General features: G+C 38.5%; 4 protein-coding genes across 10 annotated transcripts; 3 read left to right on the plus strand and 1 right to left on the minus strand.

Moving 5' to 3' along the window:
• Window positions 1-1,842: 1,842 nt before the first annotated feature.
• xkr9 (XK, Kell blood group complex subunit-related family, member 9) lies at window positions 1,843-5,702 on the minus strand. 5 transcript variants are annotated; one of them, XM_079487846.1, is made up of 5 exons: window positions 5,455-5,657; window positions 5,017-5,097; window positions 4,253-4,682; window positions 3,827-4,023; window positions 1,843-3,695 (listed from the first exon to the last, which is right to left on the minus strand). In XM_079487846.1, exons 3-5 carry the CDS (start codon window positions 4,657-4,659, stop codon window positions 3,058-3,060), a joined length of 1,242 nt encoding a protein of 413 aa, XP_079343972.1. In that variant the 5' UTR covers window positions 4,660-4,682; window positions 5,017-5,097; window positions 5,455-5,657; the 3' UTR covers window positions 1,843-3,057. The 5 variants fall into 5 exon arrangements, with proteins under 5 accessions (XP_079343972.1, XP_079343971.1, XP_079343970.1 ...); XM_079487845.1 differs by having other exon boundaries at window positions 5,027-5,097; window positions 5,455-5,509; XM_079487844.1 differs by lacking the exon at window positions 5,017-5,097 and having other exon boundaries at window positions 5,455-5,702.
• A 1,145-nt stretch (window positions 5,703-6,847) lies between these two features.
• tram1 (translocation associated membrane protein 1) lies at window positions 6,848-15,763 on the plus strand. Its single transcript, XM_079447426.1, has 11 exons — window positions 6,848-7,150; window positions 8,326-8,389; window positions 8,513-8,634; window positions 8,804-8,920; window positions 9,026-9,084; window positions 9,838-9,922; window positions 10,150-10,220; window positions 12,518-12,622; window positions 12,812-12,955; window positions 13,403-13,548; window positions 14,142-15,763. Exons 1-11 carry the CDS (start codon window positions 7,028-7,030, stop codon window positions 14,213-14,215), a joined length of 1,110 nt encoding a protein of 369 aa, XP_079303552.1. The 5' UTR covers window positions 6,848-7,027; the 3' UTR covers window positions 14,216-15,763.
• ncoa2 (nuclear receptor coactivator 2) lies at window positions 15,759-89,046 on the plus strand. 3 transcript variants are annotated; one of them, XM_079447422.1, is made up of 22 exons: window positions 15,759-16,019; window positions 35,596-35,682; window positions 50,847-50,951; window positions 51,712-51,884; window positions 56,734-56,837; window positions 60,410-60,587; window positions 61,010-61,192; window positions 63,494-63,595; window positions 64,241-64,381; window positions 65,570-65,717; window positions 67,178-68,417; window positions 75,117-75,309; window positions 77,252-77,452; window positions 78,421-78,654; window positions 78,853-78,982; window positions 79,179-79,341; window positions 79,441-79,737; window positions 80,690-80,767; window positions 80,855-81,341; window positions 83,227-83,404; window positions 83,870-84,062; window positions 85,869-89,046. In XM_079447422.1, exons 3-22 carry the CDS (start codon window positions 50,863-50,865, stop codon window positions 85,878-85,880), a joined length of 4,524 nt encoding a protein of 1,507 aa, XP_079303548.1. In that variant the 5' UTR covers window positions 15,759-16,019; window positions 35,596-35,682; window positions 50,847-50,862; the 3' UTR covers window positions 85,881-89,046. The 3 variants fall into 3 exon arrangements, with proteins under 3 accessions (XP_079303548.1, XP_079303547.1, XP_079303549.1); XM_079447421.1 differs by lacking the exon at window positions 15,759-16,019 and adding an exon at window positions 16,762-17,023; XM_079447423.1 differs by lacking the exon at window positions 15,759-16,019 and adding an exon at window positions 16,762-17,023 and having other exon boundaries at window positions 80,855-81,131.
• A 1,924-nt stretch (window positions 89,047-90,970) lies between these two features.
• On the plus strand, window positions 90,971-94,353 carry prdm14 (PR domain containing 14; the record flags this gene model as incomplete). Its single annotated transcript, XM_079487996.1, has 7 exons — window positions 90,971-91,523; window positions 91,845-92,005; window positions 92,134-92,401; window positions 92,612-92,814; window positions 93,147-93,248; window positions 93,704-93,923; window positions 94,205-94,353. The coding sequence occupies 7 exons, from the start codon at window positions 90,971-90,973 to the stop codon at window positions 94,351-94,353; spliced, it is 1,656 nt and encodes a 551-aa protein (XP_079344122.1).
• Between the last annotated feature and the right edge of the window lie 15,676 nt (window positions 94,354-110,029).

Consider the following 110,029-nt stretch of genomic DNA (forward strand, 5'->3'; position numbering starts at 1 on the left):
ACTGAACGTATGCCAACTGCAGCCCTGCCTCACCAAAATGCCACTTAAAGAATCCCAGCTGCCAATGTTACAAACCATTGTTTGGATCTACATATTAGTGCTTTAAAAAACAGCACAGTTATATCTCGCCCTCTGCATGTGGACTTTATTAAAATAAGACCTCCAGGAGAACCGTAGTGCCACTCTGTGATCAGAAAGGATCTGATTAAACTTTTCTCTTTTGTCCATCTGTCACTGCCGAGCCTCATTTGTTAGTGTGTGTGCCGTGATTAAAGAACCCGCCGTGCCCTAGTGTACCACACCGATTTCTCCCGTCTTCCCAATTCCAGCTATGAGACAAAACCCCCAATGTCAGAATCTAGACTGTCTCTGTAGACATTTACAGATTGCCATTGCTGCAAATGTATCTACGTTCGCTGCCACAAGTCAAGTCATAATAATTAAAGACACGCTGCATCTCAAGAGCACATTAATCATGCTTCATGGACTTTGAAGCTGTAATGAAAAACAGCCACCCACACGGCTTTATTGCGCTTGTACAAATTGTGGCGAGTGTATGCTGGAATGCCCCATTTCTGAGTGGAGTTTACAGGAAATGGCAATAAGAAAAGCAAAAATAAACGGGAGTGAATCGAGGATTCAATCAGCGGTTATGCTGTCTTGACTAGCTCACATCAGACAAAAACAAAGCCTGATCTGTGAGTGTATGAAACACTATATCTTCTTAAAAACTGCTTGAGTTATTATGAAGATATTAAGGTTTAATTAAGTTAATCTTTAATTAGATCTACTCATTTTACCCCAGGTGTAGTAACTGGCTTTGATTAGTACACAGAAGGAATTGCATTTTATAGCAAGTTAACCAGTAATAGGAAATAAAAGGAAATTATTTCATTTATTAAAATCGGCTCAATTGAAATTATAAATGTATTCGTTTTATTGCATAATCTTAATCAAGTAGTCAATGTCGACACACTCAGAAACTCCTTTTTAGTTTTTTAATGTTTCTAAATAATAAATAATTAAAGGTCAAGTTCTTTGGAGGGTCTCTTGACAGAAATGCAATGTAATATACATAGCAATGTCTTCAGAGGTGTACAAAGAACTTACATAAGCAAGCATTATGTTTTTTGTTACATTAGAATGAGATACTTCTATGTACACACACAGCCGGCCCACTTGCATGGAATTCATCCTTGTTGTTTCTGCAGTAGCCCTAAATGGACAAAATGCTCTACAGAGCGCGTTTCGTAAATACGTTATCTTCTTCAGCAAAGATGACGTGATGACATCATGGTTCTGTGTCAGCCTCCGTAGTGCTGTGAAAGGGAGGGGTGGAGTGATCCGTTGGTTGCAATGTATAACCTCACCACTAGGTGCCACTAAACTTTAAACACTGGACCTTTAATTATACATGTAAATATCAGCTCAGTCTATAATAATATCCATAACACATCATTCATAACATGAAACAACGACACTGGAACAACATCATGCGACTATGCATTTCAAATCAGTATTCTCTTCTACATTTTGTATGCAAATGCAGAGAAGTTACATTATCTTGCCTATAAATTGTGATTATTACTTTTGAACACAATGTTAGTTGTGAAATCATAGCAATATCCATGCAGTACATTTTTTTGAGAGCTGCAAAGTATGTTGTTTGTTAACAAAAAGTTAGGGCATTGTTAGAAATTACTAATCTGAGGCAAAAGCCAAAAGGTAAGTCCAGATAGTGTTAGATGGACAAGAGAAAACATAACACATTTTATGTGGTTTTATGCGTATGTCTATGTATAGGCCTACATAAGAAAAATCAAAGTAGCAATGCAGTCTGTTGAATAATATTGAAAAGTGTTTATTTGGAAAAGTACTACTGTGGAAGAAATCAAAGTCATTACCAGTGCAGATGTTCAAAGAAGGGTGTTCTCTCTCTCTCTCTCTCTCTCTCTCTCTCTCTCTCACTCTCTGTTCTGATGGCAGTCAAAACAGAATTTGATTGGTTTATTATTTTTAAATTAGCTCTTAAATAGGCAATCTGTATTTGATCACAGGTTCACATTTGATCAGTTTGACATGCAGTACTGTACATGTTGAATGGGGGATGCCTTCTTTTTACAAAGTTATGTTGTAATTGTAGTCTTAACCTGGAATTATATTTTATTAAATGTTTGTTATAATCAATGATGCTTTTGTTTTTTTTTTGTTTTTTATCAGCCTTCAGTTTTCTTTTACCTTGTCATTTAACAGAATAGCATTTAAAATTTGAATTACTTTATAGCATACTTAAGCAAAAATACTTTATGGTAAAGATCAAAATCATATCTCTAAGTCACCCCTGAAGAGTTTTTAACTAACGGCCTCGCATAGCCAGACTTTCAAACTAAAGTCAATGGTCCGGTCGTGACTAGACGTAAAATTGTTTTATAAGGATTTTTGGAGCAACGATGCCATCTTGTGGCATGTTTGCGGTAATAGGCGTACGTATTTGGGTGTCAACGTAAGAACTGAAGGCACAAGTCACAGCAGCATCTTAAGGGGTAATTCCACCCCAAAAATGAAAATCCTGTCATGAATAACTCACTCACTAGTTGTTCCAGACATGTATACATTTCTTTGATCGGTTGAACACAAAGAGAAACATTTTGGAATAATGTTAGCAACCAAAAGTTCTGATGCATCTTTGACTGAAATTTTTTAACAAATGTTTTGGTTCTGTTGAACACAAAAGAAGATATTTGGAGGAATGTAGTCAAACAACAGTTCTGGGGCACTTTTTAAATTGTACCTACTATGGCAGTAAATGGTGCTTCAGAACTGTTTGAATAGTCAGAATGTTTTTATGACGGACGAAAATATGGGAGGCCATGTGACTGACACAAGGTGAGGTCGTATTTGTTTTTTAACGTGTGGCAGAACGTCCTTTTTAGTATATCTAAAAACACTTTAATACCTTAAAGACTTATACTCCAAGTCCAGCACACATTGCATTCATAAATATCAGTTTATTGCAAAATTTTAATATTCTAGTTTCCATCAGTCCACAATCTAACGTCATATTTGTAAAAACCGATCTGAACGTGTTGTTTTCTGAGGACTCAGAGGCTCTTGAGGCATTCCATCAATCTCATCTGCCACTCTGCTGACCCCCCGGGGATGCAGGAGAATGTAGTAAAGTGCCAAAAAGCCCAGTCCCATCGAATTAGAAAATAATATAAAAAACAACATGGGCAAGAAGTAATCCTTGCCCTCAGATTCTGGTTTGAAGAGAAACAGCATGATGGGAGCAGCAATGTTTTGACACAAAGTTAGGATGTAATACACTGTCATGTGGACTTTGGTGTTTTCCCCTTTTATGTTAAAGAAGGTGAAAAGTAGAATGATTCCGACAGTGGCTCGATAGAGATGTTCAAGACGCGGTGAAATGCAAAAGTCAGTCTTCTCTAGATGAGCCCAGATGGTTCCCAACAGCCAGATAAACACCATTGCTAGAGTGCTGAAGGTGGAAAGCATGATAAAGATGGTGAGGCTGAGGATCCGAGGGGTTATGGTGAATATCTTGTAGAGCAGATAGACAGCTGTAGGCATTCCAGAGGGCATCTCATTAACGTGAGATAAAGAACGCCGGAAACAGCGACGATAATCCACTGTGGCCCAGGCTATGTTGAGGAAAGACATAGCCATGCTGATATCTAAAAGAGGTCAGATACATGTTTAAGATAGTATACCATCATTTTAAGTGTTTCACATTCCTCGTGTCAAAATTCATGACTGTTTAGATTTACGTGTAAGATGTTCGTGATTTTATCTCTGTAAGACTCACATTGTAAAATGGAGCGATGGTTGTACTCCAGTATGATATAGAGTTGCAGAACAAGTTGAGGAACACTTTCAAGGAAGGTCTCAAACAAACGAAGCATGCTTAGATCTGTAGCAAGGGCGAAAAGACGTAACTGCACATCCTCTCGAGTCTGATCTAACCACAGGGCTTTAAAACTCCTTTTCAACAGATGATGATACCTGACAGCAACAGAAAGCATATTTTGCAGCAACAAAAAGTTATTTGCATAACCAGACAGTCTTAATTGTTAAACTCTGTAGATTAGTGCAACTGTCAAGAATCTCAACAATAGATTCTCATTTGCTGCCTTCTTATTTTAAATTCACACCTGCGATTCAAAATATGAGATTCAAAAGTAATGCTCTACATTAAGACGGAAATAAATGATTACATTTTCTCAGAAGTCACCTTGTGAAAATACCAATCTGCAGTACATGAATCCCAATCAGATGTCCAGTCGACAGAGGTTTGTCTTCGTCTTCATAATTCTCATTTTTCTTGTCATCTTCAAACCATGCATAACTAAATATTTGTATGCACAACGATCCGCTCAAAATAAAAACAAGCGTAAGTGCAGCCCAGGTAGAATGTCCACCTCTAAAATATTGCACTGTTAGCAAGAGATCTGAAATAATGTCTCCGAAATAAAAAATCAATCCGATAATGGTGCACAGCCATCGGAATTTGGTAAAACCTCCTCCAGAGGTCATCATTGTGTTTTGCGGTATTCGTAAAGCTGATTTTACATGTAAACATTGGAAATGTAGAAGGACATTGCTGGCAGCGAGAACAGCTAGTGGACTCAACCTGTCCATATTCTTAAAAAAACACAGAAAACCTGCAAGAAATAAGTGAAAGAGACAACCATCAAAATGTAGCTTTACACAGTTCAAGGTGTTCAGGTGAATAGGCCACCCAAAAAATTATAAATCAAAACCTGTACTGTATGTGACTGGAAGGCTTTTTTGAGAAATGCAAAGGTGGCCAATGTTGTTTGGTATTATCAAACGTTCAAAATGTCTTGTTTTGTGTTCCACGGAAGAAAGAAAAGGTTTGGAATTACATGAGGGTGAATAAGTGGTAAACATATTTTTCATTTTTGGGTGAACTACCCCTTAAAATAACTGAATTTTGTATTAAATTTTTTGTTTTTGATTGAGTACTTCGCATACTTAGGTAAACCTATGTGTAGTTGTTATTCTGTTGCTTTAATATCTACTGTATGGACTTTGTCCAGGTCACTAATCACCACACTACGATAATGAAATGAGTTTAGTGTATCACAAACTGCTGTCTTCAACCAAAGGGATTATGTAATACAGTGACACAGTACATGTAGCCTGTTTCCACCCTTTTTAAAGAACGTTCATAATTGTTTCATAAATCTTTTTATGTTAGAAAACAAACTAAAAACATATTTAAATTACATAAAGTGCATATGTTAAGACTGTAATAATAATATACAGACCTTTGACGTATACATGCAAACAAAAATATTTGCTAAGCTAGTTAACAATCTCTTCTTATTCAAACAGGATTTGATATTGAATCATTACATTTATTCCCAGTAGCTATATGGAAACATTAAATAAGTCATAATCTGTATTTACCAGGGCTGTCATTCTTCGGCTTGTTCACCAACGGCTTGTTCCTAATGATAACGAGACTCTGTTTGATTTCTCATAATTCAGCTGACAGAGCGAACCACTCCCTTCCTGTACTTGCTGTATGAGGTAATACACAGCTAGACGTGTCTTTTATGGATGGGTTAGCCCAATGACAACAAGCATTCAATCTGTATACCTTTTTGAATGCAGAAGTAGGCTCCGATCTCCACACTCTTCTGCTCTCCTGTTTTAACCAGGAAACACCGGTTAGACATTCTGAACATTTCTTAGATCCTCATCTGAATATGAAACTAAAAAAAACTTTAGCGCAGAAAATGCCTGTAATGGTATGCTGCTTGACATGTTTCACAGCCTGTGTTAAAACTTGATCATACATTCCTGGTGTTTGTGTACAAATGCTTCTTTGGAAGATTAATAGCCCATACAAACCCATAGACACAGGTGTCACGAATTATGTCACGGGTGAAAAGATCTGAAAAGATCCCTTCAACGCTAAATTGCTTTTAATTTAGAACGTTTTATTTAAAAGCTTGTTTTTGTTACTAAAAGTATCAATAATGTCATATATGTTACATATTGACCACATTTCTTAAACAAACTGATATAAAACAAGTTAGGAAAATATTGTGGTTGTCATACATGTCAAATAGGACTGTTAACCCTTAATATAGGTGAAATTTGTTTAATGTGAACAAACATTCTTTGATTTTCCTATAATGAGTCTGGGATCTTAGGGGTTAGCATTATTACAATCAAGCTCTCATCAAAACCTCTGGCGGTTCCTATTTTTTTGTATTTAATAGTTTTTTGCCAAACAGTAGAGAGACAACAAAAGCAGCTTCAGTTTTTTTTAAACGTGTGCATTTTGCTTTATTTTATATAAACACAAATTCATTATGAAGAACATTTAATGGATAGAGAATGTGCCTCTTGGTTTTATATGATTTTTAAGGGAATGGTAAACAATATAGATATAATTTATTTGCTTATTAAATCATGCAATTTAATAAGCATGATGTTGTTATTATTATGTTTATTCTGGTTTGGATAAAAATGTATTTATATACAATATAAATTATAAGTGTTACGCATGTATTTTACTAGTAGATTCAACTCAACTTTGTGATGTTGCTGAGTAAAGTCAGAGAGTACTTGATAGTATTAGAGACTATGCATAAAAGCCATCAAGAATTTCTTAGCAGTTTATATAAATTATTTGTCCTTTATTTTGTCGCTTGCATTTTTGTTTGTTCACTGTGATGTTTGCTATTATTAGTATTATATACAATTATTGTAATAATAATTCTTGTAATCGTGTTAATCTAAAAATAATCATTAAAAGAATGTATTTTCAATACACCACCCCAGTCCAGCAGATGGCGCTACTGCAGGTTACGCAACTGTAAATTGTGCCTCAAATCGAAATATATAGTGGAAGAAGGCAAGCAGAAGTAGGCGTTAAGACTGACGTGCTTGCTAGATAACAATAGTGGAGACGTGTTCCTCACTCACTCACTGAGTTTGGTTACCAAAAGTTATCCAAACATCCACCAAAATGGGCATCCGAAAAAAGACGAGTAAGAATCCGCCAGTGCTTAGCCATGAGTTTGTGATCCAGAACCATGCGGACATTGTATCGTGTATTGCTATGGTGTTCCTGCTCGGTTTGATGTTTGAGGTAAGAATCGTCTCCCGTTTAATTCACTCTTCCTTGCAAATATAAAACAAACCGGTAAAGAACTGAATCTGATCTGTATGAAGGAGAAATCATAACGTTTCAGACCCTTCGTGCTGTCACAGTTTGAATCCCCAGTTTCAAACCGTTCACTTCCTTTTACTGCATATGTCAACTGAATCGCGGTACTTGTTTGTAATTACATTTAATGTACGAAATAATATACTTTCAACTCGATTCATAAACATCAGTCTCGCGGTGTAGGGTAACGTTATACTTTAAACGTTGTACTAGTTGGTGTTGTGCACAGATGTGATGAACGAGAGACTGGGCTTTCGTTTGAAACGTTTTCACGAACTTTAAAAACGTAACGTTAGTATCTTAAAAGGCATAAATGCGGATTGGTGCGGTTGTAGAGGATGACAGAATTGAATTTATGATAAAGGCGCAGCGTTGTAACGTTAGCGGCATCGATACTTTTACGCGCAAATCAAGTGTTACGTGGCAATCGGAGAATGACTGAGGGGGCTGTCATCAGTGCTTAACAGCAGGAGGACCTTCTCGTCTTATTTTCAGCTCCCTAGTTTTTAAAAAACGAACCCCATCTGGTGATGGCAGATTAACGATTTTACACCATCAGCAATAGTTGGGGCATGTGAGTTTGCACATCGGTTTGATTTGAACGGTGATACTGATACTGAATAGCAGCGCCAGTGCTGATGCATTGTGGGATTTGAAGTTCCCTTGCCGGTTGGGAGCTGTTAAAGAGCAGTCATGATGTGGTACAGTGTACGTATATAAAGTAACGATGTATTATTTAGTGACATGTTGTTAAAATTGTGTGAAGCTTTTAGCTGTAATATTCATTTCATATGAATGTGACTGCGTGTATTATCTAATGCCGTGTATTGTTGAATGACAACCCCTACGGATATTAACGAAAATTAATTGACTACAATAATTTTTAACTTTACTATGGTCTCACTATAGTAACATAATTTTACCATTATATTATTTGTAAAACAATGGTAATACAAATAATGGTCAATTCTCTAAAAACATGGTTGCTACGCTTTATAAGACCATGGTTAATATTCTTAAAAGCGATGTATATAGACAATTTAAACCGTACTTATCTTTAGTTTACAGTTGGCGTTACTGTTGACTCTGTTTTCCAGATTACTTCAAAGGTGGCAGTTTTGTTCATCACTGTGCAATACAATGTCACGATTCCAGCAAATGGTAAGCATGCCTCTTACCTCTTCTAATTATTTGTTTCAGTTCCACTGCATGGATTTTAGCATTTACTTAAACTTTATCATCACTTCTTTATGCATTGCATTTTATTCGTATTGGGTTTTTTAGGAGGTCTGGAAGAAACGGCTGTGAATTACTTCCACTATGGTCTGAAAGATGTAGCTACTGTCTTCTTCTACATGCTGGTGGCCATAATCATGCATGCTATTATTCAAGAATATGTCCTCGACGTAAGTATCCGTTGCTGCTTTCTCTTGCGATTGAGTAAACCCCAGCTCGCATTTTTGCAGTTAACTTGTTTTTTAACTAGACGTCAACAAAATGATATGTGTATTTGTCGAGCCATTGTAAATAAATGTTTTCCTTTTTTTTATTTACCTGATTACCTGACCCATTCAGAAAATCAACAGGAAGATGCACTTCTCTAAAACCAAGCACAGCAAGTTCAATGAGTCCGGTCAGCTAAGTGCCTTATACCTCTTTTCCTGCCTGTGGGGAGCCAGCATTCTTGTCTCCGTAAGAGCTGTACACTCTGTTTCACATAAATGGGAGCTTGTGTGTAGGTCTGTGTATATGTCAGTGTCTGAAAGATTAATTTGATTTATGCTGTTTCACATGAAGGAGAATCTCCTGTCCAACCCCGTCAGTCTGTGGGATGGCTACCCACACACCCTTATGCCGTAAGTACCGCAGGAATTCTGAGAAATTCATGTTTCTTTCTGAAGTATAACATGTTAATCCTCACAAAAATATTCTAATTGCTCTAAAAGTTGAGGTTTGGAAGATTCAGAAGTGCAGCGATATTTGAATTTATATTTCAAATGTATTATGAATGTGCTTTTTGGAGATTAGTTTAAGTTGAAGCTATAGTTTAAATTCTGTATGAACATTGAAAGATGACATTATTAAAAAGATTTCACATTATAGTATAAAAGTAAGATTAAACTAGTATTAAACTGAATAAATTAAACTACTTTATTATTAACACTTGTTTTGTATTTGGCTAGATGAATCCTTTCATGTTGTATGCTGGTGAAAATCAGAATAGTGATTTATCATTGTTGTTTGTGAGTGTGTTACAATTACAAAGCGTGGCTTTAAGAAAGTATGAAAATGAGAAGATGGGGTTGAATATTTAAGGCACATATTCCATCCCCCCTCCAGCGTGAGTTTTCTGATGATCCACATCACGAGCCGCCATTAGTAACATCAACAGTAAACTGATAGGCCAAGCTGCTTCACATCAAGAAGGTTGTTCAAAAGCTATTGCGACAGTGCTGATCAAATTATGCTGCATTATCCTACCTCTAATCCTCTCTTCTGATTCAAGTAGACCTTACTGTATATAACGCACAGCTCGCAAACGCAATTATCATTGATGTTTGATTTCCACAAGTCGCGGAGATGGTAAAGGAGTTCCTTGTCTGTTTCAGATTCCAGCTGAAGTTCTACTACATCTGCCAGCTCGGCTACTGGCTCCACGCAATTCCTGAGCTTTATTTCCAGAAGGTCAAGAAAGTGAGTCTTTCAGTAGGACTAGTGAAAATGAGATGTTCTTCTATCCGCTCATTGTAACCATTTCAGAGGGGTTCAGTGTTTACCAAACATGTACTTTATGAAAGTACAGGGAAGACATGGCAATAGAGAAACACGTAGTGCAAAATAGATGGTTTGGCTTTCGGGGATACTGTGTTTATTTGGATATTTAAATACATGCTGTAATTACCTTTTTTTTTTCTTTTCAGGAAGACATTCCTCGTCAGCTTGTTTATATAAGTCTTTACCTGGCCCATATCGCTGGAGCCTACATTCTAAAGTAAGCTATTCACAAACATGTGTTTGCTAAACACTGTGTCGTTTTCAGGCCTTAAACCATCAGTGGTTCTCAAACTGTGGTACGCACCGAGACCCCTAGTGGTACCTGACATGACAGGAAATTAAAAACTATATATTCATTTCGTGTTTTAAATACAATTTAAAATGTAACACATGATCGAAAGATAGATAATACCTCTCATTTAGCATATGTGAAATTTTCATGTAGTTGTATGAATTATGGTTTGTTTAGCATTGGTCGGGGTTACTCAGGCGTGACAGGCAACTCAAACACAGAGCGGAAGCCGACAGACGGTTGGGAGTCTCTCACTCTCTCTCTTCCAATGAACTGCATGTAAATTAAGCTTTTTATGTATTTCTGAACTTGAACCGCTGTTTAAAGCATTTGTTAAAGCGATACTTCACCCAAAAAGGAAAATTCTGTCAACGTTTACTCGAACTTTTGTTCCAAAGTTTCATTATTTTGCTAAAATGTCAGATCCCCATTGACTCCCATAGTAGGGAAAATAAATGCTTTAGGAGTCAATGGGGAAGATATCTTGTGTGTTTTGAGCAAAATAAATACATTTATATGGGTTTGGGATAATCTGAGGGTGATTAAATGATGGCCGAATTTTCAAAGCTGTACAGCACTAATTCAACACGCGTCTGAATCTACTCGAGGTTCAATCAATGAAGCGCACATTGCGATTTAGTTTTGACGCGACACTTTGACAAGAGCCGCTGGAGTAAAGCGCACCCCTTTTTATCATACCAGCCCGTCAACAGGATCCTTTCTATGCTCTCTACATCATGCACCCGCTTGTTATAAATGCAGAGCGGCCGCTTCATTCAGAACATAATTTCGCGTGTGATATTTATGTATCCAGACCTCAAACAAAGCTGTTTTGGTACTCCAAAAAGCGTCTGGTGTCAAGTTTAATTAAGCTGGGAATTTAACTGCGTTTTGTAACGTATACAGTCACTGTCTAATACAAACACGTTGAAGTCTCTACTGAAACCGCAACATGCAGCCTTTGCAATACCATTATTACATGCGGATTGCTGACAAACTCTGTATGAATGACTTGGATGCGCCATCTAGTGGCTATATATATATATGTAAGTCTCTTGAGGCCACAGTATTCTTTTTGGGTTTAATTATTGTTTAATGAATTATTGCTTATTACAACAAAATTAAAATAATGCTAAATATAAACTACTCAAGGTGTGCCATTTGTTAATGCCATCTTATTTGGAATCAGCATAAGATATTTGCACAAACCATCAACCTTCTTTATTTAATATTTAGGTGACTGTTAAACTTATAAACATTTGAACTGATATTTCCAAAGTTGCCAGTCATAATTGGGTAATTATAATCGTTTGTTTTTGTGCGTGTATATATATATATATTTTTGGCAATAAGTTCCCATAAGAGTTCGTAATAAATCCCCCATAAGAGTGATTGACAGCACCCTGTTTACAGAGCACTACAGAAGTGTTTTGTGTCCACTATTTCTGCTGACTAACTTGAAAAAAAGTTAACATGTTCTTTAGCTTGATAAATAAAGGTGTCGGTATTAGAATTTGAGGAGAAGGTGTATCGAATCATTCATTTGAGTGTTTATTCATGCGTTTTCTATGGCGGTCATTAGGTGTTTAACCTCTGTTCTACATGATATAAAAACATCTGTCGTACAAATCTGTGTTCACACTTTCGTTCAAAGGTTTAGGGCCAGTTTCTCACTACTCTGCATTTGTACCCACATATTAGAATTAGAATAGAAAACTTAACTTATGGCGTTCTATAGTATCATAGTAGCATAACTGTAGCTACACAATGTTGTGTAAATGAATCAAAACTTGTTAAACGTTGTCATCTTCAGTATAGTCACTTTCCCTAGAATTTGCAAAAAATCAAGCAGCTTCTTGAGGTCCTATACTATGCTTTTTTTGGCTGTTTTTCTGTATTCCGTCAAAGTCATCCGATGAAATTATGGAATGTAATGAATGTTTTTGAACAATAATATTTGTCTGAAAAATAATTTGACACCTATAAGCAAATACCTTCAAATCAAAAGTCAAGAGAAACATTTCACTCAAGTGAACCCAAAACCTTTGAACGATTGTTTAGTCTCAACAGTTGTTAACTGTTTGTTAACTGTAAACTTTGTTTGGACTCCAGGTAAAGATGTGTAACCGCGTTTGACAGAATGAATCATTGCAAAAGCATGTAAACTTAAAGAAATTGTATGCTTTTCTTTTTTATTTAAACATAAATTTGGTGTTTTGCAGTCTGAACCGGTTGGGCCTGGTGTTGCTGGTTTTACATTACTTTGTGGAATTCCTCTTCCATTTATCCAGACTCATTTACTTCAGTAATGAAGACAGGCAGACTGGGTGAGTGTCATCCGTTGGAAGGATCACTGCAGTTAATTAACGCCTCTCATAATTTGCTCTGTGCATTGCCAGACACGAAATTGCATTGTGACTGATCACATTTTGAATATCAGATCACTTCAGCCTTTTAAACTGAGGAAAGGCCGTTTCACCATTGTGAAGCTGCTATTTTTGTGTGTATGTTAACAGGTTTACAGTGTGGGCTGTTCTGTTTGTGCTGGGCCGGCTGTTGACTCTTTCTCTCTCTGTACTGACTGTGGGCTTTGGGCTGGCTGGAGCCGAGAAACAGGGGCTGAACCTCGCAGAGGGAAACTTTAATGTGCTGTTTGTTCGGTAAGCAGGTTTATATAAAAACCTAGTCTGTAGATTTAGCCTTTAACTGTTTTGAAACTTTTCTACACAGTTTTAGCACCTCATTATGAAGTCCTGTTTTTTTTAGATATTTGGCTTTTCATAGTGCTTGACGAAATTCTGTGTTGAATTGAAATGGTTCGCAAATCATGGGTTCTGCTGTCTGTGAGCTAAAGCGCTCTGTCGGACAGCACATTTCATCACTTTTAGCTTCCAAAAGAAAAGCACAGAATGGGTAATGATGGCACAGTCAAAAAATATTGCATCAAATGTTATTAAATTTGCTTGCAGAAAAAATACAGCATTGTATGTAATTAGATTGTTTAAGTTCTACTGGGAGTGGACTGAATGCAGAGGATGGAAATGAAATGACTACCTTCTGCTTTATTATTGTTGGGGTTGGTTGTAATGGACTTCTCTGTCTCTCAGTGTGACGGTCTTGGCCGCAATCTGCACTACTCAGGCTTTCATGATGTGGAAATTTATCAACTTCCAGCTGCGACGATGGAGAGAACACGCACAGACTCAGGCCTTAAAGAAGAAGCCATCCTCTTCTAAGAGCAAATCAAAGAAAGGTTAGCGTTTCGTTTGATGGGGGTTAAATGGTTTTATTCTTGTGTGAAAATACTAGTCTAATAAAGATGGAAAAGTTTGATCTGTAGATTCAGAATAATGATTTTTAAATTTAAATCGGCTGTGTGTCACTTTTTGGAGGATCTATTGATAGAAATGCAATGCAATACAATATTCCAGTTTCTGAATTTACTTTTTTTGTCACAGTTACAGACCATCATAACTTCCTATGAAGTTAAGCGGTGTACATCTTTAAAAAGACTATAAATTGTGAAGTTAGCAGCCATGGAACATTGTGAAATTTAAAAAAGAAGTGGTAAATAGTATCAGAGACTGTTGATTTGTTTGAGATGTGCCGTTGTCGTGACATTTAGTGTGTTTTTACGGTCTACGAGAATTACTAAGCTGTTGATACATTGACCTTATTCGTTTGTTTTACATGGGTTTTTTTTGGTGGATAAAGGATTTAAATAATAATTAATTTTTTAACTGGATCCATTTGTGTAGTTTTAAAGAGTATACGGTTGAATTTTGGAATCTTGGGAGAATGAAAATGAATTCATAACTTACAAGTTTGCATTTTTCTTTATCATAGCCAACGGTGTGAACGGATCTGTTGGTGCCAGTGGAGCAGATTCCCCCAGATCGAGGAAGGAGAAGTCATCGTAAACCACCCTCGTTCCCAGCTTCTGTACTCTGTCGTGGCTGAAATCAGCCTGTTAATTCCTCTCTCTGATCCCTTTTTCCTTTCCCCTCTTGTTTATCTGAAAAAAAACTTTGCAATATGGCAAATTCCTCATTCTGCTCTTTTATTTTATTTTTTGGGATGTTAAGTGCTGTAGTACTATTTATCCATCCAACTGTTATGTGTAATTGCAAGAAGGGCTTAAGGAAAAGTGGCATTGGGTGATTGAGAGGACACCCCCAGTCCATGAACCCTCCCACATACACACACATTATTTTCCTGACTGTAATGGCCCAGATGCTGTTTGCTTTATTAGCTTGAAGCTAAAATCCCCATGTCTAAACCATGATCTTGTCATGCCTACAAAGAAAACATGAACGCTGTGGAATACTCATTTACAAGTGCCTAATTATACATTATTATAACAGAACCAAGAGGGATAATCCGCTATTTTAGATTAAGTTTAAAACAAGGGTTATATTTAACGGTTTGTGAGGCTTCACTTTAGGTTGATTTGATTCTATGCATATGGATCTATAGTCTCTGCTTTTTTTTTTAAGAAACTCACGTTTCTTGCAACTAGTAAGTGATCACAATCATAAAGCATTTAATGCCTTTAGATCTTATAACACAGTATAAATTCCATCTTGTGCACTGCCAGATTGGTCAAGCTAAGCAAATAGTTTCAACAATAAAGTTTATTTAGCAAAGAACAACGTTATAAAGAACAAAAGCCACGTGCGTTTGTTGTGTCAATAGATTCTGCCTTTTAATCGTGAACTTTGCACAGCTGAGTTTGCTGTTCTGTATAGATAACATGTTAAAAATGACAAATCAGATGTGTCATTCCACTGTGGTTGTGTAAGACTATAGTCAAAATGTTAGTATAAGTTTTTGAGAAATACATTTCATAATGTTCATAAGAGATCATGTTGTAAGACAAACATTATATAGAGAATGAAGTTCAATAAAAAACAATGTTATCTCAACTTTCTTTTACCCAAGTACAATTCATTTACGTAAGCATTGAATATGTTAATAAAAATATTGTTTTTCATGGTCATCTTTATTTTGAATGAAATATCCCTGTTACTGAATTTGTTTTCCCCACGCTGTAGTAAATGGTCAAATTATTTTCTAAATGAGAAGTGTATTTTTTATTTTTAAAAGTGTATTTTCTTTTCTTTAAACGTGCCGTGAACTTCATCAAAGGAAAAATCACAATTAGACTAATAAAGAAGATTTGTGGTAGTGTTTGTTTTAACGTTGCAAATTCTTCTTCTTGCGATGTCGATGTTTCACCATGTAGCGGCGCTGTGTACAACGGTTTCTCTTTGACGTGACTATTTCTTAGTTTCTATAATGGCCAATGTATTTGACTGTATTTTTCTTGAGAAAGTTTTATTTTTCTACACATTAAAACATAACACAATGCTTTAGTCAACTCATAACAGTGATTTTCTTTGGGGGTATTTTGTTGCGAAAAACAGCCCCATGCTGTTTCACAATTGCTGTCAAGCGTGTGCCAATCTGAAAGTGTGAACGGCAATATTGCAGGTCGCAATGTTTGCAGATTTCTCTGAGAGACGAGTTACATTCGTCGTGTAGACCTTTGATCGGTTGTAGCTGTAAAATCTTTCACGATTAGTCTATGCTTAATCCGAGACCCACTATTGGTTTACGTTCACGTGGAAATATGTTATACAAGGAAATAAACATGGCGTTTGGATTTTGATCGGATAACGTTACTTGAAACATCTGGGGTGGATTATTACTCAGTAATGGACGGTAAGTGATGGATTTCCGTCAGATCAATGGAGGTGGTGGGAGACTGTGGGCTTGTAATATAATGACGTTGCGTGGATATGGGGGGTGAACTTTAAAATTCGTTATATAGTGAATTTTCCCACACTCACTAAACTACTGGGTGTTTCCATACTGTACCATTTTGTAATCGTCAGTTTCTTTTTCAACCGTATACTCAACAGCAACTGAAATGTACCCAGTCATGACGTAGCTGTATGTATTCAGTAGACAGTTCCAATAAAGTCGATTTTATTATGTTATCTAGCTGTATAATAATCATCCAATTCCTCTAAGTCTTGTATACACAGCATCAATAAAAACAAACATTTACTAACATAGAATTGGTTTGTATTGACAGTTACATAAAAGTTAAATAACATGTATATGTGACGTGTGTGTCTGGGAAACAGTTTCCTACAAGAGTCATCCTATTTGCCATTTAATTAAGATGTTATGACTTCCATAACAAAGTGCAGATTGCTTTGGCTTTTACAGCAATAACAACAGCAGTAGCTTGCGACCCGACCACTTTGGCACACTTTTCTCCCAAACCACTACTTTAAATGTGAAAGCTTTTGTGATCTTATGTGTAAACTCAACAGCCTTTTCGACGTGGCTTTTATATTCTTTTGAGATATTATGAAACAACTGCGTGCTGTATAAAAACAAAAAAGAACCCAACCCCCTTATTGTGTTTTAAAGGGAAACACGCAATCCAACTGGTGAGCAGGGTCCTTATGTTTGCTGTATCATCATTTTGCCCGGTTGCTCACTGCAAGGTTGCTATGCAGGCTAGAGTAAACGAGTAGATACTGGTGCCCGTAGTATGTGGGGGAGGTTTTGCTGGCGAGATAAACAAGCAGCCAGCCATCGTTAGGCATAAGGCAGGAGGAACATGGCGGCGGCAGTTAACTATAATGCTGTTTCACCAACCCGAAGGTCAGAGCTGGACGTAACGTACTGGATTTAAGAGGGAAGAAAACACAGTAAGTCCGACATCGTTACAAATGTTCCGTGTTTGCCGGTGAATGGCGGTTCGGGGTGGCTTTCTAATGTGATTTTTACACACTCGGCGCAGGATCCAATCACAGTTACGCGGCGGCGGTCTCCTGCATTAGCTTGCTAAACCTGCTACACTCGCTATTGCAGCCCGGCTACTTTGTATAGTTGGAGAGTTGTGTTTTGCTTGCCGTTGCTTTGTAAACAGTTTGCCGCGAGCGACATTAAAGCGGACGCGCGACTGTTATTATGTTTAGATTTAAATCGTGCTGCTGATTTACTTCATTCCCCCGCGTTGCTTGCATACGAGTGATTAAGTTCAACCAGCTCCCCCCTCTTATTTGCTTGGTTAGCTTTAGCCCGTGAGCTTCCATTTGACTATGCGAGGACTCTGTCGACAGTTCCGAACGGGTTTAAACTTTATTTTATAATCGTTACGCTCAACTCGTTACAATGTAACGCCGCGTTCGAATTCGCTTTGTTACATTTCGACGAGCACGACGGAACGGAGGATCAACAATGTATCGTTCGCGGGTGCGTTCTATTAAAAGTAAAACGCGCGTTATTTGACTGTCGCAGCGTTTTGTTTGTGCGAGGGCTGATGTTAGTGAGTCGGCTCTTCGCTGAACTACTTGAGGGTGCGGGGAGCGAGGTTACAACCCGGTTTTTCGAGAGATTGAGGAGAAAGGAAAAGTTGGGGTGCTGGTGGCGGGGGATGCTGCTAATTAGCATTCGCCTCGTGATTTGCTTGAATTTAAACGCGAACGCTTCATAGAGGAGGTGGTTTCGTCGTCCATTGACGAGATTTTGATCTTGGTCGACGGAGTTCGTGTCCTGTTCGGACCTGCCGTGACGTTGTTTTACGGCGTGTGACGTCACGCCGCCTGCGAGTTCATCGGGTCTCGGTCATGTTTTGATGCGTTTGAACTTATTGAAGAATTAAGAACAAGAATAGCCTTGCTTCACATTTGTCTTGAATATCTTGTCTTGTCCGTTAATTTATTTATTTCACTCACTTTTTTTGGATGGTTTCTTTGTAAATTACACGCTTGAATACCCGAGCTTGGATTCTGTACACTGACAGCTGGTGTTCACCTCAGATTTGCATTAGTGCTGCTAAGAGCTGCTGTAGTGCGACTCAGCCTGTTGGACCAGTAGTTCAGCTCACGCTAGCTTTGTTACCAACATCTTACATCATGCTGACACATTCCACAGTAGGGCTTGTGTTGTAAGTGCTCATGCAGCCGATAATAAGAATATTATGGCCATTACTTTGTTTCCTTTGTTGAGAACAAAGCAGACTGTTGTTTTGGACCTCCGTGTCATTTAGACTATACGGTGCATTTCAACAATAATTTGACTTGCATTACATTAGATGTTTAGATTTTACATGCAGCTTTGGTAATCAAACACATGACCCTTCTTGCGCTGCAGAAAAAAATGCAGAATAACAGTTCAAAATAACCATGGATTAAAATCGCTGCCAACATGTGGTATGTTGGTATCGCTGTCTCGCACCCAGACAGTCAGATTTTAACATTAAGGCTTCAATGTACTTCCTTTGTGGTACAAGCTTGCTTGACATGCTGTTGTCGGAGCCTGGTCATTCAAGCAACGCTTGCAGTCAACCCTGTTCTAAATCTATCCTGCCAAACTACTATGATGTGGTAAGATACTTTCCCATGCAAGCAAACTGTAGTGTTTGGCAGTGCGTGTACACCGTCATGGCCTCCCGTGTGCGCATGCGGGCACGGCGATGGTGTCTAGGTCTCTTTGGCTTAGCTGCATTCACGCGTGGCAATCTAAATATGGTGGGGTAGAAAGGGGAGAGTTAGTGCCCAGCCAGCAGTCTAGAACTGTGATTTCATTCTAGATCAACTGACCTTTGACTCTTTCTATTGATTGAGGTATTCGGTTGCAGTGAATCACATTCTAATTGTTGAACTTTGATCTTCCTGCAGAAAGGCAGCTAAAGCGCATTCGCCGTAGTTGTAAGGCCTGAGCTGGGCAGCCTGACTGTCACGCATGCTCAAAAGAAGGGCGAAAGGTAGAGAAATTTGTCACCAAGCTGTTTGATTTCACGCCACAGTGACAAGATGCGGTATGTCAGTCGGAGGGATGATCATATGAGCCACTATCAAATCAAATCAGTTTCAAGGGGAATCAGATTGACATGCAGGGGAAACAAAGAGCACAAAGAAAGTATTGGCTGAAATTATTGAAAGATGTGACGGACTTAAGAGCTTCACGTTTCATTACGTTATGGAACCCAAATGCGACGGTGTGGTAGGCAAATTTTTCTAGGATAGCTACAGTAGCTCGGTGTCATTCACTGTTAAGGATTAGTGTAACCAAATTATGCTGAATTAAGGCTAATTAGAAGAAAGCTGGAAAATGATGACCTTGTCTGACTCGATTAGGTTCGACGTTGGCTGAATGTGAACATGCCTGCTTCCTCCCTGTGCTTTTCATTCAGTTCTGTATTCACAGGGCCTTTTTTAGTGTGTCATATTACACCGGGAGCAAAGGGCAGGGAGGAAACGAGGTCTGTCGTAATGACATTGCTGCTCACATTTAAGTGTAATGCACTTTAAGCAACGGTGCTTAGAAAGCTGGAGTCTGTCTGAAATGGTATAGTTAGAATGAATAAGCAGAGATGGCTAAATGATGATTTTGAGGGTTCAGTCACCAAATAAATTCTGATTTACTCACCCTCATGTTTTTCAAAACTCGTACAACATTACATTTCCTGGAAGACTATAGGATATATTTTGAAGAATGTTGATGCAGATTTTTCCTTCATTCAATGTTAGCCATTAACATTCAGCTTTAGGGCTGCATGTTTAATCGTATTTTAATCAGTATAACGACTTCTGCCTTTCACAATTTATTAAGCATAATAGTCACAATAAATGTGTATACAGCAAGCACAAAATATCCTCATCATTATAAACACATTTTTGGGGTGCAGTGCACTATGAAATACTGTTTCTGAAAAGTTTAACAGTGGCAGATTATTTACATTTAAGATAACATCTGAATTTTAATACAGGGTTTTACATTACGTTTTTTGCACGTAGCACCGGTGCTACAGAGGTTTGACGTTTTGTAGTCGCCAAACAGTGTTACAGGTAGCACAAGTATAAGACGTCTGTTATCATCTTAAAAAAAACAAATGCAGAGATCTTCACATAAATATACTGGTTAACAACAGAGGACGTTAATGTACGTCCACATAAAAATACCGTAGTAGCCTATACTATAGATTAGATTTAGATTAGATTCAACTTTATTGTCATTACACATATACAAGTACAGTGTAAGGAAATGTAGTTTAGGTCTAACCAGAAGTGCAGTTAGCAAGTGCAGGATATACAGTTAGAATAAATACAGAATACAATATGAGAGAATATAATACAGTGGGCATGGAGTATAAAAATATTTTGCAGTAGGAATGTTCTATGAAAATATGACAGTATGTATATACTATGAACAATATATACAGATGGTTATATACTATGAACATTAATGTACAGGTGGCTATGAACAGATAATAATTTAGACTAAAAATAGTGCAAGTGACTTAGGTATGCATAAATTATTGAGATTGGCTATTAAAGTTGCAGTGCAATAGGTGAGTTAATGCAGTTGTTGAAGTTAATGCAGTTATTAAAGTTACGGTGCAGTATACGATTTAATGCAGTTAATAGTTTGCAGTCCAGAAGATGAGTTAATGCAGTTTATAGGTTACAGAGCAGTAGATTAGTTAATGCAGTTATTGAAGTTACAGTGCAATAGATGAGTAGATGCAGTTAATAGTTACCGTGCATTAGATTAGTTAATGCAGTTATTGAAGTTACCGTGCAATAGATGAGTAGATGCAGTACTATACTATAGTATTTACTAGGCCTATAGTAAACTGCAGTACAATTCCTATATAATTCGGCCTGCTTTGATACCTTTAAATATAATACAGTATAATATAATAATACCGAATGGCCTTTTTGCTCTTGTAAAATATTTTTTGAAGGCTTATGATCATGTGATCTACTAACCTTATAATTAAAACAATAGTAAGAAAATGTTAATCCTGAAATGATACTGAATGAAAGTTTAGGAGTGTGTTGCCAGGGTAACAGTGGGTAGACAGGCCTGAGGCCTCACAGTGACTGATGAGCTGGGTTATAATGGCTGGGTTCATTCCACTCACCGCTTGCTCTCATAGACATAGCGTCCTTGCACAGACTCTGACCCAGGATTTCTACACGCATCTCTCTCCACTCCCCACTTCTGCCTAATGAGCCCACTGTGTGTGTGTGTGTGTGTGTGTGTCTGTGTGTGTGTGTGTGCTCGTGACTGTTCAAAATGAGCTGTATTACTCGTGCACGTTTGCTTTGTTCAAAGGATTGTGAATATTTTAACAAAATGTAATAATATATAATATACTATTATTTATTGTATTTTATATTTTTTAATACAAATATTCCTGACTTTTGTTACTTTTTATTGATACCAATCGTCAAGAAAAAAGAGGAGTTGATGTGGAGGAGGGTTAGAACGAGCTTGTGAGAAATAAATGTGTCAGGCTGAAACAAGGCTCATTGTGTCAGACCTACAAGTATGCTAAATGCTTCGTCATTCTTAAGTGGCTTTTTTATTTTTCGAAAAGGTTCAGGAAGGTAAGGGTACGCAGAAGGTGTGTTAACTTACTGATCAAGGTTCTGTACGCCGTACATGCAAGACAGTCTCTCTTGATTTGCCTTTGGCTGGTGACATTGTTATTGCCACAGATATTTGCTGTGAAGGTGGCTGTACCCAGACTAGCTTTAGGTTACTCAGGCTCCACAAAGGGCAGGTGTGTTCATTTACCACAGTTAGATTGAACAGAAAAATATTTTTTGTAGTGCTACAAACAAAATAGGGGTGACCCGAATAGTCGAAGATGTTTGGATAGGAGGAGCCTGATTTGGCTACCAATCCCACAGTGGAAGGCAGTGGCGTTGCAGATGGGCACGCACTGCGCCACCAAAAATAAGATTTATGATGTAAAGAAATGGGACATTTTTGGAAACCGAACCCCCTGGCACATGTAAGCTAGGGCTGGTCCGAATACCATTTTTGGAGCTTCGAAGCTTCGGTAGTAATCAGCACCGAATATTCGGAGAGAGGGGGTTGAACATATTGTTCTCTCTAATAAAGGCAGGAATCTCTGTGTCTGTCTGTCAGTTTGCAATTTTATTAAATCGAGAACTGTTTATCCGATTGACTTCACGAGTGGGGTGTGTTGCTGCGGACCCAAGGGAGTGCAGTGTCGCACTCTGCTGCACTTCGCTGCAATATGGACACGCGGCACGTTCAGAATAATATACTTTTAGTAAACTATACAGCGTGAGCCGAAAGCGGCGCACCTCACATTAAAAATGAGCTGTTTCCTGTAGTCATTATCGATTAGTTTTAAAAATTGTTTTGAGGCGCCATCAGGTCTGTTAAGTGGCATAGCATTGTTACGTTATGTTTAAGGAAAATATCCATTAATATATGTTCCCCTGCACTTCAGACATTTTGCCTTCAAACTAATTATTTTTTAACATTGTGACTTGAATCTAGCTTATTTCGTTTATTTTTTTATATAGGTAGATTCTGCTTTAAACAAATCCTGTGTATTAATGTTTTTTTTTTTTGGTGCATCAATGTTGCGCTGTACCCGTGTTAACCACCTGGTATCATCCCCACATTCACACACACGATTGGACTATCAGCCGCATTACGTAGCCTAAATATAGTTTTATTTACTTTATTTTATGAAACCTTGTCATGAATATAGAATAACCGTTTTATAAAAGCAATAAGCCCCACGAACCATTGAGTTACAGTGCATTTTATAACAGCTAAGGGGATTTTAGGCCCTTAGGTTTTAGATGTTTTAGTTGTTATATAATGCACTGTAACCCACAGTTTATTGGGGCTTATTGCTTAATTTTACAACTAGCTTGTTGCTTTTATACCAATTCAGCCATTAAGTCCGCTGTATGCGTCTTTCCCAAGAAGCTCAGTGGAATTTGACCAGTTGGATTCCATTCATTTGGTATTTAATTGCAGTTTAAGGGTAGATAAGTAGCAGAAAACATAATACAGTTTTTGTTGTACATGAAAATGAACTTAATCTTTGTTCAAGAATGTAGTGTTTTCCATGTTATCGAGTGCTTTCGGTTTCACAAGTACTATCGGCCGCTCTTAATGGGATAGTTCTCCCAAAATAAAAATTCTTTCTACATTTATTAACCCCTCATATCACTTTAACTTGTACATGACTCTTTCGTCTGTGGGACACAAAAAGAAGATATTTTGAGAAATGTCTTGGTGGTAATGTGTCCATATACAACAGAAGCCAATTGGGACTGTATTGTTTGTTTACCCGTGTTCTTCAAAATATCAGCTTTTGTGCTCTGCAAAATAAATTCATACAGGTTTGGAATGATATGAGAGCGAATAAATACTTTTTTATGTTTGGTTGAAATATTCATTTAACCCAATTAAGTGACCTGTCAAATCAATCTTAACAGAAAGATCAACGTCTCTTACCTGCACTATCGGGGAAGTGCACCTCAAGGTCCCTGTGTTGTTAGTGTCTCATGTTGAAAGGATATAGGCTGGCTCTGTTTGCGTGACTGCAGCTACATGGCGGATGGTGTTTGTTTCACCGCTGTCTGGAGGACTCTGCACTTGGAGCCCAGCGTGTGCCTGGCAGCAGACCTAGAGTGTAAACCTTGGCACAGAGTGTGGCCTGGCACCAGGTCAGAACGCCAAAGTTAGAGTGGTGATGGGGGGGCTACATTAAGAAATGCCAAGTCGAAGGAAGCAATGATCGCAGAGCAGGTTAACCAAGTGTGGCCACAAGTAAAGCTTGAGGTTAGTGCTGCCAAGACTCATCGCAGCATCGGATATACTTTATGTAAGAGATGTACATGAGTGTTTTGATTCTGGCTTTCCTACGCGCATGGTAATACAGGGTCAGGCAGTGTGTGTACTGTACTCACACAGAGACTTTTTCCTGTTCATTTTCGTTGCGTATGGTGTAGCACCAGGGCCGTCTCGTGGGATTGTGGGTCCCTAGGCGAGACCATGAAAATGGGCCCCACTGGAATTAAAGTAAAAAACGCACAAAAATTACAATATATATTTAACACAAAAAATCATAATTTTTTAAATCACCCTTAAGTTGTTCCAAACCTGTATAAAATAATTTTTTCTGCTAAACACAACGAAAGATATTTGGAAGAATGTTTGTAACCAAAACGTTCTGGGGCACTATTGACTTCCACAATAGCGGAAAAACTACTATGGTAGTCAATGGTGTCCCAGAACTGTTTAGTTTTCCACACTCTTGGAAAACTTTTCCTTCTGTGATCAACAGAACAAAAAAATATTACACATTTGGAACAACTTGAGGATAATAAAATGATATCAGAATTTTGCACAATTTCGCAATCTTACGCTTCATCATGCTCTTCCAAACCTGAGGTTTTCTCTTTTTTTGCTTGATAATTCAGCTTTTTTTCATAGAGTGACAGTAGATGGTACCGAAGGTGTCGAGTTCCAAAAATGACAAAGCATAAAAATAAGTCCAAGTCTTCTGAGCCTGTTTCAGGGCTTGTATTGGGAAGGGACTGAAATGTAAAGTTTTATTCATAGAAATCTCTTTCAAATATTTTTGACAGCTCTGATCAGCATTCGCTTTTCATAACAGGAAAAGAAGCTCCTTGGATAATCAGTTATAAATAACTCCCTTTGTTCCTCAGTAGAAATAAAGTCATATGGGTTAGAAAAAGACAAGAGGTTGAGTAAATGCTGAGTTATTGTTTTTAAGGTAAACTTCTTCAGTTTCTCAAACTGTGAAGGAGACACTTTTTTTGTATTGTTACGACTTCTTAAACCATTTGATTTGACTTGTTGTTGAATGATCAAGAGTGCGATGCAGTCATCAGCTGGTGACAGATAACTCAATAAACGGTTGCCATTCCTTGAGTTCCAGTGCTGAGCCACCAGTGATGGAAAGTATTTGTAACTCCCTAGAACAGAAGCCTTCCGGGTGAGCCTAGCGCTTTCTTTGTTGGAGGAATGTTCCAGAAGATCCTCCAGATGGCATAGGCCAGCTTTTCCTGCAGAGCCTTTTCTGCTGTTAATTGACTGGGTCTAGTATCTGCCGGCCTACCTCACAAACTGGGCCACAGATCTAATTGCTCTTTCATGCAGTGCAAATTCATAGGGGAGAAAACTTCTGCGGATGCAAGCCTACAGCACGCAGAAGTGAACATGGTGGCATAGAGACTGCCAAAGCTTGCAAAACTAAAACACAGCAGTAGCAAAATAACTCATCTTTGCGGAGAAAGAGACAATTCCTTCGTTGTGCAAATCATTTCTATTATAATTACAAAATGACACAGAATCCGGACTTGTGCACAAGTTCCATCGGCTTGTTATTTGCAATTTACATCCCCTGAACAATTGTATTGCATTCCTCTCTTTGCATGTTTTATGGTCATCACCCCTGTAATTCATAGCCTGCAGTAAACTACAGAAAGGTTTTATGTTTAAACCAATACCTTTTGCACTTATTAGTAAACGCTCTTAACCGAATCAATCGCTGTTTCAAATTAGTGTATCAGAAGCAATAAAGTTAGCCATAATTCTCTTCTCACTGCATCCGCACTGGCGTTAGACAGAAGACTTGGCAGCTGCTTTCACTGGAGGTTGCTAAGCAGCTTGATTCACTCAGCAGCCAGCTCGTCTGTCGTCAAAATACATCGGATTGGCTGTCATGTGCCTGTTGCAGAACACGCGCACACCTTCGTTCCTCACTGCTATTTTCGGATCCCTACGGGCAAAGAATACAAAAAAGTCCATAATCTGATTAAGCGGTTACTTTCCCGGAGGGAACTTTTGGTGCACCAGGGCTCTAGACCAAATGGTCTCATTTTGCAACAGTTTTTCTCAATGGTCGCACCGGTGCGACTGCTAAACTGGTCAATAAATGTATTTTGCGCATATTAAATTGAATGCGCAAAAACTTATATTGTGCAAGCAACGCATCCAGTCACTATTTCACCTCCCCTCCTTCAGCCATTCGTTTATTTAATAGTGCCCCCGCCCCACAAAGCGCTAATGCCGGGGTGTCGAAAAGACTGACAAGTGCTCACCCTTGCAAGAAAAACAAATGTTTCACCTGCAGAATGCAACGAACCCATTAAGAACAAGAAGGTTGTCATGTCCCATCGCGCCTGTCGCGTCCCGTGTAGACACAGTGAACGGTTGAGACAAACATATAAACACAAAATTACATGAAAATTCCACTATTCGCGAGTATCCTTGTAAAAATAGTCCGTTTCATGAACATAAACAGTCGGGAAATGCATACGTCACAGTATTTAGATTAGTATCCATATTGTCGCTCCTAAAGGTGCCAAAGAAATTCATTGATACAATATATTTAATTGTTCTTTGATATCTACATATAAATTATGTGGCTTTATTAAGTGCAAAAATGATCCAGAAATGGTTTTACATATCCATTTACAATCCTAGGATTTGTCCCTAGAATGAAAATGTCTGTTATTACCTTATTTGGAAGGGTCATGAATATTAATGTTGAGGTCTGCTCTGATTGGCAGCTCATGCCACTAGCTCACACAGCAAACAGATCGCTACTGTCAGGCGTAGGCATGGGCCGATTAACGGTTTGAAGGTATACCGGGGTTTCAAAAAGCCACGGTTTCAAAACCACTCAAATTCCCCGTTTGACAGATGAATCGCAAAACGAATAATTTGAGAGTCAGTCAAGAATTTAGGTAAGAAAACTGGCTATTATAACAAAATAAGTGTTTTTACACCTTTTGTGTACGTACACTTATTGTGGGACACCACATAAACCAAAATAGTACCTTAAAAAAATCAAGGAATATATTTACACTTTAAAGAAATTGTGTACTCCTCATATGAGTTAAAGGAAAAATAATCCAGTAAAGAATACAATAATTTAGTTAATAAAGATATGATTTAAATATGATAAGATCTTGTTTATATGTGTGAGTTTATTTATAAACAATAAAGATTTGTATTCATTTGTGATTACTTTATTAATGCATTAAACACGTTCGAATGTAGTTTTAATGTTTCTTTTTTTCTGGCCTCTGGTGCTACCAAATTAAGGGCTGGTGCCATCAACTGTATGACTTGTTGGCATCAGTGCCACCGCTCTCAAATGTTAGTCTAGAGCCTTGTACACACAGGTAATTATTACGAAGACTGTGATGCAAAACTGAGATCTGAGACGTGATTTTGTCACAACACGTTTACTTGAGACACTTGGCTGTAGGCTGTATGTTAAGGAGGTCCTCTATCCAGGACTAGAGATAAATTGCTGGTCGTAGGTTAAATAAAGAGTTCTTAACACCTCTGTAATCAGTCTGCGTCTGTCTGTTACAGATATCTGTGGCTTTGGCACCTGGAATTGTGGGTTGAAAACAAATTCTCTCATGTTACACCTGAGGAGACAATTACACACCCACGTAACGTGGTCTTTGGAAGCAATGGTGTATTATTTTTGCATCTTAAACAGTTAGGGATTAATTCTTTTATATAATTTAGGTTTTGAATAAAGTAAATATGGAAGTAAATTGACCCGGGTTTACTTTCTTAATGCAAGTTGAGCTGGACTGATTTATTTTTTAAGATTTCCTTTTTTATGTTTCAAATTATTTGTTTCTTAACTGAAGCAACGTTTTGGCAGATTTTTTATAATCCAACGTATCCAACAGTAGATATATAGAGACAAATAATCACAGTCCTGTAAAGATCCAGATTGAAGTCCTGCCCTATATTAATTTCACGTTAAGTATACTTACGTTTCACTAAAGGTGCGTTCATACCGCCAGCGACTGTGTCGCCAGTCTCTCACTATGAGGTTGTTAGAAGGCTTTACTAGCTTTGGTTGTCCTAAAACATTTATTGGATTTTTTAAACAGACAGGAGATACGGCTGATGTGAGCTCTGCAGCTGTATACCTATTGGTAGTCACTCATCATTGCCATAAAGTTGAGCAAATCTCAACTTTGTCGGGTCACTAGACACGTCCTGTCGCCAACGATCACTGTCTTTCGTGTCCCCGGATGTGGATTACCTACCCTTGTCGCTGGCGATGTGAACTGGGCTTTAGAAACACAAAACATTAGGGAATTGCTTATGAACACTTAGGTTGCTTTTCAGATGGATTTACTGCCAGTCCACATTTTCTGATGAGGAAACTAAACTTTTCCAGATTGATTTAGGTGTTTTGAAAGACTTTAGTTACAACTGCTATTGTATTGGAATGAATTATTATTAGATTATATTGTAAGACATACATTTTTTATATTCGTCTATATAGTACGATGTAGAATTGCCAGTTTAAGTATGTCATCATGTTGTTAATCGTTTTTTAGGAGCCAGTGCTGATGTTTTCTTTAACTCGAGCAGAAAACCTCTTTCAAACTGTCTATTGCAACAACGTCCGCTTAGTTTTTACAGCCCAGCAGTTGCTCTGTTTATTTTTGTTTCTACAGTCTTCTTACAGTAAATGTCCTGGAGTACAATCATGACATTATGGTTTATTTTTAATGCATTAACCTTGAGTGGCCAAAGCACTAATTTTGGATAATAATGGTCTTTGACAACCTGAAGCTGCAGCGCAATTTCACGGTCTTGATGTTGACTGGCAGAATGATGAGTGACTCTGTCCAGAAAGACAGGTTTCCACTGCAGCCCTTTCCTTTTCCCGGTCTCGTCCAATTACATGTCCTCCTGGAAAATCAACAGCATTCCTGATCAGTTAATGCGTGATTTTCAAATGGGCCGGAACAACCTTTTCACTTTAGGTTTGTGCTCAATCCTAAATTGAATTGTCTTTTAAATTCCAATGCAACTTCTAAATTTTGTTTTAATATAGTTGCCAGACAGAATGCAGAGTTTAAGTAGCAATATATATATATACACAGTATATAATAAAGGCAGCTAAATATACAGTACTCAACATTTAGAAGAACTGGCTGTTGTTGAGATGGCAAATATTCAGAGTGTTAGCGTGGGCTTCCACCTGGAGAGAAGAGAGACCGACAATCACCTGTGGAATTGGATCTGACAACACATGCACTAAACAGAAACCGAACATAGATATGTGGCATTTTTTTTTTATAGAGGAAGATCAGGAGATCACTGTACACCTGATGTCATGAGGTCTTTATTTGGCCTTGAAAAGCGAGGGACACAAGCATGTGCCATTGGATATGGGGGGAATGGGTGCTATAAGTCAAAGGATGCAAGGATATGTTGTGTCGTTTAAGTATAACACAGTATCAACGTGTAACATTTCATTTCTGTGTTAAGTTAACATTGATTTGTCAGGAGCATTTCTTTCCTGGGTTAAAAGGCAAATGAAACTGGAATACTTTTGTACCTTTTAACATACGTTGGCCTCAACAAAATGGCTTTGTGCATGAAATGCATACATACGTAATTTTTCCCACTGCATTAAATGTGGCAGTTTGGGTAAAAATGTTTTTACGCATATATTCACACAAAAGTTGGATCTGCTTGCGTTTCATGAATAAGGGCCCTTTGAGAGAGGCATTGAGGAGCATTGATTTGAGGCTGTACCTAAGCAACTGACTAAAGAATGCTGCCTCATGACATCAACGCTTAATGAAAATCAACATAGCATTGTAGTCATTGCATGAAGTTTTCTTACAGCCCCCCTGTTTTGAAATAGTGAGTTGAAAGAATGGCCGGGTTCAATTTGTTCTACGTTACACATCGCTGTTTTACTGTTTGACTCCTTTTACTCAAGTCTTATGGTATGTTCAGGGTACAGAGAGAAATTGCGATGTTCTGTGATGTACTTCTTAGTAACAACATTGACACACATTAATGGTACTCAGGTACTCAACTAAACTCATACAACTAAGAGTTAAAATATATTATATAATGAATGATTTAAGAGAAATCAGATTGTCTTTGGAGCTTAAGCATCTTAGGTTCTGGATCACTCACAGCAGTGGAGAAAATTTGAAGACATCATTCCAAATTTTAATTGAATTTAATAATAATCAGTATTTCTATATGTATTGTGGCCAGTCAGTGTCTGTTGAATTTCAACAAAATCACACCATAGGATGAATGTGAAAGACTGATGGCATGACACATGAAAACAGAGAAAAATTTGGTTATCACAAAAAATTGGTTTGTATCTTTTCCTGAATATATGAACAAGTATTGCTGTTGCTTTGCTTGAAAGTGAATATTAACTTTTTGCTGTATTTGAGGACTTAAAAATACAGAGCATCTCTTCTGTTATTTTGACTATTTTGTTCTTTTGTTATTTTGATAGGATAGAATAGTAAATCCGAAAAAATGATTTTGAAATGGTCTTTGTTCTTTCCATGGCTGTATTTGTGTGAGGTTTGCTTAAACGCAAGCATCACTTTTACTACTACTCGGGTAGTAGGTTTTACTAAGCTTTTGCCATCTCTTCTAAATAATTTGACAAGTTTTTTTGTGAACATTATCAAAGGCATACAATTAAAATAACTCCAATCACTAGATCAGAGCTTCCTAGCAACTGTATAGCAATGTATAAAAATAATTCAGACCACCTAAGCAATCACAGAGGAATGCCTTGGCAACTACCCACAAAACTCTTGCATCGTGGCAGTGTGCTTTGCATAAGCAAGCATGTTTTTGTCAGAAAATCTAGTAAGTTTATAATTGGATCCAGTGGCCCGAATGCACAATGTGGTTTGCTAAGTTAGGAAATTAACTGTTTGACACACTAACGGTACATTCACATGGGGCATCAGAGTTAACTCTTCTCATTTACTATGAATGGGTGACATTGAGCATTGCCGAACTGAATTGGGGGTCCGTCATGCAAATAACCTGGGGTTCATGCAAGACCGGAGAACAATGTGATTGGCTGTTGTAACTATGACAATCGTGTCGGGCTACGCTTCAGACACGCCCTCCGTCAATCGAAGCCCCTTATGAATGGAGGATAATACAATCAAGAAGCTGACAGAATGCTCTTAAAACGGCAACACGAAAGGTTATATTTGTATTTGGCCTCTTCGTCTGGCTTGTTGTGGTCAGTTTTCAGTGAGTAAAAGAATCTCTGGGACCAATCTAATCTTTAGCCTTTGAGCGGTACGATTAGCTGGCGGTTTTCTGCTGACATAAGCCTTAAGTGACAGCCCCCCTGAGGCGACTCGAACCTGCTTCAGGCCAGGGAGGAACAGAGAGGATCATGGGTATAGAGCAGGATCACTTGCCATCGAACACAGGGTTTAGACAATTCCACTCATATATAATCACATAGGCACTCTGTTAACTTGACAGAATATATAAAAGTTAGGTTATAAAAGCGCATGACAACTTTTGGGTTTCTATCCGAGGAAGCGGTTTAACTTATGTTCATTAGGATTTACATTAACTAAACCAGGAATTCAGAGTTGCAATTGCTTTATTCAAATGTAAGGTTTATACTGATATTTTTGTGTTGTTTAATGATTACGTATTTTAGTGGTCATTCAACAAGAGGATGTGGCATAAGGTCTGTGGTGACACACACAACTTTGACACGTGACATGAACTTTTGACGCTGACCTCTGAAGGACAGATTGTAGGCCCCGCGAAGGGCTTGCAGGGTTTTACTCTTTCTGTATTAGAAAATGGTCCATGGTGTGAGGCCTGCTGTGTGTGTCCACACTGTGAGATCTTCCAGGCATTGCGGTGGGCTGTCTCGGTAGACAAATAAGCAGATTTTATGGAATCATGTGTTTTTCTGTAAGTGTGACCATTTGATTTCGATGCATGTCTGGATAGCAGATATTTTGTGTGTTCACAAAAGCTTGTGACTTTTCGGTGTTTGATAGACATTTTCAGACAAACAAAGGGATTCCTTCTTGAGACCTTGAAACTAAGTGATGGTTAAATCTGCTGGGTGTCTGATTTATCATGCTTGGGAGACCCCATAACTGCAATGACCAATCACTTTAAGATCTGCTGTGGGCAAGAACGAGCATGTGACATGAAAAAGAAGGCAAATACCTTCGGCCTCAGCAAAGGATTTCTCTTAAACTTCCTTCTGACCAATGTAAGGATAAAGTGAAATTTTTGAATTAATCAACTCTATCTTTATGATGAAATTTTGTTATACGTGGCTATGGCGTTTTATGTATGCATACCATTAGGGATGCACCGATACCAGTATCAGTGTCGGGTCCGATACAAAGCTCATGTACACGTCCATTCAGGTAACATCTCAGAGAATAGAAAGTGTTCCAAGGCATTATCGTGCTAGAGCCTCTCAATTGACAGAGGACAAAAACAGCACCACCTTTCCAGGACATTTTACATAACTAACCACTAGACAAGACATACACTGAATTTATAAGAGGTGGCCAGCACCACTTAAACAAAAGCGAAGAATCAAAACCATACAAATTCTTAAAACACTTACAACACAAACCCTGGAATAAACATGATACATTTAACAAAATTTAGAGCCATGGAAAACCTTTGGTTAATGCGACAATTATTCTATTAACAAAAATCACATTAATCAGGACATCAGATTGTTCTATGTCCTCTCTTATGCATTGACTCTGGTACATTCTCACTTCCTTTAGAATTCCCATAAAACGGTTAAATTTCCTGCTTGAACCTCTTTGTCACTAGGCTGGTCTGCTCCCACAACAAAGGTACCAAACATTTCAAGTTTCTTAGTTAAAATATTAGAACTATTAGAAGTTCAATCTTGATTATGTTTTTAAAATTACTGTTTTTAGCTGGTTTGAATGTTTTTAACTTTAAGCCAAACAACTAAGCCCGTTCACTGACTCTGTACAATGGTGAAATAAAGATATTAAAACAGACCAATATAGTAAAGTCTTCCTTTATTGATCAATGGAAAGATGACAATCTAAGAATCTTGTTTGGCATAAAAATCATGTGTGGCATAAATCCTGGGTGTGAAAGTTTGTGAAAAACACATAATGATGTTTATTTTTCATAACGTGTTCAAGGTGGAGTTATTTTGAATTGTCTCATTGAGTTGGGAAAAGCATCGATATCGGGGAGTACCAGATAAGAATATCAGTGCTAGTTTTCTCTCTTGAAAATGTTTTTATCGTTGCATCCCTACATACCATATTATTGTTCTGTCCCATTTCAGTATTAAATCTCGGTCAACTGCTAAAGTCACAATTCTTTTGTAACTATGTAGTAAACCTGCCTTTTTTATAGAAACACCTGCCCAGAACGGTCTTATTATTTAATGTACCCATCAGAAAGACAGTGCTTGGTCTTTTGTTTTCCCTTTGCATTGCTGTCACTGGCTCAGTGGAGTTGAAGCAGGGCAGCTGGTTTCAGAACTACATGTAGCAATATCTGCTCAGCACATGGCATCATGTGACGGCTTGCTGAGTGTCCTCCCCATAGGTATTTGTTCACAACATCCCGGGAGAGTTTCTGCCTAAGTCAGAACACTTTGACGGCATTTGCTCAAAATGGGGAAATTCTAGCTTTTCTATGTAGGCTCTCAACTTTGTTGAATGATACTTACCTCAGCACATATTTTTTTTCTTTCTCTCGGGCTAATTCTGGGATCGGGGAGATGATTTAAACCTTTTTTTTTCACTAATTACTTGCTGAACATAATTAAAAAGGCGTACTTCATGTTACTATCTAATAAGCTTGAAACGATTCCCTTGTGGAACCAAAGGCCCGGAAGACGTGTGTAACACTATTAAATCTTTACCAACCTGATGGTGATTGTCAGTTTTCCCTTTTCTTCCTGTTTTTTATATCTCTAATCTTTCACTGTCTAATGATGTTAAACTCATTTTCTTTCCCTTAATAGTCTTCATAAAAGTTTATGTGATTAATACCATTTACCCTTTGCGGGATTCTGACTCCATACCAATGAACCCTGGCTGTTTGGGTCTCTGGTGGTCTTGGAGTTTCTTGTGGCGATTTTGGCTCCTTGTCAGATATACTTTTTCACAATCTTGTGCAAAAAGTTAGTATTCTGTAAGTTGTGTTGTGCAAACAGGAAAGTCTTATTTAGAAGATCAAGTATTCGCTTGATATAATGGATTTACAATCGAATATTTTCTCTCTCTCAAAGCAAAAATATTTTTGGCCAAATTCAACATAAGAATAGAATGTTAGTTTTCCAAATGGGTCCAAAAACAGGGACACTACATATCTATTGTGACCTCTGTGTCTGCTCAGTAACACCAGAGTATCAGCGCTCTTGCGGCCGTTGCTGGTAAGGTGTTGTTATTAAGAATAGCCACACTCTGCCTGACAGGTCTGGGAATGCTCAGCTGTCTCTTTCTCTCTATGGTTCGCTGATATCTCACAGATAGAGGACAGCTCAAGTGCCGTACTCACAGCTGACAGGCCTCTGCTCTTGTGGGATGGACAGGGAAGTGATGCCGTACTGTGGGGCCTTTTACACGAGGCATTGTTTACTTGCACTGAGGTCAAATAAAGGCTGGGCCTAAGTCATTAAGTTTTTTTCTGTAGCACTTAGACAATATACAATCTTTCGCAAGCAGCTTTGGAAGATAATGTTTTGATCAATCCTTTGTGAGCAAGATAATCTCATTGAATTCTGATTTTACATGGATCCGATTTATATGTTAAACATATGCTGCTGTATGAGAAGGCATGTCATTTATTAAGAACCAGGGTATTGTTTTTAATATGACGAGTTACAGACATGTTAACCTAGAAAAAATTGCCAAATAAAGAAAATACATTTTTAACTCAATCATGTACAAACAACTTTGGTTTTGTTGCCATACAATAGACGTGGTAGGGTACCGCCATTGTTCGGTTACTAACATTCTTAAAAAATATATATTCTATTGTGTTCTGCAGAAGTAAGTCATACAGGTTAGAGATGGCAAGAGGGTGAGGAAATGATGCGAGAATGTGCGAACTATCCCTTTAGATATAATAATGACACTCCAATTAGAAAATAAGAATATTTAGTAAAATATTGAATTATAATATGTAAAATTATATAATCTTTCTATATATATATATATATATATATATATATATATATATATATATAAGAGAGAGAGAATTCAATATTTTGGCTTTCATCACCATTGATGCTAGTCTTAAAAGAAATGTAGCTGGGAAAGTTTCCAAAGTTTGGTTGATTTGGCATGGAATGAACCTGCTGAAAATTTTCACTTGCTGTAGAAACTATAGATTGGGCGAATCTCCTGAAACCTGTTATGATTATGTCCAGGTGGTAAATGTAACTTTGTATAAAGGATGATTTGTCTTGAAATGTCTGTTTGAGGTGTATGGTTTAAAATTTGAAGCAGTGTTGTACAATTATAAACAAATCCCATAGAGCGGTTTTGAATATATTGCATGTGCGTTTTGCTTCTCATTGTGTACATGCTAAATGAATCTGAATCTAAAAGTATGTTTCTCCTCTCCTCCACAGATTGAGAGAAGTAAATAATGCCCAAAGATTTCTTCAAGTCCCACTGCTGCAGAAATGCCCTGATGCCGAGTCTGGACTGAAGCCAAGGTGAGCTTAGCAACCTATCACAGAGTCTCTCTCTCGGTGTCTATCTTCCCATTAATTTGCTGGGTAAATACACGCAACGAATAGAGAAGGTCTAGTGTATGAAACTTGCTCGAGAAATGTAGAAAACATACAGAACCAAATGAAAGTGAGTTTATGTGGTTTGCGTGGGAGGTTCAACGTCATTTCCTCCTGGTGTTTGGTTCAAACAGCAAAAAAGGAACTTCTTTTGTTTGCATCACAGAGGTTCGCTTCTATTTGTTTCTTTCTTTCACTCATTGCATTCCTTCAGGACTCTGTGCTTGATATTTCATACACGTATTATTCGCAAACATTTGCGGAAGCAAAAGTTTGAATCCGGAAAGTTCTCCAGTTGCCAGTCAGAGCAAAAGCCTGCAACTGAGCATGTGTTCGGCTGCGTGTCGATGCCACAGTCACCACCTGCTCCGTCCGTACCATCGCTTCTCTGTCATGTGACCGACGAACAGCCTATTGTGTCTGTTTAAAAGAGTGTTCGAGCACGGCTCATGCGCTGCATGTGTAGAGGGATGGGGGGCTGGTGTCGGGGGCTGGACTTTCCTGCACGGGGATCGCAGGGGAAGGTTGGGGTGGGCCAACTGGAGCTGCTCAGATGGGATTTGCATTAGTAGTTTGTCAGTTGTCATTAGGAGCAGATGACGATGAGGATAAGCCCATTTTCTGAACACAGCTCTCCCTCTGCTCTTGCATAGACTGACCGTAACATGCGTCCACCTTTGAAAAACGGTGCCTCATTTTGATGCCAGTTCAATAGGTGTTGTTTGTGCGGTTAGTGAAGAAAGTCCATCCTTGTGTCACGCTCTGGTTATGCTGAGTGTTGCTGATGCATGCAGAGTCAAGTACTCTGCACTGTCCATACGCAGCTCGGGCACGTCCGTGTCCGCACGTCATCTGCTGTCTTAAAGGGACATGTCCTGTTTTTTTAAATTTGGCTTAAGTTACCCATGCATTTGTTTTAATTTAGTATATTTACCCTACCCTTATCATAGTTTCACTACAGTAGGTATACATATACAAAATAAATATGCAATAAACATGAAAGGGTAGTTGACGGATAAACCGTAAAATGTCCTATCGTGTGTCACCCAAAACATTTTATAATAATATTCATATTTATAATACAAAATGGCAAAGGACAGATTTACCTTTATTAAATTACTAAAATTCTAAATTTTTGTTGTCACACCATTGGACACATGTACAGTTTATTTCTCAGCTAGAAAATAAATAAGATAAAATCGTGCAAAAAACGCAATATCTTTAATTCAACGTTTAATGCAAATAGGAAAGGATTCAGAATGTGTTTGATAATGTTTTTCCCTGTTATTTCATAAAGCATGATATTTGTCAGATTTCGTTTTCAGATTGTTCGTTTAAAGCAGGAAACTAGTGTTTACTTTTAAAAGCTTGCAAACCTACCTTCAACTACAGTAATGGACTGTATTATTTGAAGTACGTTAAGTCATGACATTAAGCCTTCAATATAAGAGCTCTTTAATCTTTAATATACCTCCGTACCATCAACTCTTTGTTTAAATAATGAAGCGAGATGGCTCAGACATGCGTTAAGAATGTATTTCTAGGAAATGGGAGGTGGTATTTAAGCTCACGGAGGATCTAATTTTCTGAGCTCTTGTCAGCTGAGGAACGTGGACCCTCCCACGGAGCATGCACTGGAGAAGTTTATTGATTTTTCGCACTGCATCTGTGCCTCTTGTAACCTAAAACCCATCAATACGCATCAGACATTTAACCCCCTCTCTGTTACCCATTCGGTTATAGGAATACAGTTAACCCTGCATTTCAGAATCCACAGCCTTTAGTCTTTGCCGAAGCCTGTGATAGGCAGATGAAGGGAAATCCATTCGCCTTTCTTTGGTTTCCAGCTGCTGGAGTCCCATGGCTGCAAGCTGGTCTGGAATCTGACGTTTGCTGCTTAATGTGTTTATTATACAGTGCCGTCCCAGTGGCAGCTTGAAGTGAGTCAGTTTAAAAGATTCACAAATGCGATTGGCTTCCGTAAATGGACGTTGTCTTTTTTTTGTTACTGTCTGATGCTGCCACTTTAAGACCATTACATTCTCGGTAATTGTAAAGCTTGTGAGTGGCGAGGATGTCTCTCTCATTGTGTCTCTCTGTACTGAGCAATCGAGCCAGCTGGGACAGTGGCTGGAGACCAGGCCTGCGGCTCTGGGGAGGAGAGAATGTCGATCTCCCCTCCTCCTCCTCCTCCTCCTCTCTTTCTCTCTCTCAATCTCAGTCACAAGCTCACCCGCCCTCTATTCCCTCACCCCTCTTCTCCTCCATACAGCTTGTTTTTGCATTTCCTTGGTAGATCGTTCTCTTCTATTTTCTATCATCTTTTTGACATGGACTGTTTTTTATCCCTCTCTCTGTATCACCATCATTCATTGCAATGATTGGCTTAATTTCCCTCACTTCCTGTCTCCTGCCTTTTTCTCTAGCTGACGCTTCGTTTTCGCTCTCATTATCGTCAGCTGAAGAGGCAGTAAACACTGAATCTCCTGCAAATCTCTCCCAGACACTCGCTGCTAATAAAGGCCCATCTGTTCGGCATAACCACAATCCCCATTGGCCTTAGGGATCTCTCCGCACTGTAATCAGTAATGTTGGGTAATAGCTGTGGGTTGCTCGCAACAACTCAACGCACCCTAGTGTATTTTGGCTCCGCGAGCCAACGCCCATCACCCCCTCACCCCGATATTCATAATACTTTACCTTTGCCGCTGGAGTTGGGCCCTGTGCCATCAGATGATCAGGGAGGTTGAATTTACGTGCCACGGTTTAACGTACGATTTTGATAAAGCAAGATCTAGGCAGAGAGGTCAGGGGTCAGGCCAGGATATTATTCTTGATTGAAAGGTTACTCATTACGGAAACCCTTCGAATACCCCCAAACTTCACAGAGCTGGGTCGAGCCGATGCAGAAGCGGGGCCGTGCGAGTGCCTACGAGCACTGGGTGTGTCACCAGCTATGGTTCCTCTGAGTTTTTCAAGCCGCAAGATTACAGGGATGGCACATGGAGCTTTGGTGCAAGCTGCCTCTTTGTCTGCTCCAAGAAAATGAGGAATTGAGGCTCTCTCCTTTTCTTTTGCCCTCCTCTGATGAGGCGTCTACTTTGCTGGGGTTTGTTTGGCAAGTTCCACTCTGCCTTCGGTAGGCACAATGCTTAACCAATAGAAGATGCTTTCACGGCATCCATCCCACAGCTGGAACTGTAGACCGATTTAACCTTTCAAAATCTGATTTTTGTTTTGATATGCAAGCCATACCTTTTGCCTCTGTATCGCCATCCCTCTTCAAACCATAAAATTGAAGGTAGCTTTGCATGCTTATCTTTATGTGAGTGAAAGTCAAATGTCGCTAAACTGTAATTTCCAATAAAATCTGTCCTGACAGCAAAAAAAGATTAAAACTGCAATCTGTAACTTTAAACTGTAATCTGTAAAATTCCCCCAAAAATGAAAATAATTTTTAATTCTTCGTTATTTCAAACCTGTTTGACTTTCTGTTTTCTGTAGAACACAAAATAAGGTAATTTAAGGAATGTTGGTAACCGAACCATGTTGGTTCCCATACACTTGCATCGGTTTTGTCCCCATACTATACAAGTATATGTGTACCACCACTTTTCGGTTACCAATGTTCTTTAAATGATCTTCTTTTGTGTTCTACAGAGAAAAAGAAAATGATACAGGTTTGAAATGACAAGAGGGTGAGTAAATGATGACCAGAATTGAGATTTTTGGATGAACTATCCCTTTAAATAAGCCTTAATTGTTCAATTTATTAGTCGCCACTTGCTGCAATCATTAGCTGTTGAATTTGCGTTTTTAGTTGCAGGTAAACCAATAATTATAGTCTCTGCGTTTTAAACAAACCAGACTGTCAGTCTCGTGGCAGGCAGGAGTCGTCTCTTACTGTGATATCCAACCCATCAGCGGATGTGCTCTGCACACCAAGGGCTTCTCTGACATCTTCATCAGCCAGACAAAGTCAACTGATTCTTTGAGTCGTCACTTTGTGTGGGTGTACGGACGTGTTTTCGGAGCCCCTAAAAGTCTTGTTTTGCGGTGATGCAGAGGTTTGCACCACATAAACAAAAATGGGAGCTTTATGGGTGGTTGATCTTTTAAACTGTTGATCATTTCTTGTGGTTTTGCCAATTTTCGTGTTTATGTGAGACGTTAGGGAGGTTTAAACTGACTTATCATTATGTCATTATCAAGTTTAAAATAAGCATGTGAGTCACTTGATGGAAGCAACTGTCATTTATTTCTAAAGAAAATACACTCCTTTGATAAACGTTTACATTTATAATTATAATATTTTATATTTGTATTTTTTATTTTATTTATTGTGGAGTAATCCTTTTTTAAATGTCTTAATCCTTTAATAATAACGCCACATCAACCACCCTACTAAACAATATGTGTATATTTACTAATATACATTCATCGTCCTCTGGTCCAATCCTGTAGCTTGCCATTATCTGCTATTGATGTGCCGTCTAGTAAGGTGCTCTATAGAAACATTGGAAATTGATGAATCATTTGCCAGTCTCATCTGTTCATACCCTGCCTACATTCTTCTTGGCGAAAAGAATGAAGCATCCTCCTTGAATTGCCCCAGGGATTTATATTATGCACAAATATTGTTGATTCTGGATGCAGAATATCAACACTTGAGTCTGTTGATTAAGGGACATCAAGAGAATCAAGTCCTATCATGTCCCAAGTCCCATTGGAAACAACCCATAACTGAGGCATTGTGTATAGTTGTGAGAAAATCATCTATTGTCAGATAGATGGATGCTAAAAAAATAGATCGTCCAGTTAGCTGGGAACTTTTGAAGAAGGTGGGGGTGTCGGTATGCGTCTTGTTGGGGCGATTTAAAACAGCAGGTGTGTTTGGTTATTTCATACATTAAAAGAGGTCAAGTCACTTTTTACAAATTATGCGTTTTCTCCCTTGATATTTTGTCGGTCTGAATTATGATTGTGTAATGTGTTTTGAAGTAAATTGTGCATTTGTTATATGCTGCTGCCGCCTTGGCCAGGTAACTGTATATATTTTACTCTCAATGAGTTTTTTTACCCTGATAAATCAAGATTGAAATATTCAGATTTTAGCTTTATGGTAGTCCTTGTTACCTCACTGCACCAAAGTCCATTTAAGGAAAGTCACTACACTCGCTGGCCATATTTGCTACGCCTCCGGGCACCTATTTCAGTCATACAAGACCAATTCTTTAACCCTAAAGTGATGTTGGGAACAAATGTGGGCAAAATGATTTTGATTTCTTAAATAACTTTTTTCTCTTAGTCTGATCGGTACAAAATACTCTACTACTTTTTCAAAATTTTCCACCTAAGCATAACCACATTGGACTTCATGTTAAGTGGGTGAAAATGAAAAACTCCTTAATGAGCCGTTATTGCCCATTTGTGGGAACCCATAGAAAATGAATGGGAAGTTACTCAAATTCAGAGCAATTTTTTTTGTTGGTTCAATGACCATCAATAAATCCAACACAATGCAGACCATATATACACATAAATGAATGGTTTATAGATTTTAGCCTATGCAACCAGTGAGTAGTACTGCCATTGAAATTACATGTAATTGCTATTTTGATTAAATCTGATGTCACTAAAATCTAAATTGGGACAGATTTTGGTGCTTTTCATTGTGTTTAAATTAGTGAAAAGATTTATTTATGTATTTTTACGTGAATTGTAGTTAGAAAAAAATTATATTCACATTGATAATTCATGTAATTGCTACTTAAAGTCCATCAGATGTCACAAAAAACAGAAGAGAAATTATTTTAAAGGTTTTAATTATTGGAATGAAGTTATTATTAATGAAAATCTTGTTGTCGTGTGAATTTTGCATGAAAAACATAAAATCTCCAAATAAATGCAGAACTTGAAAGATTTTACCCCAAATTTGTCCACTAACTGCAGATAAGTGCAGTTGTTATTAACACCACTTGAGGGTTAAAGATGGGCCTTATTGAGCGATGCGCTTTTCCCCCATTCATAGTCAAAGCACTATGACTGCTTAATATCTTTGTCTAAAGTCTTTATCTGTACTCAATGACGTCTGTCATTTATTAACTTAGAAGTGGGCCATTTCAGGCATTGCTGGGTGGTCTCAAGGATGTCAGGCTCCAACAAGTAGACGATGTTATCAAGGTAGTTATCAGGTTTTTACTAGGAGATTTCGTGGGTATTTTAGAATGTTTTATGTGACATCAAACAAAATGTAAAATCAAAGTTACCTCATCTTGCTTTCATATAATAATAGGTTCTGAGTCTAATGATTTGCTTAGACCAACCTGGAACACTTGTGTATAAGTGTGTGTGGTCGCAATTGTGTGCTCGATAAGAATAACGTCTTTATTTAAATAAGCGCAGAATAGCTTTGGCATTTATTTGCCGTCACACCTGTTGTTCAACATCACTGTTAGGTTTAGGACACACATAGTGACTCTACATGACCCAGTTCTGAGGTGCATTTTTGGCTGTGTATTGTTCTCATAATGATTGTAACTTTGTTATCCGAGTTACCAGTGCTGATTGGAGGATGTACAGAAGGATATCAATCCATTGTGTAAACAAACACCACAACTGTCGCAACGATTGTTTATGTTGTAGTTAAAAATAGAGCTTTTGAAAGGATTTGTCTAGATATTGCATTTTGATATATATATATATAACACACACAAAGATACTAATATTAACATGAGCCACTGCCGTTACAATGAATTGTGAGGAATGCATAAAGCCAGCTTTAATCCCATGTTAATTGTTAAAGGGATTGTTCACCCACAAATCAGAATTCGTCATAATTTACTCAACCTCTTGTCATTTCAAACCGGTATGACTTTCTTCTGCGGGACACAAAAGAAGATATTTTGAAGAATGTTCAACAACTGTACCCATTGACTCGCATTGGTTTTGTGTCTATGCAATAGAAGTGATTGGGTGCCCTCGTTGTTCGGTTACCAACATTGTTCAAAATATCTTCTGCGAAAGAAAGTTAAACAAGTTTGAAATGACAAAAGGGGGCGAATAAATGATGATGGAACTTTTAATTTAGGGTGAAATATTCCTTTTAAAGCATAATTCCCACTTCAGAATGGCACATTGTTTGAAAATCTGTGTTGACTGTAAACCTTATTTACTTGCTGTTCTAGCTATGGCAAGGTCATGGGTTTGCTTCACAGGGAATGCACAGACTCCTCAAACGAAAAATGTCATTCGCTTTGGATACAAACATCTTCCAAATGCATGTAAATGTTGCTGTCAGGAACCGAACGATCTGCTCGGCTGCAGTTCCGTTGTATTTGGACAAGTAAACCCTCCCAAACATGATCTTTAGATGTTCGTTTGGTGTCAGTGATCAAACATGGTATTTTTAGTTCTGTTGAATCACAAACAAACAAAACTCCCCATAACTCTACAGCTGTCCCAGATAGAGAGTCACTTCTCTGTTGTGTTAATGGCAGCTGTGGGGAGTCATCCCTGTGGACTTTAAATGGTTTCTCTGGAGGAGAGTACAAGAAGCTGTCAGTACACGGGATGCTGAAGTTCTCTGTGCTGACTCGTATACTCTCTTTTTCTCGCTTATGGAATGTTGCAGGCTGTAACGGGCTGGCACATCTGTTTACAGCACAAAACGATAGACAGAATAAAGGGCACTGCTGCATCCCAAATGATGTACTACACAATTTTTTTTACTATGTACCATGCAAATTTCTTTATATTAGATGCAGATAAGGTGTTTGATGCAAATTAAAGGCCCAAATTACACTGTCATTTTTAAGTTTTTATGTTTGCTTCAGATTAAGTAGGCTATCTACCTTCAGTAATACTGGGGCCACACCAAAATATTTTTTTTTATCTTATAAAAGTTGTAAACTGTGAGAGACCACAAACAGGAGAAATAATCCTAGTGCTAATAATTTTGTTCCTATAATGTGTGGTGGGCCGTTATGTGACGAAGACGGCACACCACACACCAAAAGATTTTCAAACAGAGTCCTGACTGATCTCGCAAATTCTCTCGAGACTTCAGAATGAGTTATTTTTTATTGCACTGTAAGCTTTGTTTATTATATGTGTTCAATATAAATAAATGTGTACATATAACTTTATGTCATTTTTTTATGTAAAATATTATTCATCAAGCAGCGTTGTCTAAAGCATTTAAGGTGGCACAGCACTGGATACAATTTTATTGCAACTCAAATGTTGTAGTATTTATTCACAGTTATTCAAAAAGAATATTAAAACATTATAAAATTTTATAAAAATAATAGCTGCTGACATTATCACCCGAAAGAGTCTACAGCCTCCACTCCACTGGACCTATTTTTTCTGTTCCACCTTAAAGCATCCGCACACTCGGACTCCAACCACTACCGTCACTTGCACATAGCCTGGTTTGTATTGAAATTATTCGTAATTGCGATAATAGTGTTTGTAATGCTTTAGACAGAAAATTTACGGAATAAAGAAAAGAGTTTAAGAGATAACTACGGTTGTTATACCTCTGTCAGCTGGCTTTCTAATAGGGTATTGTTTTGTTCCACATGACAATCAACATAGTTCTTGTGCGTTTGTCGTCGGGGTTTCCCCCACACGTCAGGATTTCTGGTCGTAGATAATCAACATGTTGAATATTTAAGATTCGCGATCGGGGCGGCTCCGATGTTCTTCAGAGCAGGTTCATCCACTCTTAACACACATCACACCACAGGGAAATCTGATAAGATAATCTTAAGAGCCGTTTTAGATCATCGGGAGTTTACATAGGACTGTCGAATGGGACGAAATCGGCCCGATTATCTGTAGGTGTGGCCACAGCATAAGGTGCAGTACGGAGATGGGGTTGGATTCAGGCATCAGAACCCGCTCATGCCAAATTCCAGGCACCTGATTGGTCGACCCCCGTCACTCATCTTCTGCATCTTCAACAAGCTGTGGAGCAGCTAATGGAAGGCAATGATTGAGAATTGTGTCAGTGCTTCTCATTAACTCTCTGTGCTGATTAGTGGAGCTCTGACATGGGCTCACGTCGAGCTGGAGCGGCAGCAGGCTGTTCTGAGTCTGCCAGGCCGACTGTTCCTCTCCCTCCCCACTGCTGTAAATAATTAATGCTTCATATCAGTGCCTCTCCGGCCCTGTCGCAGGCTATGCCGGGTTCACTCTGCCAGCTGTGACCTGCTTTAAGCACAGGGGCTTCCAGAAGCTGGTCATGCTACATATGCGTTGAGCTGACTGTATGGCTGTAATGAAGAAGACTTAACTAGGTTAAAGCAGCTGACTGTGACCCGCCTTTATGAGTCATACGATAATATTAAACCAGCTAAGCCAGGTTTGTGGTTTTGATACAGGTTTGCATTGTTGCGGATGCTTTTATATTATTGTTACTTTTGTTTATTCTTTCTGAAACCTGCCATCTCCATATTTTTGGTTAGGGTTAGTTTTATGCCGTGTCATACATCATTATTATTATTATTAGCCACCTTTTATGTTGGTTTTGCAAATATTTAACCAATAAACTGTATTGAAAAGTGCTCTTTCCATTTTCTGAAAAACAGCAGATTTTTTAGGTTTCGGAAGGGCAGCGACAGTATTGAGTATAGGTCATGTTTGGTCCAGTTGTGTAGTTCAAGCTTGTTTGTTAGTAGGGCGATTACGATAAACTGGGTATAATGAGTCAACTTGGTTGCTATCAAGGAAAACGCACATGCAGATAACTGAAAATGCTGAAATTTGTATTTCTCAACTGAGATATACAGTTCAAACTAGCAACAAGAACTAGAATTTTCTATTAATTTTTCCAACAGATTTTAAGAAAGTACTTAAAAAAGATCAGAGTTCAAAATAGGGCTATCAAACAATTAATCGCAATTAATTGCATCAAGAGTTTGGGTTTACTTACAAGTTATACAAATTAATATGCACAGTACACAGACATATACTATATAAACATACACTTTTATTCTGGATGTGATTCATCGCAATTAATCGTGTGACAGCCCTAGTTCAAAATTGTATTTTTACCTGAACCTGATTTGCAATGGTAAGATAAAACTGATGATGGGCTAAGCTGTCGGGTACCATTTTGTGTGAAAAAACAGTTTGACAGTTGAGAGATACAGCCTGTTTAGGAACCTAAATAAGATAAAACAATTGTCACAACTGCATGGCAACACCCTGGCAACAACCCAGAACTCACTAGCATTGTGGTGTGTATTTGCTAGGACCCGTATTCGGCGCATTCTGCATTGTGTTTTTATATGATGATAACACTCTGGATGACCGTGGACGGGTCATTTATTTACTGATGAACACAAATAAAAACAGTTTTTATGAGATGTGGTCACTGTCTATAAATATCTCTCCCCTTTGGGAACACCAAAGGGAAGAGGTGGAGTCAACGCAGGAAATTAATATAGGCAAGGAAATGAGGTCAGAAATTTAAAGGGGCAGACACGCACACATACAGTAAACACATTAGGGCATACATTAATCAGATTTGACATAATTCCAAGTTTTCTAATCTAGTCCTCAGTTGCGATTCTGCGACAGTTAACCGTGTGATTTCATGATTATTATGTAGCGTTTTTCAATCCAGATTCCAAATATTTCTCTCTGTGTGCCTAAGTTCATCAAAGACCTCTCTAACCAGGAGTTTCAAACTTTGGTCATCATTTCACTAGTCATGATACACATTTGCGGAGGTGTGTCTGAATATCAGACGACGTTGACTATCCCCCTCCCAAGCCTTGGGGGACAAGAAGCATCTCTGAGTCACTCTTGAGCGTATGTGGGTGATGCACGCAGCATGCAGGACATCTGTTAACTGTAAACCTGTCAAATGCAGCCTGGCAACAGTATCAAGATCACTGTATTTTAACTCCGTTTTATATTATTTTCATTAACATTATCAAAGAGATTTTTGTCAACAATCCAATAAGAAATTGTAATTGCTTCTAACTTCAGGGTGGGGGGAGGAAGGGAACAAAGCTCCTGCTTCCTTTTCAAGAACGCCCACACGCTAGAGATCGTATCAGTCACCTCAAGCCTGTGGTTTCAGTACCCTCTGGCGTCTCTGCTCACGGCGTTGGCATCGGTCTTAAAGCTCCGGTCAGATGGCTCTTAAACAGTGTGGCAGCACCTACTAATATAAACTCATTAGAATATCTGAAAATATGTAGAGCAACATTTTTCAGCAGCAGAAATAAAATGTAGACTGTTTAGAATAAAAAAGATATTTATATATTTGGTTCTATATTTCATGGATTCTATACATTTGGATGGGGTGTGTGATAAGAAATTGGGCTGTGGGTTTGTTTTTATTCCAGGGATGCAAATATGTTAAATCATGCCTAGATTTTGACAATATATAAAAAGTACATATGTAAATGTAATGTAAATGTACATATCCCTATAGTTCCCTGTTGTTTTCTTAAATTTTCATTAGAGAATTTATTGAAAATAACAATTTCCTCAAATTTCTCTAAATGCAGTTCTCAAAGCTGCATTAAAATACTGGATCTCCTCTCACCTAAATAACTCTGACTGACAAGAGGTATAAATAATAAATATACAAAACTTTCCTTTTTTCTCACATATTCAGCTCACAAAATAATATGACTTGTGTTCTGTGGCAGAAAGTCAAACCGTTTAGAAACTTTGAGGAAGTGTAAGTGATGACAGAACCCTTTGCAGTTTTGCATTTGTTGGCCCTTTGCAGTTCATAGTCCAACACTGCAATCTGTTCATTTTACGAAGCAAAACTTGTTGAGAACCACTATGTGAAGAAGTTGATTTGCTGACGTCCCCTGGTACATCTATCAGAAAGCTGCTTAATGTTCTGTCTATTTTATCACATATTTGGTATTCTTAATCTTTGGCACTTTGGTCCTCTACATCTGTGTTAAATCCTCTCCAGCCAATCGGATTGTGTCGGCCATTGGGGAAAGCTGATAGTTTTTCAAAGCCGCTTCAACCCCCTTCAGCTTCTGTAATCACAAGTCAGCATGTCTAACTGTTTAACCTCTTATTGCAGCTACGCCGGTGGTTTTAAGTAGAAACATGTACCTACCTGCACCAAGTCCCATGTAGAGAATCTGTTAACAATTCATTCAATTGTGACATGCGATAGAGAGAGCTAGCTATAAATAGAGCCTCTGTTGGCCTGGTATGGAGATGTGCATGTAACAGTTAGATGCATATATGTGCAAAGTTTTGAGTGAAGCAGATATCGCAACCATCAATCCTAATTTGCACATTTATGCATTTTTGATGCAACTACCTAGTCGTTATTGGATTGCTTTGAGGTAAACAGTCGGGCAAGCGATGACCTTGTCTAATTACGTTTCTGAATCCGGTGGTGTCCTCTATCCAAGGGGACATGGAAAATCGTTCTAGGCTGTGTCACGAGAAGTCGGTCGCCACCAAGATGGACAGAACAGGCCCTGTGATTGTCAGGCGCTGTTGCATATTGTTACGATTCAGATGTCCTGCTGACCACTGTCCCTCATACTAGGACATGAACAGTTGCAAAGAAACTTTCTCGCCTGTTTGTCCAGATAGCTGGTGTTCAGTCAACGTCCACTGTAGAGCAGCGCTGGTCACTTCCCCCGACATTTGCTGTGATTGGCCTCCGTTTATTAGGTTTAAGTAGGGCAATGCAATCCAGCAGGGATTGAATTGCAATTCTCCATTTATTCCTGCTCTGACTCCCCCAGCAGGTCTACAGCGATGCTGCAGAGCCTTACGTAATGCAGTGTGTGTGCGCGTCAGCCTGGCTTAAATGCGGTCCAACGTGCTGGGCCGGATGTCTCTGCCCCTACTCCTGAAACGCTGCGGATGAAGCCCTGGATGCTAGTTTCATTAACCTCTGCTGTTTTAAATTAGCTCTGAAATTATGCTCACAACTGGTCCCATCGACACTCTTCAAAGTGCAAGTGCTTTTGACCTAACTTGATGGTTTTGCACGGCAATTTATTTTTCCCCTCTTGTCTCGCATTTGGCTTTATAAGTGAAAATCTAGTAAATGATGCGAAAATGCTTTTGAAGAAGTTTGAAGACCATTATGGTTATTCCAGCTTTTTATAAATAGATCGGACATTTTCAAAGTGTAACAATTAGGGCTATTCGCATAATATTTGTATTGGAACCCTTAATGCACCTTATTTCAAAGAAAACAAACTTCGTTCAACAGCTGCGCACTTTGTTAAAGGTTTTTTATTTATTTAAAGCTCTTCTACATTTATCTGAAAGGGATAGTTCACCCAGAAATGTAAATTCTGTCATACATTCCTCATCTTCAGAGTGTTCCAAATCTGTTGAAATTTGTTCTGATGAATACAGAAAGATATTTGGAAGGATGTTTGAAACCAAACCGTTCTGGGGCACCATTGACTAGCATAGTAGAACATATTACATTGGTAGTTAAAAGTGCCCCAGAACTGTTTGCTTTCATACGTTCAAATATATTTATAAAAGTTTTGGAACAACTTGAGGGTGAGTAAATGATGACAGAATGTTTGTTAATGGTTGAACTGTCCCTTAAAAAATTCCAGAACCCAAACTGTGGGACAACTTTGCTTTGACAAATACGTCACAGTGAGGAAAACTAACGTTGAAAATTTCTCCGCTTATTTCAGGACTAGGACGCACAGTATACTGAAAGCGCACTGTTCCCAGCGCATGCATCACATGCAGTATTTGAATCCATTCTGGTCACATGGGCTACTTTAATGCTCCCTGCTCTTGTTAAAAAGGCAGTTCTCTTTCAATAATTGATATTGGTTCATTTTCCCCTGGTAATGGGACACATTTCTCTCTTACTTGCTCTCATCATATCAGGGACGGTATGAGATGATGAAATGTACTACTTTTGTCTCTCATGGGAATACCCAGAATTCAAGCCAAACCAGTTTCTGTAAGACACACAAATCTGAATCGAAAGCGAGGCAGCGTTTTGTACCAAATGTAAGCGTGATGAACAGCTGCACTTGTTGTGTCCACATTTGTTAGGGCTTGTTAAATAAAAACTTGCATGCTCATCAAATTTTTTGTGCTGGACAGTATAGTTGTGGTGTAAGAGAGGGACACTGTGTTCCCCTTGTCTCTCTCTCTCTCTCTCTCTCTCTCTCTCTCTCTCTCTCTCTCTCTCTCTCTCTCTCTCTCTCTCTCTCTCTCTCTCTCTCTCTCACACACTTACTTGTGTATTACTTCCCTTTTTTCTTTCATTCTCGTGCCCTCTCTTATTCTCACACTCCATCTCAGGGGACCCTCATTGTCGCGCAATATAATTGAATTTCTTTTCCGTTCCATTTTCTCCCATTTTAATTTTACAGACCTCCTTACGCATCCCCGCACCAACCCACCTCCTTGATGCCTGACCTCATAATGCAACCCCTAAGACTTCTCACTTTTAATAATCTCTTATTACTAATTAAATATTCCAGGCAGTTGTAAAGAGCCATTTAAGACTGTATTAATTGATAAGAAAATGTATTTTGGGGATTTCAGGAGTGTTTAGAGAACTGCCAAAGCAAGCGTTTTCTGGCACTCACAGCCAACCTAGGAAATGATAAAACTCTCGAAAATGTATAGTGTTTTATAGAGAAAAATACCGTAAGTACCTAGATGACTAATTGATAATACAAGCATCTCTCCCCGAAGAGCTGTTTGGCTTGTTTGCAAATCATCAGGCACGTAAAGCTGTGTTTTCTTAAATCTATGTGACGTTTAGTATGCCGAGATGCGAGCTGTCTTACCTCTTAAACGGAGCCATATCTAATAGCAGCACAATTTAAAACTAATCTTAGGAAAGTCGGAGTAACAGATCCACACTTCCAAGTGAAATTCCGCAATCATTCTCAAAACTCAAGGGGAAAGTTTGTTCCAAACGTTGTCATTTAACCTGTTCAGGAGGTAATTTAATATAATGACATTTCCGCCCTTTTAAACTTGAAGCATAAGCCTAGAGTGTTCATTTATCAACTCTAACTACAGATGATTTGTCCTTTGAGTATTTTCTAAATATCTGTGTTGAATTCTGTCTCCAATAGGTGATATGTATTGAGGATGAGTGCTGTCGGGGAAAACTCGTCTGATCCTGCCAGGTCAGAGGCTCAGAAGCGCAAGGAATGCCCATCGGAACTTCTGGGCCCAAGGTACGTCATCCAGATATGTGATGCAAACAATTTGTCCACAAAACGACTGTCAAGTCCACCAGCATATTTCAATGATTATATTGTTGCTTTTATTGTTACTGTTGGTGTAATTGAGCAGACTATACTTATGCTATTGCTGTTAAGTTGTTTATAGTTTAGGGATTGATTCAAGATTACTACATTTCACACAGTAGACACAAAAACACTCCAGTATATACACATTGGTGGAGCTCAGCCTGTGTGTTTCTATATAAAGCCCTGTTCCACTGAGTCAGGAAACATCAGTCGATATAATTCATTCATAGGACAGAGCAATGCATGACCTCTTTATTAATGAAACTTTCCGAGCATGCATCAGAATAAACTGCTGAGGATGCACAGCGGCAAACTGAAAATGCAACCTGCTGAAGGTTCTGTAGTTTAGGCTGGAAGACATTTTCAAGGTTATACACAATGGGGGAACATTAATCCCAAAACATATATATATATATATATAATAAAACCACTACGGTGCCTGACACAGAACTAAGATGGGGTCACGGTTTTCGTTTTTTATTGCAAGGGGACCCATGGTGTATGAGAGAGAAATAACTCTATGATGACTATGATTTCTGTTAATAGATCCTCCAAAAATATACACACAGTATCTTAAAGTTAGACAAGCTATATTTTTAGCCGTTTTGGCCAGATCATAATGGTGATCCTTAGTTGGTTCGTTTGGTTTTACCTGGAATCTTCTCATAATCGTTTCTCTCCACAGTCCCAAACGCAGCACCGAGAAACGCAATCGAGATCATGAGAATAAATACATAGAGGAGCTGGCGGAGCTGATCTTCGCAAACTTCAATGACATTGACAACTTCAATGTCAAGCCTGACAAATGTGCAATCCTCAAGGAAACTGTGAAACAGATTCGACAAATTAAAGAGCAAGGTAAGCAAATGGGGTGAATTATTTTATCAAACTCACATTATTCCTGAAACTGGTTTATTATTCATAACAAGTAATTGTACAACCGAAACACACAGGTGACCAATTTGTCCTGACAAATTAATATTATCAACAGCATTTTTCTTTTGTAACTAAACATTATGTCCGAACCCTTACGAATATTTTTTTTATTTGACCACAGTAACCACAATTTTACTATGGTCTCCACACACTATCCATAGTTTACTATGGTAATACAAATGGTAAACAATCTATTAATGAATGCACTTAATAATAATTTCCTTTTAATTGAAACTGTTAATATGAAAGTGGTAAGACCATGTGTTGTTGTTTCATTAAAGTACAATAAAATGTGCGTTATATAACATAATTTCAGTTTGTTGCATTTTCCAGGCAATTGTCATCAAATTTAAATACATGAATACTGCGAGACTGCAAATACTAGAAATTATTTTTCTTAGTCATTTTTGTTATTGAAAGACTAGGACTTATGTTATTTTAGGTGGGTGCGTTGTATACTTGAATGAATAAGTCTGTGTCGTTTATACAGGATGAGTGTGGGTGATAGCTCACCACGGTTGTGTGTCTCCATTGACTCTCACTTTCCTGTGACGGAGATCGTTTGTGATGCACCAAGTTCCGAATTATGTAATGCTGAACAATGTGATGTAAACTAACAGAGCGACGTTCGCCTTCTGCCATGTCCTCTTTAATCCCCCCCTCTCCCCATTTCTGGTGCTCTCAGTACCGCACGGCCACAGCATGGCATCCTCCTCTACCCGTGTTTTTACAGCCTTAGAAAAGGAAAGTGGGCCTGTTTTACTTGTAAACAAGGCCTCAAGTGTCGAGTAAGGCTGTCAGTTCTCCTTTTAAAAGAAAGTTTTTCAGACTCACAAGAAGCACTTTAAAACAGAAACTCCTCTGTGCTGAAAATACCGGTTTGCTTTGCGTTGTATTCAGACCTGTAGCAACAAATGACTTTTTAAAGACATTTGACTTCCTACAATTGAGTATGAATGATTTAAAAATACATTTTCATTTAAAGGCAGTCTTTAGACCTTGCAGGCTCAAAAATCTGTGATATGCATGGAATGAGTTCAAGCTCCACAACCTTTACAAGAGGAATTCCTTCACTGCTTATTTAACACACAGAGTGGAAAGTTCAGTGAGTATTATGCTCACACAATTTATTTTAACAGTATAATTAACCCTTGTTCGTTGCCAAGCTTCGGTAACAGCTGGCACTCCATTGAAATAACATTTTAAAATGAGATTTATATTACGCTAAGAAAACGTGAGTGGTGCTTCTCTGTGATGCTCTGGGTGGTTGCCAATGCATTGCTAATTGGTTGCACAAGCGGTTTTAAATGAATTGCACTGTAGTTTGTATAGGGTGTTCCGGATGGTTTCTAGAGTGTTACTATGGTGTTTAAGCCCCCCCAGGTCTCTACATTTTGGTCCCTAGATATAAAAGCAAGCAATGTTATTAATAGCACCAATTTGATGGAAACTGCCCATTGCTGCAGAGTTTTTGTTGAATTCAAGGCGGCTCTTCGGTACTAGTTATACCAGATATCTTTGCTCGACGGTGAGTGATTGCTGAAAAATGTTGTTTACACACCCCAAAATGACATGACATGCTGACTCCTTCCTTGAAGAGTCATGACCTAGGGTCCACAACCAGACTGTGATTGCCAAGAGCAGAATTGTGGGTTTGGCTTTGATTTCTGACTGATGGGGCAGATGACAAAAGATCAAAGCCGTGATTCGGTGTAAGATGAAACTCATTTGCTTTTCTCTCTCCTCTTTTTGATGGGGATAAGGAAACCATTTTGGAGCCGAGTTAGTAGTAAGAGACAGAATAAATGATCACCGTTCCTTCTGTGCAGCTGTGCTGGTTTACAAGCCCCTGCTGGGTACCGCAAAGACCTGCTGACACACAACACGCTTGCATCCACCCATCATCAGTGCACGCATGCGTATCTGTGACATTCTCGCTTACACACACACACACACACACACAAAAGCATACAGGAAGAGGTCTGTTAAGAGCATCCCAGAATGGACTGTGGAGAGCCTGATGGATGGGCTTTTCTCTTTGCCATATGGCTACTCATCGTGCTGGCGCTGTGTGCCTCTCTGTCGTGTTCCCCATAAGCCCCAATGCTACCAGAGACTGCTGCGCTAATGGATAGGTGCAGACAGGAAGTTAGATTAGCCTAGGGACTTGTGGGATTGAGGATGTGCCACTGGCGGCAGGAAGCGTTTGGCTAATCTTTATCACACTGCAAAGTAAACATATAGAGCTGTAGTAAAAAAACACACAAACAAGACATGCAGTTTATTAGAACATACTTAAAGTAAGGGATAACATTTAGGCAGCTGGTTGTTATCATAGAAAATAGCCCCGACAGTGTGATCAGGACCCGACGCAAAGCTTATTACAAGGCTACTTGCCACATGAGAAGAAAATGGACATGAAATGTGAATTTGAAATATTTTATTACCTAATTTTTACCGAATGCAGACCTTCTGTGAGGAAAAGCCGTTAACTGTCTGACCTACGTTCAAATGTCACGAACACCCAATTTGGTTTAATCATTTGTAAATATAATGTCATGAAAAGGCATCTGTAAATTGAATTTGTTTACAAAAAACTGTCTAAAATATTTTCTGCATCCGGGTTACTGTGCGTTCTTAGTTTTGAGAGGTTGGTATCTGGGAATAACTAACCTGCAAATGTCACGACTGGCCAATCAGAATCAAGCATTCCAACGAGCCGTGTAATAAGATGCCATAACACACGCAGTTTCTACCAATCCTATATTAATCTTGTGTACCTATAGAGTAGTATTGCATACTTTATATCTTCGAAGAGTATTTGGTTTGATCACATGTATAAAAGATAGATACAGCTGTACGATTATTCAAAATATGAATTCCTGGGTGTGTGGCGGGGGGAAGGAACTGAATCACGAGCACACAAAAGCCTACATCATCGGATTATCCCTGCATAACTATTGATACACTATAACACGTACTTATACGTACGAGCGGTTTGTCAACAAAACACAGACGTATAACTTAGTTTCACTTGCCGCATGCGGTTCACGTCCGGCATCTTTTAGCACTGGGACCGCTCCATCTGTCAGTTTCACACGATCTGCAAATCCAGCGTTATATCCACCGTTTTATATAACATCGTTCACTGAAATGGCGTGAACGAACACACCTTAATTTCGCTATCGCAAGAGTGATGAGCTTTGGCTGCAGGCCCACAGCGCAGACGATCTTTATGGTTAGCGGGTCTCACTCGTAGGTTGGCACATGGGTGGGCTATTTATTTCGCCCTGCTGTGCTTTTCCGGAAGAATTGCCCAATAAAAAGAATAGGATCCCTGTTACGAAACAGAGTAAAGAAGTCAGAATGAATGAAGCACCATCGCAGGCCCGCTTTAAAGGGATGGTTCACCTTGCAAATGCAAATTTTCTCATCCTCTTGTTGTTTCAAACCTGTATGATTGAATTTCTTATGCAGAACACAAAAGAAGATATTTTGAAGAATGTTGCTAATCAAACGACTGCAGTAGTCATTGACTTGCATTGGTTACCAGTATTCTTTAAAATGTCACCTTTTGTTCTGCTAAAAGAAAGCAAGTCACACAGGTTTGAAATGACGAGGGTGAGAAAATGGTGACTTCAGAAGGACATCAAAAGTGTTAACTGTTTCACAGCATTGTTTAGTGTTTTGGTAAATCTTACAACCTGTCAGGAACACTTATCCATGTTAAATTTCACTCCAACATGAAAATAAAATAAATATGTACTCCCCCTCATGTCACTCTCACAATAGGGACCACAGCTGTTGCACCAAAACTGCACACACAAAAATACAAACAGAAATAGCAAGATACATGTTTTGTTGCACAGAAATTAAGGTAGAGTAAATGAAAAGTGGGTTTTTTATGTATGGATAAGCTACCGCTTTAAGAGGTTTTTTCATGAAACGTTACACATTTCCCCCCAACCATTTGTTGTTGCTACTATGCACATTAGCAAACGTTCTGTGTTAAAAGTGATGTATTATGAGTGATATATAAAATCATGGCAATATTTGTTGCTTTGTTTTGAACTCATGCTGATTAAAATGTAATAACTTCCTGAGTTCTGCTCATTTCCCTTCTCACAGATCTTGACTCCTTTGTTTTGCAGTCTTTGGAAGACACGTTGTTTACAGATCATGTCACTTTGTTGAGCAGAATGATGTTCTCCATCCTTTATATAATGGTTTGTTTAGTGAGTGAGTGAATGTGTAGAGACCGTTCCATTCATGTCCGGGCTGCATGACTGCTGTGTGAAGCGTCAAATGCACCCATTTAGCCTGACAGCTTCTGCTTCACCCATTTCTAAGGTCTTGGCGCACACCATAAAAACACATCTCAATCGTGCGGCAGTCTGAAATAGTGAGAATGGGGTTGAAAAGGTGTGTGTATTGTTAAATGAAGTGCTTTACTGAGCAGAGAATGAAGTTTAGCTTTTAAAAAAAATGTGTACGCAAGGCTACACTGGACTACGCGTGAAAATGTGATTTGAAAATAAAAAAAATGCTCTGTTGGATCTAATGGAGGGTTTCTAGGTTCCTCTCAAGGAATTGTTAATGATTTTAGCCAAAGTACAATGGCCCAAATGATTCACCTTTTATGTTATTCACTCAAACACTTGTTATATGTTAATGTTAGCATAATTGTTCTGGATTGTGGTGTTTAAGATCTCAAATGGACTGCCTCGCTCTCCCGTTTACACTCACTGATTTTCTGTGTGTCTCTCTGCAGAAAAAGCTGCTGCAGCCAATGAGGATGAAGTGCAGAAGGCGGATGTGTCATCGACAGGCCAAAGTGTTATTGACAAAGATGCCCTTGGACCAATGATGCTGGAGGTGGGTCTGTCAGGCTGTGTGTTTACCGAGTTACACCAATTCTACAGAACATGCAGGCAGACACACATTGGGAAGAAGCATGCAGCATGTATGAGGAATATCATTATACAACCAAGAGTTGACAAATTTGAATGCAAGATTGAAACATTGTGCAAGCTAACTTTTCTTTCTAATTCTGTAAGAGTATTTGGTGGCCTTCAGTTTGAAGATTCCTTCCCTAAATTGCTCCATGTTGTTGCTGACCTTTAGAGAACTTGTCAATAAAAAGAAAATCTTTCAGAATGCAGATTTTCTCAAGTCTTACAGCTACAGGATTTGGAATTTAATTTATTTCAATTTGATTGATGTTTTTTTAAATTCAAGAACACAACAATTGAAGAAGTCCAGTATAATATTCAAAATAGTGGTCGATTGTGTTTTTCAATTACTTTTACTTACACTTTTACATTCAGTTCCCCAAACTCTTATGTTGACAAAAAAACCAACCTGAATGTTTTGGCAAATGGTTTTATTCCTGTCTGTATTCAAATGAGAAATAACCAATTGCTGATTTAAAGCAGCTGCCTGTCAAACACCACACAAGTATTAAAATGAGTCTGTTGTCAGCAGTACCGTAACTCTTAAAAAAAATAATAGAAGAAGCAGGCATTATTGCATTTTATATATGATTTTTGGGGGTGCTCTAACTATTGACTTGGTACTTTTAATGTCTTTAATATTAAACATTCTCTTTCATCTTTGTGACAGTTTGCCATCTCACTTACTGTGAATAGTTTTCATTGCAAAAACAACTCTGTGCAGATTAGTTTCAGTAAACAGGGTTGACTGTTTAATATGACTCTCCAGCGCGGAGACGGAGTCTGCTGTTGCCCGAGCAGGCAGGACGCCCAGATTTGAAAGAATCCGCCCATACAGGCCCCTCGTCTTCCTCACACCCACTTTTCTCTCCTCTTTGGGGTATTTATAGCCTCTGTGGTCGGCCGTCACTGAATCAACACGAAGCAGAGGCCAAATATAGCCGCTTTGCTTGCGCGCTTGATCTCCCATCTGTTTGAAACGGCGAAAGGAGGAAGCGGTTCGCACCCACGCGCTATAATGCACCTAATTAAAAAACACTTGCGACAAAGGAGCAGGGAAAGGAACTCACCCGACTGCCCTTTCCACCCGACGCCCACAAAAGCCCTCACAGTGTCGCCCGGGCACACACGCTCACACACACTCGAGTGCACAGACAGACACTGTGGAGAGCTTTTTGCAGTCCTGTGCGGGACTGCCCAGTGAAAAACGTCATTGTTTTAAAGTGCAAGCTAAAGTAGGATCTGCTCAATCAGCTTTGTCATTTCAAAAGCACCATGTGGTAACTCTGTGCGTCCGGCTTTATCGACCCGGCCATTTTCAGTTTCTGCACCTTGGTCCTTTGTATAGGAAGTTACGCAACCTCCCACACCGGGACAGTCGTAGCAGAGCGCTGTAAAGCCAGGCCAACCCAGCCCCATTCTTGTCGCAATAAACATCCATCAGCACATTTACAGAGTTGCATAAGTTTGGCTAAATAAAGGTGGATTTGGCATTCCCCCGTGTTTACATTGCGATGTTTGCTGAATATGCCCACCAGATGGCCACATCAAGAGCAATGCGCAAACAGGGTCTTTCTCTCGCTCTCTCGCTCGCTCACTCATTCATTTCCAGCTACTTTCCAGAGCATGTGCGTTTGTACCATGCTGTTCTCTTCGTTTTTTTTTTTTGACTGAGCATTTGTGATATAATCCTCTCCGTTAGGAAGAGGCGCCGTGTTTGTTTTGCTGATAAAACGATTTAGAGCTTATTATGCTTCGCCACAGATTAAAGAATGATTTCTGAGCTGCTGCTTCACATTCTAAAACAAACAGCAGCTTTTACAGATCGCTGGAGGCCCTCAGGGGCCCGACTGCATTCAGACCTAATTGACACCATCTTGATAGGTAATGCTTGACTCAAGGCTGTGTTCTTTCAACTAAGACTTGTCAATATCGTTCATGTCAAGCTATCAAGCGCTGAGATTTTTTAAACAAACATAGTGCAAGCAGACAAGAATGTTCCTGTTCGTACATGCACTTGTCGAGTCCAGAAAAAGCATCAAATGGGAGCAAAAACTGGCTTTGAGTAAATGAAATGGACATAATCGCTATTTTGCTTTTGTAAGAAACTGCAGCACAGTCGGAGTCAAAGTCTAGGAAGGATCTATCTGATCCTTGTGATTTAATTAACTTGCGCAATTTACTTTCAACCGGCTTGTGTATTTATTGTGTACAACGTGCACGCCTGTTACAGCAACCTGTGGCCACATATCAGCACACATTCATCCCATTAAAGGGATAAAATGCTCAAAAAATAAAGTTCTGTCATCGTTTACTTACCCTCAATTTATTCTAAACCTATATACATTTTATTTTGTATGACACAAAAAAGATGTTTGGAAGAATGTTAGAAACAAAACAGTTCTGGGGCATCATTGACTACCATAGTAGATTTTTTGTCCTATTATAGTTGTCAATAGTGCCCCAGAAGTGTTGCACACAAATATATTTTTCGTGTTCAGCAGAAATACAAAATATATAGATAATTGAAACAACTTAAAGGCATAGTACACCCAAAAATTCTGTCATAATTTACTCACCCTTAAGATATCAATAAAAGACACAATAGTATCAGGTGCGAATTCACAGTGACTTTACATTTGAGTCCTGACTACTGTATTCTACTCTTCTCTGACTTCTCTGATAAATAAATCCATTGACATAAGGATCAAATATTTACAATATTGCATATTAATAATTATAAATAATGCAAAAAATTTTTTTTATTTCTAACAAAGATTAAAAGCCTCATTCCCTATTTATTGTAACATATTACAATAGATCGACAAGTGCATTCTTTTGTGATCTCTTAAAAAGAAAAGTAGGTTTGAAACAACGTTAAGATGCAGTAAATGAAGACGTATTGTGTATTTACATGTATATGAATATGGATGTGATGTGTTCCTGTTGCTTTAAACAACTCAAGATCTCGCTGCAATTAAACAATCACGCATCGTGTACTACGTGAAATTGAACCTATGAAACTTGAGACGCTCACGTTACGCCTCAGTGCGTCAAATGCTTTAACATATGCGACAAGTATGCACTCGCGCTCTGATAGAGCCGTAGCCTGTAATCTGCATCTTATTTCCCACCTGTTTACCTACCATTATTGCTCAGCCCTTTTGAGGAAGCCTGATAAAGGAACCTACTATTTGTCTATTACATCATTTTGGAAAATGATAAGGACCCAGATTTAGACGCTCCCTTATGTCATAATCCCCTTGACTTCACTCGATCCCTTGTTTAGGGTTTACAAAGTCTCCTGTCTTCTCTGGCCATCTTTTTTATTTCGTTTCTGCTCGTTATCGCATCTTCCCAGCCAAACGGTTAAGCTTTTAGAAGGAGCGCCCTGTGCCATGTCCTCTTCGTTTAATAGTATTTGTGTGTTTGCTGAGCGTCTGTGCTGGCAGTGCTAATGTTTGGCTGTGTTTTTCTCCCTTATGTCTCCTCTAGGCCTTAGACGGGTTTTTCTTTGTGGTGAACATGGAGGGAAACATCGTGTTTGTGTCAGAGAATGTGACGCAGTATCTGAGGTATAATCAGGAGGAGCTGATGAACACCAGTGTGTACAGTATCTTGCATGTGGGAGACCACAATGAATTCATCAAAAACCTCCTGCCCAAGTCACATGGTGAGATGAGCTTTCGCTTTCTTTTCTACTTCCTTCTACTCCCATCTTTTTGCTCCTTTCTTGCTTTCGCTCCTTTTTCTTTCACTCTTTCTTACTTTCTCTTTCTTTCATTGTTTATCTCATTCGTTCCTTTCGCTCTTTCTTTCTTTTGCTCTTTCTTGCTTGCTTTTACTCTTTCTTTGTTCTTTCTTTCTCGCGCTCTTTCTTTATTTCACTCTTTCTTTCTTTTGCTCCATCTTACTTCCACTCTTTCTTTCGTTTATAATTTAATTTGTTCTTCCGTTCTTTAATTCTTTCTCTATCAATCAATCTCTACCTTTGCTGCTGCGATGTGGAAAGCACTTTATTCAGTAAGGAAATACTGCGGGACACTGAATAAAATGAATGACAGCAAGTTATGTTTTCTCACATCCCTCCAACAGTAAACGGGGGGCCGTGGTCCAGCGAGAATCCCAGGCGGAACAGCCACACCTTTAACTGCCGCATGCTGGTGAACCCTCACAGCGAGGCTGAGGAGACGCAGGATCACGAGGTGCAGCAGAAATATGAGACCATGCAGTGCTTCGCTGTGTCTGAACCAAAGTCCATGAAAGAGGAGGGAGAGGGTGAGCCACGCTTTCATAAAACACATTTAAGCCACATGAACTCAACTCAAGATTTAACACTTTCAGACAAGTCACTAGTCCACAAATTCGCAGATTTTATTCATTTACACTTTTATCCTGAAGGTTTACTTTATTTTTTGACATCAACCTTTGTGTCTCAAAGTCTCATCGCCTGATATTCAAGTTTATTTAAGACATTAACCATGTATCACATGCATCTACGTTTACTGAGAAATAGCTGTGCATCCAGTAGAAGTGAACCACCTCTGTTTTTAAATTTGAGTGCATCTCAAAACATGTTGAAGCAACACTCAGCTTTGACAGTTGTTCCTGACATTAGTGAGAGAAGTGAGTGTTCCAGTTGCTAAAATTTAGTCTGGGATTCATTCGGTCTTTCTGCTTCTACTCTTCCACCTCACGGAGTCACTCAGAGTTCAGTGTGCATTTGAGACCCACTTCTCCACTGGATCGTTTTGGCTTTGGTTTCGGCCCTGGCTTTGTCGGTGTGTGTGTGTGTGTGTGTGTGTATGTGTAAAAGCAAGCATGAGGGAACGAGAGATGTTTATGTGTTTAATGTTATTCCTCCTCACTTTTCTCACACTTGCGCTCTCTCTCTCTCTCTCTCTCTCTCTCTCTCTCTCTCTGTCTATCTTCTCTCTCACACACACAATGTTTAATTCTGAGTACTGGTGTGTTGAGTGATAGAGAGTCTCTTTTTATGGCCTGTTTGCTGTGTGCCAGCTGCTTTTCAGCCAGACAGTTCAGCCTGGCACAGAGGAGAGTAAGAGAGGAAAGCAGCAGGAATGTGTATGAAGGGAAGGGTATCATCGACTGTGTGTGTGTTTGAGAGAGAGACAGACAGACAGACAGAGTTTATTAAAGCAATAAGCTTCGCGAAGGAGTGGGTTACAGTGCATTTTATAACAGCTAAGGGCGGTGTGGCACGGCAAAAAGCGGAGTTTATGCAATGTAAAGCGGCGGAGTATTTTATAACAACTTAGAACTCTGCTCAGCCAATCAGAATCGAACACTAGAACTGACCGTTTTATAATACAGAGTAAAGCTTCATACAGTTCCAACTTGTGACCACACATGGGGGATCTTCAAAAGCTATGTTTATACATTCAAACCCGTTAAACATAGTTTTACTATAGTAAAAGTGTAGTAACCATTTTTTGTGGCTTGATTACGGTTTGTATAAGATTACTTTTAATGTTACTGTTAGTTTTACTACAGATATCAGTTAAACGGTGGTTAGTTGAGCAAACCAAATTTGAGGTGGCTACACTTTTATTTCAAATAAAGCAAAAAAAACATAGTTGCTATATTTAAACCACGGTTAATTTAGTAAGGAATGGCCCGTTCTCACCAGCTGATGCCAAATTGAATATTCACAAATTTTCCCCACAGAGAACATTTCTCTCTGAATCCAACCGTTTTGTAATATGTCCTAAATTGTGCAATTGGAGAAGAGAAATAGGATAAGACTTAAAGTATTCACCTAACAGCATATATAACAGGAATCAGAGCCACATCTGAAGACCAAAATATTCTAGAGATTTGCTTGCAGTAGTAAACAACCACTCAAAACACCTAAGCAACTACATGGCTACACCTAGACAACCCCGCGAGCAAGCGCCAACCACATCTCTAAATCTTCAAAAACTTCAACTGGTGACTTGGATTACACACAGGTCTCGACTACACAGTGATATATAGTGTTACTCAGTCAATTTGATCTGGTGTCTGTCTGCTCCTCTGTTTTATTATATCTGATCATCTACGTGTCAGATGCGATGTGTCAGATTGGTGGAGGTTGTAGTGCTCATTTATGATCTTTTGGTGGGTGGATGAGGGATGACTTCTCTAACTCGGTCTCCTTGGGAGCAGCATAGCAGGGTCAGCCTCCACAATGACACACAACCAAAAGGTCACATTCCATCATATCACCCCACGCTCCTGTCTGCTCCGCCCCCTCAACACACACACACAGAACAAAAGCCTCATCATGCATATGTATACTTAATCGGTTCGAGTTAAGTGACAACAGATTATTATGTTAAGGGCTGGGCTATACATCATGCATTCACAATGCATTTGCAATTATTTAGCTATCATCATTCTGATTCATAAAGTTTGTGGTGTCATTGCTCAAACATTGTAGTGTATATGAATGTTTTCTTTGGTTAATATATCTGCTCATTACTATGTTTTTAGAATTAGTTCAGTATAAATAAAAACCAATTTGATTTATTTCAATAAATAAAACCTTAACTGTATTCTCATTTTCTCTGACTGTAGATTTGCAGTCGTGTCTGATCTGTGTCGCACGGAGAGTACCCATGAAAGAGAGACCCATGCTCCCCACGCAAGAGAGCTTCACCACCCGCCAAGACCTCCAAGGTAACCATGCCAACGCCGCCCCTTTCCGCATACTCTTCAAAGAGCGTTTACATCACAGTTAGTGTTGTCTGAATGCTCAGCCCCTCATTTAAAACAACAGAGACTTAAAGCCCAAAGGACTGCTTTAGATGACATGTACTGGCTTTCACAGTTTAACCTTTTAAAAGGTTTTGTCGCACTTTTATTCAGTGAGGAGATGAAGCACGAGTCATTACCCAGTAAGATTTCGCAACTGGGATATTTATAGCGCCAACAAAAAAAAACAGGAAGAAAATACATTTCTGGAAAAATATATTATTTCTTACAATTGTGTCTAAATGTTTTGCCTCAGCACAAATGGGATGCTTTGAGCAGCGTTGTGTTATTGTAATGGAGCTTCTTCAGTGATCTTCACATGATGTGTTTCACATGATCACATATTAATATCAAGCAGTTTTTTGTCATACCAGCCACACCTGTTTTCACGTTCTTATGTGGCCAGTTAATGGAAACCCCCCAGTTTTCTCTATTGTTATTCAGGTTCTTTGAAACCGAGATGGGTCGGACATGGTTTGAGCTAGGCTGTATTGATATTCCTCAAACTTCTGCATGTAACATGTATTGCAACAGAAACACCAAGCTACATTTCTTTGGGTGTGTTTGTAGGTAAGATCACTTCACTGGACACCAGCCTGTTACGAGCGTCTATGAAACCAGGCTGGGAAGATTTGGTGAGAAGATGCATTCAGCGCTTTCACCTCCAGAATGATGGAGACATGTCATTCGCCAAACGCCATCAGCAAGAAGGTACCGTCCAACTGTCCGGTTAATCTACTTATGAGACACCAGTATTCAATATTTGCTTTCATATACACCCTTCTTGTTAAAATGCTTGAAAATCGTTTCTGTTGGTTTAGGCAGTTTTGTAGTGGTGCCATGGGTTGTCAAATGATTAATCGCATCCAGAATGAAAGTTTGTGTTTACATAATATTTGTCTGTGTATATTACATTTTTATTTATTAATACAAAAACATACACATACATGTGTATATATATTTAGGAAATATTTAGATATATCGTTTTAATTATTGGTATAAATAAATAAATACATCAACGTTTGTAAATTTGTATATTTTAAAGTTTTCATAAATATATCCATGTACTGTATGTGTATGTGTTTATAAATGCAAAGTTAATATGCACAGTACTCAGACATATATTATGTTATCATACATTTTATTTTGAATTGTGAATTTATCACAATTCTGTGTCAGTGTGTCATAATTTTTGAATAGGCTGACAATATTCCTGTTTATTATATCATGAATATTAATCAAACAATTTTAAAAAGAAAAAAACTCCTTAATTCTTCTTTTTGATTTATTGACTGTTTACTTGATAATTACACAATCTTTATGCAATGTGTACTGGAGAATTGAGAAATATTTGAAAGTTACATGCCTCTGTTTGAATTGATATTAATATTTAACTCTTTAAAAGTTGCATATTTGTGTTTGATAGCATACAAGTCAAATTTGCATTCAGTGTAGTAAAATGATTTTCATTTAACTGAAATAAGTTTAGGTATCATCACACCTGTCAAGTCAGCTTGTAGTTGCAATATGAATAAAACACTGAAAGCTGTGGTGTATTTTGCTATTGTCTTAACGGGATAGTTCACTCAAAAAAGAGGACTGACCTTCCATGGCTTTCCTTCTTCTGCAGAACACAAAAGAAGATATTATGAGAAATGTTGGTAACCCAACCACGGCAGTACCCATTGACTGTCTGTGCAACAGAAGTGAAAGTGTACCGCCGTTGTTCCGTAACATACTTCAAAATATATTCTTCTGTGTTCAGCATTAGAAAGAAAGTCATACAGGTTTGGAAGGACAAGAGGTGATGGCATAAGTTACATTTTTTGGATAACTATCTCTTTAAACATGGCAAAGAATGGTCAAATTAAAACATGTGGATTTATATGTGTTTTGTAGTGCTAAGGCACGGGCAGGCATTCAGTCCCATCTACCGGTTTTCCCTGTCCGACGGGACCATTGTCTCGGCTCACACCAAGAGCAAACTGGTTCGCTCACCTGCCACCAACGAGCCGCAGCTCTACATGTCCCTGCACATCTTACAGAGGTACCAACTTCCCCACCGCACAACCTACTCACGTCTGCTGTATCTGATTCTGTTTTTAACACGTATGTTTCATTCCGTGGGTGTGTGTGAACTACCTGGTTAAGTGTCGTCATTTCTAACCCTCTCACTGCTTCCTGTTCGATTCGCCTCCGTGTGTGTGAGCAGTACGTACGTGTTCTAGTTCTGACAAGCCCAGATAATGACCGCATGTTGAAGTCTCACCGTCATGTGAGAACATTCAACCGTGTTTTCCCAGAGGCTGATGCTGGTCTCAAAACATTCCAGTGCAACCAAGAATAACACAACTCCCTCAAGTCATAGTCAAAGTCTATACATTGGCAGTTTCACTTCACCCCTGTTTTTGTCACTGATTTAATTAAGAACGATTTGTTTTCAGGAAAACTTTCCTTAAATGAAAACATTGTCGTTATATACAGGTTTCTGCACTATTTGTCCATTTCTTGCTCAAAGAGTTTGTATGTCACAGACTGCTTGTATGACATTGTTCTTTTTTAAACAAAAAAAAACACCAGTTCCCATGCGTTGCAATGGATGCACACAGCCACATCAAGTCGACCCAATTGACCCACAGTGGTCCAAGTGATCCGCAGTGGGCAGTTGTGAACAGTTTCACATTTAAGCTGCAAAGTTTCTATCTCACGAAGCATGCGAGGGAAGAACGCAGCCTTGGTTTCTGACACAATAGCAGCAGTGTTAGGCTGGGGTGTCGAGCACAGATAAACATTAAACCCGGTGTGAGCTCACATTAGGGGGGCGGTTGTCTTAAAGCACAGCATCTCTCACACAATAACACACAGTATAGCCTGACCATTGATTCACCCTGCATACTGAACAAAAGCATTACTACGCAATTATCAGCGAAAGCTCTCCGAGAGAGTTTTGGAACATAGTTTGTTGAAGGCTTTACACCCCAAGGTGTTTTTTTACGTTTGAGAGCGATGAAACAGCACAACGGCACACTTTCTCTTTCACGTGGCTTGTTTTTAAGGATGAGCGATACGGTTTGGTTTTTATACAATGCCTCTCTTTTAACTTTCTTTGATGAAACATACTTTAGTTAATGAAGCCATTCTTGAAATTCCTCTTCAGCTTATTTGTTCTGATTCCTTGTTTGGTGCTCTGGAAGAGCCGTTTGCTGTTTATGAGATCATTTAAAAAATGACTGCGCTGGATTCATTTAATGAAGTAGTTTCAATGGAATTTACTCTGCGTCGAGTAGAAATCAATTTTACTTACTTGAATCGCAATTAAACGACTTTGTCGACAACAGTGTGTCCCTACCTGGCAGGCCCTGGCTAATATTTCTTGTTTTCTGCTTTTGTTTTTATTCTTATTTTTTGTCCCTTTATTTTATCCACCAATTTTAATGAAAACTAGATTGTTATTTTATGTTAATATGCTGACTGTAATACTAATGTGTATTATATATTTATTTGCAGGGAGCAGCCCGTATGTGGTATGACTCATGACCATGGAGCTAATCAGGCAATGGGCAAATCCATGAACCCCATGAGCTCTCCCAACACTGCTGGTTCCTCTGGCGCCCCCCAGGGGCAGGATTCCACCGTCAGCAGTAACACATCCACTTTCCCCTCCCCCGGTGGTCAGAAGGATCCCGGTGCTATTGGCCCTTTGCAGGGTCACCGGTTCGGCTGCCCGGGCACCATGAGCCATTCGGCGACCATGCAGGCTGCTACCCCACAGGGCAGTGGGTATCCACTGAAGTTGAGCAGCCCATCTCAGGGCAGTCCAGGCATGCTTTCTCCACGCCACCGAGCTAGTCCTGGAGTGGCAGGTTCTCCGCGATTGCCCCCTCCTCAGTTTTCTCCTGCAGGCAGCCTCCATTCGCCTGCAGGAATGTGCACAAGCAGTACTGGTGGCAACGGTGGGGCAGGTGGTAACCATGGTTACACAAGCAGTTCCCTTAACGCACTTCAGGCACTTAGCGAGTACCACGGTGTGAGCCTCTGCCCATCACTAGACTCGCCGGACAGGAAGTTAGGATCTCCAGCCACGGTGGGCGTCAATCCTCACTTGATGACCAAAATGGGCGCCTCCGATTCGTTCGGAGAGCAGAACCAATCGGAACATGGCGGTACAGGTCAGGACGACGGCATCGAACAGCCGAGAGACGAAAAGGGCATCGGCCAATTTAACCCTGACGGTGACCCGCAAAACCGGCTACGCGACAACAAAGGCCACACTAAACTCCTACAACTTCTCACTACTAAAACTGAGCCTATTGAGTCCACCTCACCGCCTCCGATGCCCGGTGGAGATCCAGGCTGTAAGGACCCCACCGGTGGTCTAGGGAATGGTGGCATAGGGCCTCAGAGCGCGACACATGCTACCTCCCTCAAGGAGAAGCACAAGATACTACACAGACTTCTCCAGAACAGTTCATCGCCCGTCGATCTGGCCAAGCTCACGGCCGAAGCCACAGGGAAGGAGATGTGTCAGGATTCTGCCGGTGGGGCAGCCAATGTGGCAGAATTGGCTATTAAACAAGAACCAGTTAGCCCGAAAAAGAAAGACAATGCTTTGCTGCGCTACCTACTGGATAAAGACGACAACGCACTCAAGGATAAAGGCATCAAGATGGAGCCGAGCGAAATAAAGGTGGAGGGCAGTAAAATTAAAACGGAGAAGAATGACGGAGGGTACGAGCGGGGGGAACAGGTGAGTGATGTCATTAACTTTTTTATACATGGCCAAAGAAGAAGTTTAACTCAACAGAACCGAACTGAGGGTTTTTTACACTCAGCAGCTGTTTTAAGTAGTTAAAGGGATACTTCACCCAAAAATGAATTCGATCATCATTTACTCACCTTCCAGTTGTTCCAAATCTGTAAACATTTCTTTGTTCTGATGAACACAGAGAAAGATACAATGGTAGTCAAAAGTGCCCCAGAACTGTTTGCTGTCCTACATTCTTCAAAATGTCTTTTGTTTTCAAAATCACAGAATCTCTTTCCAAATATCTTTTGCTGAGTTTATCAGAACAAAGAAATGTATACAGATTTGGAACAAACTCGAAGGTGAGAAAATGATTAATGAATTTTCATTTTTGGGTGAAGTATCTCTTTAAGAGAGAATCTTGAGATTTGATAAATCGCATATTTTAAAAGTATAGTGCGATACTTTCACAGTATTCGCACAATGACGTAACCAATAATGCAACCAACAAAGACACATTCAAGCACTCTTATCTCCTGCTAGTGTTTGTTTCTGTACCCCGTGTGCCCCTCGCGCTCTGTTCTTTTTATTCTGTTTTATTTCTCCCCATTTGGGCGTGAAACTGGAGCAAACAACAGATTTATAAACCGGCCAATGAAGCCCCAGATCGAGGCAGTATGGTAACAGCAGGGATATAAATGACTCAACCAGCGAGAGAGAGAGAGAGAGAGAGAGAGAGAGAGAGAGAGCAACTTCTGCTCTCCCCCCTCTCTCTCTCAGCTCTTCTGACATAGGAAGTCGATTCTGTGGGAAACTGGCCGGACTTTCTCAGAAGCGCCTCTGCGACATTTGCAAAAAAAATCTCGGTTGCGCTCATCGCATCTCATCTGGCACAGCGGTTGGCACATGCCCTGCAGGGCTGGCACCAGGCACCAATCAGACCTGGCACCGAGGCGGTAAAGTGAGAGAAATGTCTGGGCCTGGCAACAGAATAGAGAGATTACCCTGTATGTGTGTGTTTGTATTCATTGGGTCTCTCGGGGTCTCTTATAAAAGCTGTTGATTGAGCCACAAATTGAGTCATAGTTGTCAAATCAAAACAGCGGCCTATGGTAGCTGTTGCAGTTAGCAAAATGATCATGCCGTCCCTCGGTTACTAGGAAAAGACCAAGAGTTCTGCTTGAGAGGAACCTGTGACCTCACGGTCGCCACGACAGCGCAATTGAGAACACAAAGTGCAGTTTAAGGAGCAGGATGACCAAAGCGGGACAGGAAGACTGATACAGGAGATGCTCCGGCAGAAAAGCTTTGTAAGAATGAGGCAGATTGAAATGAGGAGAGTGTTGAGAGAGAGAGGCTGAGCTACAACGTTTAGCTTGATGTTTACCTAGACAACATTTTAGATGTCATAGGCGTATGGAAGGTGTTTCAAACAGTAGGTGGCAAAATTACTAGTTGTTTAGGACATTTAATTAAAGTCAGCATTATTCCGTTCAGATTTTTCAAGCGATTAAAAAATGCATGAAATTAGTCCGCATGAAATTAAAACTGACCCTGTTAACTTTTTAGAGAGATGCTCGGATATATTGTCCAATAATCCGTATCGGTCAATAAAAGCAATTTTCAAAAGTAATCGGACGATAGTTTATAAACAGCAGATGATCAGGGCCGATATATCCTGTCGATCAAATGATGAGAGCAATATGCAATGAATTTGTGCTCTTGTGTATAGAAAATGTTTGACGTTCCGTATAAACAGTAATTATTGGAATTAAAATCATTCAGAAAGATTAGAAATATTCATTTAATCTCTAGTAACTGTATGGGCATTATTAAATAATCATTATGTATCTGTGCATCTCTACGTTTTCTATACATTACGAGGTTGTTGTACAGAAGTTAATACACTTGTTTGGTTTTGTGTTTGTAATCATTTATCTGAAAATATACTTCGGTGTGGCAATCCTGATGTCAGTTTGGCGGCTTGGGCAAAACATCTTTGAACCCCTCCTCTCCTTGTTTTCTTTATGTAATCAGTTTGAAGTGGTTGAAAACAAGCCACACTTCTGTTTATTCAGAAGTATGTCACAACCGAGGAGTTGATCGCCATGTTTGGAATACAAGTGTATTCACGTGTAGATTTTTAGATGATTTACTTAAGCTAATGAAAAGATCCAGAAAGACCAACTCAGTGACCTCGCACCACTCGTGTGTTGAGTGGCAGGCTGATGTGAGAGAAGCACAGCTGAGGATGAAGAGAAACATATCTGTAGTAAAGGTCATGATAGAGAGAGCAGAGCGAAAGGATTCTTCAGCGCCACCACTCCTATGAGCTTGTGACGCATCATGGAACATTTGCATTAATGCAGCCATACAAACAGGATTGATTTCGTCAGTATAATTTTATGTACTATCAAATAGCTAAAGGGTTATTTTAGAGTTTTACCTTTAAGTCCTTCACTGACAGCATGGCTTTTAATAATGCCTTTTTCGGTGGTAGAAATGACCCAGATGCACATATCTTTGTCACCAGGGACTTGTATTTCCCAGTCTGCATCTCTAGAGCTCTAGTAAGCCGTCTACGTCTATTAACGTCATCTTAAGACATTATTAGCACACTCACAAAACGCTTTCAGGCCAAATTCAGCACATATCCTGTTAAAGAAATTCCACAATGCATTGCAACAGGTTTAGAGAAGTCTAAAATCCCAAATAAGCCATTTTCATTTAGTTAAAAATGCTTCCTCGGTAGGCAGCTCCTTATGTAGGCATCAAGGTTTTAGAAACACTTCTGTACACTAAGGTGCATTTGTTGGTGGCCACTCTGGTTTGCCTTCCTAGTTTGCTTCTATGTATTTGCTTTCTATGTGCATCTGTGTATGTTTGCATGTTCAGTCTGACGCTTGCAGTTTCTCTATGTGCTTGCGAAGGCACACTTGTGTCCCGGCAGCAGGAAGTGTGAGTCAGGATGTCACTCCTCTGCCCTTCCAAACCCCTCACAGAGCTCTAATCGGCACCTTTACACCATTCCTCAGTAACACACACACAGCGCAGTCAACTGTCCCCACGCTGACATTGTCGCTTCATTGGTAGTTCCTTTATGTATCAATTAACCCCACAACCCCTGTTACCCTACAGTCGTGCTCCTGTCTACACGGCTAACAACCCCCACCCCATAGACCCGCATTAGGCTATCTCATTTCCTCTTCGGACTAACGATTGTATTCTTGGCTTGTTTATGTTTAGCATTGATGGCATTTCTATAGGTATTCTTACTAAATCGAGGATATGAACGAAATGCTGTTGAACAAGTTCTTTAACATAATAAGCAAGTAAAGATTGCAAATGCAATATTTCAGGTGTGAATAACTATAATCTGTGTAATACTGTGTAAAGAATCGCTGTAAAATTGTATTGCTATCGATGATAGAAATATGGGTATTCTGTAGTGTAGAATTTCTTGAATTGTTTACTTGTCAGGTCATTTTTTTAATATGCTTGCAGTTTTTGGGACGGTATATTTTTTAAATATATTTCAATTCAATTAGTACTAATAAATATAACTTTAATAAATTATTATTAGTAGTACTACTATTATCAATAATGATCATAATTATATGTTATGATACATGTTATTAATAATGTGTGATCATATTTATAGATATTTTAGTTGAAGCAATCAACAAAATTAAAAATAATAACTCATATTAATAATAATTATAGTTATTATTCTACCCATTATAATAATCATGATAATACGTTATGATATATGTTAATTAGGGATGCCCCGATACTAGTATCGGTATTGGACCCGATACTAAGCTCATGTACTTGTAAAAATCCACCGATACATTATGTGATGAACTGACTGAAATTTGCTTTGAAAGTTTGTGACAAGCACATCCTTTTTTCTCATAATATGTTTAAGGCAGAGTTGTTTGTAATTATGAATCTATTCTCTTTTATTAGTCTCTGTTGTTGTGTAAAGGTATAGGCATCGGTATCAGCAAGGAGCAAAAAGGGTATCGGTTCATGGTCATAATAATGTGTGATAATATTTAACAAACCTCACTGTGAAGGTGAACACCAAAAAAGCTAAAAGTATTAATATTACAGATGCACAGATATATCGACAAATAATCTGTATCGGTCTATAAAAGCAATCACACAATCAGCTATCGCACAAGTTTAATGATCAATACTTATAGTCATTATATGAATTAATAACATTCAGAAAGTTAAGAAATATTAATTGAATCTTCAGAATCGCTATCGGCAGATATTAGTCTGAATAATCAGTATCGGTGGAGACAAATTAGCATCGGTGCATATCTAATAAAAAACATTTTCTCAAAGCTAAATGTTAAAAAGTATTTTTCTAACTCGTCAAATCCTAATGAATAAGAATAGTGTAGATTATTGTGAAATATATACGTTTTACTCTAGGTCTTCCAGTAGCTGATGATGAGAAATCCAGGTCTTATAGATCACTCAGGGAGGTTTTCCACAATTGGCTTGACATGCCGCTGACGTCAGCTCACCCACCGAGCAGCGAGCAAGTGATCCGTGGAGGTGCAGCTCAGTGCAGTAAGAAGCCATGTTTATGCACGGGCACTTTCCGGTCTGAGCGAGCGAGCACCGAGAATACACAGGAGAGAGAGGGAGGGTGATAATTGGACAGAGGAGCAGAAGAAGTGGCTAAAACAAGCCCCACACAAGGATGGCGAAATAATCAGCAGCAGGATTTCTCTGACAAAAGGGTAGCCAGGGACAGGTGGTGCTCACACAAGTGTGTGTGTCTGCATGTGTGTATCTATGAGATGAAACGTGGGAGCTACACAAGGAGACTGACCTCATTAAGTAGTCCCTCCTCTCCCGCTCACTTCCTGTTTGTGTGGCCCTTTTCCTTCACACTGCAGTCGCAAATCAATGGCAGGAGAGACATGGCTTCATTAGGCTTTAGAGATGAGTGTCAATACAAACGTTCCATCTATCTGCATGATAATGTACAGCATTTGAAGTTTGACAACTAGCGCTAGCCATCTTTTCACATCGCCCGCCTAAACGCACACATGCATGAACCCGTGGCCACTGAGGTGTCTTTTGTTGTCATTTACATTATGAACACGTCTCTCCCTCGGTTTTGGTTTATTTAAACAAATAAAAAATGATTTATATTGTAATTTATATAGTTTGACATCTGTAATATGTTTTATTTATTGAGATCTCACTCTTTCTTAAAGACTTCTGCTTGTAGAAGATTCTAAAGGATTTACCAATCTGTGGATTTCACTTCTATTGTGTCTCTGTTGATATAGAGAGGTCACATGTAGTGCCCCCTTGTGGTGGAGGGAAGAAATGAAGGCACGTTTATCAAAAGTTCCCAATGCTGGCTTTCATTAGGATTTGTGTTTTAGGATAAATGTTTGCATGTTGAACTGTAGCACGCTTTGTTGATTTTGCTTTTATTTACTACCATTTTATTGAACGGTGGCATATTTACCTCATGAAATAAACGAAGTTGCATGATTTTGAGTTGAATGTGTTTATCTGCAATGCAGTGCAGCAGGAAACGTTCTTTACTCTCTGTTCTAGTTTGATCTACATTTATATTTAGTAATTTAGCAGACGCTTTTATCCAAAGCGACATACAGATGGGGTAAACAATAGAAGCAATTGGGACAACATAATAACAACACAAAGCATACGTGCAAACAGAGAACTGGTCTCCTATAGCCAACCACAGTATACAGCGCTAAGTTGGAAATTAATTTTTCTTTTTGTTTTGAAAGAGTAGAAAAGACATAGAAGTCTGATTGTTCAGGTGTTGACGGAAGAGATGTGTTTTCAGACGATACTCAAAGATGGCTTCAGAAACTGCAGATCTTGTAGCAGTGGGCAGCTTGATTTTAAACACTGTCAGATCTGTCGGACAAAGTCCATCTCAGCCTGTTGAGATAAAGCTCTGATGCATCAGGACAGATATTTTAATGCATGTGTACTTTAGGGGACAGTGCACTTATAGCCAAGTGTGCGTTTTGATTTTAAGGGTAATAAATATGTTTAAATGCATATGCAGGAGACGAAAGCATTTTGAATAAGATCGATTGTGTGTTTGAAATCAAGCTACACACCGAACCATTTGATGTGTGCTTGCGGATTTAGAAGATCTTTCTCTGATAAAGAAGCAATCTTGGATTTAAAGATGGCAACCAAATTATGGCAAACATAGAAGTGATCAGCTAGCCTCCTTTAACTCGATGTGAAATGTGTCCTAGATTCCAGCCGGCGTCGTGCGTGTCTACATGCAGAGAATCAGGGGAGGGTGTGTTTCGGCAGACAGATATTTGTTCCCTTGCTGAAGTGTAAACCTACAAGACTTTCATTGACATTTTGTGCCGATTCGTGGAAATAAATGCTCAATTAAATCATAATATTCATTATTTCTGATTTTATTTATTGCCAAGCACAAGCAAAAACTGTGAAATAGTTGAAATCTGACCCAGTGGAGTATACATGGAGTATATCTATAAAGACGTTCTTAGTGCTTCTAAATAAATCTTGCGCTAAAATGAAATCTGACCTTGACACATTATTTGATTTATCTTAAATTGCACACAGCTGACTTCATTATTTCAACAAATATCCCTATATTTATAAATAACTGAATTAAATGCATTCCTTGTGTGTGTTTTTGTATAGTCGAGTGAATTGGATGATATCCTGGATGATCTCCAGAACAGTCAGTCAGGACTGTTCTCTGAGCCTCGGCCTGTGTCTCTGCCTGCTGCCGTGGATAAGCAGTCAATCATCAATGACATCCTGCAGATGACTGGAGAGGGCGGAGCCAGCATGGGCACCCAGCAACAGAGAGCACTACAGGCCGGCCAACAGAGTGAGTAACCGAGGATGCAATAATACATGCTCTGAAAAATGACACAGGCTGTGTTCAGAATAGCACACTACTGTAACTTTTGTTGTAGTACATGCAAATAATCAGATTCCCTGTTTCATTTGCCAAAATGTGCAGCTTTAAACTGAGCATACAGTATGGAATCCCACAATGCACTGCACTTGACCTTTTATTTATTTTTTGTATGACAAATCATGATACCACAACTTTTCTTTGAACGAGGTTTAAGACACAAGATATTTTTCCACGCCAATCTCGAACTGAAACTTTAACATCCCCCGTGTGAAAATCAAGTTTTAATGTTGTTTATATGTCTGTGTGGTGGTTTTAATATGCTTTAAGATGAACCATGTGCAAATTTTCATTTTAAACCATTGCAGAGTATCTTCTCTTCTCAAAATTGCAGTTTGCCAGTTTGAAAAATGCATTTTGATATAGTCTCTCTTTAAGACATCGCTGTAACCAATCACGTTAAAAGGTCTGATCCATAGATATATAAGGATGGAGCACTGATATGATCGCTGCCGTTAAAGCTCTGCTTCTGCAACACAAACAATGAATGAAACAATAGGATCAATATCATGGTATCGCAATGGCAAAAATGCCCCAATATTATCGTGGTCACATGACTGTTCGAAATGAGATGTCTTCCGGGCCTTCAACAGAGAACGTTACACAGTATAATAGATATTACCTCTGTCAAGGTCGAGCTGGTTCAGTTTTTATTTTATAAGAGGGAGTTTTAAGTCATTTGACCTATCTCATAGTATACCTCAGACCTCAAAGCAACAGTTATGATCAGAGGATAAAAAAGAGGACGGGATAAGAATCTGTACATCATTGCAATGTTTATTTATGTATAATTGTTTATTTAACATTCATGGCACTTTCTCAAAGTCGTCATTTGTCTTTTTAATTATTGCAATAAATATTGTACCGCAGACATAACACTGAGGTATTTATCGTACTGTGAGATTTTGATATCGTTACATCCCTATTAAAGATTAGTTTTAATTGATACAATTATTGAATGCAGTGGGACTTTAAATGTGATCGGGTCTAACGTAGTCATGTGACAATAATTTTGTACATTACTGTCTAAAACATTAAGTTTCTCTTACTGTTTCTGAATGACTCTTTCATCTTTATTCCATGGCACACAGCACAATAAATTGTTTCCAAAATATCCAAATTCACTGAAAATACAGTAATTTTGTGCAGTAATAGTTCACCCAAAAGAAAAAAATCATTCACCTGCAGGTCTTTCAGAACCTCTGTAGAACACAAAAGAAGATATTTTGAAAAATGTCTTGGTGGTTTTGTGTCTGTACAATCAAAGGTCAAAGGTGGCCAGTGTTGTTTGGTTACCGACATTTTGTATCTTCTTTTGTTCTGCAGAGGAAAGTTTAGAATGATATGTGAGTGTAAATGTCCTTTTAACACTGTAATTAATCAAGTTCACGAAAACAAAAACTTGAGACATTTCTTACAACAGGTGTAATTCCAGCTTGTATACAAATAGTTCTTTACATTTAGTCATTTAGCTTTAAGTATCTTATCGGTTACATTTATGGTCATACATCCCTGAGGTAAGAAGATTAGACTCAATGTAACACATTCAGTCTGAGCTTTTCCCTCTGTGTATGCGTGTTACGTAATAAACTACCTTTAGAACAACTTCACATCATCTTCATCTCTGACTTCTTATTCCAGGACATATTCCTGCCTGATCACACCTGACAGTAACAGTGAATGTGTGTTTACACAGTGTGTAGTATGATATGTATAATCAAATCAAATAATGGTGCAGAAAAATGCTTTCTGTGATGTTCAGGTTTAACATTTATTTTGCCCCTCAATATAATCTTTTTCATAGAAATGTTGTACTATAGTGCATATTTACCATGTTTATGTGTGTGTGCAGATTTCGGTGGCCCAAGGCTTGGTCAGCCCGGCAGAGCACCGCCTGTACGAAGCGTATCTTTGGACATGAACATGACTGCCAAAGGCGCTCAGGGTCAGTACCCCATGATGAGGAACAACAACCCTTATCCACTCATGCAGCAGCAAGGCATGATGGGAAACCACGGTGTCATGCCAAATCAGTCAAACATGGTCAATGCAGGTGAGTTGGGGAGCAAAACTGGAATGTCCCTAATCCACTAATGTTGAAGCAATAAATCTGAGTGTGCAATAACAAAAACCATAGGGCAAAAATATAGGTTGTCCATTAGCGCTTGACTAGCTGCCAGGGCTGGTTTAGATGGCGTTTAGATCATTGAACGCTCAGGCTTTTGATATCTCATTACAGTGTCATGGTGAAATAAGTTGGCTATATTTACATTTGCCATAGCTATTAAAGTGATTTATTCACCTCAATTGCAACATTAAGTAATGCTTGTGCTATGCCTCCAATGACAGGGTGTCCAAACACACGAACACTTAATTTAGTGTTCATTCAGGATGGGCGTTCCTGCCAACTGTTAAAGTTTGTTAAAGAAAGAGATGGCTGGAGTTTTTGTGCATGTGCTGTGCAGGGCTTTCCCAGCGCTTGTTATGAGCGAAATGTTCCAAACCCACCCAGACCCTGCGTAAAGCAAAGTTTCAGTCCGACTAGCACAGTTGAGCGTTTTGGTGTTTTGTGTTTGGACAAAGTGTTGAATCATATCAAAAGCATGTGTGTTTGTTAGTGGTGGGTTGCGCTTGTTTGCATGCAGTCACTTGAATGCAGTGTGCATACGGTGAGGCTGTGAATTTGTTGGTGTATGAATGACTCATAACCTTTGGAAAGAATTGTGGGGGCTTAGGTTGGGCATTTGCCTGAGTTACAAAAAACCTGCCCTTTTAACTGTCAGCAATAACGGACAGAAATTTCATGATTTGTTTTTTTGTGCTTGTTATTCTTAAGAATTCTACATTTCATTTTATTCTTAAGTAAGTGTTCTATCGGTCGACAGGATCACGGCCATGTGGAAGTCCTACCCTGAGTTATTTCCTGCTTAAATTGTTTTACAAAGAAGTTAAATGCATTGCAATTGCATTTTATAAAGGTTACTCTAAAATTGACTTTCTGTATGTTTTATCATCTTTCAGGAGTTATGGGTAATAATGGTCCTCGTGTAGGTATGCAGCAGGACGGTTGGGGTGCACAGGGCCCGGGTCCTGCAAGCAGTGCGGCTTCACCCGCCACGGCCGCTCCCACTGTTCAGCACTCCCTTCAGCAGGGAGCGCTCCACGCTCGTATGGTGTCTGCCGCTGGTATGTCAATGAGACCCAACAGCCAGCCGGGACCCAGACAGATGCTTCAGTCTCAAATGATGCCCAATGGTAAACGTCCACTTCAAAAACCAAGCAATTTCTGTAGTATTTTATGAGCTGTGTTGTTAACAAAATAAAAAAAAAACATTGTAATTAAAGGAAGACAACATTATAAAAGTGAAGAGATAGAAAATCATATTTTACACCTCAACAAAGGTTTTTTACGCAGTTTTAATAGTGTTTTGTTATGTGCCATCCTTTCCTCAGCCCAATCAAACATGGACATGGGCATGGCTGGCCACCAGTTTCCCCAGCAACAGGCACCGCCCAATCAGACGGCTCCATGGCCAGACAGCGTGATGCCTATAGAGACGGTGCCATTTGGGAGCCAGAACAGGTAAACAGCATTTATTATTGTCACTATTGTTAGACTTTATTGCTGCACAGACTAGATGCTGTGTTCATGTGTTGATGTCCTTCCATAACAAAATTCCAGCAAATATCCAAAACGGACGTGTGATCATGTGATGGATGTCCGCTGATTCACGTGTCAGTTTGACAAGCACTTAATCAGAGTCTGTGGTCTTTGTCAGTTCCATGTATAGCGGTTCTCAGGAGGACGTGATGTTACCAGCGGGTCCCGAGGGTCAGGCCGATGAGGGGGCTCTACTCAGTCAACTCTACTCCGCCCTCAAAGATTTTGATGGCTTGGAGGAGATCGACCGTGCACTTGGCATCCCTGCACTAGTAGGACGGGTACAGTCGTGTTAGCATTTACATTTTACAAATGGAGGGAGTGTTTTTTTTAGAGTTGTTAATAAAAATGTTTGTGTATCATCACCTATGTTTGTCCAGGCACAGCCGGTGGAGCAGGATCAGTTTGCCGGTCAGGACCCCAGCATGATGATGGATCAGAAACCTCCCATGTACAGTCAGCAGCAGTACGCCGCATCTCAAGCCCACATGCAGCAGGGCGGATACGCGCCCATGCAGGATCCCAGCTTCCACGGCATGACAGGGCAAATGGGGCAGAGGCCCGGTTACCCCATGCTCCGCATGCAGGCCAGACCGGGACTCAGGCCTGCCGGGGTTGTTCCCACCCAACCCAATGCTCTCAGATTACAACTTCAACACAGGCTACAAGCACAGCAGGTAGAGTTTGCACTGTCACATTTGAAAGTGTGGAAAAACGTCAGACAAAAGGTGGAAAAATTTGATGTTGAATCATTGCAAAGGTTTTTTTTTGGTTGGTGTGATGCTTGTAAGTCGACGCATAATGCATAATTTTTTTAGCTAAAAGGTTTGATTCCACTAAAACAGTGGTTCTTAACCTTGTTGGAGGTACTGAACCCCAACAGTTTCATATGCGCATTCACCGAACCCTTCTTAATTGGAAAAATAAAATATGATTTTTAGGTATATATATGTTACTGGTGCACAACATGAACCATGCATCAACATCACTGTGTTCAAAGCCATTAAAAGATGATTTTCACACAAAACAAAAACATAATAATGAATATTTACTGCAAATCAGTGTGACTTCTGCTGTTGCCTTTCCGAGACCAGTTCAGAAATGCCACTCTCATGTCATTTTCGCAACAAAGTCTGTTCCTTTTCTTCGTTTTTATGTCCAGCATCCTCGAAAAGGATTCTCATAATTGTCTTTGGTTTTGTGCCTCCTGCTGGACATATGAGGAATTGTTTCTTGACCTCATTTCGGGTATATTTAGGGGTCATTTGCAGTAGCTGTATAAATTCTTATTAAATAAGTATTTAATTCAAAATTGCATATTAAGTTCTGTGATATTGTATTTAAATACATTTAAGAGGAATTACTTTTGGGGGGGGGCTGTCAAACAATGAATAATGATTGATCACATCCAGAATAAACGTTTGCGTTTACATAATACATGTCTATGTACTGTGCATATTACATTTGTATTGATAAAAACATACGCATACAGGCATTTGTTTCAAAAAAATTTAATAAAAAAATAATACTTCAAAATGTATCACTTTTTTGTATAGTTTTTGTATTGCATAATGTTTTTGTATACGAGTAATGTGAAACATGCCATGTTTGTGTCATTTTGCTTTCCAGAATCGACAGCCCATAATGAATCAGATGACTGGAGTGTCAAATATGAACCTACCTCTAAGACCTAACGTTCCGAATCAGGTACGTAAGCCCGCACCTTGCATCCTACTTCCCTGCGTGGCGACGTCAACTTTTCATTTATCTGAAATGTGTAACTTTGTCTTGCAGGGGACGATTAACGCTCAGATGCTCGCCCAGCGGCAGAGAGAGCTGTTGAGTAACCACTTACGACAGCGTCAGATGGGGCATCAGCTGGACCAACAGCGTCAGCAGCAGCAGCAGCAGCAACAACAGCAGCAGCAGCGTAGCATGGCCATGCGAGCGCAAGGCCTCAGCATGCCACCAAACATGGCCGCCGCCGCAGCTGCGGGAATGCCGGGAGCCATGAACAACCCTCGGATTCCCCAGGCCAACCCCCAGCAGTTCCCCTATCCGCCCAACTACGGTACAGGACTGGCCTCGCCGCCCCCTTCCACCAGCCCCTTTTCCCCAGGTTCCCCCAACCTCCCTGCCCCCCAGCTCCTCACCCACAGCGCCATGCATGGCTCTCAGATGAGTCTAGCTAACCAGGGGATGCTGGGCAATCTGAGCGGACAGTTTGGGGCTGTTATGAGCCCTCAAATGCAGCACAGTGCCTTTCAGTTCCCCAGCTCAGGTACTGCCTGCTCTTTCACTCTGTCTGTGTGTCACGCGCTTCCACACGCGCAAACACCTGCAGCCGCAAACACGCTACAAGCTTAACTTGTGTGATTTGACTTTGCAATGAAGAATTGATCGTATTCTATAACAGGTGGAATGGTTTTAAGTAATGCAATAGTTTAGAGGTTTAGACTTAATCATGTCAGAGTTTAATTTAGCTTGTTAGAGTCTTAACTCTAGTAATTCATCAGAAAAATCATATTCAGCTTTTTATATTCTTTGTGAAAATAACTAATGAGATTTAAGAAATGTGTATGTGCAGCAAAATGTATTACGTTAAGCTAAAGGCAAAACACTAGACATTGTAGTTAAAAGCAACATTTTTATTCAGTATTTGAAAAAATAATTCATGTTAATTTTTTCAGCTAAAGACGTTAAAGAATATTGTGTTATTTAGTTTAGTATCGTGTGGTGATGGATTATTTAGCAAAGTCATACATTTTAGGAATGAGTAAACCTAAAAAGATAATGGGTAAAAGGTAGTGCCATTGAAAGGTTATAGTGGATAGGCCAGACTGTGCCACTAGAGGGCAGTAAAGAGTTTAAAATTCACACCATGTGAACTAAACTACCTGTTATGAAAAAATATTAAAGAATATTCTGGTTTATTGTCCACACTTACAATTAATGCAGATTATCAAGGACCACACCTGATACAAATAAAATTTACATTGGATTATTCTATTTATTAGTAATGCAACCCTATTGTACTTTCATAGTATTTTCCACTTCAAAATATTCTGACTGTAGAAATTAACAACATGTCACAGGTACAGTGCCTAGAAGTTGAATCTAACCCAGAATATTCTATAAAATAGCTAAAGTACATCAAGGGTGTATCAAAATACTGATGTTATCGAAGTCATTATATCATTAATACAAAGCTTACATCCTGTTAAGTGCCATGTCTGTGCCTGTGCTGTCATGTGTCGGTGTCTGTGTCCTAGACTAATTGGCTGATGGTGATCAGTGGAAGCGGAGCAGTTGATTAATAAAAGATCAATTATGCGGTGAACCAGACCTCTCACCCAATCTCGCCCCTAATCCCGCCCATTTTCCCACCCACATCTTCTTTCTGGCTGTTTAAGCCACTAACACTAACCTGCATGTGTAACTCTGCCCTAATGCCTGCTTATAATACCTCAAACCCCTTGATTATCACACCGGACGTCCCTCCTGATTTCTCACTTTTGTTTACGGAGATGATCTGAATCTCTTCTCAATATGATTTGTGCTTTGAAATATATGATGATCAGCGAATTAGTTTGAGCAACGGAAAGATACTCATTATTTGATCAGTGTGTGTGTTTGTTTTTGTGTGTGGGAGAATAAGATTGTTTGTCATTGATTACATTGTGTATTTGTATTTTAAATAGGGCTGTCAATCAATGAAATATTATTGAATGCATTACATGCTGTGGCAACTAAACTGATCACAGTTAATCTTATATGGGATATCAGTATTCGCTCAGAAAATTACCCAACTGATAATTGTTTTTACAATGCATAAATGCGGCAAATAAAAGCATTTGAATAGAGATTATAAAAAGTGGCTTTAGAAGTCAATATGTATGTATGTTTGTATATCATGATTTACATATAAACATACATTTGTTCCTAGTCTATTCCCTTATATTTCATCTGTGATTTTATGTTAAATTGACAGCCCTAATTTATTTGGAAAAACTGTCAAACGTTAATAGATTATAAATAATTTCTGTGTGAAAGAGGTTAATGGGTTGCATGTATGTCAGTGCATGTTACAAAGTGGAAATAATTTGTTGAAGTGTTTTGCTGTTTCAAGTTCAGTCCGTTCATCTGTGTTTTTATGTGCGCATCAGGTATGAGTCAGCAGTCGGATGGTGGGTTTGGTGGGGCCGCCACCCCTCAGAGCCCCCTCATGTCTCCCAGGTTGGGCCATGCCCAAAGTCCCATGATGCAACAGGCGCAGGGCAACACCTCTTTCCAGTCCTCCCCTGACATGAATGGCTGGACGCAGGGCAACATGAATGCCAACAGGTACAAGACAAGATCAGCACCAAGTATTTGTTTAACAGATGCTGTAGTGTATTGCTAATTTTGAATTATTATGACATATTTGCTCTACGTTTAATTCTATACATTATTTTTTCTTATAATTTTTCTTTTTATTTACATCAAATTTCGTTTTTTTTTTTTTTCTTATTCGTTTTTAATTTGTACATTTTTTACATTTACTGAAATTATTCTTTGCTTAATTCTTTTTTTTCTTTACAAAATATATATTTTATTTTTCTGTTTTGTAATAAATTTGTCTTTATTCAAGAATTAAAATGTCTTTAGCTTATTTGCAGCAATAATATTAAAAGAATTATATAAGACTTCAAAAATCGACTGTATTGACACACAACATTTTTTATTTACATCAATTCATCAAACAGTTAAATAATGTGTTGTTATTACTGGCTGAACGCATCTCATATATTTATCCGCTTCCCTCTCCAGTATGTTCACTCAGCAGTCACCCCCTCAGTTCGCCCAACAGGCCAACAACAACATGTACAACGGTAACGGCATGAACCTCAATGTGTCTATGGCCACCAACTCGAGCAACATGGGCCAAATGGGCAACCAGATGACCATGAGCTCTATGAACTCTGGACCGGCAGGGGGTATGACCAACATGGGCCCTGAACAGGTTAGACTGATACACACTCACCACTTATCTTTACTACAGGAGAATTAGATATGCCTTGTGGCATTTTGCATGTGTGGCATTTTTGTGGTCAGATATAATGCATGTATATAGCAGAAATGTTTACGCCTGAAATGCACCTGACATCATTTACATTTTGGAGTCATGTGACACCTTTGTTGCAATACCATACTTACCTCATCGTTTTATGTAACGGATGGTTTCCTAAAGGACAATAAACGTTCACACGAGTGCCACACATTAGATGGTTTGAAAGCTCAGATTTGTTACTTGAAACTACTTTGCAGCGCTCGTCAAACTTGAACTTTTTCAGCACTAATGATGCGCATTTCAACTCTTCAATGTTCCACATAGGAATTCAGTGAAAGCAAAACTGTGTAGATTTATTGGATGCATTTATTTACTTATACCATTAGACATAGATTGTCTAATGGTCAGACCTTAAGTGTCTGAGGTCACCAAATAGCATAGACGACTGCAACTAGCTCTTGAATAATTTACTGTAATTAGCCGCGGTCAGTTTGCAGTGGAGAGAGATGATGCAAAACTAGACATAACGGACCAGTGATATAATTAGTCACTGACTATTAGTGCCTGTTTGAGGTTGATAAAGAGCTCATATCTGCAGACATGACAGACTTTAAGTGCTCATGTCAGAATGCTCTGATATTAGGACCTCAAGCCAGGACTTGAACTCATGTCACCCATGATTCAAATGTATCTCTGAGGGCTGACCACTAGGCTACAGCTTCAAAACAGATAGTTCATTATTTAAAGGAAAGTTTTGGGGTTTTGCTGTAAGTTTCCACAGAAGATAGAGATTTGGGCCTTAGTAGCTTTGAAATGAAAGTTGCATACAATTTATCTGAATGGACCATGTTGCACTACTACGAAAACAAAATGTGTTCACAGTTACTCCATCAAAAGCCAGTTTTCCATTTGTATTAACCATTATTTTGCTACAGTTTCCAATAAAGTGTTTTCCATACATGCTTAAAGTAGTAAATAAGCAAGAATAAGAGGACAAACTAAGATATTTTGAAAAATGTTGGTTAAACTACACAATTGGTCCCCGTTGCCTTGCATTGATTTATTGTCATTACCAATGGGGGATCAACGGTTTCTGGTTACCAACATTCTTCAATATATCTTCATTTGTGTTCTGCAGGAGAATGAAAGTCAGGTACAGGTTTGCATAAACAAGAGGGTCAGTAAATGATGACAGAATTTTCATTTTTGGGTGAACTTCCCCTTTAACAGTTACACAGTAAAGTTTTTTTACAAAGACCTTCACAGCTTTTACGAATCATTATAGTATGAATATTTAACCAAGCGACATTGGTTTATTTGTGTGCACTTTGTTGCTATAAGGCCTCGGAATCTTAGTCCACTGATTTATTCCCAGGCTGTGTGTATAGTCACTAGTCTTTAAATAATTCAGCATTTTGCCATTAGCTAAGGTTTAACAAATGATTGCTTTGTTTATTTAGCTGTAATTATCTTTTCATGGCAACACAAAGTTTGGCATCGCAACACATTTTAGCGAGTGATGCATGAAACACTGTTATAAGTACTTAACCCTTGATTTATTGCATGCGCGCAGCTTTTGCTATGACATAACTTTCTAGTACTACATTTAATACCTTATATTTAATGAATATGGGTAAATAGCTGTGACAAAACCAGAAAGAAATGCAGATATGTATTAATTTGGATGTTTTCTTTTCATAGCTTTAATTGATGTAGACCTCAGTTTGACTAAAATCGGTCTTCTCTTTCACCCAACAGAAGTATTGTTGACCCGAGGTGAACGACATCCCAATGCAGTAAACAGAGTGTGATGAAGATGTTTGTGCCACAGCGTGATGGAGGAGATTTTGGAGGAGTGCTGTGCTATTTAAGCTGCTATTGGGGGCCAGACGGGTGTTTAGAGATCCTGTTTACTGCCCCCTACTGGACATCTATGGAAGATGCATCTGGGGTACTGGAGCTCAGAGGGGTTGGACTCTCTCTCCCACACACACACATTGACACTTTGATCTGGACCTAGAGCTCCCCCCCCCCCTCAGTCGAGCACGGCCTTCTCTCATACACACACACACACACACACACATACACTGCAAGCTTTTTTTGCGAGTCTGCTCTGTTGCATTCACCGTAGTGTGACTTAGGTCTCCCCGGAAAAATGACTCGGCAACTGTGGAATCAGAATCCTTGTCTCCCATGAATGTAATCCACCCTTTTCTTCTCCTGGTCTTCAGGCTCTCTTAAAAGACTTGTTCCCCGTCGTCTTTTTCCCCATGTCTGACTTTGCAAACGGGCAAGAAGACTGCATTTGAAACACGCGCTCAATTCAGCCGTTTTGCCTTTTTTCCTTTCTTTTCTTTTGTTTTCTTTTCAGAGTGCAAATAAAGTTAGAATGATGTTGAAATGGCATAGAATTCAGATGATGGTTTGTAAAATTAGAAGTAATTTAGAGGTTTATTGTGTATTAAATTAAGTTCTATTCTAATGTATAGATTTTTTTAAACAATGTAGATTTCTTTATGATCCATCAATTTGAGTGAAAAATCACACGGAGAAGGCGTGGGAATGCCGCTGCATAAGAAATTCTTAAACACACCTATGGGTTTTATTTGCTTCGGTCCAGTAGTTTCAGGTAAAATGTGATTTTTAAACTTGTGGTTAGTAAAACGGAGTTCTGGTAGATTGTAAATACCAATATTGGGGAAACAAATCTGTTTCGTATGATATTTATTTTTTGATTTTCAATACGTTTCCTTCTTCCCCCAAAGTCCGGGTTTCTCGAACGTCTCACGCATGTAGACCGGGAAGATGAGAAAGGCTGTTTTCTATGGTACGAAGGAGAGTGAGCTGGGGTGCGGTAGTCCTTCTTTCCTGGGTGGGGTCTGGGAGGGCGCTGTGTGTACAGTGTACAGAAACTCGCTTGCTTCTAAGCCTTTAGCTGGGAGCCCCGCCAGAGGAGCCCAACACAGCCATAAACTCGACACTGAAGCGTGCTTTCTTTGTTGCGTGGAGTAATGTGCTTAATGCCAGATGCTATTTACAACCAGAATCCGGTGTGTGTAAGAAAAGACAACAAGCAATAAATATTACTTGAGATTTTTTTCTTTTGTTTTGTATGTTTTGTACAGGACTTTTCAGGAGACACCTTTTTGCTCCCCGGTTCAAACTCAGTATTAAAGACAGATACTTTTTTATTGTGGTTTATATTTTGAGAAAAACTACAAATGAAAGATGTCGGAATCTATGTGTTTCTCAGTGAAAAGCAGGTTTTAGTTTGGGTGTAGCCAAATAAAGAAAGCAGCGTTTGTTTGAGGTGGCTATTCCTAAACAGGTAAATCTGGGAATTTACAGCTTGACTGTTTGCTTTGACCCCCAGTACACATGAATCAGACATGGCCACTTGTAATGCCTATCTCTGAATTTCATCACTTCGAGACATGTCAACTCTACAATCGTAAAGCTGTAAAGTACGCAATACAGTTCCTCGTGTTTTATATTAGAAGACGAAGCCAAATTTTTAATTGATCAGTAGACTTACACATGCCACTTTCATTTTGTTTCGTCCCATGTCTGCGCACAGGTCGTATTGGGGAAAGATCCTCAGCTTTCGCAGTTTCGCTGAAAATATCGCCATGTCATCTGTGTTTAAGCTGGTGTATTAAAAAAGTACATGTTTTTGAGTATATACTGTATTTACCAGCAGCAACTGAAGTTTGCAATGTCCCAGCTCTGTCATTATTCGCTAAAGGTGCCGTGGTTGTGTACGAATATACCTGGTGTTTTGGTATAGCTTAAGCTTTTCCTTTCGAACACTGTAAATACAAGTTTGATTTCACATCAATTGGTGTGAAACGGTCACTGCCCACCAACGTTTCTGTGAATTCTCAGAAACACACCTTCAAAGATACAACAAAACCTTGATTTGATGATCATTCTTAATGAATCTGCTGACATTTGTCATCTGTTTGACGTCTGAGAAGGACAAAAATTCTATTTGGCATTCATTTATTCCACAAGCTTTTTGAATGTCGAATCCCTTGAACAAGGACAGACATCCAGAGCCCATATTGGAGAATAGCCAGTTTCGAAGTCGCACATACAACTACCCTCTGCAAAGTCCAAAGATTGTCAGATTTTGAAATAAATATAAGCCATGATGTGAAGGTGGTGCAGAGTTTTTTTAGTGTTTTTATCAGTACTAGTGCAAAAGAGCCATTTGTCCTAAAATGAAGAAGTAAATACATGGAATTGTAAGGGCAGTGATTGAATTTCCTGAAATGATTTGTCTTTACCTTACCGTTTGGTTTTTCTGAGTCTTTTGTATAGTCTGCCAATTTCTTAGAGCTAAATGCAAGAACCTTGAAATGCTAAACCGTAGCATATTGCCTTAGATCTGTTTTATTGTCTTGTATATTACAAAACCTGTCTGTATTATATTTGTATAGTGGATCATTGACCAGATTGACCCAATTCACCCATCATCTACCTTTCTTAGACATTTACACCTCTTTCTATCTATTTCTCTCCTTTCCCACACACACACTCGCTCCTCATTGTCTCAATATTGCTCATTTTCCATATTTGTGATCAGTTTTGGGTTTTATTATTTGTACAGTCCTGATTTTACCCTCTGGTATGTGTGAAAATGGAGATGATGCAATGGGAAATCGAAGCAATATGTAATTTATAAGAACTTTTTGGAGAAAGCTTACAGTGTTGCTCGCTCCTGAGATGTATTTTTCTTTCCAGTTGGTCATATGAAACATCTGTTCATCCGCATTGATGTGTGTAATCTTAGCGTGAGCCTTTTATGCAAAGTTAGATATACCGAGAGAAATTTAAATACAGTTATGCAAGTTGTCAACTATGGCTTTGCTGATGCTATTTGATGTTGAATCAAATTGAATTGTAAATAAAGAATTCTGTTATTGCAACATTTAAAATGCTGTGAGTGCTGTTTTTGAATTGTTCCTTGCCAATAATTGTGGTTATAAATAAATATGCGCGATGAACTTTAAATAACGATAAAAATAAATAGGAAATGTAAAAGAAAACGAAGTTTTTAGTTACATTTTTTTAATGAAATTCCCAATATTCTAAATAAATCAAACCGCGTAAATGCATTTTTTCGGGGGAGTATTAAAAGAAAATGATTGAAAATAAAATGATTAAAATAAATGATAAAACAACGCGTTTCATAGTTTTTGGTATATTGTATTTAAAGAATTTTGGAAAAGCTTGTACTCTATTCAATCTCATTTTTTTGAATAAACGAAATAAACATGTCGTAATTATAATACTAAAAATGATACAAATAGTATGTCTACATTTTGAACATCGAATCTTATGTGTGGTATAGACAAATCAAATGTTTAATTGTGAATACATTTTATTATGGAAACAAACATGCTGGACAACAAAACCATTTATAATTATTGTGCTAAAATTACAATTTATTACAATTACAATTCTTTATTACAACTGCTATTATGGTGATGATAAACCTAATTTGTTTGCTTAACTAAAAATAATTGTATGCCTGTTTAAAGCATGACGTTTCATATTTTAAATCAAGCCGTGCACTTTTATTAAAACATTTTACAGAAACGAGCCCCAAGTTTATTCCCAACCTTAGATTTTCAGAAGCAGACACTGATGTGCTCTCGTGCTTTTATCGTATCCTCCGCGTTAGGTCCCGTTAATAGTCCGCCTCTAGTTAACACATTAGAGAACTTGCGATGCATATGAAAGGAAGGTATGAGTGGAGGATCGGGTGCTGCTAAGAGCGTGTTAAAGTGCAATTCCCCGAGGATGAACCCAAGACTGACCAATGACAGCGCAGACACGGGAAAGGCATCCCATCTCTCCTAGGTTTTGTACGCAGAACCATATGTCTTCAGACCTATGTCAAGCTTCACGCAAACAGGACCGCATTTCATCGCTCTTGAGTCGCGTGTATCCCTGGTAAGCCGAAATCTAAGTTTATTTTAAACAGAAGGAGCTCGGGATTGACAATACGTTGCTTTTTGGTAAGAACGATTTTAATAAAACTACCAACTTTAACAGCGTTTCATTTTTTCATCAATAGTTAATTTGGGTGCAATCTGTTAAATCTGAATTTAGGATAAATCTTTGTGTGCAAAACAGCTGAGAGAATATATGGAGCGTGACACCCTTAATGCGTTTTAAAAGAGCTGGAAAGGCTTCATTAATGGTGACCTTTCTTACTGACCCTGTGTGTTCTTAAATTGTAGTGTCACGACCCTCATTAGCCTCTGGTAATATGTGCCAGTGCGCGCTCTCGACTGTGTTTATCTCGGTGATCGAGAAGTGCGTTACAGCAAATTGTAAAAAAGCAGGAGATTCATAAAAACAGTTGGGTACAATTTCTGAAATAAAATTAATTCAAGCCTTTTGTCGTCATTCGAGGCTTTTTAACTTCATTTGCTGAGATTCTGTAATATCTACACTGTAAAAAATGTATTCTACGATGCTTGCACTGATCTGACCGTAACAACTTTTGTTTCTGTGTTGGCTAGGTCTGGTTAATGTATTTAGATTGATCTAGTCGTTGAATAATAACCTGGCACGTTCATTTATTTTTACCCCTTAAAACATTTTGAGGAATCTTTACAAAAATATTCTGAAAGCTGAAATGTTTGTTTAGAATGACCCACTGTTTGTGTCAGCTGCAATAAATTGTCATAGACTATCTGAGCAGACATTAATCTGTATGCGTAATATTCTATATGCTTCTTCCATTTTATAGATGTGTTTGGACTAAACGGGACAATAAGACTGAATACAGAAAGACTCTAAGGCTACTGAATTCTCCTTAGATCGCCACTCGGTCGGCTGTGGTGATGTCGGTGTCTCTCTCCACTCACCCGGCAGTGAGAGACAGGAGTCTTCCGCTCTATCCGTCTCACCCTGGCGCGCACTACTCGGACGTCCTGAAGAGCGCACACAACATCTTCCATCCGCTCAAATCTCTGGGTCGCATGGTGACCGACACACAAACAATCATGCCGTTTAATTTTACAGGGACTCCGTCTTTTTTCAGTCACAACAGCCATCAGACTGCGGTATTCCATGAACAAATCATCAATATGTCCAGCACGCCGTATTTTCAGCATGTCCAGCCTTCACAAACCGCGTTCTCCAAACACGAGGATCGCGGCACTGGCTCGTTGTCATTGTTCTGCAGTCCGTCCAGTGAAAAGTCTTCCTCGGTTTCATCTTCTCCGTCCAAGGACAGTTTCGTCTACCTGCAGGCCACTGATCTGGTACCTGAACATACTCGCACCTACAGTTTTACAGAAGAAGACCTCTTCACGGTCCTGTATGGATATTCCCAAAAACAGGGTCAAAGTTTTGGGCACGCGATTTCTGGATTATCATTTCCTCCCAGTACAGGTAACATTTCGTATAACAATCTTAAATATTCAGGGGAGTTAGGAAGGCCTTTTATCTAACTACAATTTTATGAGATGATGTGGGTTTTTTTCATTCTTATTCAATGTCATATGTAGTTGTTCATTTGATCAATATTGGGATTTTAACTTATTTATTTAATTGTTACTCAGCTGATCGACATCCTCTTCCCACTGCTGAGGCGCATGAACTCCCAGAAGGTATTTCTTTCTTTCTTTCTTTCTTTCTTCTTCCTCCTCCTTCCAGAGTTTGTGTTCTAAATGTCCCTTCTGCCAATTTAACGAAGTGTCTTGAATTTTTCAGGGTTATCGATTGTCCGAACGAATTGTGGAAGCCTTTCCCATTATGGTGTATTTGCTGATAAAAGCACAATCCCAAAAGGCACAAGGTTTGGACCATTTCAGGGAAAACTAGTGAACACGAGTGAGATCAAAACCTACGATGACAACACGTTAATGTGGGAGGTACATATCAATGATAAAAAGTAGTTTTTCAAAATATGAAACTTGTGTCTGGAACATAAATATAATACACCCAACTCAGGTTTATATTAAATATGTATTATATTAATATATTCTCTTCCTGTGTTAAGATTTTTGAGAATGGGCGCTTGAGTCACTTTGTGGATGGAAGAGGCGCTCCAGGGAATTGGATGTCCTTGGTCAAGTGTGCGCGCTTTCCAGAAGAGCAGAACCTGATTGCTGTGCAATGTGAAGGACAGATATACTACGAGGCCTGCAAAGAGATCCAACCCGGACAAGAACTGCTGGTGTGGTACGGAGACTGTTATGTGCAGTTTTTGGGCATCCCCCTCACCCTCAAAGAGTTCATTGATGATAACGGGCCGCTCTCAACTGAAGGTGTGTATGATATACAAAAAATGGGCTTAAATCACATCTATTTTAATTATTCTCCTAATAATGTTTGATATATAGATAGAGGCTTCTGTGATCTTATGATTCAGACCGCACGAGGTTTTGAGGCAATTTCAACTTCCATTTGCCATATTCCATTATAAATCAGTGAGTGTTTAAATGTCTTTTACTTATGTCCCCATTAACTTTTCTCAGATTCCGGAGAGGGTTTCAAGTGTGATCGCTGTGGTAAAGTCTTCGCTTATAAGTACTACAGAGACAAACACTTGAAATACACGCGCTGCGTGGATCAGGGCGACAGGAAATTTCCCTGCCACCTCTGCAACAGGTCTTTCGAGAAAAGAGACCGTCTCCGAATTCACATTCTCCACGTACACGAGAAACACAGACCACATAAGGTACAAATGATAGGAAACGTAAATAAATAATAGCATGTTTTACTTAAAACGATCGCGTTGGTGCTGAAAGAACAGCTCCCGGTTAAAAACGCTGCACAAACCACATGCCTTAAAGAAATAAAAAAGATTATTCGTGCATGAAGTATTTTATTTTTAAATACCAAAAAAATAAATTACTTGAAAAACATAAATACTATGTAGGCCTACGCACCTTTTATGTGTATGCACATGCTTCTAAATGTATTTGACATGCCAGAAATTTTATATATAGAAAAATGTAATGCTATATATTTGATTTTATAATAACCTTGGAATATGTGACTTTTCTCTAGTGCTCCGTGTGCGGCAAAAGTTTTTCGCAGTCCTCCAGTTTGAACAAACACATGCGCGTGCACTCAGGAGAGCGGCCTTACAAATGTGTTTACTGTAACAAGGTGAGAGAAACGTCATCCTCAATAGGTGTGAAGTAAAGTATAGCTTTAAGGATTTGGCTGATTTCATGGTTATGTGCTCTCGTTAGCCTGCGTCCAAGCGTTGGACTCTAGGAAGACACTTACATGCTAATTAATGCCAGATGCACTTTAATTCTATTGTGCATGCGGATTATGCTTTAATTTATGACTCTCAAAGAGACAACAGTTCGTCTGTCGCTTTGTTGCATATTCGCCGCGTTCCTTTCTGAAAGAGTGACTTAACGCGTGCGATGAGAGTCACTCCCTCTGGACTGTCTGCACTCACAATACAGGCTATCATTGTGTGTTTGTATCTGTGTGTATGCTTCTAGGCAAATTGCTGTAAAAACATTTACTTCACACATCACATTAGCCTAAAATGATAAGACAATGGGAAGATCTCGGAAATATAAACGTTAATGACATTTATGTCTCAGGCATTCACGGCGTCCAGCATTCTCCGCACACACATCAGGCAGCACTCCGGTGAACGGCCGTTCAAGTGTAAACACTGCGGGAAAGCGTTCGCCTCTCACGCTGCCCACGACAGCCACGTCCGGCGAACACACACCAAAGACAAACCCTCCTCCTGTGATGTGTGTGGCATTACTTTTCAAGAAGCCCAAGAGCTGAAACATCACATGAAGACCCATACAAGTAAGCGTTAAACATTTTGGAGGAGCACTGCTTTGGTTAATGCAATATTTAGTTCATTTTTATCCTACGGCTAATTTTAATAAAGTTGAATATAGAGCAGCAAAAATATACATTTGTAGGGGATCGATAGTTATTGAATTCTAATAGTAAAATGTGCAAAACAGTGTTGGGATATGTGGAAAGTATGGAATTAATATTTTGGGTATTTTTTATATTGAGTCCATCAAATGTTGCATGCACATTTGTTTAAGCGTAGATAATCAAATTTCTCTTTCCTCCAGAGCGACCAGTTTTGGAAAACACTGTTCTTCCTGGAGACAAGTTTCCCCCCCCGACTAAAGGTCCTTCACACCTACAGAAACAAATTGGTGATCCTTTCTCTTTTTCCGGAATGACCACCATCTCCTCCGAGTACAGACCCTGGAATTAATGCAGTCCAGCTGCATCTAAATGTCACTGTTTGCGTTAATAAGACTTTTCGCCAAAGAGACTTGCTTAATGTTGATTGGTATTGTCTGTTATATTTAATGTTAACTGTCCCCTAAAATATTTTGCTTTAATTATATTATTTTTATGTTGTTGCTATTTATTAAAGTGTTTATTCAAATGTGTTTGTCTATCGAAGTAAACGTTTTTGTACTTTTAAAGTTAGCTCCAAGCAAATATCTGCGTGTAATTGTGAGCCGCACAGCCAATACCTCTTAAAGACAAATCTATTATTTCATTATTATTTGTATTATTATTTATATTATTAATTTGCTACCTGTCATGTCCACCTATCGTCAGAACGTTTGCATTTGCACAGACTTTATCATAAGCTGTAACTCTTACAATATATGTCAGTGTATGTCGAATTGTTTGTTAACTAATTAAAATTATTCAGAGATAAATGTTAATACATCGAGCATGAGTGTTCATTTGAAAGAAGTTTCTAATATGTTTCTCGATATCATGTGTCTGCTTAAATGACTTTTTCATGCAACAGTCTAAATAATATCAAATTCGTTTTTATATTAAATTTAACGCTAATTCAATAATTGAGCTCACCAAATAATTACATGTCATTTATTTCACTTGCAGTTAACGGAATTCTCTGACTGCGCAGAAAAATTTATGTTACAGTCCAATGCTAAAAATTGATCGAGAACAGATTAAAGTTGTATACATTTGATTTAAAACATTAATCTCTCTCTCTCTTGATCACACACACACACACACACACACGCGCACGCGCACGCACGCCGAAAAATACCAGCTAACAAGCAACAACACTGCCAAATAATATATATGATATCCATTTTGTAGTTAGTTAGATACATAAAAACCGATATAACTATTTGTTTATCAAAAACTTGAAAGGAATTTAGCAGGGCAAACAGCAGTCCAAAGGAGAGTTAACATAACCCCTCCCCAACTAGACAGAGACTTTAGTGCATTTACAGTGTTTTACTAAACGATGGTCGGGACAGCAGAGGAGGAGAGTGAACATCCCCCAACAGCAAATTAATGACAATGGACTACTGCAATGAGGTGGTCCAGTGTGGAGAGAATGGAAACAAAGGCGGTCTCTCTGACATCTGCTGCCCCCTGATTGTGTCTTCATGGTACCAACTGTCTGTGATGGGGAGGAAAAGAGAGAAAAGGGCTTTCTGACAGATTAGTCCTTCCGTGATCTTCCAGCATTCCTTTCTCAAAACACACAACAACAACAAAAGGTCAAAGGGCATTTTACCTTTATTTTAATTTTAAATGTACAATACAATTCAATGTAAGTCCCTTTGGATAAAAGTGTCTGCCAAATGCATAAATGTAAATGTAAAAGCTGTTAACTTAACAGAAGCTTTTCATAATTGTGGCTGAGCATCTTTAAGTTAGTTGTTTTGAATGTGCATGTTTTTTTTCTTTATTTATGTGGGCGTCCACTTAACTGGTCAATGCCGCTGACCTCGCCAAAACTGTGAAACTCACGGATCGGTGGCTTTATGTAAACTGGATTAGAGATCATTTAACATGTTGATCTCATATCAAGTCTTCGTTTTGAGGGATTCTCCGGATAGCTCTCTTTGAATTAGATCCGTATTCACCCAGCACTGGCACAGGGAGCTGCTATGGATTCCTATTATTAATTTCACCCTCACTGGTTACATACAAAACTGGATGGGTCATAGGTCAAGCTTCAAAAGACAATTCAATTACCCTCTCATACTTGCTCAGCTGAGAGATGCTGGAAAACCAACCCTCACCGGGCTTTACCATTCTGTCTCCAGCTTTTGAAGTTCCCCAGGGCTTCTGGTAGTACATATGTACAGCAGAGCTCATGTTGAGTTAACAGAGCTTCTAGGCACAATAAATTCACAAAGGAGCCCTCAGGGCTGACGAAAAAAAGCGCTTTCCTTGTAGACAATAGATACTCTTGTCATTCATATGATGATATCACTACTGGCGTTGTTCTCCGTGCGGGTAGTCTGTCGAATGATGCTGTAATGTACATATGATTCCATCAGGGCCCATAATGAGCTGGTAAAAGTTGCTGTCTTGATGCACTATGTAAAAGCTCTATGTTACAAGCATTGCTGCACAATCGTGGCTCTGTGTATTGGTCTCCCGTTTTTCACTCCAATTAATATGTATACGATCATTTATAGACATTGATTTCACACTTAACCTTTGGTGCTTTTAAATGCTGCCCGGTCCACCATGGACATTCATAATTTAGTTTGATCTCTTTATTAATATGAGATTAATGATATCCCCCTGTGGCATTTGGATGCTTGTGTTATAATGCAGCTATACCTCGAGGTCAATGTCTTATAATGGCTGTGCTGTAATTCATATTAAATGAGGGATGTAGTGCATGACTCGAGATTTCAGAATCATGTCCCCATCAACATACTGGGTAAAATATTAAAGTTCAACCCAAAAAACTGTCATCATTTACTCACCCTCGAGTTGTTCCAAATCCGCATAAATGTATTTGTTCTGATGAACACAGAGAAAGATATTTGGAAGTTTGCTTGTAACCAAACAGTTCTTAGCCACTATTGACTACCATAGCAGGAAAGATTACAATGGTTGTCAAAGGTGGCAAAGAACTGTTTGGTTACAAGCAAACTTCCAAATATCTTTCTCTGTTTTAATCAGAAACAAAGAAATTGAATAAGCCATATTTAAATGACAAACTAACAATTTATTTTTGCAATAATCAAGCAAAATGGAAATATTTATTTAGCAAATATCGTTCAAATTGGTCAAGTAAATTGATTCTTAACATCATAACCTTCATGAAGTGACATCTTTGTTTTGTTGGTTGGAGATAACTAGTGCAAATATAAATATTAACATCATAACAAATTATTCCACCATGTTTGATACAATTACAGAAATGAATTACATTCATTTCTTAAAATATGGTCAAATAAGAAAATAAGTTGAAACATTTAAATAATTTAGCTCTGAATTCTGAACAAAGCAATGAGTAACTTTAGTTATTTTGGTCCTGCTTGATTTATTAATTTCAGAGCCTAAAGTTTATTCGGAAAATGTGTTTTATCCTTTAACAGTAATATTTGCTTAAATTTCAACACAGGCATTCATTTTTACAAGTGACAGAGTTTAAAAGAAATGTCCCAGCTGTTCTTTATACATGTGCGTTTGTTTAAAAGAAAAGATGGACCGCCAATATAACTGTGATACTGGTGACTAGCTTCACTCCAAGTCTAAACACACACAAACACACACACACACACACACACTCAGTCCTTGTGTTTAGCCCACACTGTCTCTCTTTAAGTGGTTACCTGTCAGTTCCTATTTCAGCTCTACCTCTAGCCGCCACCAACAGTTGAGCTAAACCACAATCTGATCAATTAGCCCTATTGATTCCCTAATAGCAGTCAGCACACATCACTAGACTTGTCTAAAACTAGCTGTGGACTCTTTGCTCAGTGAAACCATAAACTCTGTTTTAAAGTGGCCTCTCATCTCTCAAGCACCCATTTGATGTTATTACACACAACGCCAGTTGTGTGGGCTTATTAGTAGAATTTTAACTATGATTTGTAAAACACTTGAAAAAACGATTCCTGGTCAGGTGCTTGGGTCTCTTGAGCAGCTTGGAAGCAGAAGGTTACAGGCTGGGGTATGTTGTCATTGTGCTGAGAGGTTCCTCTGGGACAGTAGGTAATCCTTGGCAAAGTCCAGCTAAAGGATCTGCATGCTGCTCACTGGATGAATGAGAGATCAAACACTGTAAATCTGCTCCATACTGGTAGAGAGAGAGAAAAAGTCTAAGACTGATAGCGAGAGAATGAGCGAGAGAGAGCGATACAGAGGGTGAAAGACGAAAGGAAGAGAAAGAGTGTCCAGATGACAGTAGTGGTTGGGCAGATGGCTCTGGTTGCTTGGCTGAAGCTTCAGTTAGCCTTCAGTGATGGTCAGTCTCATGGGATAACACACACACACCACTCTCTATATAGATGTCTTAAGCAATACTGTGGCTCTATTACATAGATGACAATCCGGTAAAAATCTTAGAAATGGACTATAAGCAATATTACAAAATAACAAATGCAGACATATGATACCAAACGCTCAATTTAATAGGCTTGTCCAATCAAAATAATTACTAAAACTGTCTTATAAGTTTGGATATTTCGTGATTTATTTATAAAGACTTCTTTTGCAATACAGTAAGTATGACACATTTTAGAAAATAAAAAGGAAAATGTTAATTGTCTGCCAGGACATTATCCATTAAATTATATACCATATTTCCATGAATCCTAAAACACAACATACAGTGCACAATTCAAAATGAACACAAAACATAAATCAATGTGGAAAATTCCTTCATATTAATGCAATATTTTGTGCTTTATTTTTGTAGATTTCTTTAACAGTGTATTATATATTTCAGAATTCCCAATTAAATAAAATGATTGATGTAATAATACTTCTCATTTGAATACATCTTTAAATAAGTATTTTGAGTCAGATCTTGTGACCTACAGGCCTGAAACAGAATCTGTCATTTACATGTGATTGTGCTGAACATCTCTCACCATACATCATGTTAAACAATGGCCCAGGAGGAGTGCGTGTATGCATATGCATGTGTGTTTGATGTGCTTTTGTCTCGTTTTCACAGTTATTTCTCATGACTCTAACGGAGCAGCAGGAGACCAAAAAGAGAAAGAGAGGCAAGCAATGGCTGAATGAGTGAAAGAGAAAGAGAGAGTGGAATAGTTAGAGACAGAGACACATTTGAGGTGTTCCTGGGGTGACACTTTATAATGGGAGATGACCTTTAAGCTTTTACACGTATAGCTCATTCACCTTGGGTGTACAGGTTTGGCTTAACACAGTCCTCATGGATTTAGTAAAAAGTGACTTTTCGGTGGTCCTAACTAATAAAAAAGCCTCATAAATTGAGAAACAAATTTAGATGACATACACGTAAGTCTTCAATGACAACTTAATAAAACTAACTTCTCAAATATTACTTAAGTTTATTTAAAGGTCCAGTGTATGAAATTTAGAGGAATCTAGCGGCGACCTTGCTGCTACGACGGCTCACTCCACCCCTCCCTTTTGAAGCACTACGGTGGCTCTCACAGGACTAGGAAGTCATTGTTTTTGCTTCTTTGTCGAAGGAGATTATGTATTTACGAAACACGCTTTGTAGAGTTTGTTCATTTAGGGCTACTGTAGAAACAACATGACCGTGGTGTATGTAGATAGAATTATGTAAGGTCTTTATATACCGCTGAAGACATAGTTATAGATATAATATTGGATTTTTGTCAATTGATCCTCTAATAATTGCACAACACCTTTTTAAGTATATTTGTGAGTGTTTAAATATGTACATGTACATAAACATGTACATTTACGGGGAAATTGTTATTTTTACGTTATACTTTTGGCGCCCCAATTGCCCTAATATTTTTAGCAGGATTTTTTACACACCTTTTTTGAAAAGCTTTTTTCCTGTGAAAAGTTTTTATTTTACAGAATATTTATGCCTGCCAGAAAATGTGAATTTTTTTACGGATTTATTTTACTACGCGGTTTTAAAATCTAAATTGTTATATTGGTTTTACCACAGTACCCATGTTTTTTGGTTTTAACTGTAAACCTTGGTTATCTTCCATAAAAGTTATAAAAATGTACTTTAAGGCATAATTAAAATGTAATTTTTAGTACTCAACTAGTTAACAACTAAGTTTTCTGAGAAACACATAAAGTATATTTCTGAGTAAGTCAATAAAAATTATGAGTTTTGAGTTTATCAGTTTTTTTTTTTTTAGAGAAAAATGATTAATTATTTCAGTGTTTTTCTTTATCTCATTGGACTAAATTAGATATGGAAACTTTGATTCATATAGCACATAATGTCAATAAAATATTTTTTAAAAGTGTGTTTTCTTTATCCTTGTGTTTTCTTTCCTGGTAAATTGTTTACCCAAAGGATTTGAGGACTGGAAACAGTGTATGGTGATGCGTATGCATGTCCTGCATCTCCTGCGTCCTGTGCCTCTTGTTATCCTTTCTAATCCCTTTGACTCACTATAACACATCAGGATACGATGTGTGTGTGTGTGTGTGTGTGTGTATGTCTAATATGGCTGGGTCTTCAGTGAGTTAAAAGATAAGTGCTTAGTGTTTACTGCACAATATCATTACTGATGACTAAACCTCACTGTGCCATACATATCATACTCAAACAGACGACTTGGGATATTCAAATTAAACATTTGATTGTTTGAATGAACACATTTTATGTAATACCCATTTGGTCAATTTAAACCAATATTTAGAAAATTTAATTTTCAAAGCTCACATCGTCATGCACACAAGGTTTCCTTGTAACCTACACGTGTACTTTTACATTTGTTTTTCATTTTGCACCAAGACATAATATCAAGCTTTGTTCCTCATCATGGGGACTGTGTGCTGTTGGTTCACTCAGGTTTTACTTTACAACCTGTCCCCCCATACACACACATATTCAGTCCTGATGGACAACTTCATGACCAGTCAGCAAGCCTGCTGTCAATGTCTGCCTTTTACATTTAACAAAGCCAACGGCACAGGAGCTCTGAGTGTGTGTTAAGTGCTAGATAGGTTTTTTCAATGGTTAAGAGTTAGTCTCCCATCTACGTACATCATGCATGATTTACATATGTATGTGCATATGACTATAAATGTGTGTGTTTGTGTTTATATGTATGTGTAATGATGACCTTGTCTTTCCCAGGATAGTCTATTAATCTGTATAACGAAAGAATCTGTGACACTTGCTCTCTCTCTCAAAAGCAGTGTTCTGCCATCTCTTTTGTTCATAGGACAATTGGCAGTGACCCCTTCCAGCTCCCAAAGGTGCTCAAAGGTCAGGAGGAGTAACAGCAAAAATAAATACACACTCAAACACTGGCTAATGTGGGATGGCTGGCCATGGGCCGTCACAGCTGGCCATGGGCTGTGTATGTTTGAATGTTGTAGGGTCAACCTTCAATTGGAGTAGAAAACGAGGCAAAATTCGTAAAAACAATATATTTAAATTAATTGCTTTGTATTAAAAATATTTGTATTTACAGTATCCAGTAAAAGTAATTTTAAAAAAAGTCACAAAAATGGTTGTTTAAAGTCATTTTAATAAACAGTACATTTTCAAATACTACAAGTGCTGTGGTCTGCGGAATTATCAAAGTTAAAAGACTACACAGCATAATCGCCGGTGTTACAAAAGGTCAAATTGACTCCCATAGTGTATATATATAATCCACATTTTGAGAGTGTGGATTATATACACTGTGAGTGTTAATTTGACTTTTTTTAACACTACTTTTTAACTTTACTGTGTATGAGTAAATGAGTACAAATCCAGAACTTTCAAACATGGATGCTACCATCGTATTAATGTATATTAATAGTAAGACTTGTTAATCACAATCAGTCAGATATACAACTAATACCACAATAATAACTGTAAATAAAATAATTTGAAAATAATAATTCAGGAATAACACTAAATTAAAGAAACAAAAAATGAACAAAATCGATACATTTTGAAGTTTGGAGTTTGACTATATCGATTAATTAGATATACAACCTTGATTTAAAAGTACATAAAAAATAAAAATAAACTTTTTATTATTAATTGTACACTATATTTCTAACTTTACTTTGCATTGTAAATCAGATAGCTTGTATGGTCGCTGATTATACATTATTCCCTTCCTGTAAACTATTAACCACGGCAACCAGATCCTTAATGAGTCTTTTTTTATTTATCTTTAGATTTATCTTTTTGTGTTCACACAGGTTGGAACTATAAGGGTGACTAAATAATGGTAAAAATTTCCTTTTGGGGTAAACTTTCCATTGAAACAACCTAACAAAGCATAATTTTAAACAAAACCCTGCAACTGCAGTTACAGAAAACTATAGTTAGTTTTTTCACCCTAATACGAAACCAATGCATAGCAGACACACATGTAAAAAGTAGGCTAAAATCTTTCACATGATGCAAACATACAGCAACTCCCATACTGAGGAGACTGCAGTGACTGCTTGTAACGCCACAGATCTCTTCCATACAGAGCAGCCACAGGACCTGAGTATCTCTGAAACATTTATGAAGTCTTATAATCCCCTCTCTGCCTAATGTACCCTAACAAGCCTTTACTGCCTCTCTAGCCTGCTATAGTGTTCCTGGCATCTAACTCCTTTAACACCCTAGTTTCAACACTTTTACATGGTTTCTGCACATTTCAAAAACACACAGCACGTGTTTTATTAATGCACAGAACGTAAAGGAAAACTTTAGGGTGTTAAAATTGGGTTAGTATAATGTATATTTTAGTGAATAATGTGGTAGTGATTTATAGAATAAAGTAGTATTATGCTACTAGAAGTAGTATTTATAGTAATGTTTAACTTTTAAGTTCTTATTTTGATTACACTGTAAAAATGAATGAAGTACTGGCAGAAAAAAAACATTACATTTCCTTTATTTTACGGACATTTCTGTTAATGCAAAAATGTAAAATACAGGTAAAACATTGAATACAGAAAATTCCTTTAATACAGCATATTTGGCACTATATTTTTACAGATTATTTTAGAGTTTCTTTTCATTAAAATGTAAGGATATAATATGAGTCTTAGCATAGAAATGTATAAGTCTGGAAATGTGGAAAAAGATCTAGTATTTGTATAAATTGTATTCATAATAAGACCAACTTGTAGGCTACTTGTACTTAATGATGTAAATATGAATATATTCCTGAATCCCTTTATATTCCTAATCCATATTGTTTAGGCCAGAACATACAAAAAATACAATCTAAGTGCCTGTTGCAACATAAAAAATCTGGAAATAAGTAAATGTAATGACTAACATATAGCAATATATAGAATATAGTATAACAATGATAAATTATACAAAATATTTTATATTCTATACAATTGTAGGTTTCTAATAAAAGTATTAATATTGTAACATCTATCATGTTAACTCTTATACAAAATGTCCATTACAACATGCAGGACGTTCTCTGAAATATTCTTAAATCACCGTGGGGGTAACATCACTCAACAGGGTTTGTACAAATGTCTCAAGTCTGTATACCTATGTATAAGTGTGACATGAAATAACACAGGTCATTTTAAGTATCAAAAGGACAAATGAGAAGAGAGAGCTGTATGTGTACCGAGTGATGTGACCTCGGATTGTCATTGTGCTATAAGGGGTTTGACTGGACATAGGGAAACCTCCATTACAGTGTGTGCTGTGTGTGTTAAAAACGGGCTCATTGGGGACCTGATCCCAGGGGACTGTTTTACTGCAGCCTCTGCCCTGTGCCTGTGTTTACATGTTGAGGATGCCATATGCTAAATGGTTAGTATTACTACTCAGATTTCCCTTAGCAGCACTTCTACACTCACAGCTAAATGAGGAGTTATCAGAGTGGTCGCAACTTAAAGCAAAGTGATATTGAGCTGTTGGTGTTATTGATAAAGAACTTTACACCTGCGAGTTCTCATGAGCATTTGTTTGTATTGATATTGTAAAAAATAGAAACCGGTCATCATTTAATCACCCTCATGTCATTCCGAATCCATGTTACTTTTTGTGTTTGGTATTACAAGAGGAGAAATTTAGTCAGTCATTTTGCGTAACGTCTCATTTTGTGCATCCCTACAAAAGTGTGTTTTAGGGTCTAATCCTATCCCCTCAATATACTGTAACATTACAAATTCATTTGTCTAGAAGCACCATGTTTTATAGGAAAATAAGTGTTGTTTATTACGTGAATCAGTGGTAATTGGTGTAATAATCATAGAGTTATATAAACACCTTAAAAACTTTAAAAAGATGAGGTCAGGGAGGTCTGCTGGAATTAGCAATGTTTCTTTGGATCAATGCAGCTGCAATGGAGAATGCTTTTCATTCACAAGCTAATGGTTTAGAACATCATCCTAAGACATCCCATCAACTACTGCACAGTCATAACACACACACACGGACGAGGGGAAGGAGACACAGAGGTCAATACGGCCAGTCATGAGGAAGCTTGTGGTGTCCATTACACGCAATCTTCATTAGTAGCATGTTGAATACAAGAGCACTGTAAACCTTTACTGAAAGTGGTCTCATCTGATACAACGTCTGTGCCCAGAAAGCAGCTTTTTCACGTAAAAATACACCCCATAACATCCTTCAGACTCCCCTGTGTGAGATAACTGGGCTTTTCCTACATCCGTGTTGCCACTTCCTGACACAAAATATTCTGTCGGGTTGATATCAAAATCAGTGGAATCAATAAAGAGAAAAGCATATTTAATTCGCCAAAACATGTGTTATGTTCGGTATTGTTGGCTTTTGTGGTCACCCTGGAATATTTCGGTTTTGAAGGAGTGGACAAAAGGTGATGAGTGACATTTGGTCGAACTGAGCACAGATAAGCTTTAGAAGTCTCTCTCATGGGACATGAGATGTTTCGCACAGGGAGGTCATACATGGGGAGATCACTCTAAGCCCACCCACATGCAGAGTGTGTGTGTTCTTGCCTTAGAAGTGTCATTAGATTACCATGTTGTGAGACATAAAACGTCAAATATTTGCATAATTGGTGACATTTTAAAATTATTAGTAACCATCTTACTTTATTAACATTTCTCCAGTTTAAATCCTAATTCAACGTATATCTATATAAGCCAACACACATTAAAACAACAGTGCTGACCACAGCCCTAAAAAATAACAAGTTTAAAATTATAATAAGTATAATAAGAATAAAATAATAGATACATCACTAAACAGTAATTTGGAAACAAATAAATAAAATAGTTGCATTACTGCATTTAGTTGCAATAGTTGAATCCAGCTGCATTCCACCAATAAAAAAACCCTATCAATATCTCCTCATAAGGGTTGTGCTAATTTAGCTTAATAACTGTGTTGGTTTGATGAGCTTTTCTCAGTGTGTAGTGGAAAGCATTTTTTCTTTTGTTCTTGCAATGTTCAGCACCGGTGATTTATTGATCAGAATAAGTCAGTTAATAAGCTTGAGAGTGATTCATCACGGAGCTAGAGACTGGAACAGCAAAGCCTAGCTTAATAAACTCATCAAAGCTCTTCGCGCATGAAGACAGTAATTAAAGGCGGAGAGGAATGTGTGTTAGATAGATAGTTACAGGGGTCTAGGCCCGAGCAAGACTAAGATAGAGAACTTTCATTCGCTGTCAGTCTCTTCGGCCTGGTCACTGTGTGTAAATCTGATTCGGCCCACCAAACATGGGCCAAACAAGGCCTTTTGGATAATAATAAAGTTACAATAGATAATAAAAATGTTTTGATTAAAAAAATGTACTGATTTATAGAAAGGAAAAGCATATTGTTACTTTCTTTTAGTCCAGTGTTTTCTACATGAGGTTTTTCAACTCTCGAATAGTTCAGCCCCCCAAACAAATTCTGATATAATTTACTCACCCTCTTGTCATTTCAAAGCTTTCTTCCGCAGACACATAATAAATGTTGGTCACCAAACAACATCAGTACCCATTGACTTGCATTGATTTGTGTCCATACAATAGAAGTGAATGGGTCCTGTCGCTTCTCGGTCACCAAAGTTCTTCCAAATATCTTATTTTGTGTTCTGCGGAGGAAATAAAGTCATTCAGGTTTGAAATGACAAGAGGGAGAGCAAATTATGACAGAATTTTCATTTTTGCCTTTACTATCCCTTTAAAACCTAATTTAGTGATATTAATGCTGTTGAATGACTACTTAAAAGAAACTGTACAGATCAAACTAAAACGTACAAATGAAATTATACAAATTCATACAAATAGCCACATCACACTGTCAAATAAGAATGTGTTGGTATTTTTGCATTAGTAACTTTCCAATATTTTTGCATTAGTGCCAGAGGTGTGGGCTCACCTTTTGACCTTGTGACCTATGTGAAAACAGTTTAGACAGTGAATCTGCTCACTGCTCTACAGACAGATCGGTTGTCTGTCCTCAGATAGAAGATGACGCAAGACTACCTGATGACAGATAGGGTCTAAGAAAATCACCAATAATTACTTCCATAATCATCCTCGATATTTCACTCAGCCCTGAAGAGCAGCTATTGAGAGCGGTGTGCACAGAGAGCGATGACCTCATTTGAACAAGAAGACATATAGTTCACGGAACCCAAATTTACAGCATGACAAAAAGTAGTGGCTGCTTTCCGAGTACAATAACTTCTCTCCTAACAGGGAACGAGAAGAAAAACTATTTAATTTTAAAATAAAGTTTTAGACCTGGTTGAGAACATGGTGAGTAATGTATATAGAATGCTCTAAAAAACATAATGAAGCACTTGATGGCTTTGGGAATACGTAAAAATAAATCCAAATAGACAAATCCAGACGCAGCCAGGACAAGGTTTTAAAATTAGCACTTTTTAATAAAACAATTGGCATTTAATAAACAGATTCTGAGTACAGTTTATGTATCTGCTAGTTATTTGCTTAATTATACAATGCATTGTGCATTTGGATATTAACGTGCATACGTTCGTTCTCCAAAACGTTGGGCCTTTTTTTCTTTCTATCGCTTGAACAGGTTGCGATTTGTGCATTCATCAGCCCTTGTCATAATTGCATCTGTCTCCAATTTATAACCTTTAACCGCAATAATAAGCTCCCCAGATGGGCCCATGTCCACCTAAAGAGAGCAGAGACATTATTAAGATGTCTTTCTGTGTTGCTTTAACCCTTTGTGAGCAACAGGTTTCATGTGAACTGTCGGTGATGACCGTCCTCTCATGCAGGTGATATACCCCGGTGACCTATTAGATGATGTACTGTCCATTGAAGTACCTGTTCTCAATGCCCAACTCAATAACACCCTAATGAAGGAAGCCCGAGGGGTAATTGCTCCTGTTGTTGCATATGAAGCCTTTCTCTAGGTGTGACACGAGTTGCCAAATGAGGTTGCAGATCAGGGTTAGTTAGCGCTGGTGTGAGGCTTTAGCCCTCTGAGGTGAGGGACACTGACAGGGGACATTATCATCAGCAATGGTCAGTAGGTGTGAAATGAGACGGCCTTAGGACATCCACTTCACAACTGGGACCAGACATGCATTGGGTTAAAACATGTAGGCCTACAGACGTGGGCGCAACATTCCAGATACATACATATTGGTGAAATCATCAGTCTAAACGGTGTGGATTGAAATATTAAAGCAAATTGAAGTTAAAGAGGGAGTTAACAAATGTCCCCTTAACTAAGTTTGCTGTATATATTTCCTCATACAATTTTTTGGACACCTTTGTCAGCATGTGTTTGTTTTATAGAATTGTGGCCCTGGTGATGATCAGCTATTGATTAGAATGAGGGTTAAACCTAAACTGTATCCGCCCACTAATCATGAGCTGACCCAGTGGATTTTAGCCCCTTCTCCCCCGAGACCCACCAAGGTCTTGCAATCCTGCCATTCTGACAAATCCACGTCATTAAGGCGTGAATCATGGATGGATCAGGTACATCCAGAGCGGCTTTATTTACTCTATTGGATTAGCCGTATTTTACATTTTTATACTTCTATTCTTTACGAAGCAGTAAACCAGCAGTCTTCTTTGAACAGTTCACTTAAAAATAAAAACTGTAAAATCTGTCATAATCCATTGTGTCATGTATTGTTAATATGCTAATTATTTCAGTGAGCCACAAATAACAAAAAAATATGGAATATCTTTATTCTGCACTTTCCACAAAATGTTGTTTCAGTTCAACTCAAAAAACAGCTGTGGTCACCATGGACTCTTGTTGTATGGGAAAAATTCAATAAAAATGAATTGTTCCTTTAAATATTTAACACTAAATTACAATATCAATATCGCTAATAGCCTTGATGACTGCAGACTGTAGAAAAATATCTTATTAAAAAACATTTTTTGAAATTATTCTTCATATGTGTCAAGATTATGCTTAATATGCCTAAATAAACAACCCTGTATTATGCATTCAATGAATGCAAAAGGGAAATGAGAGCCGAGTGGATGTTCATGCATAACCAGAGAGACTGATCAGAGCTCAGGTACACTCACAGCACAGCTCAATCCATTACCTCTCATAGATCTGTTAGTTCGGCCGATGGCCTCATCGCTCGATCAATACCACATAAACTCAGAGGATTTACTTACGTATCCCGTCCGGGTATTAGCAAAATATACAGGGAGCAAAACAGAAACCTGTTGATTTGTTTTATTACAGATCAGGAGCAGTTGAAGAGAGAGCTAATCATTGGGCCATTGGGTCACCACAGGGTGGAAGCACAATCCCCACATGGGCCTTTTACATGCCCAAAGCCAGACATCAGATATGATCGATATAATTCTTCTCTCTCTCGCTCTGTCTCTCTCTGTTTGTGTTTGCAAAACGCACACACAACTAAAGTTCATTGAATTCTTCCAGTGTTTGGAAAACAGATACTACAGTGCTGTAAATATAGCCATATACATGATGAGATATCAATAACACATTGAGTTTAGATGTCACTGAAAAGATGAATGAGAGAATTAGAAGCTCTTAATAGTGTGCGGACCAGAAAACCAAGTTTCATGCTTTGTGTCTTTAATCACACTGAGTGAAGCAAAATTCTATCTACTGTTACATTGTAGAATCTAGTCAAATTCAAGCTGATTTGTTTTTAGATGCGTACATAAGAATAAGTACATAAAGTATAGTATTTGTACCACCATTTTTTAGCTGTGTGCAAAAATGTATTTACTTAATATGTATCACTTGTTTTTGCAATACATATCTAAAAAGTCTTAATTCAAAAGCAATTTTCCTCAGAAGCGAAATGATCTAGATATTAAGTCTTGTTTTCTGAAAAAACAGATATGTGTTTATTACGCATAAACAAGCAAAAAAAATACATTTTATTTATAGCCTAGCACTTTTCACAAACACACTCACAGTTTTTATAGAGGAAAATATCTGTCAACGAGATAAGACATATTTTTACTTTACCCCTTTTTTTATCAATTCAAGTTTATTTGTCTTATTGGCAGATTTATTTCTGTTTTTAGTTTAAACTTACTTAATTTGTATATTTTCTTTCATAAAACAAGACTTAATATCGTAGGTCATTTGGCTTCTCAAGCTAATCAATTGTTAGATATTTAAACTGCAAAACAAGACAGAGATTTTTCTTATATAAATATTCTCCTGTAAATCATTTTTGCTTTCTATTAGTACTTTGAAGTCAAATAGTTTTACAGTATATAGCATCACCTTTGGGTTTTAATTGAACTTAAATTAATTTAATTGATAAAATGTATTTTAAACAAACACAACAACAACAAACATTATTCCATGATCAGGATTTCAAATGTTTATAAACCATAACATAAATTAAAACTAATTCTATTTCAGCTAATCCAAAACTGTTATTTGATCGATTATAAGGACTGATCTGAATTCAGCTGTTTAAGATCATTTAATGAATCACTAACTACACATCACATAGAACTTTTAACTTCAGAAGACTGCTTAAGACAAACTTTTCTTTCGGTTCTTCTGGGTTTGATTGATTTGT

The sequence above is a fragment of the Barbatula barbatula genome (genome assembly GCF_947034865.1).
Source record: "Barbatula barbatula genome assembly, chromosome: 23".
In the NCBI taxonomy this organism is placed as follows: domain Eukaryota; kingdom Metazoa; phylum Chordata; class Actinopteri; order Cypriniformes; family Nemacheilidae; genus Barbatula; species Barbatula barbatula.

Bases quoted from the DNA above. Each gene is read 5' to 3' on its own strand.
- ncoa2 (XM_079447422.1), top strand. From the start codon at position 50,863: ATGAGTGCTGTCGGGGAAAACTCGTCTGATCCTGCCAGGTCAGAGGCT. The intron at 61,193-63,493 runs GTGAGCCACGCT...CTCTGACTGTAG, and splicing joins CATGAAAGAGGAGGGAGAGG to ATTTGCAGTCGTGTCTGATC. The intron at 63,596-64,240 runs GTAACCATGCCA...GTGTGTTTGTAG, and splicing joins CACCCGCCAAGACCTCCAAG to GTAAGATCACTTCACTGGAC.
- xkr9 (XM_079487844.1), bottom strand. From the start codon at position 4,659: ATGGACAGGTTGAGTCCACTAGCTGTTCTCGCTGCCAGCAATGTCCTT. The intron at 4,024-4,252 runs GTGACTTCTGAG...TGTTGCTGTCAG, and splicing joins CAGATTGGTATTTTCACAAG to GTATCATCATCTGTTGAAAA. The intron at 3,696-3,826 runs GTGAGTCTTACA...GACCTCTTTTAG, and splicing joins CCATCGCTCCATTTTACAAT to ATATCAGCATGGCTATGTCT.
- tram1 (XM_079447426.1), top strand. From the start codon at position 7,028: ATGGGCATCCGAAAAAAGACGAGTAAGAATCCGCCAGTGCTTAGCCAT. The intron at 8,390-8,512 runs GTAAGCATGCCT...TGGGTTTTTTAG, and splicing joins TGTCACGATTCCAGCAAATG to GAGGTCTGGAAGAAACGGCT. The intron at 13,549-14,141 runs GTTAGCGTTTCG...TCTTTATCATAG, and splicing joins TAAGAGCAAATCAAAGAAAG to CCAACGGTGTGAACGGATCT.